The sequence below is a fragment of the Carassius carassius genome, chromosome 13, assembly GCF_963082965.1.
Source record: "Carassius carassius chromosome 13, fCarCar2.1, whole genome shotgun sequence".
Lineage (NCBI taxonomy): Eukaryota > Metazoa > Chordata > Actinopteri > Cypriniformes > Cyprinidae > Carassius > Carassius carassius.
Window position 1 is genome coordinate 14,832,310 of NC_081767.1, and position 121,896 is coordinate 14,954,205.

Genomic DNA, 121,896 nt, shown 5'->3' on the forward strand with positions numbered 1-121,896 from the left:
CTAGCCACCTGCTCACGCACACAGAGACCATTGTGCGGAATAAAAAGAAGTTCACTCTGCATAATAGAGCAGTTTTGAAAAGATTCAAAGTGGTATATGACAAACGCGTGCTACTTACTGATTACACCACACTTCCTTATGGCTACTAATGGTATTTCTAGCATACAAAATGTGTATGTTGAAGAGGATTTTGACTTTCGTTTCCAATATCCTTTCTCAGCCTTAGTTTCCGGGCCATCCCGAAGCGGAAAGACTGTTTTTGTAAAGAATTTATTGTGTAATGCACTCAAGTTGATCAATGTAAAAATTGACAGTATTGTATTTTTATACAGTTGTTGGCCACCTTTGTATGATGAACTGTTGTCATTGTATGATATAAAATTTATTGAAGGTATTCCAAACTCTTTAACCGATGAAACTTTAATAACGCCTAATGTCAATGTGTTGATTATCTGTGATGACCTGATGTCTGAGGCATTTTCAAACGATTGAACTCTCGCGAGCTTTCACACAATATGTTCATCATCACTGTTGGGAACGTTACTTTAAAACAGTAATTAGTTATAGTTGCTCACTACTTGTTCCAAAAAGTAACTGAGTTAGTAACTGAATTACTCTATAATAAAAGTAACTCATTACCAGGGAAAGTAAATATTTGCGTTACTGTAAAAAAAAAAAAAAGTTGCTATATGTCAAATATTTTTTTTTTGTGCAGTTTTCACAAGTCATTTGAAATAAGTAGAACAGACAGGTGTTCGTACATAACTTTCGAGATTTATTGCACGTCAACAGACAGCAAGAGTTTTATCCTGCACTCTTTATAAGAAAAGTGTTTTTGGCCACTAGCTTTGTAGATGCGTGTGTCACACATTACATGCACGTTCTTGCCTTTGACTACAATTAATTTAAAGTAGTGCTTATATCTCCACCTTGAAAATTCCAACTTTTCATCGGATTGCGACTCGCCATTTCTCCTGCTGCTGCGAATCTCTGAGTAGCTGTTGCGTGTGTGTGACTGTGTGTGTGTTTGGCACCGCTGGCGCATGTGTGTAAAAACACTGGCTCTGATTGGCTACCATGAAACACATGACTCTGGCTTAGCCAATCATAATCGATTATCTCGTTATTAACCCACCTGCTCACTCGCTGTGTGAGCCAGGGGTGCGTTCGGATTGCATATTAAATCAATGCATAGTAACTCACCGCATTTAATGTTCAGTAACGTTAACGGCGTTGTAACGACAGGAAAAGTAATTAGTTAGATTACCCCGTTACTGAAAAAATAACGTCGTTACCTAACGCCAAACACAACACTGTTCATCATATACCATTTTCTATCATATTGATGACCCAGAATCTGTTTTTTCACGGTAAAACCAGTAGGACTATCGCTCTCAATACTTATTTTGTACAAGAGTCCAAGAGACTCGATGCAAATAATTACTTTAGGATGTCAGATTTACCCAGGAAATACAAAATTCTTTATGGAGTGTAATAAGGATGCTACCAATCAACCTTACGGATTCCTTTTGATTGACTTTAAAGCTAAAACCCCAGAGCGTTTTTGTCTCAGATCAGAATTGTTTTCAGATCAACAGGTGGTGTATGTACAGAAAAGACTACGGTAAATACTGTTGTTTAAAATGAGTGATAGGCTCTGTAAAAACTTACCTCTTTTAAAACTATTATATAAGGCTTCACCGAGACAAAGCCACGATATTTTACAGTCAGCGTCAGATCAGCTGATTCTATCCCTGTGTGAGATAGCTCTTAATGTACTTCACGGTAACATACCTCTAAACACCAACCAGTTCTGGAGGTAAAAAAAGAAAAAACAGGAGATCAAATACGCCGCTAGTAAAAAGATTAACATCCAAAGAAAAAAGCGGTTGATTAATCAATGAGGCGGTTTTCTTGTACCTCTGTTAAGTGTGGCAATACCATTTATCACTAGTTTAATAACCTCCAGACAGCATTAGAAATGGAATATGCCGAAAAACTTTACCTAATCCCTCAGAATCAGATGAATAAATTATGAACGGCCGGTGTTCGTGAGACAATTCAACAAACTGTGGAGAACGATTAAGATACAGCTATAAGAAACGTATTGCAGAGGAGTGATTTAGATTCGCATGGGAAGGCTAAACTTTATTCCAGCGTCTTACAGAGGTTTTTAACTATAGTAAAACAAGGTGATTTGGAGAGTAGTACTTTAACTCTTTCACTACGGACGCTATTCGCTATTCGGAAAACGGACGCTATTCACGCCGATGAACCTGCTAAATTCTACTGCACCAGCTACTGCACCTGCCACTGCACCTGTTAGTGCAACTGCCACTGCACCGTCGCATGATGAAAGCGAGGATCAGATTGTCAATGAAATCTTAAACAATGTGCCGCAAAGAAGTTTAAAAAACATCAAACTCATTCTGAATAAAATGTCTAATGCCAAACAAGTGTCTTCATGGACAACTTCTGGCGAGTTTGTATTTAAAGGGAATGTAATCGTAGGTTCACACATGTTGGATTTGGTTAAAAGTATAACGGCACCTCACACGCTCTGTGATGAATACAGACCGCGTGGTTGGGATGAATTTCTGGATGCTTTTGCAACTTTAAATATACCATTTTCCACTATCACGAATCCGCAGGTTAAACGCATGGTTGAAACCCTTAAAAGGAAATCGCCTAACCCCATGAAAAAAGGGATTCGTAAAAAGCACACGTCAAAGACTATGCCACGATCTACTGCCACTGATGCACAATTGTTCAATTCATCCTCACTTGATACTACTGCCTGGTTATCTTTTTAAATTTTTTTTTTTGTGTGTGTGTGTGTAAATATGTTTTTGAAATAATTGTGTTGTGTTATGTATTAAGTTTTTGATGTTAATAAAAAAGAAGGAAAAAGAGATCTGTCTATACATTGTCTTTATTTATACAGTACAACCATAATGTTAATACATTCAAGATTACATAGCATTTTATTTATTATTAAACATAAAATAATAGCACAGTTCTAGGCGTACTACAGACACCTTTTACAATTTTGTACTCACTTAATACTATTAAATGTATCACAGAGAGAAGGTTTCAGTCTCTTTACAAATCGTGCAACCATATTATCATTTTTAATCAGATCATCATGATACATTTTAACAACATTTTCATAATCATAACCCTTTGACATGTGATACAGAATAAACACACAATGTTGTCCGCAAGTGTCTGATGTGAAGTCTTGAACCTGTTTGTTAGAGTATTGTACACAGATAGAATTGTTTTTTAAAAAGGTTTGTACAGTCTTTGGAAAACGGGGGTCTTTTGGAGATCCTTCAAAGGTATCAAAAAAGCAGCTCACGCCATCCTTGGTTATGTAAATTGCTAACCAATGCAACCCCGGTTTTGTGGAGGGGTCCGAGTTAAAAATAAGCATAGGCTATTCTTTACGGTCACTTTGGGTAGATAATCGCTGGGAAGCATTCCTAAAAAACTTGTATTGTGATCAATTTTATCCATAACAGACGTTAGTTGAACCGTATTCATTTTCCTCCTCAGTAATAATCCACTAACACCTGTCTTTGTTTAGATATTTCAACAATTGAATCAAAAATCGCATATAGGATAATGGTTATGGATTGTCTGAGAGGTTGTCTGAATCGTGCTTCTAGTCTAATATTTCCCGATTTAATTAGTGAAACATGATTCGAACAATCTTCATCAGGGGACAAATTAAAGGCATAGAGTGTGTAGCCGTTTAGAAAATCCTGACAATCTATTACAAGAGGTTGATTTTTAAGATGTCTTCCGGTAGCCGTCACGAGTTGATAAAAGTCCCTAACGGCTGATCCGCTTTCATATTCCGGTTGAAACGGTTTGGACGGAATTTGGACGCCGTCTTGATATAAAGCCAAAAACTCCAGGTTAAAATGTTTAAAAGCAAAGGGGTTTTTATCATACGCTCCTGAAAAGGCTGAATTTTCGGTCATTACTAAAATTATTGATTTTGGTAGTGTACCGAGAAAAAGATTTTCTTGATTAGATACGCGAGAACCAGCTGGGATAGAAAAATTCTTCACACACACACGGTCTATGGGGTATTTAGCAGTAGTGCCTAGAAGCGCCTGAGCATGCCCCAACCGGACGCCTGGTGAAACAGTAACTTTTTTGACAAAAAGAGATGCTGACACAATATTGAGTTTATAACCAACAGCGTCATCTCGCATTAGGCAGAACTCATCTTTAGCTCTTGTCATTCTTATTTTTATATCTACACCATTCAGCATAAATTTTTCTTGAAAGAAAATGTCACTGTGAATGCGGGCTAGTAATTCTATCACATTACTAGCATTGGTAAATGCAGCTCTCTTCATTAACCCCGTATTTTCTCCAGCAGGGTCAGTAGCATCCATGTGACCCGGTGTATCTTTGTAGAACAAACCGGCTGAAAAGACACTTTCGAGTGCATCTTTTCCAAAATTAATCAGAGCTTCAATCAAACATCTGTAGGGGTAGGTACTGGAACTCTGGGTTATCAGACGATCTCCCAGAGAGACATCCACCTGTGAGAATATACATGCTCCCGGATAGTTTATTAAACCGACAGGCGATCCGTCTGGTATATTAGAACCGTCGGGTCCGGTTATTTTGAGTCTAGTGTATAAAAGAGTGTTATTAAGATAATCCTCTCCCGTGCCAGCGATAAAAAATTCGGTAGCACTTTATTTTACAGTACGTGTACTTCCATGGTACATACATGGTAAATATCCTGTACCTACAGGGAAATGTGTGGTAACACAAGGTACTTACCTGAACTGTATGTACATGGTAACTAATAAGAAACACGGCTGTACTTAACAGTTGTACATGCATGGTAATTAGTTTGTATGTACATACAAGTGTGGGTACTTACAGGTAGTGTCTGTACATGGTAAGTAATTAGATACTTCACTGTAACTACTAATGTAAATACATGGCAAATATGTAGTACTGATGGACAAGTGTGAATGTACTAAAATGCACTTACATTATCTGTATATGGCAACTGATAAGAAACATTACTGTACATCCTAATGGTATTTACATGGTAAATATGTAGTACTTACGGACAAGTGTGGGTACAAACAGGCACGTCCTTACAGTATCCATTTATGGTAAGTAATAAGACACATTAATGTACATCCTAATGGTATGTACATGATAAATATGTAGTACTTATGGACTAGTGTGGGTACAAACAGGCACGTCCTTACAGTATCCATTTATGGTAAGTAATAAGAAACATTACTGTACATCTTAATGGTATGTACATGGTAAATATGTAGTACTTAAGTATGGTTAATAACAGCCACAAACAAACGGTACATTCATGATAACTAATGTGAAACTATATGTGCTTTGGAAGTTGGTTAGGAACACTGCAGTAACTGTGCAGCTCTGCATGTTAATGCTCAGCAGGCACAGTCCTTTTAAATAGGGATTTTGACATATGATAAGTTGTAAGTGTTATTATGAGTCTAGTAGCTACTGTATAAGTCCAAAGTAAAATCTGTCTACACGTATAATTATTAGCAATGCACACCATCAAAAATCTCTGTTGAATCAATTAGTTAAGAGAATCAGTGACATTAAAGAAGGAGGTAAGTTAACTGCAATGGCATTTACCATCGATTACTCAACAAGTACCTTGGTCCATGTTCTTACCCCCCAACTTGAGTACTGCATAACTTATACATGAACTAATAGGTACATTCACCAGTACGTTCATAGTAAGTAAATGGAAATAGGACTGTAAAATAAAGTGCACCATTTTACACAAACATTACATAGTAATTACCAGTTCTTTCAACTTTGTCATAAGCACTGTTGAGATGAGCAATTTAGCATTAACAGTCATACACAAGCAATTGAAAAACAGCTATATTTTTATTAATTTATAGTGCACAAATTCAATTCAATTCAATTCAAGTTTATTTGTATAGCGCTTTTTACAATACAAATCGTTACAAAGCAACTTTACAGAAAATTATGTTTCTACAATATTTAGTAGTAGCTAGTAGTTTGTGCACGTTTGACAGGATTTTAGAAAAATAAAAATAATAATAATAATAATACAAGACGTAGTCAGCTAGATGATGAACTATCAATATTATTAATTAATAGTAATTTATAGGATGCAGTCACACATGTAGCAATATTTGTTAGTTCTGTTTGTTGATTCAAGGTTAGCATCATCTGGGGTCCTCTGAGGGTCAGCATCATCTCTTCTCAGGTGTTCTGGATCCAGACTGGAGCTTGTGTAAATCCTAGTTACCACGGGATGTAAATCCCGTGGCAAAACATAGAAACAAAATAGAGACATCATTAGCATAGCTGCTGATCCAACAAAGTAAAATTAGTTTAACCCAAGCTAAAGAATAAAAATGCAGATGCAACTACACTCACAATTTAAGAGATACATTATTCGAATGCTTGGCGAAAGAGATGCGTTTTTAATCTAGATTTAAACAGAGAGAGTGTGTCTGAACCCCGAACATTATCAGGAAGGCTATTCCAGAGTTTGGGAGCCAAATGTGAAAAAGCTCTACCTCCTTTAGTGGACTTTGCTATCCTAGGAACTACCAAAAGTCCAGCGTTTTGTGACCTTAGGGTGCGTGATGGGTTGTAGCGTGGTAGAAGGCTAGTTAGGTACGCAGGAGCTAAACCATTTAGGGCCTTATAGGTAAGTAATGATAATTTGTAACTGATACGGAACTTAATAGGTAGCCAGTGCAGAGACTGTAAAATAGGGGTAATATGATCATATTTTCTTGACCTGGTAAGGACTCTAGCTGCTGCATTTTGGACGACCTGTAGCTTGTTTATTGACGAAGCAGGACAACCACCTAGAAGTCCATTACAATAGTCCAGTCTAGAGGTCATGAAAGCATGAACTAGCTTTTCTGCATCAGAAACAGATAACATGTTTCGTAGCTTGGCAATGTTTCTAAGATGGAAGAATGCGTTTTTTGTAACATTGGAAATATGATTTTCAAAAGACAAATTGCTGTCCAATATAACACCCAGATTTCTGACTGTAGAGGAAGTAACAGTACATCCGTCTAGTTGCAGATTGTAATCTACAAGATTCTGTGTGGTGTTTTTTGGTCCAATAATTAATATCTCTGTCTTATCCGAGTTTAATTGGAGAAAATTATTTGTCATCCAATCTTTTACATTTTTAACACACTCTGTTAGCTTAGATAATTGGGAAGTTTCATCTGGTCTCGTTGAAATATATAGCTGAGTATCATCAGCATAACAGTGGAAGCTAATTCCGTATTTTCTAATAATATTACCAAGGGGCAACATGTATATTGAAAATAGAAGGGGACCTAGGACGGATCCTTGTGGCACTCCATATTTTACTGATGATAAATGAGATGACACCCCATTTAAGTAAACAAAATGGTAGCGATCGGACAGGTAGGATCTAAACCATCTTAGAGCCTGCCCTTGAATACCTGTATAGTTTTGTAATCGATCTATGAGTATGTCATGATCTATGGTGTCGAACGCAGCACTAAGATCAAGTAAGACTAGAAATGAGATGCAGCCTTGATCTGACGCAAGAAGCAGGTCATTTGTAATTTTAACAAGTGCAGTTTCTGTGCTATGGTGGGGCCTAAAACCTGACTGAAATTCTTCATACAGATCATTTTTATGCAGGAAGGTGCTCAATTGAGCAGACACAACTTTTTCTAAAATTTTAGACATAAATGGAAGATTTGAAATAGGCCTATAATTTGCCAGTACACTAGGATCTAGTTTTGGTTTCTTAATAAGAGGCTTGATAACCGCCAGCTTGAATGGTTTTGGGACGTGACCTAAAGATAACGACGAGTTAATGATATTGAGAAGCGGTTCTTCGGCTACAGGTAACAGCTCTTTTAGTAATTTAGTGGGTACAGGATCTAATAAACATGTTGTTGGTTTAGATACAGTGATAAGTTTATTTAGCTCTTCCTGTCCTATATTTGTAAAGCACTGCAGTTTATCTTTGGGTGCGATGGATGAAACTGAAGTGTTAGACGCTGTAGAATCTACATTTGCTATTGTATTTCTAATGTTATCTATTTTATCAGTGAAGAAATTCATAAAGTCATTACTATTTAACGTTGGTGGAATATTTGAATCAGGTGGCGTCTGGTAATTTGTTAATTTAGCCACTGTGCTAAATAAAAACCTTGGATTGTTTTGGTTATTTTCAATGAGTTTGTGGATATGCTCTGCCCTAGCAGTTTTTAGAGCCTGTCTATACCTGGACATACTGTTTTTCCATGCAGTTTTAAAAACTTCCAAGTTAGATTTTCTCCATTTGCGTTCAAGACTACGAGTTACTTTCTTGAGAGAGTGAGTATTACTGTTATACCATGGCACAGTACGTTTTTCTCTAACCTTTTTCAATTTGATGGGGGCAACAGCTTCTAATGTATTAGAGAAAATAGTGCCCATGTTGTCAGTAATTTCGTCTAATTCATGTGTATTTTTGGGTACAAATAGCAGTTGAGATAGATCAGGCAGGTTATTTGCGAATCTGTCTTTGGTGGCTGGAACAATAGTTCTGCCCAGACGGTAACGCTGAGACATATAGTTAATATCAGTTATACGCAGTATGCACGATACAAGGAAATGGTCTGTAATATCATCACATTGGGGTACAATATCTATAGCAGTAAGATCGATTCCATGCGATATAATTAGATCTAGTGTATGATTAAAACGATGAGTGGGCCCGGTGACATTTTGCTTGACTCCAAAGGAGTTTATTAGGTCAGTAAACGCAAGTCCTAATGTATCATTTGCATTATCAACGTGAATATTAAAATCTCCCATGATTAGCGCCTTATCAACTGTAACTAGAAGGTCTGAGAGGAAATCTGCAAATTCTTTTAGGAATTCTGTATACGGCCCTGGTGGTCTATACACAGTAGCCAGAGCAAGAGATACATTAGACTTCTTTTGCATGTCTGACAAATCAGACAACATTCTTTGTACAGTATAAAAACAATTACTTTTTATTGACTAAACATGGTATCATCTAAAATACATTTATACTTACCTGTACTTAAGTATACTAAATATACATTAATGAGGTTTGCATGTTTCCTGATGCAGTGTGTTATCTTTAGCAGGATTACTCAAAGAAATTCATATAGATGCTTTTCGTATTATACTCTATATGCAGCAGCAATATCTTGAAGCAGACAACCAAGAACACCTTTGGGATGTTGTTTCCCCCTCCAATAATGCCATTCAATAAAGGCAAGTTGATTTTTCAATGTCTTTAGAGTCATGTTACCCCTATAACGGTATACTTCACTTTTGTAGGTTCTCCATGCACGTTCTATATGCTGCGTATGAGCTCCTGTTTGTGGGTGCACAAAGAAACGACTGTGGTTGACCTGATAGTGAATAAAGCCATGCTGACTAAGTCTTCTATAAGCTGGCCAGTACTCACTGAGTAAAGTGCTTCCTTGACGCACATACTTCTCAACAATGGGAATCAATTTTCCAGCTGTTCTTCGTTTCACTACTTTGAGCACAGGTCTCCTTCGCCTTCTTTTGACTTCAATCATGCCAAACACCCATGCCTTTCTCCACCAGGTGTTTCCAAAGCGTCCACGTGCATACTATAAGGGTATAAGGGTAATATAACAAACATGGAACTAGTCATAATGCAAATGATCACAGTCCATTAGTTTATTATTATCTTGTAAAAAAAATATATAAATACCTTTCGCTTGTGGCAAAATTTGCTTTCATCCAGGACTATAAAGGCCCTTGGTCCACCAATTCTCATCTTTCTTTCTCTTCGCAATTTTTGTATTGATTTAACACATACTGTTTTGAGTTTTTTGGTGATCTTTGTAAGTGTTGCAGAACTGCCACACAAACCCTCCTCAAGCATATCCACCTGACGGAGACGTAATCCTTGAGCAAATCTAAAGGAAAGTAATAACATTTAGATTAATATAACAGTGTTTTCCAACCTGTTTGTCTTAAATATACCCCTATCCCCATCTACAGGTTCAAGTTCAACCTATTAATCGATATGAAACTAAAGATGTTTACTGAACACTAAATTAAAATTGTCTCAAAACCATTTGTGTGAAAAAGATTTACATATTTCGAAATTATGAGATTAAATCACAATTTATTTTGATTTATTGACATCCATATTATTTTAGGTCTTAAACGTGTAAGGTATTAAATTTTCTGGTAAGGGGCAATATTTAACCCCTTGAATTGATTTCTAGTGGTATTGACTATAACAATTGAAAATGACTTGATGACTAAAATTACTAAAACTGCCAGTGAAAGCAAGTTAGTTTCTTAATCAGTGGGTCATTATAAAATTTATTTCAACTGATTTGTTAAAATGAATTTGTTTATTTTGCTACTGTCATATCAGGTACAGGTAAATACATATGAGAATACATATTTTAATATTGTTCATAGTTCACAACTGTATGTATGCATAAGAGCTGTTAACATCATTAAATAGTTAAAATATGAACTAGGATTATTTACCTGTGAATGACCTTCATATAGGAGTCAAGGGTAACATGACTTCTGCTAAAAATAGAACCATTACGTATGGAGACAGACACATCTTTGTGCCGATTTCTCCTACACATCCTGCAATGATGATAGACATCAGTTTACAAAAGGTTTTGGGACCTTCTTCTTTACGTTAGAAATTTTAAATTTAAAACCATTATTAAAAGTTATGTACTGTCATAGCTTGCAAAAAAAAAAAAAAAAAAAGGTGGGATCACTTACCATCGATATCCATCTTTTGTTGCATTACTTTTTTGAAGATTCATCCTCTTTTTGCATACTGGACACTTCTTTTTTCTAAGCAGAAGTCTGTGTTTCTGAAGCCATTTAATGAGTGACTTCTGTTTTCCATAAATGCTCCGTAATAAATGTCTGACTAAACTCATTTTATTAATTCCATTAGCTAAACGAGTTAATCTTTGTGTAATATTGTATTACTATCAGCCTCTAAAAATAAAAAGTCCGCCAAAACTAACAATCTGAATACTGATTGGCCGTTTTATGAACACGTTTTTGCACATGTAGCCAGTCAGCTTTTAAACAGGAAGCCCGCCCTTCCGGTATTTGAAATTGTCAGCGATAAGCAATCGCATCAATCAATAATTTCCTGTTGGTCGCGTTAAGGTACGTTATCATGTAAAGACAATATACATACTAGCAGTGTATACGTATTTGTAGCGAATATTTTCGGTTCTTTTGGTTCTGGACGTGTCTGTACTGTGTGTACACACTTAATGTGGCGTGGCAGATCGGAACGCCATCGCCATACATGGTTAAAGCATTAAATAATCATAATTAAACATATTTACATTACATTACAATCAGCTATATATATATATATATATATATATATATATATATTAATCTAGCTGATTGTAATGATATATATATATGCTATAACGTTTTATTTTTATAGCGAATTGGAGTAGAAACCAAATTTTACAATTAGATTCAGATTTAAAAAAAAAAAGCCTTACAGTATGTGCAATTGACATATTTTGTAATTTTTTGCTTAATATAAAAATAAATAACAAATGAAGTGAATACCTTAGCTGTTAACTGTAACAATATTATGGGTTCCCTTTTTTACAGTATTAGCTGAAGTAGATTTTTATCCTTTATATATATATATATATATATGTATATATTTATTTTTTATATATATATATTAAAAAATGTATTATTATTGAAAATATAACAAATTATAATTTAAAGACAATGGCACACTTAAAAATTAAAATTTCTGTTTACTTTCCGAAAATCATGCACCCAGTTACATCAAAGAGTTATTTCACATAGTTTAAGATGTCCTACTTTATGAATTTCTGGAGTGTCAGATGACAGGACTAACCCCTAATATTTGGCATATTTGACCCACTTGTCCATTGTGCATTAATGTTACTCAAGTAACATGGTTGTATGTTGTCAGTGCTGTTGCTATGTGTTTTAATGTTAACATTTCTAATAGTATGCAGAACACAAAGCGGGGGAGAAACCAAGGTGGCGTTGTTGATAAAGGTAACTATTTTTCTTTTCTTTCCTTTTTTACAAGCCATAAATAAATCCTTTCCATTATTCAGCAGAATAAGTGTGATGAATTTATGAACATATTCACTCCTCTAATAGCAGTTAATCATAACATTCACCCTCATAACAGTTTACTTGTACTTGACTATATACAGTACAGTGGTGTAAACACTAGTTGTTTATTAATGTGCCTTCCATGCTTGCATTTTAAAGTAAGAATAATCCAGATTTACTCAACTTTTTTGAGATCTCTAGAATGACCAGATAAATATTTTGTAATTACTGTAAATCTACAGTAGGTGATACAGTCTCAGTGCCACCTCCTGTCTCTGGTTCACCACAAGTTGCACCGACGGCAGTTGCAACAATTGAAAAACTCAAAGAAGAAAATAGACTCATGAAAGAGGAACGGGATTTTCTGCGGGAGCAATTGAGAGGTTCCCTCAATAAAAGACAACTAGGTAAGTCTTGGTTTACACATTGTTTTCTTTCCATATCTGGCTCAGTTTTTATTTATTTATTTTTTTATGTCAAACAACCACAACAACAACAAAATAATGTGTGATCTGATGTTCAGAAACCTGATACGAATGGAAATGAGAATTTAAAGTATTAAAGGTTTGCTGGAACAGCATCTCATTATGTTCTAGAATAAAGTTCTTCATATATTATATGCCCTAGAATATATTTATTGATAATATTTATTTTAAATATTGTTCACATTTATTAACATATTTACTGACATATAATTGACACTTATATGGTATTTAAATATAAATATGAAAATGTAAACAATGTATAACAATATATAATATAAACTTTTATTTTGGATGTGATTAATTACAAAATTGTCTTTTTTTACTTGCATACTGTTTTAGGGACAAACAGAAGAATGCAAAATGATTCATCTTCTGAGTCAGAATCTGCAGACAACTCAACATTCTCAGACACATCAGATTCCTCAGACAAGCCTCCAAAGAGAAAACACAAGAGAAAGCACAAAGTCAGAGAAGACAAAGATACCTACATTCGAAGAGGCAAGTTAGTATATTATAGGACCTGCAGTATGCTATACACAAACATACACACACACACACACACACACACACACACACACACACACACACACACATATATATGTGTGTGTGTGTGTGTGTGTGTGTGTGTGTATGTGATTTCTCCATTCCCAATTTAATGTGCTGAGACAATTATGTCTTATTGAGTTATTAAATTTAAATTACATAGTTTACCTTTAACTACTTCACACCTATATAATGTACATATATTAATAAGAGTTTCCACCATAATAAATTAGCGAGAGAAGTCATTTTTTTTTGTTGTTGAATTCTGTAAATGCTTTCATAATTTCTATGCTGTGTAATACTTTTTTTCAGTTAAAACTCCTGATGATGTTTTGCACCGCTACAAGGCCATTCTGAAGAGCTTCCTACGGACTAGGAGTGTCTCCAGAAGCTGCAAACTACACAATGTTGATCGCAATACCATAGCTCTTACAGCTATCATTGCAGAGCTGCAGATAATTGCTACTCCTGAACTGCACATTCCAGAATTTCAGGGTGGAACTCTGCAGAAATTTGCAAAAAAGTGCAAGGAATATCTGGATACAAAACCAGAAGTCATGAGTAAAATCACTGAAATGAAACAGAATCGTGAGCTCCTACCAATTGGATATAAATTCCGAAAAGAAGACAAGTAATTGGCTCAAAAGTATAAGATGTCTTGTTCAGTGCAGCAGTAGCATTTATACAGCGTTCACCATGTAGAAAAGTAATCTTTTTCAGATTTATTTTAAGCCCATTTTATTGATTAAAAAACAAAGTGTGAATGTTCCCCTCACTTTGTTGTCTTTAAGTTCACCCTGTCTTGTGTTATGTTTCTAGATAAAGTACAATGTTTTATAGACAATGTATAACTTGGAACTAAATGGCTCTTTTAAGTTTCTTCTCTGTTATGCACAATAGTGCAATCTATTTTACAGTGCATTACTAACATGGACGTCTAACATGTTATTGTCCTTATTGATGCCATTGAAAAAGCAAAATGGTTAACAAATAAAGTCATTGTTTTGATGCACTATGTATGTACTGTAGTGTATTAAGAACTGTTAATTCTACATTGCTTTCATGTCATCTTTTACAGTCCTTACTAGTTGATATGCCATATAGTGGTGTATATGGACTAAGCTTATAACAAAGTTGGAAGAACTGGTAATTACTATGTAATGTTTGTGTAAAATGGTGCACTTTATTTTACAGTCCTATTTCCATTTACTTACTATGAACGTACTGGTGAATGTACCTATTAGTTCATGTATAAGTTATGCAGTACTCAAGTTGGGGGGTAAGAACATGGACCAAGGTACTTGTTGAGTAATCGATGGTAAATGCCATTGCAGTTAACTTACCTCCTTCTTTAATGTCACTGATTCTCTTAACTAATTGATTCAACAGAGATTTTTGATGGTGTGCATTGCTAATAATTATACGTGTAGACAGATTTTACTTTGGACTTATACAGTAGCTACTAGACTCATAATAACACTTACAACTTATCATATGTCAAAATCCCTATTTAAAAGGACTGTGCCTGCTGAGCATTAACATGCAGAGCTGCACAGTTACTGCAGTGTTCCTAACCAACTTCCAAAGCACATATAGTTTCACATTAGTTATCATGAATGTACCCTGTTTGTTTGTGGCTGTTATTAACCATACTTAAGTACTACATATTTACCATGTACATACCATTAAGATGTACAGTAATGTTTCTTATTACTTACCATAAATGGATACTGTAAGGACGTGCCTGTTTGTACCCACACTAGTCCATAAGTACTACATATTTATCATGTACATACCATTAGGATGTACATTAATGTGTCTTATTACTTACCATAAATGGATACTGTAAGGACGTGCCTGTTTGTACCCACACTTGTCCGTAAGTACTACATATTTACCATGTAAATACCATTAGGATGTACAGTAATGTTTCTTATCAGTTGCCATATACAGATAATGTAAGTGCATTTTAGTACATTCACACTTGTCCATCAGTACTACATATTTGCCATGTATTTACATTAGTAGTTACAGTGAAGTATCTAATTACTTACCATGTACAGACACTACCTGTAAGTACCCACACTTGTATGTACATACAAACTAATTACCATGCATGTACAACTGTTAAGTACAGCCGTGTTTCTTATTAGTTACCATGTACATACAGTTCAGGTAAGTACCTTGTGTTACCACACATTTCCCTGTAGGTACAGGATATTTACCATGTATGTACCATGGAAGTACACGTACTGTAAAATAAAGTGCTACCAAAAATTCTAATAGTGATGAATCGGTAATTGCGGATAGAGGCGGTATTTCGACGTAAGTATTTTTTTCAATGGACGTCTGTGTCATGGGGATTGTAAATAAGTCTAACTCTGATTTAATACACTCCTCGGACATGCGATGGAATAGAGCCATGTTTAGAAAATAGTGTTCAGAAATCTTTTGGTACGGACGGTTTTCTTTACACGTTTAGTGCGGGGACGGCGGTTACATTTTGGGGCCGCGCGCTTGTTACTGCGATGTTTAGCTTTCTTCACACGGCCACTCCCCCTACGTACACGCTCACCCGGTGGTTTAAAAGAACCTCGTGACATCACCATTAAGCCGTTGCCATTTTGTCCATTATTATTATTGTCATTATACGATCTTGATAGACCGCTGGTCACAACATCGCTAGCTATATTTCTAGCAGCAGTTTTTAGATGTGGTTTTACTATACTAAAACCTCTTTTCAACAGCGGTAGCACCGTCCTTAAAAGAGATTTGAAGATGCCACCTATGCCTGCTCCGTACATAACAGGACCGGCCACGTATCCTGGTAAGCCGTTACCCGCCTGGTTCCGGTAGTATGTAACATATCGCTCGGGGTCCATAGTTGCGTAATAGTTTTGCTAAAACTAAAACTTATTTCACCGGTCTGAAGTAAAGTTTATCCACAACTTTACCATACGTGAAACGCACGTGTTTGTTCAGATCGTCTTTAACCTCAATGCAGATATCTGTAATATTAGATTTATTCACAGGTACGTAATGTGGCTTGTCGAATCTAACACTGACGCTGTCATTAGATGTACCGTCTATATGTACAGTTCTCAGTAGCGGTACGTACGAATCACCTACTGATTGATATTCGATCATATCACTGTATATGTACATGCTATAAAATGCACCTCTTATGTCAGCTTGTGACGACAGGTGCACCGTCAGAACTATTTTTGGGGTGCTGTTTTGCAGTTCCTAGAGACACACCAGACTTTAATCCTAGAATAATAGCCAACTTCCCATAAAATATCAAAGATGTGTTTGTCGGTGCTTTTAGAAATATCCTGTTTTTGATGTGATCGTAACCATGTGTGACTTTCGGGGGAAGGTTGGCGTTGATTTCTCTAACCAGAAATAGTACATCTTCATAATAACCCGGTTTTAACGTATTGCACACTTTAGATACATTTTGTAGATTTTTTTCTTTAATGTAGATAATCACGTCACTGTCCTCTTCGTAATGCCTCTCATCATATTCCAGTATATTAGGGTCGGTGTTAATAATAAAGGCGGCATCCTCCTCATTAAATGTATACCAGGAAATAGGATAATAAAATTCAATTAAACCGACTTCCCATTGACCTTTGAGGTTCATACTTCTTGCTAGTCTCGTTTTGTAATTTGAGATACGATTGTCAGGGTAAACATCCATAGATGCATTACAAGGTAGCGTGATATAAAAGCCGCCCTCACTCATGGTGTAGTTTTTCACAAATGCTACTTATGACACCTCCGGTTGTTACTTTAATGGATTCTGTATGTCCACGATCTCCTTTTCTGGTAACCATGAGGAAAACTTAGTAGGCCAGCCCAGCCACTTGACAAGACAAAGCACTTTGCGGCCGCTCTTTTTTCGATCTAAAATCTTTTCTATTTTAAACGATTTGTCTTGGTTCACAATGATTTTTTGTAATTCTTTTTCATAAAAGCATCCGTCGATAACATCACCGTGATAATCTTGTAGTCTGTACACTGGAGGGTTTCGCGGTATACGAGCGGCTATAGTGAAATATTCCTTGGTGTAATTCTGTTCATAACCCTTCGAAAATACACCTCTAACTTTTGAAACTCTAACTACATCCCCTATTTTATACTTGAAGACAGGTGTTCCTTTACGTAACTTTCCATACAGATTATTGAACACATCTGTCTCATTTTCTTTATTAACGTCCAACGGTCACATTTTAATACTTTTGTGATAACTGGCGTTATATCCTTCTATAAGATCTTGTAAGATATTGTAGTAATGCTTTGAATTGATAGCTGTTAAAAACCGCCACATAAATGATTTAAAAGTGTGATTAAATCGCTCCACACAAGACGATTTTACATCACTTGCTGTAGCAAAATGATGTATGTTATACTTTTTCATCAGTTGTTGGAAATGTTTGTTGAAAAATTCTGTACCTTTATCGGTCTGTAATTTTTGAGTATAAAGGCAAATGCTTTCGTAACCTCTACACCTGTCTTATTCTTCAGCGGACGTACCCAAGCATACTTGCTAAAAACATCTATGCAAGTCAGTAAAAATTTGATACCATCGTTTTCTTTTGAAAAAGCAGACATGTCAACAAGATCTGCTTGAAACTGTACATCTTTTCCGTACACTATCACTCTATTCCGTTTGTATTTGATAGGTGCTGTCTTGTGTAATGTATAAGTGTCCTGAGATGATAGCCAATCTGATATTTCTTTATCCTTCAGAGTTACCCCGTATTCCTGTAGTACACCGTGTTTTAATCGTTCTTTACCTCCCAAAGAACCAGGGTGCGCTGGGTTGTAGTACACTTTTTTCATTAATTCAGACATCTTACCACCACTACTGTTTACACAAAACAATGAGAGAGTTATTAGGGTCAAAAGCTTTTTATTAGCAATCGTTGCAGAAGACACATACAAGTTCAATTTGATTGGTCATACATTATCTAATTATACATCATCTAGATATTGAAGGAATTTCACACACATTAAAACATTTTTCTCTATCATATGTTCAACTAGCATGTCAATAATTTTATATACGTCTATCGGATCATTTCTTGACAACGTTACACACACATCGGTTACATAAGTACAAAGACATAAAATTTTACCTATTTTAAGACATTCTTCACATTCAGGCATAAGTTCAAGAATATTTTTAACAGTCATGCGTGGGAGTTGTCATAACACACCACTCCTCCGACATTCCCCTCACAACTAACATTTGTTTTTTTAATTTCATTAAACGTTTATTGTCCACATAACATTCACTCTCATCATCTATAATCTTATACAATAAAAAAGTTATTTCACTTTTAATTCTTTGTTTAAAAATGAGTTTTCCCAGACAATTTGCGCGGCAGAGGTTACCCATGTCCCCACGGTTAATCAGAATCAGCAGGTGTACTCTTCTTCCAGCTGTCAACAGCATCGTAAATGGCCTGCTCGCAAGTTTCATCCACAAGTTTCGTCCGGAGTTCTGCCAGACCTTCCACTATGTACATGTCATCTCTGAGCTCACACAGAACACCATCGACAACCCCCTGAATTCTTTGCTGATGCAGTGTTAAACCAAACAGTTTCAAGGTTTGTGCCAGAATGAGTTTCAGATCAGGTTTACACAATTTATGCGAGAGTTGTTCAAAACATCCCAGAAAATAGTACGCAGGTGCCTCATAGAGACATGAATGTTGTGTTTGCGAAGGATGATCGACCTGACATCCGTAACAATCTTTCTTCAGCTGCTTGTCAACCAGATGTTCCAGAATTATGGCAACAACAGCTTTAATGATCTCATGTCCGATCACCCCGATGCAACCGTCGACGGTGTCCGAGACGTTTTCAGAATTTGCTGTGCCAGATGGACCAGCGTGGGGAGGTGGTGGCGGATTGTACTTTGCGAGGAAGGCGAGGTTATGGTATCCGAGCTCTGTACAGAATTTGTTCAGCCAGGCGTCATTGTCCGTCGCTGACCACGGTGCGGATGCGTTGTCATCGCATACAAAGTGTGGAGCTGGCGAAGCATTTTCTTGAGTCATGTTGGTGGTGGTGATGTCGCTCGAAGTCTATTTCCACAGAGGCCCCTGACGTGCGTATTTAATGATTATAGATGGTAGGCGGGGCCACATGAACCCCTCTCCGGCTGGCCACACACCATTCAGGGTGAAACAGCTTCACTTTTATGTTGTTGTATCTGTCAAATGCCTCGCACCACTTAAACATTTTGTCTATCTATCCAAATATCTCCTCTAACGCAGGCACGTCTTTCCACTGAAACAAAAATTTAATCTTATAGTATTTAAGATGGTCCTCTTCAGATATTGGCCATGCGCGTTCAGGTAAATCCAGGAGGCGGTCGCTGCAAAGAATATATATATAATCATCAGCATACTTGTTAATGTGATCCCCGAGCACTCTGTAACGCATTCCTGGAGTGATACCGTTCCATTCGCCTATGAATAGAGGATCGTTGCCTCCATCTTTTAGATCACGCCAGACATAATTGTAAAATAAACACCAATCTTTTACTGTGAAAAACAGATCAGGATCCTCAGCCGTGTCGTACGTGACCCTTTCATCACTGTCCACGATGCTCAGTCTGACCTCGCGGTTGCTCTTGTCAAAATCGTAACTGCAAATACGATTACCGGATAGATTAAACTCACGCTTAACATTGTCCAAAGGTTCGTGGAGGAAATTGGCCAGACACGGACCATGTTTTATCTTCCTCGGGGCCAGCATTAGATGTTCCATAGCTAACTCAACACTCTTCTCAGGAGTTTTAGGTGATGATGTCGTGGCCATTGTTACATAATAGCTCTCCAATTTTTACAATTCACAAAAAAACCTTTCGTATTTTACAACTAGGTACGGATAAATTAGCTTCAACAAAACCCTCTTTTTAAACACTTGTTACACCCCAAAAAAATGCTGCTATCACGCCTATAGCCCTGCCCTCTCTAGCGCTGGAGGCGTGGTTTATTTCCGGAGCATTCCCGAGCCTCATTCTGAGTGTGTCTACGGTGCTGGGAGGTTGTTTTAATAAAATTTTCCCTTACACCATTTTCATGATTTCGCCCTTTTCAAAGTTTAAAAAAAGCACATAGCTTCCCAACACTTCTCCCTCCCTCCGAAATTCCTTCTTGGGTTCATAAGTTCAAATTTAGGTCATTGGGCTGTACAGGGAGGGGAGGGGGTGTACAAACAGGTGTCCAGAACAGATGGCTTTTATGACCCTCATCAATCAAATTGATTGATAACATAAGGTTACACATTTCACTCTTGCCATAACTTGATTAATAGTCAAACAAGAAATCATGTAATAATATAATTAATATCAGTATGAAGGATATGGCAACTCGGCATCCACTCCTTCAGTCCCCTGTTTTAGATCAATGTGGGGTCCAATACCCCACATCTGGTCTAATAAATGAGGTCAGGTGTAGTTGTGATGCATGCTAATAATGCAGGCTGTTGGTCAACTTAAGCAGGTGCATATACTAAACATCTCTGGTACTGTCTGACATTTCTAGTAATAAACACATTATTTTGTACAAAATACTTCCCATATACATTCTTACTTCCCATATACATTCATCTACTTACTTAATCCCACAATATCTGCACTTGGACTAGTTTTTCTTCACATAAAAAGTAATGTCTTTTCCAGTGAATCATTCTGTGTGTCCCTCTACCTGGAAAAGTGTCCTCCATCCATATATACTTTCATCAACATACCTTTGTAAATACCTCTCTTCCTACTACAGCTACTTCACACTTACCCTCTAAAACAAAACATTTATCCAACAGCCTTAAGACTAAATTTGCATATTCATTAACCAGATTTAACAAATCATTAAAGAAAACCACTGTTATTGCATTCCTGACATATGTCAGACCCTCAATCACCTCAGATACCAAATACAGACATTGCTTATAACCTAAATCCCAGTAAAGATACCCTTATTTTATGAAAATCTATAATTTTCCCGATCAATGGTGCAATTAGAGGGATTGAATATCCATTATACCCTTTCACTCCAAACTTGGTGTTAAAAACACAAAAATAAACAAACCAAAAATAAGTAAGATCAATATTGAGCCATCTTTAAAAATAAAAAAATAATCATAATCATTATTTCCTCGAAAACCTAGAGCAGTTCCTAGTTTATTACTTAATAGCCCTTTTATTAAGTTTTACTTTCACCACGAATCCATTTGCAGTCATCATAGTTCACATGCTGTTTAAACATACATGAAACATAAACCTAAACTTGTCATTGTTAACAACATTTGGTCAAAATTACATTTTAAGTATCGAAGTGTCTAACTTCAAAAATACAACTAACCTGTCCACTTATTGTCATGCATGTATTTTTATACCATGACATTACTGTTAATCATACTCATTGCCTTATTATTATTATTACTTATTTATTTATTTTTTTATGCAAATCTTGTCAATTATCATACCATATTACTGTCCTCAGACTATATTAACGACACATTCAGAAGCAAATCCTCAATACCTCGTATAAAGTCAGTTTAGTTCTCACTGTTTTGTCAGTTAGAAATGCTTACAGGTCAGCTACCTGATCAATGTCTTAAAAACCCTTCGTTCATGTTTGTCATTTGGCAGTGATATTTATTTACTCAAAATTATTATAAACTGAAAAAGAGCCGACAGATTTCACAATACTATTACTAAATGAACAATACTATTACTTAGTTCTAAACGGCCAAATATTTATTAAAGAGACATCCTCAGTTTCTGTAAATCTGTATTGAAACAGTATACATGATCAAAAAGCCCTGTCAGTGTTGACAATATTAATTTGATTTGACTTGACAGATGTTCATAAGCAGCTCCATAGAGCCTATTACAATTGTGTTGTTTAAACATAATTTTTTTTTGCTGTGCTATTTCAATTAATTCAAACCTCTTGTTATGGTATTCCTCCATTAAGGGGCTATCCCAGGAGATCCACACATTTTTGTTCAACTTATCTCTGTTCTACATGAACCAAACTATTGCGTCATTCAGACCTTGAGGACCCACAAAAGCCTTACGACTGCTTTTGCTTTTGCACTATATTACATAAACAGGATTCACTCCTTTGTTTTCCCACCAGGCTTCTTTATGTGAGGGTGCTCTCTGGATAATTTGGTTAGTGACTTAGCCAATCTGTCACTGTTTTTCTGCCGTCAAGTCTAAAATATTTACCTTTACCATTCAAACAACCAAGTGTTAACTTGTTAAAATTTAGACCCTCGTTTAAATTTAGGCATGGATTTTAAACCCATTTTGGACGGCAATCTTAAATTTCACATTTCCAATCACATAAACACTCTTAAACATATTAATCCAGAGAGTGATTTAAATCAGCATTATAAAAGACAAAACAAGTCATTATTACCAGTAGCAGACAGAGCTGGATAACCAATCCACTTAAAGCTCGTCCCATGTTCGGCATTGTCTTTTCATTAGTTCCACTCAGAATTATCGACTTCTGTAAAGTAATTTCACTTAACACATCTGTAATGATAAAACACTCATTCCAGAGGTTAGTGACTCAATATACACAAAGCAGAAACAGAATTGTCCTCCAAAATATACAGTAGTCATCCTCATGCGTGCACATGATTAACATAAATATTTAACATCTCATATTCAAGGTTTGCTTTTGGTGTTAAATCGGAAGGATTTAAACTTTAAAAAAAAAGTTTGTTTAGTTTGTTCCTAGTCTCTTATTTAGTATCAAAGTTCGCCTGTTCATTAATGCTTTTTATTTAGAGAAAAATCAGCAGGGTTGTTTTGGTCTTAAAATCATTGCTCTGTTTTGGTTACTCTTACTTAGCAGGCCAATAAGAGAAGCAGAGCACCATCCCTGCCTCCACTCAGGCACTCTCTCTCTCTCTCTTACTGTGCAAAATATTAGTTATTTATTTGACAGTTTTCACCAAACTTAAACTTAGACTATAATATCAAATTCATTACAACATATAACCCTTAATCATTCAAATAGGTTAAAAATGTCATAGTTTCTATATCTCAAATCTCAGTTCAGACTGTTTAAAACACATAATGCTAGGAACATTTCTTTAAAATTATTTTTACCTTACATGCTTAATTCCCTTAACCTTTGTTATCTAAACCATCTCTTGATTCAGCAAAAGCAGTCCTCATTTTTAGCCACCACCATATCTTGTAATCATCTTTTGCCATGCCTAATGACCAGCATGAGTAAAGACTATGATATAGACATATTAGTTCAATATCATTTTAGCCACATAAGAAATTTTGTCTCAAAATAATGGCTGTCATCACATGGTCTCAGATGGTTCTTGACAGCCCATTGCCATTAACTCTTTATAAATAAGCCTCTTTTCCTCAGGGTCTGATCCCCTGGCATAGTTGCATCAAGTTGTGGACGCTTGTCACAACAAGCAATCAAGGAATGCGGTTGCTGGTGATCAGGTCTGGAGGAGCTCACATTTTTGAGGCAGATTGCTGTAATTCCTACAGTTCCCCTCTTAATGATGCTCTAGACCTATCAAGCATCCACTCAACTCCACTACCATCTCACATGTAACACCTCCCTTCTGGGCAGGTGCCCAGGATCTTACCTGTCATTGAGAAATCACCTCATGCACACTGGTAACCACTCTTTCCCCTTGCAACACACTCGACAGTCTTCTTCCAGAATCCAGTATTTCCTGCAGCTTAGGAAAGGTGCACTCAAGAACCATGAGAGCCATTGACAGCACCTACTAGTGTTACAACATTGAAAAAGGTTAATCAAACTAATATTTAATAGCTAAAATCAATTGGATACCTCCAAACTATTATGCTGAGATTATTCAGTGAATTTATATTTCACACCCGTCCATTCATTGTAATTTTCTGTTGCTTCTGTAGCTGGAGCCATCGGGCCCTGTATGATGGTGGAGACTAAAAATAAGACAGATAAGTTACTGGTCATAGAACAAATAGCAATACAACTGTTTAACTATTCAAAATTATTACATCTATAGCTCAGGGTCTGTATTATGATTTTAAAGACCTTATGTCTCTTCAACAATTGCTCCTAAATTGTTATTCATGATTTTTATAATCTCATTATTTCTTAAATGCATTGGGCAGTTGAACATTTAACTACCAATTGCCCTCTTAATGCATTAAATCTGAACTCTTTTTATCATGTCCTTTAGCATCTCAGTGTCTATGATTTGACTGAAACACTGTGCTGTACTATAAATAGCTTATCACTTAAACACAGGCTCAGATAACAGCATTTTAGCTTACTTTGAATGAGAGAGAGAGATCTCTGAGGGATTCAGGACTCGTAGCAATGCATTTTCATTCATTTTTAACATAATTTCATCGTACTATCATTTTACTCTAGGCAAGTTTAAAACTTGTCAGAAATTATATGCATCTTAAAAATAAAATCTTTATATTTGTATTTTTACTTTATTTTCGCAACTCAAAGGTTTCTCAAAGTTCTTTGCAGTCATTGTCATTACTTTTACATCAACTTGTATTTATTCATTCACTTAATTCTGGCCATGGCTTCGGAATTTCAACATTGGTTTTAAATCTGTCAGAGGTTATCTGACCCAGGTATATTACTTCGGGTCTTGCTAGCATGCTGTCTTCAAAGTTACTTTGAAACCCCCGTTTATGTTACTTGTTTACAACTTTATCATCTCATAAGAAAACAATAATTTTCTTTTCTCTTCTTTTTTTTTATGATGCTGCGTGGCTACAATTTTGCAGTCCAACAATAAAATTACTCTTTTGGCCAAACATTAGTAAATATAGGAATTACAAATTTTTCACTCAGAACATGTCTCTGGTATTTTTACTGCTTAAGCCAGAGTCATGGTGGGGGCCAGCATGAGATAAAAACAACTGCTTCATTGCAGTCAAAGCAATCTTATCTTTTAAAGCAAAACATAAGCTTCTAAGTTTTTCCAAAACGCTACTGCCAATTTGTGTGCCTACAGTATTTTCACCAACCCAGAATTCTGTTCAATATGCCTTGTCAGGACTTTCAACAATTATATAGGAAATAGAACAGATCTTATGATATCATTCTTTGTCATTTAAACCTTCTATCTATCATTTAATCTATTTTTCAGAATAAATCATCACTCATTTACTACTGGGATTATTTTTAGCAAATCGGCACATACATTTAGACATTTTTTATCTCTCTGGTTCTTTCTTTGTTTAAAGCCAATCAAGTTTTTGTTTTAACTTTCCAATCAGAATCAAAGCTCGGACTGACCATTCTTTCAATTAATTCAGAGAATATTTTAAAAGTCAGAGCTTCAGAGCCAAACTGTTTACAGCATTTGCTCTCTTCTGTTTCATTATTTCTATCAGGGCTGAGCAAGTTACCTAACTTGTCAGTCATATTTCTATCATAAACCAAAAAGATATTGAGGCGGCGATCTTACCAACAGCACTTGACTTCTGCGTGATGAAACTGCAAAGTATATTCCAGAATTTCCATATACTGGTCCAATCCAATCAGGGTCATGAAAACTAAATTTTAGCTCTTTCGGGGTTGTTCCTGATGCATCCCAGATCAATCAATACTTTCCCTTTGCATATATCCCTATATTTTTATAGGTGCACATATGAATTATCACTATTTATTTATTTTTAAACACTAATTTTGGATACTTTGTTCCCTAACCACTGACCTGGCCTATTTCTAAGCTCGGGGCGCCCCCGTCTGTAATGGTGGATGATCGAGAGTTGGAAGAGCGAGTTACGACTAGAACCCCCGTCTAGCGTCTTACATTCTTCTCGGGATTTCCCATACCCCTATGGCTTACCCGGCGGTAAATGCACTGCCCTTTACGGCCTCTCGTGCTTTTCGGCTCTCTGTGCTTGACCCAGCACTGCCTATTTACGGCCCTATGTGTCCCTTGTCCCTCGGTGCTTGACCCAGCACTGCCCTTTACGGGTTCACATGCCTGTTAAGAATGCGTCTTTGTCCCCCCCTGGACTGTGCACACCTAGAAAAAATTCACGTCTCTCTCTAAGACCTATAGGTGTGCACTTTTCCCCCCTGTAACTGTACACATCTTTAAATATATCTTATCCTAAGACCTACCGATGTGCACTTGTACCCCTTTTACTCACAAGGTTACTTTATTTACAGGTGTACCGTGACAGCAATTTACCTACTCCACCCCGGAGCTGGTGTCTACCCCCTCACGTCTGAGTGAGTCTATCGTTCCTCCTCCTCTCGACCCCCTACACTTACAGACAGCCCCTAACCAATAATATTAAATATAAAATCTTTCCTACCTTGGTTTGATGATTGATCTGGGATGTCACCAAAGAACGATTGCCCGCATCCTCCACCATTAACTGTAGGGGAAGTTACAGTTAAAACCCAAGGATCAGATATGTCGCAATGAAGACCAGGAGTCAGAGATGAGTTCAATTAATAATAATAATTTTACTTGTAGAAAATAGTTTGCAATTTCATCAGCAGAAGTCAGCTTCAGTACTCCCGACGGAGTTCGTAGGTCGCCCCGTACAACTCAAAATCAACCACAGTTATACCTTGACAGAGGATACTAATTGCGTCAATACATAAGTCAACAAAATTCTGATTGGTTCCAAAACCTAGATAAACTCTCCAAAGACGTATATCTGATACGCTGGACACCGGCAGTTGATCGTTTGTCCTGGGACTGTCTGAGCTTCTCCCTGTACAGACAGATACTAACACACATACACAGAGAACTTATCTAAAATTCAAGGCTTTCTAGCACTGGCGAGTGTCTTATCATTACGGTTGGATACACACACATAATATGTGGACATTAATCTTGAGGAAAAGAAATACAGGGTAGAACAGGATTCTTTAATATCTCATAAGTGCACATAAGGTTACACATTAAATTAACTGTAGGGGAATTTACAGTTAAAACCCAAGGACCAAATATGTTGCAATGAAGACCAGGAGTCAGAGATGAGTTTAATTAATAATAATAATTTTACTTGAAGAAAATAGTTTGCAATTTCATCAGCAGAAGTCAGCTTCAGTACTCTCAACGGAGTTCGTAGGTCGCCCCGTACAACTCAAAATCAACCACAGTTATACCTTGACAGAGGATACTAATTGCGTCAATACATAAGTCAACAAAATTCTGATTGGTTCCAAAACCTAGATAAACTCTCCAAAGACGTATATCTGATACGCTGGACACTGGCAGTTGATTGTTTGTCCTGGGACTGTCTGAGCTTCTCCCTGTACAGACAGATACTAACACACATACACAGAGAACTTCAAATTCAAGGCTTTCTAGCACTGGCGAGTGTCTTATCATTACGGTTGGATACACACACATAATATGTGGACATTAATCTTGAGGAAAAGAAATACAGGGTAGAACAGGATTCTTTAATATCTCATAAGCGCACATAAGGTTACACATTTCACTCTTGCCATAACTTGATTAATTGTCAAACAAGAAATCATGTAATAATATAATTAATATCAGTATGAAGGATATGGCAACTCGGCATCCACTCCTTCAATAGATCATTAAAACGATTTTTAAAAATGGTTATAAATCATGAAAAGTGTTGGCAACAATTTATAATAAGCTCTCTTTGGTTTACATTAGTTAATGCATTAACCAACATGAACTAACAATGAACAATCTTTTATTCAAATAATTTATTAATCTTTTTTATGTCAGTTATTCCTATAATTAAAAATATGAATGTTTATGTTATATCACAGTACATAAACTAATCTCAAAATAAAACTGTAATTAAACAAATTATTAGTAATAATGTATTAAAATATTTTAAATAAGCTTATCTATGTATATGTATGCATGTATGAACATATTTTTTACTGCATTTGTTTGTGTTAGTAAAAAATGTATATGTTAATTCATGGTACAGTAACTGATGTACATTATAAATTGTAATTAATAATGTAGCAATCCATTTTAAACATAATATTAACTAAGATTCATAAATGCTATATAAATTATGTACATGTTAACTATATAATGGTAAAAAAAGCAATTATTGAAAAGCATTACAATAATTATGTGTGTGTGTGTAATTGAGTGTGTGAGAAAGACAAATGCCATACAATTGTTGTTAATGTTATTTAATATAATTAATGTTAGTAACTGAAACCTTATTGGAAGTGTTACTCAAGTTTTATATATTGTGTTGTGTGTGTGTGTATGTGTCTCTTGATGGTTCGGATTAACCCTTTCATTGCTGTATCCCTTAATTCAAAACTGCTGAATCAGGTGTGCCTTATCCTAATCCTGGTGATCGACTGCCCTGCAATGTTCAGCTCCAAATCTAATGAGTCACGCCTACCTTTAATCTTCAAGCAATCCTGAAGACATTAATTAGTTGCTTCAGGTGTGTTTGATTTGGGTTCGAGCAAAACTTTCCGTGACAGTTGATCGCCACCTACATCCATCTTGCATGGACTCTTGTAGGTGTTCTAAACTTGCTTACTCCTATTATCAATGGCAATGGCATTGGAAAGCCAGTACATTACCAAACATTTATAGGTGTATTTATGAACTGCTTAATAATGCCTATTAAAGGAGTACTATTATGCTGTTTCACTTTTTCATTTTTAGTTAGTCTGCAATGTTGCTGTTTCAGCATAAAAAAAGTTCTGCAAAGTTACAAAGCTCAAAGTCCAATTCGAAAGGAGGAATTTTATTTAATAAAAATCACATTTTAAAAACTACAATGAACAACTTATTTGGACTACAGCAAATATTTTTTGTTTGTTGCAATGTTTGTGTTTGTGATATCACAAATATGGACGAATGGGATGAAACTTGGTTGAGCTGCACTAGAGAAGGCAATAAGTCTGATATATATGTAGTTGACCATGAAGGCTGGAAGAAAAAAAACCTCCTTATATTCAGGTGTGAAGAATTATTAGGCATTTTTTTCCTTTACTGATAAAATGAGCCAAAAACAAAGGTTTAAATCAGACTGAAAATCCAAAATTATTAGAACCCCATGAGAATTATTCAAAATAAGAGCAGTACAGTAATTGCAAAGTTAAGACATGACCACTGGACAGCAAAATGCTTACTGGTTCAGAAGGGTCAGAAAAAGAAAAAACAAGTGGAGAAGAATAGGAACACATTAACTGCAAAGGAATTAAGAATTAAAGTGAAGAATCAGGTGTGAAACTATCAGGGAGCATTTAGTCTACAGTACCACCATTTTCCAGAGCTGCAACTTTCCTGGAGTCTCCAGAATTACAAGGTGTGAAATCCTATATATTAAGACTTTATATATAGGCTTTATGAACAGATAGGTTTTGAGTGACTCTTGAAGGACCAGCACCACCTCCTCTTGTACGACGGTTTGAGGAATATATCTTCCAGAATCTGGAATTAGATTTAGGAGCCTATTTTTATTCCATCTCCTATCCTGAAAAGTCTGTCTTGCAGAATTGACTAAAAATTTATCTTCACATTAATTCCTAATTCTTTTGCAATTCTTTTTGTCATTTCTTCTCGACCTGTTTTTTCCCCCTTCTTCTTCTTTTCTGACCCCGCTGACCCAGTCAGCATTTTTTGTCCAATGAACATGTCTTAACTTAGCCATTTCTGTATTGCATTTGTGTTTGATATTTCTCATGGGGATTTCATAATTTTTGACTTTTCAGTTTGACTTTTCATGTATGTACTGTACATGTTGAAGAACTGACAATAAAGCAGACTTGACTAATACTAATAGCTGAAACTTTGGAATAGTTTGCCTATAAATGTGCGATTTGCTTCTTCACTAGCAAGTATTAAATCTGCTCTCAAATCTTATTTGTTTTCTCTGGCTTTTGATTAAGGTTAGTTTAAGGGTTTGATGTTAAAGTGTTCTGATGTGTTTATTTTTCATTTGATGCATGCTTCCTTTTAATGCTTTTTATATATGTGTTTTGGTGCAACTCTGTTGTTTTTAAATGTGCTATTGAAATAAATTTTGACTTGACTTGATAGCTGAAGAGAATGATAAAGAATGGCAATCTGTTAGCATGCTAACCGTTTAGCATTCTTATTTAGATGGCAGCGATTATCATAAATTTAGTAATTTCTGTGCGGCTTGATCCAAAGATCATCTGATCAGATTTTGGGCAGAACTGGAGGTAATCAAGAAACTGTCATTAAAAAAACAACAAAAAACAAAAACAAAACAGCAGTTTATACAATTCAACCTGCTTTTTTGTATAAAACACCTTTGTCATTGACATTTCTGTTAGTTTAAATTTATTTTGCAATTCTGTCTGGTGCTTCTAGTGGTAAATTACAAAGCATTGGACCAAAAACAAAAAGTATTGTGCCAGAGGTTTAGGATTTCGATTTAGGATCTGGGAGTACAAACATAAAAAGAAAAAACAAATTGCATAAAATTTTTCATATATAAAATACAGTCCGAAATTAAGTTAATTGATAAGAACAATAAAGCCACTTCTAACTCTGTAATACCTAATGTGTGTAAAATCATAAAACACTATATTTATTACTGTATATGTGTGTCTGTGCCTGTGGATAGTTGGTACTGATTTTGTTTCCTAATTATTTCCTATCAATTAAAATTATTGTGAAACAAAAAATGCTGTAGAGAATGATGGTCACTGATTAATCCTGTAGTTGAGTGGTCTCTTCAGTATGGCTCTGATTTCAGACTCCTGTACAGACAGCAGGTGAAAAACATGCCAACAATCTGAAAGAACAAACAAGAGAAGAAAAGCCTGATATTAATAAAATTCCAAACAATATCATAAATGTACATATAGTCATCATGGAAACAATAATAATATGGACAGAACTACTCATTAGTTATATACGGAGCCCCTCTGGTCCCAATTTTGTCAAAAAAAACAAAAACAAAAGATAACTATCTCAAGATAAGTAACTCGTGGCCTCAAGATACTAACTCGTGGCCTCTGACACATGGACCCTTTGTTATAAAACTGGACCCTGTACTGTAGTGCAATGTAATACTTCACATTCTGTGCAATATTCTCTGTTTTAATATTCAGTGTAATATAGTTTGCTGCAGTTCTGCTTCTATTTATTGTCGCGGGCTGAAGAATCACACGGCAGGCTGTGATGAATTGTTAAAGCCCCGGAGGGTGTGTTTATTAATGACAGTGATCGTGAATGTGCCAGTAGTGTCCGGTGCTCGTCCTCTGTGCTGCGTGATCCCGTTTGCCGGCCGGCTGAGTGCAAGGGGAATCGGTGTCCGGTGCTCAGGTGGCGGGCTGGTCGGTCATTCGCTTTCTGTAGAGATAAGAGACACAACATTAGCTGGCGTTGCTTTGGAAAGCTTTCTCACCCGTGTCCTCTTGGGTACAGCTTTTGTAGTCCTCGTCTGAGCCCTTTCAGCTGGGACCGATCAGCCCGCGGTGATTGAGTGCAGGTGGATCTCCTCCATTGCCAGGGCGACGCTGATAGGTGCCCGGGACACGGCTCACACCAGAAGAAGCCGGAGCCTCCGGAGCCGCTCCAGGTGGTCCTCCCAGGTCTCCGGAGTGGATGACGACATCATCGATGTAGGCCGCGGCATAAGTCTGATGGGGTCTCAGCGCGATGTCCATCATCCGTTGGAATGTTGCTGGAGCCCCGTGCAGCCCGAAGGGGAGAACCCGGTACTGCCAGTGGCCACTGGGGGTGGAGAAGGCGGTTTTGGCTTTGGTGGGCTCTGTTAACGGGACCTGCCAGTAGCCTTTGGTGAGGTCGAGCGTGGAAATGAACCGGGCTCCCCCCAGTCGCTCCAGCAGCTCGTCGACACGGGGCATCGGGTATCCATCGAACTCGGAGACCTCGTTAAGGCGGCGGAAGTCGTTACAGAACCGGAGGGTGCCGTCCGGTTTTGGGACCATGACGATGGGACTGGACCACGGACTGTGGGAGGGCTCGATGATCCCCAACTTCAGCATCTCCTGTACCTCCCTTTCGACCGCGTGTCACCGGGCCTCTGGGATTCGGTAGGGCCGCTGTCGCACGATGGTTCCTGGGGGTGTGCGTACGTCATGCTGAAGTACGTGGGTCCGCCCGGGACGTGGGGAGAACACATCGGAGAATTGACCGACCAGATGTTGGAGCTCCTTCCTCTGGGCGGCCGACAGTTGGGGGCTGATGTCAACAACCACGGGAGAGACGGCAGCGAGTGCGGTGACCTGAGTCCTCGTTCCCTCCCAGCGCTTCAGGAGATTAATGTGGTACAGTTGACTTTCCTTCCTTCGTCCAGGCTGGCGTACTCTGTAGGTCACGGGCCCCACTTTCTCCGTAACGATATATGGGCCTTGCCATTTCGCGAGGAATTTGCAAGCTGCCATGGGGATGAGAACCAACACGTAGTCACCTGGCTGGAACTCCCGTGGTTGGGCCGCCCGGTCGTATCGTCGACGTTGGGCTTCCTGGGCTGCTGTCAGGTGTTCCCGGACGAGGGGCATGACGCGGTCGATCCTTTCCCTCATTTCCCTCACGTGCTCGATCGTGGTCCGATGGGCGGTCGGCTGCTGCTCCCAGGCCTCCTTGGCGACATCGAGGGGGCCACGGGGCTGCCGCCCGAACAACAGTTTGAAAGGTGTGAATCCGGTGGAGGCCTGGGGGACTTCCCGGATGCCGAAGAGGACGTACGGCAGCATTTGGTCCCAGTCCCGTCGGTCGTCAGCAGCCACGCGACGGAGCATCTGCTTCAACGTCTGATTGAATCGCTCGACCAGCCCATCGGTCTGAGGGTGGTAGACGGTGGTCCGGAGCTGTTTCACCTTAAGGAGGCGGCAGAGGTCAGCCATCGTCCGGGACATGAAGGGGGTTCCCTGGTCGGTCAATATCTCTCGGGGGATGCCGACCTGGCTACACAGTAGGAAGAGCTCCTGGGCGATGGCCTTGGAGGTAGCCTTGCGCAGTGGAATGGCCTCGGGGTACCGGGTCGCATAGTCCACGATGACCAGTATGTGTTCGTGCCCCCGGGTGGACTTTGGCAGCGGCCCTACTAAATCCATTCCTATTCGCTCAAAGGGCACCTTGATGATGGGCAGCGGAATGAGCGGAGCTGGGGGAGGTGTATGAGGCGACGTCCGTTGGCAGTCCGGACACACTTGACAGAACCGTTTGATCTCCGCCTCCATGCCAGGCCAGTGGAATCTGTCTTGGATCCGTTGGGTAGTATTCTGCGCCCTCAGGTGGCCAGCCATCGGATGGGAATGGGCGAGCTCGATTACCATCTGGGTCTTGGTGCGTGGGACCACCAGCAGTTTCACCTCCTCCCCTCTCCGCTGTGCGACACAGTACAGCAGGCCATTCTGGACCACAAAGTGTGGGGTCGGGTGCGGTGGTGGAAGGACCTCCTTTCCCTCAAGCACCCGTACTTGCTTCCAGCAATGTTTTAGGTGATCATCCCCGAGCTGCTCCTCCACAAATTTTCCCCCACCTCTAACCTGCTGGAAGACATCATAAAAGAGGTTAGAACTGGGGTGGGGGGGGACTCACCATCTCGGGTGCTGTCTGAGGCCAGGAGGACAGGGTTCCGTCGGGGAGCTCGGCGGAGGTCCTTCTTTTTCGGGCGGTTCCCGGCAGGGCTGGCAGGCTGGGTAGCTTGGGTGAGGAGTTGCTCCAAGCCTGGCCAGTCTCTCCCCAGCAGCACAGGTACCGGTAGGTCCTTGACCACGCCCACTTCCAGGGGCCCGGTGCTGGTCTTGGTGGAGATGGTCACTACTCGGGTAGGTACACTCTGGGTGTCACCGTGGACGCAGGTGATGGACATGCGAGCCTTGGTTCCCGCCCGTGGGGGAAGTATGGAGGACTGGACCAGGCTTACGGCGCTCCCAGAGTCGAGCAAAGCAGTAAACGGTCGGCCGTTGATGAAAACTTCGGTCTGGGGGGCCCCTCGCGGTGGTTCCAGATGCACTGCACAGCCTGCCAGCCAGGGGCGATTGGGTGAGGGCGGTGGCTCCGTTGGCATGGGCTCATCCTGTATGCCGGGAACCGCCGACCTGCTGACTGCGCGCTGGGTGCCCTCTGGCGTGCGTCGCTCCTGGTACACCCTCCGGGGAAACGGCGGTGCACACTCCCCCGCCTCTCGTCGCAACGTCGCCTCCGCTAGCTCGACTGCCTCGACGAGTTCTCCTACGGTCCCTGGGTTCCTCATTCCGGCTGCCTGTGGAAGGGTCGTGGTAGGGCATGCAGATACCGGTCCACGACGACGCGTTCGGCCACTTGGGCAGCGCTGGGGTCCCCGGTGAGCAACCAGTGATGGGCGAGGCGGTTGAGTTCGGCGGCTTGGGCATGGGCTGGCAACCGGCCGTTATACTCCCATATCCGGAATAGTTGGGCCGCAGCGATGGGAGACAGCCCCACATGGGCCAGGATTTCCTTCAGTAGTTCGTCGTACGATTCTCTTTGGCTCGCTGACATGGAGAAATAGGCCTGCTGGGGTTCCTCTGTCAGCAGCGGGGCCAGTATCCGTGCCCAACTATCACGAGGCCAATCCTCCCGAGTGGCTACGGACTCGAACATGCCGAGGTAGTGTGCCGTGTCGTCGTGGACAGTCATCTTCGGCAGGAGCTGGGTGGCTTGAGCGCGAGGATCCGGCAGCGGGACTCGTTGGGCAGCCGCGAAGCGGAGAGCGGCGACTTCACGCTCCGTCTCTCCCTGCCGAGTGGCCATATGTTCCACAATTTGCTGCTGTCGAATACTGATCTCCGTCAGGTGTTTAAGGACTTCTTCCATAGCTGGGGAGGAGTCACCGCCTGACGACACACAGAGAAGGGGGAAGAAAAACAAACAAACCGGTGAGGTTCTGGAGTGGTGATGCCGGTGATTCTTCAGCAGTTTGCCCGCATTCTCCACCAGTGTCGCGGGCTGAAGAATCACAGGGCAGGCTGTGATGAAATGTTAAAGCCCCGGAGGGTGTGTTTATTAATGACAGTGATCGTGAATGTGCCAGTAGTGTCCGGTGCTCGTCCTCTGTGCTGCGTGATCCCGTTTGCCGGCCGGCTGAGTGCAAGGGGAATCGGTGTCCGGTGCTCAGGTGGCGGGCTGGTCGGTCATTCGCTTTCTGTAGAGATAAGAGACACAACATTAGCTGGCGTTGCTTTGGAGAGCTTTCTCACCCGTGTCCTCTCGGGTACAGCTTTTGTAGTCCTCGTCTGAGCCCTTTCAGCTGGGACCGATCAGCCCACGGTGATTGAGTGCAGGTGGATCTCCTCCGTTGCCAGGGCGACGCTGATAGGTGCCCGGGACACGGCTCACATTATTTACTAGTACTGTTCATCACAATCAATTCAATTCTGTTAATACAGTAATGTAGATCTTGTAGGCTGCATATCCATAGTCCTTTATAATTCTTCTTCATATTTTATAGGATATGTTTCTGAGTTAAACAAAACCAAGTAATTGCAATGATACATAACACAGCACTCGGTTAATCTTTGTAACGTAAATCTCCTCAGATGACATAGATGCCTGACAACTTTGTTGTTGTGATTAACGTAAACACGCAATTTATACTTTGCAGTCAGATGACTACCATGGATACCTGGCGGGCAACAAACGCTGACAAAATGCATCCAAGTGTGCACCCAATTGCACAACAACTATCTGGCATGCAGGCGACGATTGTTTCACCTCAAAACACCAACTTTTGTATATTAAAACTAGCAACGTCCTGGCAAGATCCTATTAATTCATAGTACTGGCTGGGAAATACCGGGAAATACACATAAATACATACAGCCAGATGGAGGTACCGTGACCTAAGCCTAGAATGCCCTCTGCTGACTTTTTATCGTAGGCATCATGGACATGCTTTTCCAAAATGTAAAACACTTCAATAATTAATGAGCCAGTGTGCACACTACTATGGGTTAACTTAACATCAGAATCAGAAATACTTTATTGATCTTTATTGATATTGATAACCCAGGAGACAATTCTTGTGTCACAGTTGATGTGCACATCAAGACATTTAAAGGAATATAAGTCAAGTCACCTTTATTTATATAGCGCTTTAAACAAAATACATTGCGTCAAAGCAACTGAACAACATTCATTAGGAAAACAGTGTGTCAATAATGCAAAATGATAAAGGCAGTTCATCATTGAATTCAGTGATGTCATCTCTGTTCAGTTAAATAGTGTCTGTGCATTTATTTGCAAGTCAACGATATCGCTGTAGATGAAGTGACCCCAACTAAGCAAGCCAGAGGCGACAGCGGCAAGGAACAGAAACTCCATTGGTGACAGAATGGAGAAAAAAACCTTGGGAGAAACCAGGATCAGTTGGGGGGCCAGTTCTCCTCTGACCAGACGAAACCAGTAGTTCAATTCCAGGCTGCAGAAAAGTCAGATTGTGCAGAAGAATCATCTGTTTCCTGTGGTCTTGTCCTGGTGGTCCTCTGAGACAAGGTCTTTACAGGGGATCTGTATCTGGGGCTCTAGTTGTCCTGGTCTCCGCTGTCTTTCAGGGCAGTAGAGGTCCTTTCTAGGTGCTGATCCACCATCTGGTCTGGATACGTACTGGATCCGGGTGACTGCAGTGACCCTCTGATCTGGATACAGACTGGATCTGGTGGCTACGGTGACCTCGGAACAAGGGACAAAACAGACAAATATTAGCGTAGATGCCATTCTTCTAATGATGTAGCAAGTACATAGGGTGTTATGGGAAGTGTTCCCGGTTCCGGTTTACTTAATTAATGCAGCCTAAAAAAAATATAAAATTATTATTTATATGGACATTAAATTTAAAATATAAATATAAATAATAATAGAAGTTGGTAAATAAAAAAGTAGCCTATATACATGTAAACGTATAAATATATGCTATAAAATATGAAGAATTATGAAGGACTATGGATATGCAGCCTACAAGATTTACATTACTGTATTAACAGAATTTAATTGATTGTGATGAACAGTAATAGTAAATAAATAGAAGCAGAACTGCAGCAAACTATATTACACACAATATTAAAACAGAGAATATTGCACAGAATGTTAAGTATTACATTGCACTACAGTACAGGGTCCAGTTTAATAACAAAGGGCCATGGGTCAGACACTTCACTATCTTGAGGTCACGAGATAGTTTTTTGAGGCCACGAGTTAGAATCTTGAGGACACGAGCTAGTATCTTGAGGCAATGAGATAGTATCTTGAGGCCACGAGTTAGCATCTTGAGGCCACAAGATAGTTATATATATATATATATATATATATATATATTTTTTTTTTTTTTTTCCTAGGCTCCGTAGTTATAGCATGTAACAATGTTAAATTTACGATTTAAAGCCCTTAATTTATGACCCCTGATTGACATGGCAGGATGCATCAACCATGTATTGTCAGATGTAAATTTATGACTACATTTATGACCTCTTACCTCTCATATCTGGGCAGTTTTAAATTGTGTAGTTCCTTCCTTGTCTACTTACACTTACTTCTAAAGCAGAATGTTTGGTGATGAAAGACATCCAGCTTGCTGTATGTCGACAATAATGGGATTATTATTTGAACTCAACACTTAAACATGACCTTTGTCACTAAAGTGTAACAACTGATGGTATCCTTACATTACAATTTGCCCATATTTTATTCTTTAAATTCTTTAAATTAGTCTCACTTCGAGCATCACTTCTTCTGCAATGTGTCCGAATACCTTTTTCTCACGCGTTTCAGGAATCATGCATACATGTACATGCAATGCTCATGAAACTTGAATCGTGTTTCAGTCCTTGAGGGTTGAAAAACTTCATGTTGTGCTTCCAAGGTTCATACCAAACTAAAGTTTAATCAAGGATATGGATATCATTTTCATCGCTATCTTAGATTATTTTAATACCCAAACAGGAATTGGATAACCATTTTATTTCCTCTACTGAAAGCAACAGCTCATCGATTTATCATAACAGTTGGGGGATAATAATATCAAGGAGTTCACTTGCTAAATATTTGAATATGCAGCTTGATTTTCTTCTACTATGTGCATAAATAGATGCTAAAAACCTATTTCCCCCCTTATTAAGAGATTTTTTTAGTATGAATGTCACCCCTCTGTAATGAATTCTAAGAATTAAGATGTTCTACACTCTTGTAATACTATATATACACAACATAGATCGTCTTTATACAGGAATTATTTGTCTGCAAAACACCTTTATAAATGTAAATGACCATGTTACTTAGAAAGAGGTTACAGCATATGAGAAAAATGCCATATTGTTTGTAAATGGCCTTTTTTTTAATGTCCATGTGGGTTAAGAAGTAAAATATAATATTATATTTATATCAGACCAATACAAAAAGGGCCATAAGTAAGGAAAAACAAGTGTCGGCATAAAGAGGGTCATAAAAAGTACCCATGCATGCTTTTAATTTCATAATTACATTTTAAATATAGTAGCATTTACAGGTATACAACCACATGATGAAGATGAAAAGAACACTGCAGGTCTTTGGCTGACCTGCACACAGGCTATGCCCACACCCACTGCACCGATGATCTGCAAGTGATTCAGAATGAAGTTCTCCAGCTTTGTGATGCAGCCACCCTGAAAATAAAAACAATTGACAAAGCAAAAATCAAGAATATTTCAAGTTTAATTTAAAGTATGTGTAGAGTCAAATTACCCACAGGTTAGCTCTGTGTAGGTTTATATAGGTTTTATGTTTTATATAGCTATGTTTATACAGGTGCTTCTCAATAAATTAGAATGTTGTGGAAAAGTTTGCTTATTTCAGTAATTCAACTCAAATTGTTAAACCCGTCTATTAAATAAATTCAATGCACACAGACTGAAGTAGTTTAAGTCTTTGGTTATTTTAATTGTGATGATTTTGGCTCACATTACAAAAACCCACAATCTCAGCAAATTATAATAATTCATTAGACCAATAAAAAAATGTTTTAGTGAATTATTGGCCTTCTAGAAAGTATGTTAATTTACTGTACATGTACTCAAAACTTGGTAGGGGCTCCTTTTGTTTTAATTACTGCCTCAATTCGGCATGGCATGGAGGTGATCAGTTTGTGGTACTGCTGAGGTGGTATGGAAGCCCAGATTTCTTTAACAGTGCCCTTCAGCTCATTTTTTGGTCTCCTGTTTATCATTTTCCAACACCATGGTCATTTAACTAACTTTTGGTGCTTTTGGTAGTGTGGGCAGGTGCCAAATCCTGCTGGAAAATGAAATCAGTATCTTTAAACAGCTGGTCAGCAGAAGGAAGCATGAAGTGCTCCAAAATTTCTTGGTAAACAGGCACAGTGACTTTGGTTTTCAAAAAACACAATGGACCAGCACCAGCAGATGACATTGCACCCCAAATCATCACAGACTTTGGAAACTTAAAACTGGACTTCAAGCAACTTGAACTACGAGCGTCACGACCCAAAATACAAAACTTGCTCTCATCTGAAAAGAGGACTTTGGACCACTGGGCAGTCAATTTCTTCTTCTCCTTAGCATAGGTAAGACGCCTCTGATGTTGTCTGTGGTTCAACAAATTTCCTTGATACGTCCGTGTGAGGTGGCTTTTGATGCCTTGACACCAGCCTCAGCCCATTTCTTGTGAAGTTCATTCAAATTCTTAAATCAATTTTGCTTGACAATCCTCATAATGCTGCGGTTCTCTCGGTTAGTTGTCCATCCTTTTCTTCCACACTTTTTCCATCCACTCAACTTTCCCCTAACATGCTTGGATACAGCACTCTGTGAACAACCAGCTTCTTTGGTAATTAATGTTTGTGTCTCTAGGGGTGTGACGATAACCGCATCACCGCAATACCACATTAATGAGATGCCTACCGCGGTGTGAGGTCATCACTGCACATTATTTATTTTTTTATTTTTTTTGCTGAAAGTTACAGGACTGCATATGGTGTTTAATATGAACTATAAATACATTCATCTTTGCTAATAATTTACTTTTTCCGCGAGTCCTTTGTTCAAGGGCTTCTGGGGGAAAAAGCCTGCATCCTGCGCAAGGGAGGGACAGTCCATTAAACATATGGGGGATTTTTTTTTGTGTGTGTCTGATTTGTAATTAACTGCTAGCCATGTTTCAGTACTTGTAATGTTTACAGATAACGTTAAATTAAATACACACAAACACGGGCATAAAAGACAATAGTGTAACTTAAACAGTTGGAGTTAGTTAGATTTTAATTGCAAGTAGGTAATTAACTACTGGTAGCTATCACTTCATATGGTATAGGCAATAACCGTTGACAGCGCTAGCTGACATTATTCAAAAAAATGGCCACGAATTTAGTGTCTAAACCCAATACTGTGTCGCCTATTTGGGCACACTTTGGCTTTGAGTCAGATGACAAGGGAGAGCCGGTGAATTTGGACAAGGCAGTATGCCGTATTTGTCGCACAAAAGTATCCGTCTCGTGAGGAAATACAACTAATTTAAGATCACATCTGAGAATTAACCATCCTGTGGCGTTTGCCGGACTTGGGAGCACCAGCAGCACACCAACCTTAGCTACAACCTCAGGCCAGCAGCGACAGTTGGGAGTCTCCGAGGCCTTTGCGAGAGGTGCGAAGTACCAAAGAGGCAGTAATCAGTGGCGAGCGCTTACTGATAGCGTGACTCGTTACCTGGTTGAAGAAATGGTGCCATTCCATACTGTTGAGAAGCCAGCGTTCAAAGCCATGCTACATACATTTGATAAGCAATATGTACTTCCTGACCGAAAGTACTTTTCTCAAACAGCGATCCCTGAAAAGTATCTGTCAGTGAAGGACGGCATAATACAGGACTTAAAATACGTTGATTATTTCTCAGTGACAACTGATATGTGGTCAAGCGTAAACATGATGCCATACATGAGCCTGACCATACATTATCTCAGCGCAAACTGGGAACTAAAATCAAAGTGCCTGGAGACTGTGTTCATGCCAGAAAGCCACACGGGTGACAACTTGGCGGAAGCCCTCAGGTCCTCCTTCCAAGAGTGGTCCCTGGACGAGAGGAAACTGGTCTGTATTACAACGGACAATGGAGCAAATATTGTGGCTGCGGTCCGAAAGCTTGGCTGGACATGGCTAAGTTGCTTTGGCCATAATCTACATTTAGCCGTCACCAATTCGATGAAGTCAGAAAAGGACCGCACTGCCCGAGCCATGGGTGTCTACAGAAATTTGGTGACTGCTTTCTCCCAGAGCTGGCAGAAGAAGAAAAAGCTCAAGAGAGAGCAAGTCGAGCACAACCTGCCCCAACACTGCTTAGTTCTGGTGAGTTGTGCTAAACTTCGATTCTACTTTCTTCAGAGGTTGTTTTTCAGGTAACAGTCCGTGGATATAAACGCACTCATCCAAACGCAACATGTTGAAACTTTGAACAATTTATTCTACATAATAAAGGGTTGCAAATGGTGACAAAACCTGCTATTTAATTCATATTAAACTCAAAAGATATAAAAAAAGTAATCTATAAATAAATGTTAATTCATATTATTGTTAATATGTTTATGATGTAATCATTATAATTTTTTAAAGCGAATACAAAACGATATCGGAAAAAAAAGTTATATAAATAAATGTTATTTCATATTATTGTTAATGTTTATAATAATTATAATTTTTCAAAGCGAATACGAAACGATATCGAAAAAAGTTATATAAATAAATGTTATTTCATATTTTTTATTAAATTTTAAGATGTAATAATTATACATTATCAAAGCGACTACGAAACGAAATAAGGAAATATAAAATAGCCTACTGTAAATAACTGGGCAAAACTTATGGAAACGCCAATCAATGCTCTGATTGTGAGCATGATTTAGGCTACTAATTCGTTCCCTCGATTTATAAATAATGCGCACAATTTACTATTTCGTTCCCTCGATTTGCAAAATCGTGTGGACGATTTACTTTGTTCTTTCGACATGCTAAACGTAGCCTACGATTTAGCCTATTTTTTTTCCTGCATGTAATGTTCCGTAGGGCTCCGTAAGATAAAACACAACAGATGGCAAAAATAGCCTACACATTAAATAAAAAATAAAGAAATGGAAAATAAGGATAATAGCATCATATATAGGACTATAGGGCATAGGCTACAAATTACAGATTGATGTGAACATTGCACTGGTCGCGAAAAGGAGACAGTGGCACGGTGTATAAAAAATATATTTTATTGCACAGGACAAAAAACATAGCCTAATTGGGGATTACAATTGTGTTTTAAATTTTTTCACAGGATTGTCCTACCACTAAGCAGAAAATGGTTGCGCGCGTTCTTGAGCAAGTCCCAGCCATTAGGCGGGTTTTGATGGATGACCGGCGCAGCCAACATTTGATACCGACGTGGCAGGACATCGAATGTCCTCGAATCCATTAATGCAGCGCTGAAGAAGGTTGCGGATTTTACAGATGCGCTGTCTTCCGAGAAGACCGTTACAGCGTCCTCTGTTAAACCAGTCCTACAGTTATTAACTGAGGATCTTTTGCTCCCAACCGATGACGATACGGAGTTGACGCGCAACCTGAAAAAAAAAAAATGGTTGGAGTCTTGAAAGACAAATATAGTGCACCTGCCACACAGCAACTATTGGCAAAGGCCTCATTCATTGACCCAAGACACAAGGACATCAACCCACGCGATGACGTTAAAGATGCGCTCCTGGAGGAGATGCTGGCAATGCCTGAAGAACGGCGTGATATTGGGGATGGAGAAGCTGCAATGAGTGCTGCTGCCACTGGAGAGGGAGAAGGAGAAAGTGCGCCATCTTCTCCTCCTCCAAAAAAAAAAAAGAATCTTGCGGACCTGCTTGGAATGAGAAGAGCACAATCCTCCAATCCGGTTTCAAAAAGAATCCGTGCAGACACTGAAGTCACAAGGTATTTGCAGGAGGAAGCACTCGATCTGCACTCTGATCCGCTTGCCTGGTGGCGGGATAATCAGGCTCGATTCCCTCTTCTGTCAAAAGTGGCAAGAAAATATATGTCTATATGCGCTACGAGCACTCCATCGGAGCGTGTATTCAGTGCGGCTGGCAACATCGTCACCCCGTTAAGATCCTCGCTGAAACCAGACAAGGTTAATATGTTGGTTTTCCTGTCACGCAACATGAAGACGGAAAAATAAAAGCAGCAGCACGGTTCACTTAAGCGGCCCAACAGACAAACACTTGTTCACTTTTTGTTTTGTTATTTTGCACTTTAAAAAAGGTTGTTCATGTTTAGCCTATATAGTTAACTATTAATATTTAGCTACAATTTAATATAAATCTTAATTTGTTTATTAGTTTATAATAGAATACTGCTTTATAATTATTAAGAAGAAAGTTTAACTTTAGCCTAATCATTAGTTAATTATTAATATTTACCAATTAGTATAACTAACTGTTATTTGTTTATTTGTTAATAAAGAATACTGCGTTGTAATTATTAATTTCCATATTATTCATTTCCATTACAAGCTGCATGCGTTCTTGAGTGTGTGACGCAACCGCCGGGGGATTTTGTGTGTTTGTGTGTGTTGGGGGGGGGGGGGGGGGGGGGGTTTGCGTTTAAAACCTGTTAACCTGCACCAGAACGTCCTCGTCCTCAAAGCCTCTCCCACACGCACATGCCAATGATTATGAATAGATTAAATGAAACAGGACAAATTTAATCTTGACAAACTATGTATCATTATAAAGATCTAAGCCTCAAGCATCGACGACAGATCGCTGTTTTTCAATGGAAAGCTTATAAAGACTGTATTTGCTACATTTGTGTAAGCAGTACACATAAAAAAAACGCTGAAATGAAATGCAATGAAAACGCTGTACATACCAGATCCGTCGTAATAAGGAGTCATAAACACATCCACAGCTGTAAATCCCGGTTTAGTTAGAAAGGTAAGAGTCCACTGAACGACATCTCATGAAGCACGTTTAGTCCAACGAAGCAATAACGTTGTAATATGGATCATAATTCCTTTGTTTACATTTCATTTCTTCAGCGATAGAATTGTTTGCGTCCGTTATGGAATAACTCACGGTCGAAAACTGCATCTTGGTAGTAAAAACACGGCACGGTTTTGCAGCGTACAGTGTCACAAACAGAATGAGGCGATCCACCGGAAAAAAGAATGAATGAAAAATAGGCGGAAAATAGTTTATTTGAATTTGGCGCTCTCTCCTCAGAGCTGGTGACGCGCTCTGACGCACCTGTCAGCTGATGGAGGCGGAACTTACAGCGATCGCAAATTCCTTTCTTTCTTTTTATTTTAGAGAGTTTTTATATATGTGAGAGTGTGTTTTATGTTGAATGTATCTGCATGATTACCATCTGTTTGAGTGCAAATCAGCCCAAATCAGCTCGCTATTACTGAATGTTCACGGCTATCAAAGTGAACGCGTCTATATGAATAGAGAGAGTGGATTATTTACTTCGGCACATTTGTGTTATTACCATCTGTATAAGTGGCCATCAGCACATCAGCACTTATTTGCATCGTAATTCATTGTAAAATATGCATCTCTAGCAATCTCAGGATGTTCTATTTTGGCAAACAATGTTAAATCTTTTTTTATTTTTCTTATTATTCTTATTGTTCTTACTCAAATTATTCTTATTGTATTTTTCTAGTGCTCAAATAAATCATTTATATGATGTCTAAGTTTATGTCTAGTGTTTTATAATTGAAAAAAACTATGCAGTGGTATGTTTACTGACTAAATAGTTTGTAGAAGCCTTCAATACTATTGGGAAATATATTTTCTTATATTTGGGGGGGTGGGGGGTGTAGACATAGTCTCAGAAAAATATTTGGAGGAGTCTCATTTTTCATGATATTTTATTCAGATTTGAAATAGAAACTCATGAGACATGTGGCTTTCAACCCATTACTTTTCTAGATTGCTCCAGGACTTATTTCATGTATTTTTTTTTATATCAAATAAAAAAATATTTAAGAGTGGTAAAAAAAAAATCAAGGCACTTCAGTGTCTATAACTTTTAATATTTTTGAGCATTATCAAATCTGGTTGATAAAAAGTGAAGCCCAAAGGGTCTTCTTTCTAAAGACACCACAATTATGTTTGTAACACACTGAAGTAGGAAACTATTACAATTATAAGTTAGTTAGAGCACTTTCAGCTGTGAGTCCCATAATGGGGGGTGCTGACTAAAAGGTTTAACCGCCAAATCGCGAGTCTAGTTGCTTCATCACCGCGGTAAGAAAAAATCCCATACCGTCACAGCCCTATGTGTCTCACCCTCCTTGTGAAGGGTGTCAATGGTTGTCTTCTGGACAACTGTCAGATCAGCAGTCTTGATCTTGATCCCCTTGATTGTGTAGCCTAGTGAACCAAACTGAGATACCATTTTGAAGGCTCAGGAAACCTTTGCAGTTGTTTTTAGTTGATTAGCTGATTGGCATGTCACCATATTCTAATTTGATGAGATAGTGAATTGTTGAGTTTTTTTAAATGTGTGCCAAAATCATCACAATTAAAAGAACCGAAGACTTAAACTACTTCAGTCTGTGTGCACTGAACTGATTTAATACACAAGTTTCACAATTTGAGTTGAATTTCTGAAATAAATGAACTTTACACAACATTCTAATTTACTGAGATGCACCTGTATATATTTAAATATACAGCAGTGGTCCTTTGAGACATGGCATTTTGTTCTTTTGTGTGTTCCCACATATGGAGGAATGACAAATCTCACTTGAATCTGAACAATTTTACTGGAGAGATAAAATTTGTCTCTGAAACAATGAAATCATTCTTTCTCTCACTCTCACACACACAGATCAAACAATGGTTTTAAAATGTGTTACAAACAGTTGTTAACCTTAAGTTAGTTTTTAACTTAGTGTCATTTTCAATATAAATCTGCAGTACGTAAATTCTTTGGTTAAAAATGATCCAAAATATTTTTTTGAGCAAGTACATTCAGCTCAACATTTAACACAATAATCCCACAACAGCTCATTAATAAACTTAATCTCCTGGGCCTAAATACCTCCCCTCTGTAATTGGATCCTGGACTTTCTAAGTGGAAGACCTCAGTCAGTCCGGGTCGGTCATAACACCTCGAGCACTACCACACTGAGCTCAGGTGCCCCACCCATTCCTCCCACAGTCTCTTCCAGCTCCTACCATCAGGAAGATGGTACCGGAGCATCAGAACCTGCTCTGCCAGACTGCTCAACAGATTTTTCCCCTAGGCTGTGAGAGCCCTGAACTCAAATCACCCTGCCCCCCTCTGAAACCCCACACAAACCACATACTGTGCACTAGACACGTTTTCACACACACTGCTGTGTACATAATCCCAAAAAATAATCATTGTGTTTGTTTACAGGCTCATGCACTGCAAATCATCTTGACTGTTCCACAGCCAGCTGCTTGACTTAAGATATTTCTCTTTGCACATGTACAGTGTTATGTGAAGCAGTCGTACAGTTTGTATTTTTTAGTTTATGTATAGGGAAACATTTACATTTGCAGGTGCAAAACCCAGGCAAGGAAGATAACACAGTAAATAGCTGCAATTGCAGGTTTTCAAACAGAGATGGCGAGAGAGAAAACCTACAGACTGTAGCATTGAAAAAAAGTGCATATTACTAGCAAATAGCTCAAGGTGGGTGCTCAACCAAAGACAACTTCAAGTAGAAAAAAAGAATAAAGTTGGCACACCATGACTCCAAAAAGTTGTGTTCACTTCCACTTCCATTTGTGTTACCTCCTCAAAACCAGCTTAGCTTTACCAGCTGATGATCAGTATCAGCGGCAGATGGAGCGGCATTTAATACACAGTGAACTACAGCTCTGTGTAGTGAATGCCACTCAACCTGAAAGAAAGTTATTGAGATTTAGTAACAATCACGGGGCCATCTTTATTGACGAGATGCACATGACAATCGCATGCAATTAATTGCAAAGCCATATTAGGAAATATTTGATAATTTTGCCCAGTCCCATGTATAGGTGCTCAATAAATTAGAATATTGTGGAAAGATTAATTTCAGTAATTCAACTCAAACTGTGATGTCATGTATTAAATAAATTCAATGCACACAGAGTGAAGTAGTTTAAGTCTTTGGTTCTTTTAATTGTGATGATTTTGGCTCACATTTGGCCCACCAATTCATTCATCTCATGCCAATTAGCTAATCAACTCAAAACACCTGCAAAGGTTTCCTGAGCCTTCAAATGGTCTTTCAGTTTGGTTCACTAGGCTACACAATCATAGGGAGACTGCTGATCTGACAGTTGTCCAGAAGACAATCATTGACACCCTTCACAAGGAGGGTAAGCCACAAACATTCATTGCCAAAGAAGCTGGCTGTTCACAGAGAGCTGTGTCCAAGCACATTAATAGAGAGGGAAAGGGAAGGAAAAGATGTGGTAGAAAAAAAGTGTACAAGCAATAGGGATAACCGCACCTTGTGAAACAAAACCCATTCAAAAATGTGGGAGAGATTCACAAAGAGTGGACTGCAACTGGAGTCAGTGCTTCAAGAACCACTATGCACAGACGTATGCAAGACAAGGGTTTCAGCTATCACATTCCTTGTGTCAAGCCACTCTTGAACAACAGACAGCATCAGAAGCGTCTCGCCTGGGCTAAAGACAAAAAGGACTGGACTGCTGCTGATTGGTCCAAAGTTATGTTCTCTGATGAATTTTGCATTTCCTTTGGAAATCAAGGTCCCAGAGTCTGAAGAGAAGAGAGGCACAAAATCCACATTGCTTGTGATGGTTTGGGGAGCCATGTCATCTGCTGGTGTTGGTCCACTGTGTTTTCTGAGGTCCAAGGTCAACGCAGCCGTATACCAGGAAGTTTTAGAGCACTTCATGCTTCCTGCTGCTGACCAACTCTATGGAGATGCAGATTTAATTTTCCAACAGGACTTGGCACCTGCACACAGTGCCAAAGCTACCAGTACCTGGTTTAAGGACCATGGTATCCCTGTTCTTAATTGGCCAGCAAACTCACCTGACCTTAACCCCATAGAAAATCTATGGGGTATTGTGAAGAGGAAGATGCGATATGCCAGACCCAACAATGCAAAAGAGCTGAAGGGCACTATCAGAGCAACCTGGGCTCTCATAACACCTGAGCAGTGCCACAGACCGATCGACTCCATGCCACACCGCATTGCTGCAGTAATTCAGGCAAAAGGAGCCCCAACTAAGTATTGAGTGCTGTACATGCTCATACTTTTCATGTTCATTCTTTTCAGTTGGCAAAGATTTCTAAAAATCCTTTCTTTGTATTGGTCTTAAGTAATATTCTAATATTCTAAGATACTAAATTTTGGTTTTTCCTTAGTTGTCAGTTATAATCATCAAAATTAAAAGAAATGATCAAATTAACATTTGAAATATATCAGTCTTTGTGTAATGAATGAATATAATTTACAAGTTTCACTTTTTGAATGGAATTAGTGAAATAAATCAACTTTTTGATTGTATTCTAATTATATTACCAGCACCTGTATATATATATATATATATATATACAGGTGCTGGTAATATAATTAGAATACAATCAAAAAGTTGATTTATTTCACTAATTCCATTCAAATTCGTCACATTCTCGTGAATGCCCGGCCAAAAAAAAAACGGGTCATGAGGCGATTTGGTGTCATTCCTCGTCCTAAATGACCAGCCATTGGATTAGAATGAGCCGCCTGAAAAAGCATTTCCCGGCGGCTCCTAGGAACTAATAACTGGGTTGTATCTTCTTTTGTCTGAGCATCTTGGGTCACTCGATACAACCTATCTTGAATTAAAACCAACACTATGGTTTTGTCCCCTAAATTTAATCACGACTGGCACAACCCCGTGCACACACCGTACTTTAACCATGCGGCTCGTATCCAATGCCCCGGATTGTATCAAACTTTGATGGATTGAGATTTGGCTACATCCTGAATCCACCAACACCTGATAGGTACCCCCCTTGATACTCACAGGTATTTGGTACCACCCAGCCTGACCGGGGGCAGCCTGCGGGACGTCTGGGACCCGGATCATCGTCCACACCTCCATAGCGGGACACTTGTCCACAAAATGGTCTGGATCCCCACAACACCAGCAGGCCGGCCCAGACCTCCCTGCCACTCCAGTGGCAGGGAGTGGGTTAAGCAGTTGGTGTGGAGAGAGCGGGGAAACAGGGGCGGGGTCCAACCCGGCCGATGCCTGGGCAGGACGGGACCTGGGTGAAGGGACAGGCCGAGAGAGAGGAGGAGGAAAAAAAGAAGGAGAGAAAGAAGCTGATGGGAGAGGTTCGCCGACCCCGGGGCACACCCACCATATGGTCCTCCGCGAGATCAATAGCCGACTTCAGCGACGTGGGGCGGTGGCACTGGACCCACTCGGCAGTTCTTCTTGGTAGCCGAGTGACGAAGTGCTCCAGCACCACACGATCGATTATCTTCTCCACATCGCTTCTGTCCGCCAGCAACCATTTGCGGCAAGAATCCCGGAGCTGTTGGGCCATCATGAAGGGTCTGCCGACCCGCTGGATGATGGCCCTCTTCAGGTCATCAAAAATCAGGAGGTTCCGCACCGGAAGCTGCTGTGCTGCTACCTGGGACTCCCTGGAGAGCAGCGGAACCAGGCGCATCGTCCACTGGTCCCGCGACCAGCCATGGACCTCAGCCGACTTCTCAAATAAATCCAGGAATGTCTCCAGGTCGTCCTCAGGCCCCATTTTGTGAAGATGGAGGTGGGTGGGCATAGCTTGTTGGACCGTGACATTCTTCCCCGCTGCAGGGTTCGCTAAACCATGCATCCCCCCCTTGCCACAGTGAGCCAAAATCATCACAATACAAAAAGTACCAAAGACTTAAACTACTTCAGTCTGTGTGCACTGAATCTATTTAATACACAAGTTTCACAATTTGAGTTGAATTCCTGAAATAAATGACTTTTCCATGACATTCTAATTTATTGAGATGCATCTGTATGAGAGGTGGCTATACATCCAAGTGTCTCAAGATAATTATCCCATCCCGGTCATCTGGTCGCCACATCGCCGCTCTTCCATCAGATCAAATGGTTAGAGTCAGAGTGTCAATCTTGAAAACATTACTTTGCTCAAACACACGCCTCTCAGCTCTCTGCATTCTGTTTGCCCTGCTACTGTAAAGATGGCCTTAGTGAATGCAAGGTCAATATTGATAAAATCTGTTATTTAAATTACTTGTTTACATCTCACTTCTTAGACTTTTTATTTGTGACTGAGACCTGGTTAAAACAGGGTGACTTGATGCCTCTTGTCGAGATTGCTCCTCCTGAATGTATGCAAACAAATCAAATACCTTGGAGTAATCTTTGACTCTTCACTATTCTTTGATTAGAACAAATTAGTGTGGTTATTAGAGGAAGCTTTTTCCAGTTAAGATCTATTGCAAAGTTGAAGAATATTCTTTCAAGCAAAGATTTAGAAGTTGCAATTCATGCTTTTGTAACATCACAATTAGACTATTGCAACCGTCTTTATTGTGGTCTTCCTCAATCTTCATCTCCATTAAAAATTGTTCAAAATGCAGCTGCAAGACTTTTGACTGTGTCTAGAAAGAGGGATCATATTTCTCCTGTTTTGGCATCCCTTCACTGGTTTCCCATTAAGTTTCGAGTTGATTTTACGTTCCTTATGTTTGTTTATAAGGCGTTGTCTGGGTGTGCACCAAGGTATATTTGTGATCTTATTGTGCCATACTGTCCTGCTAGGGCACTTAGATCTTCAAATCACTTGCTTTTAAATGTGTCACGAAGTCGCTATAAATTAAAAGGTGATCGGGCCTTTTCTGTGGCTGGGCCCAAGCTTTGGAATGCTCTCCCTTATCATGTGACCCTTACGAAAAATAACCATGGTTTTATTATAGTAAAACTGTAGTAGCCCATGGTTTTTTGGCGTGTTGACTACCATTTGTATAACCACAGATTTACTACAAATACCATGGTTAAACTATGGTTAATTTAGCAAAACCATGGTTAATTTGTGGTTACCATGGTTTAACTATAGAAACCATGGTTTTTTGGTTTTATTTGTAGTAAAACCATGGTTCATTTTCATAAGGGGAGGTCTGCTCCTTCATTGAATATATATTTAAATCTACTCTGAAAACACTTTTATTCTTTAGCTTTTGGAAATTTGTAACTGTTGTTTTTTATAGTGTAGTCCTGCTATGCACAATGTACAGCACTTTGGATAAATGTGTTAAATGTGCTTTATAAATAAAGGTTGTTGTTGTTGTTGTTGAAGTGCAGAGAGCTTTGTAAGAAAAGCAGATGTAGGTTTACTGCGAAAGTTAATTTAGCAATTTTAATAGTACATTTTAATGTGTAAAAGTGCTTGTATTGTCCAAAATAACCACCAGAATCCATTTCACCTTTGTTCAGTGCAAGCATGTAATTTGTGGTACTCACCTCTACTTTATATATATTTGAGGGGTGATCTCTCTGACCACACAGCTTTATGACTGGGTTTTTACAGCAACTATCAGGAACCGACCGTCTGTCAGCCTTAATGGAGCGGATCCAAACGCTCTCCATCCAATCAGAAGAGCTGTTACTGCCACAGCACTTGAACTGACAGAAACAAAATAAATCCTTAGCCCATGTAGTAATGACTGTTATTGAATTAATGTCAAAGAACAATGTTGGTCCATATGTAGACTGGTCAAGGAACACTTGTTATTTGTAAAAGAAAAATGAGTAAGAGAGTACACTGTTTTATCAGTCACCTGCCGCATACAGTGGTATAGCTGATACTCCTTAAAAGGTATAATAATTAGGGGTGGTTAATCTGTCTAATTTCCCGATTCGATTCGATTACGATTATTGAAGTCCCGATTCGATTACAGTCGATTTTCTATTAACGATTCTCGATTAGCGATTATTGATTTTCCATTACACAACAGTAAACGAAAATACACTACAAAGTGATTGCAGTATTAAAAAAAGTCAGCTACTGAATTACTTAACTCTTTTATTGAGTAACAACAACTCAAAGCACTTTCTGTGTCGTGTAGTTATAACTTCAGAACTATTTGTATGTAGCTTATGTTCTGTAGAACAGAAATGAATACATCACACTGTGTTGTGACTCATCAAGTTGAACTAAACAATAACAAATAAATGAAAGGCTTATTTCCTTTAGGAAGTACAGGGATTAAAGTGAAAAAAATTCTTCTGACTGAAATTTTTTTTCAGGCCAAGTCATATTCCTTTCAATTTTTAAATAGTCGAGACCAATAGCATTTTAAGGGGAGACGTTTTAAACCGCTTTAATGTTGCCAGATGGCGTATTTTAAAAGCTATTTTAATCAATGAAAAAGAAAAAAACTTAGCTTGACAAATAATCAACCATCTACATAACTTTTCAGTGCATGTTTTTATTTATCTTATAAGACCAAACAATGTTTTATGAAACTCTTAATTAACAGGAAAAAAAAGATAAAGTAACAGCACCACCATTAAAGTGCTATTCTTGTGCAAAAGTCTCTAGAGTGCTTTTTACTTCTTCTGCCTTTTGGCTGTGAAACCATATTCCTGAAGCTTGGCTACACCAGACACCCGTTTCAGTGTTTGACTACTAACTACATGTGCAGGAGTTGCTCCATGTGAGGTGGAGGCTGTAGCACCAGTGCGTTTAACTCCAGGGATGGAGGAGGTGGAGGCTGTAGCAGCAGTGCATTTAACTTCAGGTTTGGAGGAGGTGGAGGCTGTAGCAGCAGTTTTATGTTTAACTCCAGGGGTGGAAGAGGTGGGGGCCGTAGCAGCAGTTTTGCGTTTAACTCCAGGGATGGAGGAGGTGGAGGCTGTAGCAGCAGTGCATTTAACTTCAGGTTTGGAGGAGGTGGAGGCTGTAGCAGCAGTGCATTTAACTCCAGGGGTGGAGGAGGTGGAGGCTGTAGCAGCAGTTTTGCGTTTATCTCCAGGGGTGGAGGTGGAGGCTGTAGCAGCAGTGCATTTAACTTCAGGTTTGGAGGAGGTGGAGGCTGTAGCAGCAGTGCATTTAACTCCAGGGGTGGAGGAGGTGGAGGCTGTAGCAGCAGTTTTGCGTTTAACTCCAGGGGTGGAGGTGGAGGCTGTAGCAGCAGTGCATTTAACTTCAGGTTTGGAGGAGGTGGAGGCTGTAGCAGCAGTGCATTTAACTCCAGGGGTGGAGGAGGTGGAGGCTGTAGCAGCAGTGCATTTAACTCCAGGGGTGGAGGAGGTGGAGGCTGTAGCAGCAGTGCATTTAACTCCAGGGGTGGAGGCTGTAGCAGCAGTGCATTTAACTCCAGGGGTGGAGGAGGTGGAGGCTGTAGCAGCAGTTTTGCGTTTAACTCCAGGGATGGAGGAGGTGGGGGCCGTAGCAGCAGTTTTGCGTTTAACTCCAGGGATGGAGGAGGAAGAGGCTGTAGCAGCAGTTTTGCGTTTAACTCCAGGGATGGAGGAGGTAGAGGCTGTAGCAGCACTGCGTTTAACTCCAGGGATGGACGAGGTAGAGGCTGTAGCAGCAGTGCGTTTAACTCCAGGGGTGGAGGAGGTGGAGGCTGTAGCAGCAGTTTTGCGTTTAACTCCAGGGATGGAGGAGGTAGAGGCTGTAGCAGCAGTGCGTTTAACTCCAGGCGTAGAGGAGGTGGAGGCTGTAGCAGCAGTTTTGCATTTAACTCCAGGGATGGAGGAGGTGGAGGCTGTAGCACAAACAGCAGAGGTGGAACCTTTCTTTACTTTTTTAACCCTAACTGCTGAGAGGACCTTCACAGCTTCCCTCAGTTTCCTTTCCTTTTGCTTGTCAAGGTTCTCCTTCTTTTTCTTCAATTGATTTTGGTATGTCCCATAAGAAGACAGGCACGATCTCCTCAATGCAGGGGTAATTTGTATTTTGGAGGCAGTTTCGCCAATTACCTTCATGTGGGACTTGATAATGGCTAAGCCTTCATAAGTCTCAATGTTTAGCCTAACCCTGTCTTTCTCAATTATGTCGTCCATGATGTTAAACGATCCATCGACAAGAGGGCCAGTGAACAATGATAGAAGAGCCTTTACCAACTTCCCTAAGATGGGGAATCTCATTCATCCTCCTGGCATCTTCATGGCAAAGATCTTACTCCACCAGTCAACATCGATTCGTGCAATGTTCTCCTCAAAACATTTGGCCAGTGCTCCTAGATCTGTATCAATCTGGTAGGCTCGCACCTCTTCATCCAGTTGACCCAACTCCTCAGACTTCACAGCATTTGGCAAGGCCTTGGCCAAGGTGTTGAATGCACCTTGAACTGATTCGTGGAGAATCAATGATGGCGTCAGCACAGATAAAGAGGTGATGATGTTGTTGTTGAGGGGAAGGTTTTTCAGGAGGAATGTTGCTGCCTTTATGTAGCCTTCTCTGAGAGAGCTGTAGACCTTCTGCACCCAGGGCTTCTTTTCCACTCTAGCCTTGTTTAAGGCAAAGAAGCTGAACTTCCCCACAGACAACCTTTTGTCAGTGTACTGCAGGTCTCTCTTGTGAACATTAAGCTTCAACAAGCCCTTTGCACTCACGGGGATAGTTTCAGGCTTCATAAATTTTGAGAGAAGTTCCCGAACCAGTAGCACCATTTCAGCATGCAGCACATGGATCATGGGCTTTTCATTCTGCAACTTCTTCAGGAACACCTGGAAAGTTGGAAGTACACCTGAAAATCACAATAGAACCTGATTAGAAATGTGTCTGAATATTTTATCCATTTATTCATTATCACATTAATAGTAATGTAACATACTCTTCCTTGAATATTACAACCCTTTATATATATTTTTTTAGCTTTATTGTTTTATTGTTATTTTCATCTGTATAAATTTACTTTGTTTTGAAATGTGCTGTTTAAAGGGATACTCCACTTTAAAATGAAAATTCTGTCATCATACAGATATTTAGAAGAATATCAGTAACCAGAAACTGTCTGGTTACTGACATTCTTCTAAATACATTCCTTTCTGTTCAGCAGAAGAAAGAAATTCATAAAGGATTGAAACAACATGAGGGTGATTGTATGATGACAGAATTTTCATTTTAAAGTGGAGTATCCCTTAAATAAAGTTTAGTAGTAGTAGTATGAACCAAAGTTATCTGATTAACAGTGATCTAAAAACTGCATTTATGGTTAACTTAGATTCCATTCCAGGATTCCAGGAAAAATAAGCACATAATAAATATACCAATAAAAGGATTTCAATACATAAGAAATCTCTGTACTTTTCTTACCACTTAAAGTGAATAAAAAGTGAACATACCTCGGTATAAATCAATCAGGGTTGTGAGCTTGTCAAACTCTGAAAAAGGCATACAGATGCGCATCTTCCGATTTTTGTTGACATCACTTCCGATCTTCGCAGATTTTGCCATTTGCTGTTGCAGAAAAATTATTCTGGCTTTCTCATCAGATGTAACTGCATGCTTATCAAGAAGCTGGTTTAGGAGCCATCTGCATCACAAAAAAGCATATACACAAGGATTAAGGAGAGAAAACAGACATTGCTATTTCTAATTGCCAATACTTAATTTGTCATGATATAATTTTTGTTTAGAGGTCAAGGCACTTTCCATCCCTCATATGAAGGTTATTTAATAATTTCACTGCATCTGTAATGAAGCCGAGCTTCAATATTTGTCCTTATTTAACCCTTTAAGTCACTACTGTATATCTATTACTTGATATAACCTAATTGATCATTGATATATACACACACACACAGACAAGTGAATCTCAAAAAATGAGAATATTGTGCAAGTTATAATTTTGATGATAATTATGGCTTACAGCTTATGAAAACCACAAATTCAAAATCTCAGAAAATTAGAATATTACATGAAATCAATTTAAAAAAAGGATTTTAAATACAGAAATGTGATGTCGGCCCTCTGAGAAGTATAATCATGCATATGTATATAGTTAAATATACTAAATATATTAGTTTCACCTTTTAATTTGAATGACTAAAATACACAAACTTTTGCACAATATTCTATATATATATTGTTTGTTTGATTATCACCCCAAAGAAAGAAAACAAATCCATTGCTTTTTTTCTTTAACACTGAAGGGCTAATGAGATCTTGCAAACTGGGCCTACTAGTACAGAAATTAAATAATAAAAAAGAGAATGCTATTGCCATGTACCTGTGTTTGTGTTGATCATGAGGAGACAGGACGCTGTAGAAGTGCACAACCAATGGATCCATAAGCTCCCGTATTCTGTTGCACACATCTAGCATTTGCAGGAACCTGCTGCTGATGGGACGTATTAGGCTCTTATTCGCCAAATGAAGTAAGGACTGAAACTCAGAAAAAGCTTCTTTCTGTTTTGGTGATTTTTCAATGTCATAGTATACATCAGAGCAAAATTGTTCCACAAATCCCTGGAAAGGATTTAAAAGGGCTTTGGCTGCATTTGAGACCATATGAACAGTGTCTCCGCTGATGTCCAGGAGTGATGGATTTTCTCTCCTGATTAGTGTCTCTACTCCAGACTTTTTCCCTCTCATTACATTGCAGTTATCCAAAAGTATACCAACAACCTGATTCCAGTTCAGGCTATATGACTGGAGAATGTCTGTCAGTGTGTGTGTGATTGTTAAGGCATCTGCAATATTCATTTTCCTTGAGGCCATATGCTGAGTTGCCACTTTACCCATATCCTCATCAAAGTATCGAATAAGAACATTCAGAATCCTGTCCATGTTTCCATCTGTTGACTCGTCTACATTTAAAGAAAACATCTTCGTTTTCAGCTTTGTTGATAATTCGTTTTTCCAATGAACAGCAATGCCATGTGTGCACAAGTAGGAGGCGTGTGCATTAGATACAGACAATCTCGAAAGTGCACTCTTGTCTTTGACAGCTGATTGCATTAAATTAACCAGCGGTTGTGAGACTTTGAACGACAGGTCATGCTCCGCTATGAAAGAACATATGCGCACTTTTAGATCGCACACACGATCGGCCATGGATGGATGAACCTCCGTTGTGGTACTTGTCGCACCAGGCAGGGAGCATGTGTATTGCAGAGCACGTACCTGGCAGTTTGATTTTTTTAGCCCATGAACTAAAAGGCTTGCCATTCTCACCCATTTCGCTGAGCCAAGCCCATCTCCACTTATTTTTGACACTTTTATCTATCTCCGATACATCGGAGCCTTCCAGCAAAATAAGTGTGTCCATGGTAAAGTTAACTGAAATGTAGTTCTACACCAGCGCTCATCTGACATGCACTTCTCCAAGGCTAATTGAGTGAACATAGAGCAGCTTTTCCGTGAGCGGGAATTGAAAACCCGGAGTGGACCATGAGCGAAGTGATTACAGAATGCTTAAGAGTGGAGAGAGGAACGTGCTTTCGCTCCACTCCAGGCTTTGATCACATCCCCCTCAGCAGGGTGAATACACCTCGTCTTTCCTTAATTTAAGACCTATTCAAACTAAAATTAAGACATTTATTACACTATTTGAGAAATTAAAGCATATTCACAGCCTTAAAATTATGAAAAGTGAATTTAAAACATTAAGGACAGACGGGAACCCTGCAACTGACGGAAATCCGTCATAGACTCGCTGCAATTAACGGAAATCCGTCGTAGCGACGGAGAACTTTAATCCCTGGAAGTAGATCAGAACCAACATACTGTAGAAATTGGACAATTTTCTTCTAGAAAGACTATGTGTTCAGGTGGAGGAAGACTACATGTCGAAACATGTCAAGGTAAAGAAAAAGTTTTCTCCACCTGAACACCTTGTCTTTCTAGAAGAAAATTGTCCAATTTAATCATTAAGAAGACAAAATGAACATTTTTGAACAACTTACTGTAGCTTCAGCTTATATACTGTACTGTAGAACACAGTGACAAAATGCAACACACTAACTTGTGAGCAATCAAGTTGTACTAAACATTCATAGCTCTGGAATGACCAGATTCTTATGGAGGAAGACCAGCTGGTCCACATGTTGTGGCTTGAGTGTGCTCCGTTGTGCTGACACAATGTCTCCCGCAGTGGAGAACACTCTCTCTGCAGCGACGCTAGTACCTGGGATACATAAATATCGTTTGGCCAGCTTAGCTAGGAGAGGATACACAGTATGGTTGGTGCTCCACCACTCAAGGGGTCATCAGTGAGAGGAAGTGAAGGGGCCTCCAGATACATTTGAACCTCTTCCTCAGCCCTGGTGTGTGCCGACTTGGGCTCTGCTGTGGTGACAGCAACATTAAATGTTTGGCCCAGCAGTGCAGTCAGAGAAGATGGTCTTGAGGTAGAGGGCGTGGAAGGGCCATCTTCATCCAGCTTCAGGGCTTCGTCGCAAACCTTCTGAACTGCATCATCCTCCTCACCGTCATCATGCCCCTTAGCCATGTCATCACCTTCCCCTTCAGGGACTTCAGCCTCTTGCCTCATCACCTAACACAGGGAAGCAGTGAAATAAGACACAAAGCATACAAAGCACATAACTGATACAAAGCATTCTATTAATCAGATCATTAATTAATCATTCTCTAAACAAAGTAGAATTATTAATATCCAGGGAGAATACCTCGAGGGATGATGCAGCCTCTATAGTCACTCTGCTGTATGTCTCCTCTTTTTCATCCTCTGAAAGGAATGGGAGAGCTTTAAAGCGAGGATCCAGGCAAGATGCTGTATGGAGTGTGTGCCTCTCTTTTGTAGATGTGTATCTTTTCCTCAAATCTTTCCGGATGGCATGCTTGATTTCCCGGGTCATCGGATCATCCTCTGGTGCAGGGTTGAAGTTGGCCAGGAGCTGTGTGTGTAGTGGGGCGATGATTGAGAGAGTAGGCATGCTTTCCTCAGACATTGTGGTGGTGGCCAATTTCATGGGCTTGAGGGTCTTCACAAGGTGTTCAGCACCGGACACGTCTCCCTCACTCAGTGTGCAAATGTCATGCGCACCTTTCCTCACCTGTAAGGATGATGGGAATTGAGAACAGGAAAAGTTAAAATAAAGGAATTAACACTGTATGCTATAAGAGTTCTCCATTCACGCCAACACAATGACTCACAGTCATTTAGACTGTCTCAAACACATGCACCAGTGCCTCCTCAAGGCTGTCGTGTCAAATTGACAAACAAAACTAAAGACATTTACTGTATATATATATATATATATATATATATTAGTGCTGTCAACGTTAACGCGTTAACGCATGCGATTAATTTTTGTCTGGTTTAACGTGTCAAAATATTTAACGCAATTAACGCAGCATCCGTATTTTCTGCCATCCGTTGGCTAGCTTTACATTATATGATCACGCTCTTATTCATTTAAATGCTTTTAAACATTTCAAGCACGGCAAGACAAAAGAGAATGCGCTGTCTGTGAATGCCCTTATGTGACACATACACACGTACACACACACACACAATGCATAGACAGGGCGCCAGAATCCAGTTCTCTTAAGCGCTTGAACTAACAATAAACATCCCAAAGTGCCAGTTTTGTCGATTATCCTCATAAGAGCAATCTTAAATGATTTATATAAAGTCTAAAATGAACAAAAAGAGTTGTGAGAGAATGAGGCGAGATCCATAGACAGTATATAAACGGTGAGACCCGCGTGTCTGTCTGCTCTTAAAGGGACAGCAGCCAATAAAGCTTCCTGTCAGTAAAGTTAAAGAACAAAGGGAACAGAGAAAATGACTCGCTGCTCTTGACTAAATAACTTTTGTAGCTTTAATAAGGATTAACTATTTAATTTATAGTTTATGAAGTGCAGACTTTATATAACTTTGATAACTTTATTAAATTTCTGTCTATTTCCTAACTGTTAAGACAGGAAGGGCAGGAGTAAACATGACATTTATTATGGGTTTATGTTAGCATTGTTTTAAGTTTACTTAAATTAAAAACTGTTATATTTTTGAAGCCTAATAATAAATGTAAAAAAAAAAAAAAAAATCAGTAGATGTATTAATATCAGTAATACTGGCCTTCATTCATAAAAAGATGCCATATAAACAAGTATTTAAAATATACTATCTTTATGTTGTTTCTACATTAATTTGATTAACTGTGAAATTATTACATTAAAAAATATATTAAAAACATACAAAAACATTTCTTTTTTTATTGCGATTAATTGCGATTAATTACAGAAAAAATGTGTGATTAATCTAGTTAAAGTTTTTAATCGATTGACAGCACTAATATATATATATATATATATATATATATATTTTTTTTTTTTTTTTAGTTTTTTTTTTTTAGTTTTGTGTGTACACAATATCATATTTTTTATAATATTTTTATTCTAAAGTCTAGTTTTTAGTTTTTTTCAATTAACTAAAATATTTTTCAAACCTTGGCTTGCTACTAGGTCTGATTGAATCTTAAATCCAATACTTACTTGAGGGGAGAGGAGCGCAGCGCAGATGGCAGGCTGCTGTTCAAGGAACCGATCAACCATGTCAAAGCCACTATTCAACCTTGTTGGAGCATCTGTCTTCAGTTTGTGTTTAGGCAGTTCTGGTAAAATTAAAAAAGAAGAATAAAAGCTAATTACTAGTAGCCTATATAAGGAATTATATATTTTCAAATAGCCTACTGGTAATTTAGAAACTAATAAAAAGCTTGCTTTGAAGGCAACCGTTAAAATAGATTCACTTCTATTACAAAGTTAAATATTTTATTTTTTTAATTAATTTTAAGCCTTTTGCTTACCGAGTAGGGCCTGCTTTTGTTCCAGCACATGACTGGCTGTGGTGCTGCGGTGGAAGAAGGCGGTGAGCCGTCTGACTCGACCCAACAGTCGGGCTACAGCGGGCAACGTCAGCGCTCGTTGGCAGGCGAGGTTTAGGGTGTGAGCGTAACAACGGACATGTAGAAAGTTGCCAAGCTCTGCAGCCACGTTCATATTTGAAGCGTTGTCGTTGACTAGAACCAGGTCGTGTGTCTCTATCCCCCACTTGTCCGCCACAGCTTTGAGAAACTCGCAAATATTAACGCCTGTGTGGCTATCATCCATAGCTCTCGTCTGAAGCATGTATGAAATTAGCTTCCACTCACTGTTGACATGATGAGCTGTAACGGTCACATATGAGACAGTGGCTCTGGAGGTCCAGGCATCGCAAGTTATTGCTACCCTGGGAGCAGACTTGAGGGACACTTGCACTAAAAACTTTGTCTCCTTGTAAAGAATAGGAATCGACTTGTGTGTAAAAAAGCTCCGGGATGGTATCACATACCTTGGCTCCATACTGTGGACCATGTAGCGTAAGCCTTGGTTTTCCACCACACTGTATGGCCTCATATCTTTAGCTATAAAATAAGATATCGACGTTGTGATTTTCTTAGCTCTCTCCGAGCCCGGGGCCAATTTTGTCATATCGTGGAGAGTGCGCTGATTCGGTGGGATGACGGGCTTCAGGCGGTCGTCTTTAACCCACCCTGCCTCCTCTGGATGAAAGCGGGAAATGTGGGCCCTCAAGTTGCTCGTATTGCCGCAGTACTTCAGTTTAGTGTGGCAATGTCGACAGACGGCATGCGTTTCATCAACATGTTTAGAGCTCCTGCCATGAAAACCAAAATGAATCCACACGCTTGCTTTGAGCCCAGATGGAGCTGGGTGGATCGGTTGGTTGCTCGTTCCTGGTTCTTCCATTTTACACACCTGCTCTGGCTGCCGTTACACACGCATGCTAACTGGAACTGGGCGCGTTCGTGACGTTCAACTCCCGTTATAAAATTTTTTACAAAATAAAATAATGCAACATTTTAAAAAAATAAAAATAAATAAAAAAATCGATTTTTGAAAATTTTATAATAGATTCATACTCGTCCATAACATACTCGCGATTAATCAATAATCTATTTTTTTCACCACCCCTAATAATAATAGTCCATTAGTCTGCATATAGTTGGATGGCCTTTGATTAGAGTACAGCTCTACACTGTCCATCATAAACCTCACATGACTGAATGAAACTATATAAAATAACTTGAATATAGAGATTCTGATGTTGAGGCAAATGTAAAGATCAACACAGGGAATAGACGAAACCTGTGTCCTACTCTAAAGCAGCATCCCCTCTCCCCACAGAACTCATGGTGCAGCTTGCTGAGGTGCTGTGAGTACATAAATTCTCCAGTAATTTAAAACAAGGATAAAAGTCCGTTTTTAAATAGAACAAAAAGAAAGTTGCCTATCACTTCCTTCCACTAAGGGTGCACTAGTTGACTAGTAAACTCACAACATTAGATTTTATAATACATCATACTCCAGTCACTCACCTATCCTCTATTATGATATCTACTATGACTGATGTTTCAGTGGAGGATGGAGATGTCTCATACTGTAAACTGTGCAAATCACCGGGGGCAGACAGGATACACAGAAGAAGCAAAGTACAATGTGGCTCAGAGGATAACTCTGTGGTGAAGTCTTCCTCATAAGTTTTACTCTATCAGTAGTTTTATCTCCACCTCACCGGTCCATAGATTGAAATACTTACAACTAGGAAAACAAAATCACTATACAATATTTATTGTAGTAAGAGTTGTGCACAAAAACTATACAATGAGGTGTAATATACTATACTGTAATGCATCACCACATTTACAAGTCATGAACAAGCCTCATGAGGGACAAAGAGTCATCTGAGTGACTTTGCATTGGAAATTGACTTAACAGGAAACAGACTTTACAGCTATTCAAACGCATTAGTCTTTCAGTAGATGTTTGTTGTCAAACATTATAAAATGGAATTAAGAAGGTTTACAATTGCATTATGTGAGAATTATTAGAACTCTCAAAGTGGGGAATTTAAGAATCTCTTAAAGATCTGTCTGTCCATAACACCACATAAAAAGCTGAAGTGATGTACATTGTACGTGGCATTTAGGGTGAAGACCGTGACATCAGACAAATTATTCTGTTCACCAATTTGTTAAAGTTAAACAAGCTTGGTAAGTGAAACAATTACCTCTTGTCTGTGATGGCTCTTGGTGCCCCTGCCCCATTTCTTTAAAGCCGCTATTAGTGTAAGTGTAGACTCGTCTCTATCGCGATGATGAAGTATCAGATTGTCTGAGCGGATTTCTCCAAATGCTTACATCATATGGATACTGTGTATTAGGGTTGTGCCGATAAGAGGATAGTTTCGAGTATTGATGATACTATGTATCAATAGTCAGAGATACGGCCTGTGGCTGATGCCTTTGACGATAGCAAGACGATTATTGATTTAATTATTATTATCAGGCTAGTAATACTTTCCAATTAATATTTGGGCTTATATGTTCCATATTAATTTTTTTACAATTCTCTCATCATAAATAACAAAGTGCAGATGTACGTGCTAAGATTTATTCAGCATACATTGTAGATTGCTTTACTGATTATAACGGAAGTGATTTTTAAAGGGCATAAACTTGCGCTAGAGTGAAGCCAGTGATGATATTCTTCGTTTTCTGTCTCTGCCGAATAACTAAGGTAATAAACATTATAATTAGTACCTTACAATGTTTCTATTAAGTTGTCATCATGTTAAATACAAATTCGGTCATATTAAAACTATTTATGACAAGACATTAGGGGTATGACGAGACACTTCCCACGAGAAACCCCATGAGACGAGACATGAGATTGGGTTCACGAGAATGAGTAGGTGCATTTTGAAATCAGCTTGTACTTTATGAAATTTTACTTATATTTTAATTAAATTATATGCAGCAATAAACAACATGTAACCTAGAGCTGCACTATTCTGGATAAATTAACAATCATGTATATACATAAATTGGAGATCACGATTTTCTAATGATTCTGAAGAAAAAAAGATTAGAAAACTAAACAAAATAACCTAATTTACTAGTGGTTCTGACAAAATGTTCACCACTTAATTCTTTTTAAAGAAATATATTTATTTGAACAAAATGAAATTTTAAAATAGAAATCAATGAAGGAGTCATTGCCCCAATTCATAAAGACTTTTTTTCACTACTGGCATATCCTAAATGAACGATTCAATGACAAATACTTTTTTTAAATGGCCAGTTGTCGCCACCTGGTGGAAGAAGATAAGCATTACAACACATGCGCATATTAAAATACTTTCGTTATGATCGCTACTGTAGAGAATAAGTGTTTATACCCAAACTGTACATTTTTATCCCAGTACTTGTTTCTTAAATATATGTAACAAAAATAATGTGTGGTTGAAAAGACTTGCTTTTTCTGGATCAGCAGCAGCGTGAATGATGCATTAACATGGGCAGCGACAAAACATGCTTCTCACGATCCACTGACACTCACGATGTGACGTCATAATGGACATAACTGAATTGTTGTCATTCAGGAATAAGATTGTGTGGGTGTTTGAGATCATGATCTTTAAATTATTAATTTTTGAGCTCTAATGTAAACACTGCAAAATGTTTTGCAAGAATATCATCAGGTTCTCGTGAGACCAGTCTGATCATGCCACGAGATCTAGTCACATCCCTACAAGACATCCATATGCTACTACACCTCCTGCTGTAGTTTGTCCACAGCCTTCGTCACATGGTCCTGCTCAGGCTGATGGTATTTTTGAACCATGGTCTCCCTCAAGTTCTCCTTCAGTTCTTCATTCAGCTACAATATTCACAAAGCATGACAATGAAAGACACAAATACACAGCAAACGATGAATGAAAGAACAAGTAACCAACCTGCTGGTAATAAATGTAGGCCAAAACTCCAGCCAGGATCTCCAGCAGGAAAATGCACAGCAGTAAAACAAAATACTGACAATGGGAGGAGAGAGACAATACATTTGAGACCACTTATAATCACTGGAAAAATATAGCTTGAAAATGCCAGTCATGATGATAACTTATTTTGATAACTTATTAAAAGACATACTAATACTGTTGACAAAATTACGATGAGGAAAAATAACACTGCTAAGCTATTAATAAAGCACCATTATCAGATGACATTTAAAGAGGAGTACATTTTAAGCTATGAAACTTGCAGATTGTTTTAATGTTACAAATATCTCTTATACTGTATGTTTCTCATTTCATGGTCCCTTTAAGCAATTAAAACACACTCATATGCATACAGTGCCATTGTATGTAAATGTCAGTGTTACAAAAAGCCTTGTCTTGACATTAGGTAAGTCTCCTATCCAGGATGTCAATGCCCATTCAGGGCTCATGAACCAGCTGAGAACAGCCTTACATCAGCCAGTTCTATAGTGGTTAAACATGAGATATGATTTGTTTTGGGTATATCTAATTTCCAATCTTTGGTCTCATTAATCTATTATTAGTTCAGAACAAATTGTTTTGGCAAAGAGCAAAGTCTCATAACTTTATATTTTATGTAAAAACCGCTGTATCAGATTGCTGCTGCCCAGGGGCAATTCCAGGATTTTCATATTAGGGGGGCTCAGCCCCCAATGAGGGTGTAATAGGCTAAACACACAAACAGACATACATACATATACAGTGCCCTCACTATTATTGGCACACTTGGTAAATATGAGCAAAGGCAGTTGTGAAAATAAATCTGCATTGTTTATCCTTTTATTCATTCATTCTACTAATTCACAAAATTCTAACAATTTATTGAAGTCAATTAAAAGTGGGGGAGAAATCTAACTGTGAAATAAATGTTTTTCTCCAATGCATGTTGGCCACAATTATTGGCACCCCTAGAATTTATTATGAGTAAAATATCTCTGAAGTATATTTCCATTCATATTTAATAAATGTTTTGCACACCAGGGTGGTTAGGAGCATGAAATTGTCCAGCCATGACTTCCTGTTCCACAGGATTATAACACAAAGGCCAAACACCCATTAATCATCCATCACAAGGATTAACACCAAAGAATATAGTTCTGATGTGCAGAATAAAGACCGTTGAGCTTCACAAAATAGAAAGTGGCTGTACAAAAACAGCTAAAGCACTGAAATTAAGGGGTTTCTATCAAATAAAGATGCTACAAATCTGCCTGGAAGAGGATGTGTCTTTATTGTCCTAATGCACAGTGAGGAGGGGAGTTTGAGTGGATAAAGACTCTCCAAGGATCACAGCTGGAGAATTGCAGAGATGAGTTAAGACTTGGGGTCAGAAAGCCTAAAAGAAATAAAATAATCAAAGAGCCCCTACATCACCACGTTGTTCGAGAAAAATTATCCTTGCTGTCAGACACAACTGGAACTTAAAATGCCACTGGCCTTTATGGTCAGACGAAACAAAAAAGAGCTTTTGAGCAGCAAACCAACCAGATCTGTTTAGTACAAATAGAGTACTCCAATTCTCAGGAATTTGACGTTGTAGATCATTTTACTGTGTGACAATCACAGATCGAATGATCTTCAATAGAATTGCGAGGTGTTTCTCACCTCAGTGCAAATTATTATTCATCCTTGTAGCACCGCTTCAGTCAGCCGCAAACAGTCACACATATCTATATACAATATTTTAGATTAAAATCTTTGTTTCACCGTTTTTACGTTTCTGCATGCTTCCATTGGTGTAGATAAAGTTTTAATTGTTGGTGATTTTAATATCCATGTTGATAATGAAAGAGATGCATTGGGATCAGCATTTATAGACATTCTGAACTCTACTGGGGTTAGACAACACATCTCAGTACCTAATCATTGTCAAAATCACACTCTAGATTTAATACTGTCACATGGAATTGATGCTGATGGTGTTGAAATTATGCAGCCAAGCGATGATATATCAGATCATCATTTAGTTTTGTGCAAACTTCATATAGCTAAAAAACGGTAAATTCTACTTCTTGTTACAAGTATGGTGGAACCACTACTTCTACCATAAAAGACTGCTCTGTAAGTAATCTTCCTGATGTATTCGAATTCCTTAGCATATCCAAAACCTTAGAACAACTTGATGATGTAACAGAAACTATGGACTCTCTTTTCTAGTATTTTAAATACAGTTGCTCCTTTATTCTTAAGGAAGGTTAAGGAAAACAGTCTGACACCATGGTATAATGAGCACACTCGCACCCTAAAGAGAGCAGCCCAGAAAATGGAGCACAGCTGGAGGAAACAAAACTAGAGGTATTTCATATTGCTTGGCGGGAATGTAACCTATCCTACAGAAAAGCATTAAAAGCATTATTACAAAAAGTGTTTTCGTAGAAAGGGATCTGATATTCAATAAGCCAAGCTTTATCATTTGTTTATCTGTATTGCATCTGTTTTTTATTTGTTGAACCTCAATTGAACCTCAATTGACCTCAATTGAAAGTCAACTCTTAACTTGGTTTGGACGTTTTTTTGTATTTTCTAGTTCGTGGAACCTACACAGTCTCTATAGTGTGATATCTAGGTGAAAGAGTCTCTATGTGCTGAGAATTAACTGACCTCTGTGACGTGAGGCAGCTAGCAGACGGTCGGTTTAGCCAGTCTGTCTGCTTCCTGACCTGGGCCCCAGTTAGTCAAGTATAAACTTTAAGACTATGTGCCATATTTCTAGAGAGAAGAGCGGCGCCACCCCAGGAGGGATGAAGACCATCTCTTTTCAACAGGTCAGGTCTGCCCTAAAAGCTCGTCCAATTGTCTATGAAACCTATGTTATTCTGCGGGCACCACTTCCAGCCATTGAGTGATGACAATCTGCTATGCATCTCGTCACCATGGTAAGCAGGGAGGGGACCAGAGCATATTACAGTGTCTGACATCATGCTTGCAAGTTTACACACCTCTTTAATGTTATTTTTTTGTGATCTCCGATTGGCGAAGTCAAACATCATTAGCGCTGGCATGAATAACAATCTTACTGTATTTACGTTTAGCATTAGCCAGCACTTTTAAATTTGCCAAGATGTCAGGTGCTCTGACTCCTGGTAAACATTTGACTATGGTGGCTGGTGCCTCTATATTCACGTTCCGTACAATAGAATCACCAATAACTAGAGCACTTTCATCAGGTTTCAGTGGGTGCATCACTGAGTGGGGAGAACCTGTTTAATGTTTTGATCGGAACAGAAGAGCGGTGTTTTGACCCACGACTAGACTATGCTGCCTCACTGTCACCCAGTTGCCCTGCTGCAGGGGCTCTGTTGCCGGAACCGAACAATGTACAGGAATCCCTGAGCTAGACGCATCCAAAGCCGTATCTAGAGCCATAACATTCTTACTGTCCTCAATTAAAGTTTGGATGCGTGTCTCTAATTCCGAAATCTTCTCTGTCAGCCTGACTATTTCCCTGCATTTATCACATGTGAATCCCTCATCTGCGACAGAGATAGATAAACTACATGTGGCAAGAGGTGCCTAATGCTAATGCAGTGAATGAAGAGGTATCATATCACAAGTGCAGTATGGAGTACCTCAAGGCTCAGTACTAGGGCCGTTACTCTTCACGCTTTACATGTTACCCTTGGGAGATATCATCAGGAAACACGGTGTTAGCTTTCAATGTTATGCTGATGATACTCAGCTCTATAATTCTTCGCGGCCTGGCAAAACATACCAATTTGAAAAAACTAACGGAATGCATAGTCGATATAAAAAACACTGGATGACAAGTAATTTCTTACTGCAAAATTCTGCAAAAAACAGAGGTGTTAATTATAGGACCTAAAAACTCTCCATGTAATAACCTAGAATGCTGTCCAAGACTTGATGGCTGCTCTGTCAATTCTTCGTCATCAGGAACCTAGGTGTGCTATTTGATAGCAATCTATCCTTAGAAAGCAACGTTTCTAGCATTTGTAAAACTGAATTTTTCAATCTCAAAAATACTGGTCCTTCTCAAAAAATTTGCATATTGTGATAAAGTTCATTATTTTCCATAATGTAAAGATAAAAATTAAACGTTCATATATTTTAGATTCATTGCACACCAACTGAAATATTTCAGGTCTTTTACTGTTTTAATACTGATGATTTTGGCATACAGCTCATGAAAACCCAAAATTCCTATCTTTTAAAAAAATTAGCATATTTCATCCGACCTGGAGTGCCCATGCATGTCACAATCATCAGCTGGCAATCCACTCAGGACTCTGGCATTTTGTATTTCCATTCCCAACTCCATTTCCCATAATCCTGTGCTTAGGGCTAATAACCACCAGGTGTTCCCCATTACCACTCCCCTATATAAACGGTGTTTGGACTCTCAAATAGTGCAAAGTATTGTTCTAGCCCAGTCTGTCAATTCCGCGCATTTCTCCTTGTGTTTGTTCCTCCCGTGTCTGACTTTGGATTGTTTATACTGCCTGTGATTCTCTGCCGCCTGCTCCGACCTCTGCCTGGTATTGTTGCTGTTTCTGGATATCCCTTGACACACTTGATGCTGTTCCTGATTTCTGCCTGTCTGACCATTCTTTAATAAACTACTGCACATGGATCTGGACGTCTCTGATTCATTGTTACAGAAGACTTCGCCATACCAGGATCCAGCAGCCCGGTATCCTCTCGTTACCAAGATATCTGTTCCTACCTCTATGTCAGCGATTCATCTATCCAGCTCAACCATGGACCCTGTAGACCAGCTATTACATCTTCGTCAAGGAGTCCTATCTTATTGAGGAGTATGTTCACCAGTTATGGCAGTTGACAAATCAAGTACCACTTTACGGTGATATATATTTATTAAGGACTTGTTCCGTTTTGGACTCAGAGAACCCATTAAATCACAGTTACCTGGAGGGGAATTTATCTGTAGTTTAAGAGACATTATGGACTATACACTCTTGTTATGTGGTTCTCCTTTCACTTAGGAAGAGGCAGAGGACTTTAAAGCCCCAAAGTTTCTCCACAAAATGGCTGTTCATAAAATGACCGCCGCTCCTGAGACTCATCCTGTACCACTCCAGAGCCTCTGCACAAGATGGCCACCAGCAGGGCACCACTGCACGAGATGGCCGCCAGCCCGGCACCACTGCACAAGATGGCCGCCAGCCCAGTGCCACTGCACAAGACGGCCGCCAGCCCAGCGCCACTGCACAAGATGGCCACCAGCTCAGCGCCACTGCACAAGATGGCTGCTAACCCAGAGCCGTTGCACAAGATGGCAGCCACAGTTGATCTTCCATAGTCAAGTCAGGTCCCCGTTGCTCTTTCAGAGTCAAGTCAGGTCCCAGTTGCTCTTTCAGAGTCAAGTCAGGTCCCCATTGTTCTTTCAGAGTCACGTCAGGTCCCCTTTGATCTTCCAGAGTCAAGTCAGGTCCTTGTTGATCTTTCCGAGTCAAGTCAGGTCCCCGTTGATCTTCCAGAGTCAAGTCAGGTCCCCGTTTATCTTCCAGACACAAGTCAGGTCCCCGTTGATCTTCATGAACAAAGTCAAGTCACCGTTGATCTTCGTGAACAAGGTCAAGTCACCGTTGATCTTCAAGAGCAAAGTCAAGTCACAGTTGATCTTTGTGAACAAGGTCAAGTCACAGTTGATCCAGTCAAATCACTACCAATCTTCCAGAACTTCATCACATCTCAACAGATCTTCCAGAGCTTCATCATACCACAACAGATCATCCAGAGCCTAGTCATGTCTCAGCTGAACTTCCAGAGCCTTGTCACGACTCAGCTGAACTTCCAGAGCTTAGTCACATCCTGTCTGTTGCACCCAGCAATGTTCTCTCAGCCTGTTGTGTTGGTGTCAAGCTGACTTTTACCGCTGTGGAACCTCCAGAGGTGTCCGTAGTGGCCATCCACCAACTCACTGTCTGTCCTGTCATGGCCACAGAGGCCACCATTAATCTGGCTATGTTATCTGTTCCAGTCCCACCTAACCAGACTTGCTCTCCTGTGCCATCAACTCCACTGTGGTGGTCCTCTGCTCCACCTTGGTGGGCTTCTGCCTCGTTTGCTCAGCTGTAGTGGTCCTCTGCTCCACCCTGGTGGTCTTCTGTCTCATCTGGCAGCTGTGGTGGTCCTCTGCTCCGCCCTGGAGGGCTTCTGTCCTGTCTGCTCAGCTGTGGGTGCTCTTTGCTCCACCCTGATGGGCTCCAGCTCCACCTGCTCTTACCTGGTGGGCTCCAGCTCCGCCTGCTCCACCCTGGTGGGCTCCAGTTAGCCCACGGCGGGCTCCTGTTCCCCATGTTAGGCCCACGGTGGGCTCCTGTTCCCCATGTTAGGCCCAGGAAGGGCTCCTGCTGCCCATGTTAAGCCCAGGAAGGGCTCCTGTTCCCCATGTTAGGCCCAGGGAGGGGCTATGTCAGATCATCAGCTGGAGTGCTCATGAACTCCTATAGAGGGCACTCCACTCAGGACTCTGGCATTTTGTATTTCCATTCCCAACTTATGCAATGATTCTGGTGGCCACTTATCGCACGAGACGTTCACATTTTTGTTAAGGCTTACTCGGTTTGTGCCACTGGTAAGATGTCCAATCAATCCTCTGATGGGTTACACCAACCGCTGCCGGTCCTGTCGAGACACTGGTCCCATATCGCACTAGATCTTATTACTGCCCTTGACCATCGTAGATCACGTCTTTTGCTTACATGGCCTCCCGACAGACGTGGTTTCCTACAGGGGATCCCAGTTTGCATCCAAATTTTGGCCTAGATTGCTGGGAGCAACTGTAAGTCTGTCCTCAGGGTTTTATCCCCAGAGCAATGGTCAAACCGAGAGAGCAAACCAAGATTTGGAAAGGGCGTTGCGATGTCTGGTCTCCAAAAATCCTTCCTCCTGGAGCCAACAATTGTCTATGGTGGAGTACGGCCACAATACGTTACCTGTATCAGCTACGGGCCTATCTCCGTTCGAGTGTAGTTTAGGATACCAGCCAACTATTTTTCCATGTCTGGAATCCGAGGTCGCAATCTCCTCCGTTCACGCCTTTGTCCAGAGGAGTGACCGCACTTGGACTAGAGCCCGCGAGACTCTACTCCAAGTGGGAGCGCGCACCAAGGCTAAAGCCAACCGCCACCGTTCTAAACCTCCCGTATACGTCGTGGGTCAAAAAGTGTGGCTTTCTACAAAGAACATTCCTCTCCGTTCTGTCTCTAATAAACTTGCTCCCAAATTTATTGGCCCATTCACGGTCACCAAGATCATTAGTCCGGTGGCAGTCCACCTTAAACTTCCTCCAGCGTACAGGAGAATTTATCCCGCCTTTCATGTATCTATAATAAGGCCAGTGTTTCATTCTCCGATTAATCTGAATCGCTTGGATTCATCACCACCTCTCACCAACGCTCTCAACTCACCAACTCACCGATCTGTGCTGCCATCGAGGTCCCTACGCCACCCACCATCAACCCAATCTGACTTTGCCTCTTACAATAAACCTGTTTACTTGCAACTTGCTTCCTGTCCTTTATACCCCGTGACAATGCTGCTTGAAAGACAAGTTAAAGCTCTGATGTAAACTAGCATGCATGAGAAGCACATGGGGGAACATGTGAGAGACACGATGAATGAAAGCACATTCACTCTCTGACAGCAGATGCCGCTAAACTGCAGAAAATTCAGCCCTTACCCTGGAACCCCCATAAAGCAGCTGCATTATTTTCTAACACATATTTAAATAATTTTAAATAGTCATTCAGATTTGTGTATTCACTATTATATTCATCACAGTGCCAAATACTTAAGCACTTAGACTAAATAGGATATTTATTTTCAAACTTTTCATTTTAATCTGGACTACAACATGCCCAAGATATTGTTTGAAAGTGTTTAAATTCTTTATTGTTAACTCACACTTTACATTAGGGCTTCATTAATTAACATAAACTGCCAATTAAAAATTCTTCTGAACATTCATTAATCTTAGGTATTCCCAGTATTTAATAAAATGTTGTTAAAATCTAAAGTTGCAACTGTATTACAAACCCAATTCCAAAAAAGTTGGGTCACTGTACAAATTGTGAATAAAACAGAATGCAATTATGTGGAAGTTTCAAATTTCAATATTTTATTCAGAATACAACATAGATGACATATCAAATGTTTAAACTGAGAAAATGTTTCATAAGTGATGTTAGAAGTGAATGAACTGATTCAGTATTTTGACACCTTCGTAAGGATGCATTAAACTCAAAAAGCAGTTTACAAGATGTAATGATATCGAGAATTAGCAAATTTTATTATACAAATATGTTTTTAATTGTCTATTAAAGTTATATGGAAATATTGCATAACTCTCTGATTCTTTAACAATGCATTGGTGCAAAAATGCAACATGATTTATCAACAGCTATAAATACTGCCTAAACAAAATACTTATTTTGTGCACTTTATTAACTGTACCAATATTTTAAATTGGCCTTTGAACTTAAATTTATTCAGGTGCAACTTAATTTCTCAATGAAAAAAAAAAAAAAAACAGGTTGCATGGTGTGACAAGCCGTTTGACGGAAAAAAAAAGTCTCCACGACGACTGAAAGTCTCCATGTGGTTCAACAACAGACACTAGAGCCCTGCATTTCAGCCTGAGGCTGACTGGCCCCAAATGTTTTACGTATAGTTCTGCATTCAAATGCACGCAATAGGCTTAAGCTAGCCGCAAAGCACCCGCAAAAGTAATAACCATTAATGATGGAGAAATAGTATGTAGATTATTTACTAAAAACTATTGTTTTCTGAGTCTGTGTCGCAAGGATGTGCCATCTCCTCAGAAGCGCCTTTAGAGAGAAGTGCATCTTTACGGATTATGTTTATAATTAAAGAGTTTTTGTTTTCGATTTAATTTAGTTAAGTAGTCATTTAAAGCTTTCTATAGATATGTTTATCATGTCTGTGAGGCATGTTTTCACAGATTTTCGGTTCATTTTTGTACTCCAGTTAACGACGGAACCGGTCCTCTGTGCCCCCGACTTCAACCGCCTCTTCCAGCTGCAAATGGACGCATCCGTGACTGGGTTGGGAGCCATCTTGTCGCAGGGCCACGACGGTGAGGAACACACGGTGATGTTTATCAGCCGAAAGCTGACCCCTGCAGAACAGCGGTACGCCGCGGTAGAGAGGGAAGCGTTGGCCATCAAGTGGGCAGTCCTGGAGCTCAGATACTACCTCCTCGGCCGCCACTTCACCCTCCTCACAGACCACGCTCCCCTGCAGTGGATGGCCCAGGCGAAGGAGACCAATGCCAGGGTGACGCGGTGGTGGACTTTAACTTCACCCTACAACATCGGGCAGGGACGGCCAACGCCACCGGACTCTCCCGCCTGTGGTCAGCTTTTGCAGGTCTGTCAGGCTCCACTCCCCGCCCTCCCCCGGTCTCCCCACTGCTCCAGATGAATAGGACGATGCTTAGAGGGGGGGGGGGGGTGAGTGTGACACGTCTCCCGAGCGCTCATCAGCGTCGCCCTGGCAACGGAGCAGACACACCTGCACCTGCTCATCACGGGCTTAGCGGCCACACCTGCGCCTCATCTGCAGAGGCTCTCATGAACCCCGCAAGCGGGTACTGAGGTGAGGGATGTCTCCACAAGACTCTGCTAACTTTGTCTTTGCCTTTGCCCATAGAGAGCAGCGTGTGACCGCCAGCCCCAACGCCACGGGAGAGCACGGACCCACACTGCACTAGCGCACCGACAAGCCAAGACGCCGAGCACCGAGCCGCCTCACAGCAACGCCTTCCACGGCCCCATTTTACCAATAAAATCCACCCTTCAGAGAACTTTCCCTCATCCTCGATTCGTGTCCTACTTCACACCGCCACACATTATATACAAAACATAACTATTTTAATAGCTGAAACAGTAGTATAAGAAGTTTAGGGACTGTTTAGCTGTTCAAATCAGACAATAGAGCATCCCTTCATTCAGACACAGTGGAAGATCTGAAAACTTGTAAAACTGCTGTGTTAAAGGGTTAGTTCACCCAAAAATCTAAATTATGTCATTAATAACTCACCCTCATGTCGTTCCAAACCCGTGAGACCGCCGTTCATCTTCGGAACACAGTTTAAGATATTTTAGATTTAGTCCGAGAGCTCTCAGTCCCTCCATTGAAACTGAGTGCACGGTATACTGTCCACGTCCAGAAAGGTAAGAAAAACATTATCAAAGTAGTCCATGTGACATCAGAGGGTCAGTTAGAATTTTTTGAAGCATCCAAAATACATTTTGGTCCAAAAATAGCAAAAACAACGACTTTATTCAGCATTGACTTCTCTTCCGGGTCTGTTGTGAGCACGTTCACTGCAGTGTATGATATCCAGTTTGCGAACGAATCATTCGATGTAACCGGATCTTCTTGAACCAGTTCACCAAATCGAACTGAATCGTTTGAAAAGGTTTGCATCTCCAATAACCATTAATCCACAAATGACTTAAGCTTTTAACTTTTTTAATGTGGCTGACACTCCCTCGGAGTTAAAACAAACCAATATCCCGGAGTAATTCATTTACTCAAACAGTACACTGACTGAACTGCTGTGAAGAGAGAACTGAAGATGAACATCGAGCCAAGCCAGATAACGAACAAAAGATTGACTCGAACCGTTGATGAAGTATAAACTAATTAAATATGGGATCAGTTCAATTAAAGCAATTTGAATCTTTAGAATCGATTGCAATCTTTAAAAAAATCTAAATTCCCTACAGCAGGGTTTAACAAACTCAAACTAGATAAATAAAATTTTTTTCAACTGATAGTTGTTGTCACTGTTGCGCATGATATGTTAAACGCCAAACGTGTCAAAAGCATAACAAAATAGTAGTACTCATTTGAACTGAGCGTCACACTGAACTTTTATCCTCTCTCATCAAAAGAAGACAATGTAGCGCGGGTTTAGAGCCCATCTGTTTATTACAGTGACCAGTTGCGATCATGCACAAAACAACGCTGTGAAATCCAGTAAGAAGCACTCGAGTTAAGCGCAGAGTTCTCCAGTACAAATTACAGGTGCTGGTCATATAATTAGAATATCATCAAAAAGTTGATTTATTTCACTAATTCCATTCAAAAAGGGAAACTTGTATATTATATTCATTCATTACACACAGACTGATATATTTCAAATGTTTATTTATTTTAATTTTGAGGATTATAACTGACAACTAAGGAAAATCCCAAATTCAGTATCTCAGAAAATTAGAATATAACTTATAGACCAATACAAAGGAAGGATTTTTAGAAATCTTGGCCAACTAAAAAGTATGAAAATGAAAAGTATGAGCATGTACAGCACTCAATAGGGGTGCTCCGATGATGATCGGCCGATCGTTATGCGCATCTCGTCAGTAAAGCCGGTTCTCTAATCAGCGGTTAATTCCATCAGGTGCGCTATTTCACATAGAGCAGCTGTTACTACACAGAGCCATTGTTAACTGTGAAGATGCGCAAATCCACGTTCATTTTCAGCGTTTATTGGCGCATCTAGGATGGAGGAGTAACAAATAAATATATGGATATTGCACATTTTTTGCATAAGCATAAGTGGGGAGCATTTAACTGTTCATGAGGTTCATGAGATTGCCTGGGGGAAGAAACTGTTCTTGTGCCTTGCTGTTCTGGTATGTGCGGCTCTGAGGCGCCGGCCAGATGGCAAAAATTCAAAGATGGGGTGACTTGGATGTGAGGGATCCAGAGTGATTTTCTGAGCCCTTTTCCTCACTCTGGATGTATACAGTTCTTGAAGGGAGGGCAGGGTAGCACCAATAATCCTTTCAGCAGTCCGAACAGTTCTCTGCAGTCTTCTGATGTCTGATTTTGTTGCTGAACTAAAACAACCAGACAGTTATTGAAGTGCACAGGACAGACTCAATGATGGCTGAGTAGAACTGTTTCAGCAGCTCCTGTGGCAGGTTAAACTTCCTTAGCTGGCGAAGGAAGTACAACCTCTGCTGGGCCTTTTTCAAAATGGAGTCAATGTGATTGTCCCACTTCAGGTCCTCAGAGATGGTGGTTCCCAGGAATCTGAATGACTCCACTGCAGTCACAGTGCTGTTCATGATGGTGAGTGGGGGGAGTGCAGGGGGGTTTCTCCTGAAGTCCACGATCATCTCCACTGTTTTGAGTGTGTTAAGCTCCAGGTTGTTGAGACTGCACCAGACAGCCAGCTGCTCAACCTCTTGTCTGTAAGCAGACTCGTCACCGTCCTGGATGAGGCCGATGACTGTAGTGTCGTCTGCAAACTTCAGGAGCTTGACAGAGGGGTCTTTAGAGGTGCAGTCGTTGGTATACAGGGAGAAGAGCAGAGGGGAGAGAACACATCCCTGAGGGGCACCAGTGTTGGTGGAGCAGCTGTTTGACATGAATTTCCCCAGTCTCACTAACTGTTGCCTATCTGTCAGAAAGCTGGTGATCCACTGACAGATAGAGCTAGGAACAGAGAGCTGGGTCAGTTTGGTCTGGAGGGTTGTTGGGATGATGGTGTTGAAAGCCGAACTAAAGTCCACAAACAGGATCCTCACATAAGTCCCTGTTTTGTCCAGATGTTGCAGGATGAAGTGCAATCCCATGTTGATTGCATCATCCACGGACCTGTTTGCTCGGTAAGCAAACTGCAGGGGGTCCAGTAAGGGTCCAGTGATGTCCTTCAGATAAGCCAGAACCAGTTTTGCAAACGACTTCATGATGACAGACGTTAGAGCCACAGGTCTGTAGTCGTTAAGTCCTGTTTTCTTGGCTTTCTTTGGAATGGGGATTATGGTGGAGCGTTTGAAGCAGGAAGGCACTTCACACAACTCCAGAGATCTGTTGAAGATCTGTGAAAAGATGGGGGCCAGCTGGTCAGCACAGATTTTCAGACAGGCTGGTGTAACGCCATCTGGGCCTGGTGCTTTTCTTCTTTTGTTCTTCCTGAAAACCTGGCGCACATCATCTTCACAGATTTGAAGAGCAGGAGGTATGGAGAGGGGGATTGCAGAAGGTGTTAATGGTTGTGTAGGGAGATGGTCAGAATGGGTGTTGGGGGTTTCAAATCTACAATAAAACTCATTCAGGTCATTAGCAAGTCGTTGATTAGCCTCAGTGCAAGGGGATGGTGTCTTGTAGTTTGTGATGGCTCTCAGTCCTCTCCAAACTGAAGTTGAGTCGTTGGAAGTAAACCGGTCTTCCAATTTTTTAGCGTAGGTCTTTTTAGCCACTCTAATCTCTTTGTTCAGTGTGTTCCTGGCCTGATTGTACAAGACTCTGCCCCCATTTCTGTAGGCATCCTCTTTGGCCCGACGAAGATGTCTGAGTTTTACTGTAAACCATGGCTTATCATTGTTGAATGTTAAATAAGTCCTGGTAGGAATGCATATATCCTCACAGAAACTAATATAGGATGTTACAGTCTCTGTGAGTTCGTCCAGATCAGTGGTAGCAGCTTCAAAAACACTCCAATCAGTGATGTAAAAACAAGATTGTAAATCCTGCTCTGTTTCATTGGTCCATCTCTTCACAGTCCTTACTACTTAGTTGGGGCTCCTTTTTCCTGAATTATTGCAGCAATGCAGCATGGCATGGAGTTGATCAGTCTGTGGCACTGCTCAGGTGATATGAGAGCCCAGGTTGCTCTGATAGGGTTCTATGGGGTTAAGGTCAGGTGAGTTTGCTGGCCAATTAAGAACAGGGATATCATGGTCCTTAAACCAGGTACTGGTAGATTTGGCACTGTGTGCAGGTGCCAAGTCCTGTTGGAAAATGAAATCTGCATCTCCATAAAGTTGGTCAGCAGCAGGAAGCATGAAGTGCTCTAAAACTTCCTGGTATACAGCTGTGTTGACCTTGGACCTCAGAAAACACAGTGGACCAACACCAGCAAATGACATGGCACCGCAAACCTTCACTTACTGTGGAAACTTTACACTGGACCTCAAGCAACGTGGATTATGTGCCTCTCCTCTCTTTCTCCAGAAAGAGGAAATGCAAATGCAAGGAAATACAAAAATTTCCAAGCGTCTTCAATATTGAACCTTTTTACAATATTCAAATTTTCTGAGATACTGAATTTGGGATTTTCCTTAGTTGTCAGTTATAAACATCAAAATTAAAAGAAATAAACATTTGAAATATATCAGTCTGTGTGTAATTAATGAAAATAATATACAAGTTTCACTTTTTGAATTGAATTAGTGAAATAAATCAACTTTTGATGATATTCTAATTATATGACCAGCACCTGTATGTCCCTCTGATTTAAAGTAGTTTAAAGCTAAATAAATCGGAGCTGTTATTCTCATCAACACTGATGCAGAAAGCAGCATAAAGAGCTACAACGATCCAGTTAGAAGACGTTTTGATCCACAAGTCACCCACGTTTACCATAGTTTTACTGTAGTAATGTTTTTTTTTTTTTTTGCTTCCTTTAGTTTTAGTATAATATTATTATACCATGGATAATTTCACCTTTTTTTTAAGGAAGAAACCAAACCAATATTTGAGGCTCAATGCTACAGAAAAGCAATAAAAGTTCAGGAAGAGTGTTTTCAGCCTTTTATTTATATATATATATATATATATATATATATATATATATATATATATATATATATATATATATTTATATATATATATATATATATATATACATACACACACACACACACACGTCTGGTCAGCTATCCTTGTGGGGACATCCCATAGGCGTAATGGTTTTTATACTGTATAGGCCGTATTTTCTATCGCACTACACCAACCCTACACCTAACAATTTTCAAGAAACTTCATTCTGTGTAATTTATTAGCTTGTTTACCCGTGAGGACCTCAATTTAGGTCCCCACCGTGAAACGAGTCCCCTTGAGTCTGTGTGTATTCAAGTTTAAGTCCCCACCAGAATAATACACACACACACACAGACATACACACAGTATAATTGCAATATCACACTCGTGACCATGCAACACCTTATCTCTCTATTCAACAGCACATATTGTAAATCAGTGGCTGTTCTAATATATGATATAGTTATAAAGAATTATATCATTGTGTATTTTTTGTTTGATTTTGTTATAAATGACAAACACTGACTGCCTTATCAAATGTGCATATATATGCATTTATCATTCGGAAGCTACCTTATCATTTTGGAATGACATGAGGAAAAAGTAATTGATAACTAATTAATTTTTTTTTTTTTTTTTTTTGTGAAGTATCCCTTTAATTACAGTTTTAAATTTTACAGGCCAACTATGGATGTAAAATGAGGAAAGCTTTAGTGTGCTAACCTCTTTTAGTCACACTATAAACTGTGTTGATATATACCCATCCATAAATCAACTGCCCATCAGTCATGCTTTTCTATTTAAATTGAGGAACATACAGCATAAGAAAATGGAAACATAATCCTAGAGAAAGTAAACATTTAAATTGGTTCCTCACCACTCTCAGAAGTCGTCTTTGCTCCTTGAAGGTGGCAAAACAGCCTAAAACCCCCGTTACCATGACAATCACCCCAGCCATGATCAGTATATAGGCAGAGACAGCATAAATCTTTGAGGACAGCAGACTGATGTAGTCACTCTTCTCAACTAGCGTCCAGATGCCTACTGCCATCACTGCACCCCCTGCCAGCTGGAAATTTTTTTAAAGTCAATTACCAATGGACAAAAATATTATATCCAACTGCTACATTTCTTTTCTCCAAAATGCTATTTCACTTGGATATACATTACAATAATATAATCACAACTTCCATTTCATGCCAACTTTAAAGAAACAAGTTATTTTCAGCTTAAAGTCTTAGAATATGAGATGTACTGCATTAAATGGTTAATTCACCCCAAAAATAAAAAAAATGTCGTAATTTACTTACCCTTGTGTCATTCTAAACATATAAGACTTTGGGAGACACAAATTAAGATATTTATTGATATTTATGAGAGGTTTCTGATAACCAAAACTTAGAATATCCAAAAAGGTCTCAAAGGCATCATAAAATTAAAGGGTTAGTTACCCAAAAATGAAAATAAGTCCATAAATTACTCACCCTCAGTCATCCTAGGTAAATGGTAAAAAATGTTAAATGGACTGCATTTATATAGCGCTTTCAACAGACCACAAGGCCATCCAAAGCGCTTTACAAGTTGCCTCACATTCCCCCATTCACACACTCATACACCGACGGCGACGTGTCAGCCTGTCGCTGCCGCTCAGTGGTTCATGTCAGAGTTATATTAAAAATTGTCTTTGATCTTTCAAGCTATTTAATGGCACTCAGCAGGTGTTGCAGTGCATCAGTCCAAAAGAAGTTAAATAAAAAGCACCCATCCATAAATCAAGTGTCTCACATGGCTCCGGGGGTTTATTCCAAGAAAAATATCCATATTCAAAACGTAATAATCACTTTAATGTAGCTTGCGCCAACAGTTGTACATGGAAGAGGTTCAGGGCGGATGACATATGAGGTCAGCATTGCACATGTGCTGGTGAGTCTCATGAAAACCAACATTTGTTAACAGGAGCAAAGGAAATTTCCTTACTTTAGCAAAGGAAAACCAGTCTACTCTTGGCTTATATTGAAATCCTCCAAGATTATTCTTTACAAATCCTCATTTTGTACTTCTAATTAGTGACCGTAGATTTGTATTGATCAGTCTGCTGCACTTCCGCGTTCATCACTTCTGAGTGGCACATGCACAAAGTCATCACAACTGAGCACAAGCTAGATTCAATTGATTATTAAGTTTAAATGTGGTTATTTTTTTTAGAAAGATGCATAGATTCGCTAAAGGAGGACTTTGTTCACCACCACCAAGTGTGAGACACTTCTTTTTTTTATCGATGGGCGCTTTTTGTTTAACTTCATTTGGACTGATGCACTACAACCCCTGCTAAGTGCCATTAAACACCTTGAAAGATCAAAGACATATTTTATATATCTCTGACTGGATTCGTCTGAAAGAAGAAATTCATATACACCTAGAAAGACTGAGGGAGAGTAATTTATGGGTTACTTTTCATTTTTGGGTTAACTAACCCTTTAATTCATAGTAATGGAGCAGTTTATTCCAAGTCATGTGAAGAGATGTTAAATATGATAAACAGAAATAAAAGGACAGTTCACCCCAAAAAGAAAATTAACCCTCAGGGCATCCTAAGCATATCTGACATTCCTCTTTCAGATGAACAGAAACGCTGTAATATTTAAAATTGTCCTGGCTCTTCCAAGCTGTATAACGGCAGTGTATGGTGCCCCTTTTTTTTAAAGTATAAAAAACTGCATTCATCCATCCATCATAAAATAACAGGGTGTTAATAAACACCTTCTGAGGTAAAAAAAAATATACACTAGTGTGAGAAAAATATTGATTTTTTTAAAAAAGTATAAACTGTAATCTCCTGCTTCTGGTCACTCAAGTAGGCACGTTCACAAAAAGACGTTTGAGCATATGATGTAGGCATAGCGGAAGGTGCAACGTAAGCAATGTAAATGCAGAGTCAAATTTAAATATCATAAGGTCTAAAAAACAAAAAACAACTACTTTCACGAACTTGTCCTAGACAGTTTGTCTAATTTTAACCAACATTGGCTCAAATCATCTTTCAGGGTATATGCAAGAATCATGGAGTTAAATGTAATACCTTTTAAGACTATTTTAAGACACTTTCCATACATTTTAAGACCTCATCGCCACTCCAAGTTTTAACTGGTTACATTAGCGACACTTGAACTTATATTTACTATATATTGATTGTAAGCTAGCACAACTAAACAGACTTAATTTGTGATAATTCCTTATCAATGCAACATAATTCAGAATGGGGGGGGGGGGGGGGGTTGGGGGGGAAAGCACAAGATAATTCATTGAGTGACTAGCTAATGCAACCCAAGAAACAAGAATTAGAACTATATATATATATATATATATATATATATATATATATATATATATATATATGAATATGATGGCCAAAATGTATACCATGATATCTTTCTTAATTTCGGTCGATACAATATAATTATGATATCGATATGAACAAAAAACTGTAAAAACTGTCAAGAAATGCCCACAAGTCAAGTCACCTTTATTTATATAGCGCTTTAAACAAAATACATTGCGTCAAAGCAACTGAACAACATTAGGTGTCTGTGTCTGTGCATTTATTTGCAATCAAGTCAACGATATTGCTGTAGATGAAGTGACCCCAACTAAGCAAGCCAGAGGCGACAGCGGCAAGGAACCAAAACGCCATCGGTGACAGAATGGAGAAAAAAACCTTGGGAGAAACCAGACTCAGTTGGGGGGCCAGTTCTCCTCTGACCAGACGAAACCAGCAGTTCAATTCCAGGCTGCAGCAAAGTCAGATTGTGCAAAAGAATTATCTGTTTCCTGTGGTCTTGTCCTGGTGGTCATCCAATTCAAGGTTTTTACAGAGGATCTGTATCTGGGGCTCATCTAGTTGTCCCGGTCTCCGCTGTCTTTCAGGGATGTAGAGGTCCTTTCTAGGTGCCGATCCACCATCTGTTCTGGATATGTCCTGGATCCGGGTGACTGCAGTGACCCTCTGATCTTGATACAGACTGGATATGGTAGCTACGGTGACCTCGGAATAAGAGAGAAACAGACTAATATTAGTGTAGACGCCATTCTTCTAATGATGTAGCAAGTACATTGGGTGTTACAGGATGTGTTCCCGGTACCGGTTTACCTAATTAATGCAGATTAAAAATCCTTTAACGGATTTGGATATTAAAAGCATATTAGTATGTTATGTGTAAGCCAGGTTAAAGAGATGGGTCTTTAATCTAGATTTAAACTGCAAGAGTGTGTCTGCCTCCCGAACAATGTTAGGTAGGTTATTCCAGAGTTTTACAAATGCTAGAAACGGGGCTTTCTAAGGAAAGATTGTGATCAAATAGCACACCTAGGTTCCTAACTGATGACGAAGAATTAACAGAGCAGCCATCAAGTCTTGGACAGTGTTCTGGTTATTACATGCAGAGTTTTTAGGTCCTATAATTAACACCTCTGTTTTTTCAGAATTTAGCAGTAAGAAATTACTTGTCATCCAATTTTTTATATCAACTATGCATTCCATTAGTTTTTCAAATTGGTGTGTTTCACCGGGACGCAAAGAAATATAGAGCTGAGTATCATCAGCATAACAATGAAAGCTAACACCATGTTTCCTGATGATATCTCCCAAGGGTAACATATAAAGCGTGAAGAGTAGCGGCCCTAGTACTGAGCCTTGAGGTACTCCATACTGTACTTGTGATCGATATGATACCTCTTCATTCACTGCTAGGAATTGATGGCGGTCATATAAGTACGATTTAAACCATGCTAATGCACTTCCATTAATGCCAACAAAGTGTTCAAGTCTATGCAAAAGAATGTTGTGGTCAATTGTGTCAAATGCAGCACTAAGATCCAATAGAACTAATAGAGATACAACCACGATCAGATGATAAGAGCAGGTCATTTGTAAATCTAAGGAGAGCAGTCTCAGTACTATGATACTGTCTAAATCCCGACTGGAAATCCTCACATATACCGTTTTTCTCTAAGAAGGAATATAATTGTGAGGATACCACATTTTCTAGTATCTTGGACAGAAAATTGCATCTGTTTTTTATTTGTTGAACCTCAATTAAATTATTACTCTTAACTTAGTTTGGACTTTTTTTGTATTTTCTAGTTCGGGGAAAGACACAGTCTCTATAGTGTGATATCTAGGTGAAAGAGTCTCTATGTGCTGAGAATTAACTGACCGCTGTGATGTGAGGCAGCTAGCAGACGGTCGGTTTAGCCAGTCTGTCTGCTTCCTGACCTGGGCCCCAGTTAGTCAAGTATAAACTAAGACTATTTGCCATATTTCTAGAGAGAAAAGATGCAACACCCCAGGAGGGATGAAGACCATCTCTTTTCAACAGGTCAGGTCTGCCCCAAAAGCTCGTCCAATTGTCTATGAAACCTATTTTATTCTGTGAGCACCACTTAGACATCCAGCCATTGAGTGATGACAATCTGCTATGCATCTCGTCACCACGGTAAGCAGGGAGGGGACCAGAGCATATTACAGTGTCTGACATCATGCTTGCAAGTTTACACACCTCTTTAATGTTATTTTTAGTGATCTCCGACTGGCGAGGTCGAACATCATTAGCGCCGGCATGAATAACAATCTTACTGTATTTACGTTTAGCATTAGCCAGCACTTTTAAATTTGCTAAGATGTCAGGCGCTCTGGTTCCCGGTAAACATTTGACTGTGGTGGCTGAGGTCTCTATATTCACGTTCCGTACAAAAGAATCGCCAATAACTAGAGCACTTTCATCAGGTTTCTCAGTGGGTGCATCACTGAGTACGGAGAACCTGTTTGATGTTTTGATTGGAACAGAAGAGCGGTGTTTTGACCCACGACAATGCTGCTTCACTGTCACCCAGTTGCCCTGCTGCAGGGGCTCTGTTGCCGGAACCGAACAATGTACAGGAATCCCTGAGCTAGACGCATCCAAAGCCATATCTAGAGCCCTAACATTCTTACTGTCCTCAATTAAAGTTTGGATGCGTGTCTCTAATTCTGAAATCTTCTCTGTCAGCATAACTATTTCCCTGCATTTATCACATGTGAATCCCTCATCAGCGACAAAGATAGATAAACTGTACATGTCGCAAGAGGTGCAAATAACAATAGCAGGACAAAGCCATTACTCACCGTGCTTGATGAAATACCACATTTGTTTGATGAACTTGTGAAAAACTGGAACGAGAGAAGGAGAGGAGAAAAGAAAAAAGCGATAGGTTCGAATGAAAACGCTAATGACAAGCTAGCGAGTGCTAACGCAATGCAGGTGTACTGCACTCACGGATATAAAATAAAAGTGAATGACCAAAATTAATCTGATAAGATTGATCTATAATATCAGAAATATGGTGTGAATTAAGTTATATTTTATCACTTTAATAAACAGAGAGTGATAGTAAGATAAAGATTCTAGAGAAGAAAAAAAAACAGCTACATGGAGCCACGATCAGCTCCAGCAAGGCCAGCAGGAAGCATAGAAAAGACTGTCCAACAGCGACACCCGCCAGATGTCACACAACAGATATCTGTGCATACAAACTTATGAAAAATGAATTTGCCAAGCCTATAATACCTCATTTAAAACCATATAATATTAAAAAATAAAATAAAATAATAATAATTAAAAAAAACAGCAGAAGTTAATGTTCAGCTTTTTTTTTTTTTTTTGCATTTAGACTTTACACGGACAATAAATGTGAAATCACTGTCAATTAATCATCTCAGGCTCACCTAATTAATATTAATATATATAATGTATAAGTAGCTGGAATTGGCAACAGTGACAACACTTAGCTATAAATGAGCCTATTTTGCAACACATTTGCATTGTCCAATGCCGATTATTTAAAAAATGCCAAACATTGGCCAATTAATGGGCCTGCCAATCAATCGGTCGACCTCTACTTTGGTTTCCATTACAAAACCTTGTATGTACCATCGTGAACATGACCTGAAAGTACTCAAAAGGTTTTGAGACAGTGTCTTCCTGTGGTCAAAAGTTATAATTAATTTCAAATCAATGCTAATAGCTTACAGTGAATTTTGCCTATTGTAATGACACTGGTATTTACTGGTATCCCTTTAATAGACTCTTTGTGTAATGCTGAAAACAGTGATACCAATGTTGCTATAGTCAGCCAAAATTCCAGTCCGTCATTTAGGCAGATGGCAGGTGCGGGTGATCAGCCCGTGATGAGCCTCGAGCCGGTGCTCCTCGTGAATTACCAGGGCGACGCTGATGTGGAATCGGGACGCTCGACACACTCCCCCCCCCCCAAGTGTTGTCCTGGTCTGGTGGAGGAATATGTTGTTAGCAGGGGTGAATAAGGGGGTGGGTTGGGAGTGACCCCTGACAGACCTGCATAATCTGACCAGATCCAGGAAAGGCCATCGGCGTTGGAGTTGGCCTCTCCGGCCCGATGGAGCACTTCGAAGAGGAAGTCCTGGAGCGCGAGGAACCACCGTGTTACCCTGCCGTTGGTGTCCTTGGCGCGGGCCATGCACTGGAGGGGCGCGTGGTCTGTAAGGAGAGTAAAATTCCGCCCGAGGAGGTAATACCACAGCTCCAGGACTGCCCACTTGATGGCCAGAGCTTCCTTCTTGACGGCGGCATAGGTCCTTTTGGCCGGGGTCAGCTTCCTGCTGATGTATAAGATGGGATGCTCCTCACCTTCTTGAACCTGTGACAGGACGGCCCCCAGTCCTGTGTCAGAGGCATCCGTCTGCAGCAGGAAGGGCCAGCTTCACCTTCTTAAACGCCTCCTCCGCTTCCGGTGTCCAGAATACTTTTTCCGGCTGCCCCTTCCTGGTCAGGTCTGTCAGGGGAGTGGCTAAGGAGGAGAGGTTAGGGATGAAACCGCGGTAGTATCCTGCCAACCCCAAAAACGCTCGTACCTGGGTCTTTGTGCTGGGTCTGGGTGCAGACCATATCGCCTCGACCTTCTTCTTCTGTGGTCGGATGAGTCCCCTTCCTACTTGGAAACCCAGGTACTTCGCCTCTATCAAGCCCAGGTGGCACTTTTGGGGGTTGGCAGTGAGCCCAGCCCTACGTAGCTCCATCAGCACCCTCCGCAGATGGTCCAGGTGGTCTTCCCAGCGCTCGGAGTGGATGACCACGTCATCCAGTTATGCCGCGGTGTAGGCCTAGTGAGGCCGCAGTAAGATGTCCATCATATGTTGGAACATGGCAGGGGCCCCGTGTAGGCCGAACGGGAGGGTCCGGTATTGTCAGTGCCCCCCAGGGGTACTGAAGGCAGTCTTGGGCTTGGCGGCTTCAGATAGGGGAACCTGCCAGTATCCCTTGGTGAGATCCAGGGTGGAAATATAGGCATAGGCATGGGGTAGCCAGCGAACATCGAGACCTCGTTCAGGCAGCGGGAGTCATTGCAGAAGCGGAAGGTGCCGTCGGGCTTGGGGACCATGACGATAGGGCTGGACCAAGTGCTGTTCGATGGCTCAATTACCCCTTACTTAAACATTTGTTGAATTTCCTCTTCAATAGCCTGCCGACGAGCCTCTGGGACACGTTAGGGCTGTTGCCGGACAATGACTCTGGCTGGGGTGTGGATCTCGTGTTGGATCACGTGGGTCCGCCCGGGGGCCGACGAGAACACATCTGGGATCTGACCGACCAGGTGTTGCAGGTCAGTCTTTTGGGTCGCGGACAGCTCCGGGTTAACATCCACTATTACCGGGTCCCTGGTGGCGAGGGCCGCTAGCTGGTCTCTTGTCCCGACCCACTTTTTGAGTAAGTTGATGTGGTAGATCTGGTCTGGTTTCCGCTGCCCCGGCTGGCGGACTCGGTAGGTGACCGGCCCGACTTTTTCAGCGACGGTGTACGGGCCCTGCCAGCTGGCCAGGAACTTGCAGGCGGAGTTGGGGATGAGGACCATTACCCGGTCTCCAGGCTGGAACTCGCGGGGCTGGGCGGCCCGGTTATAGTGCCACTGCTGTGCTTGCTGTGCCCTGGCTAGTTGTTCCCGGACTAATGGCATGACCCGGTCGATTCTTTCCCTCATCGCCTTCACATGTTCAATGACGGAGCGGTGGGGGGCCAGCTGCTGCTCCCACGCTTCTCTTGCGAAATCTAGCAGTCCCCGAGGCTGGCGCCCGAACAACAACTCGAAGGAGGTGAAGCCTCTTGGACGCCTGATGGACCTCTCGAATGCCGAAAAACACGTAGGGGAGCATGAGGTCCAAGTCACGCCTGTCTTCGGCCACGACCCGCCGTAGCATTTGCTTGAGGGTTTGGTTGAACCGTTCCTCAAGGCCGTCAGTCTGGGGGTGGTAAACAGAGGTTTTTAGCTGCTTTACCTGGAGAAGTTTGCACAGGTCAGCCATTAGCCGGGACATGACGGGGTCCCCTGGTCGGTCAGTATCTCCGCAGGGATGCCCACCCGGCTGAAGAGCAGGAAGAGCTAGCAGGCAATGATCTTGGAAGTAGCCTTACGGAGGGGCACGGCTTCGGGGTACCGGGTGGCATAGTCCACAATCACCAAGATGTGCTCGTGGCCGCGGGCAGACTTAGGCAACGGCCCTACAAGGTCCATCCCAATGCGCTCGAAGGGCACCCCAATGATGGGCAGTGGAATCAGCGGGCTGGTGGGCATCGATTCGTCCTTCGCGGAGGGAGCCGCCGGCCTGGCTACTGGTCGCAAGGTGCCCTCCGGCGTGCGCCGCTCCTGGACCACCCTCCGGGGAAACAGAATCGACTGCTCCCCGGTGTACCGTTGTTGGGCAGCATTCGCCAGTTCCACCGCCTCGACGAGCTCGGTTATTGTGGTAGGGTTCCGCATCCCAACTGCTTGCCAGTGAGTCCTGGGAAGTGCCCGGAGGAATCGGTCCACGACGGCGCGCTCCACATCTTGGGCAGCCGTGGGCTCCCCGGCGAGCAACCAATGCCGTGCGAGGCGGGACAATTCGGCCACCTGGGCTTGGGCTGGGAGGCGGAGTTTATAGTCCCATTCATGAAAGTGCTGGGCAGCGCAGACCGAGGAGAGCCCCAACCGGGACAGGATTTTTTTTAGCTCGCTGTAATAGTTTGCCACTACCGTCGGCAGGGCAAAGAAGGCCCGCTGAGCTTCGCCGGTGAGGAGAGGGGCGACCAACCGCGCCCAGTCATCGCTCTCCCAGCCCTCCTGGGCGGCTGTGTTTTTGAACATTTGGAGAAAGGCCTCTATATTGTCATCAGCGGTCATCTTGGGCAGTAGCTGGGACACTTTCGCTCGTGGGTCGGGCAGTGGAATGCGTCGAGCGGGCCCGCCCGCAGCTCGCCGAGTTCCTGCTTGGTCTGGTCCACTCGAGCGGCTTGGTGTTCCGTAATCTGTTGCTGGCGGATGCTGACCTCCGTTAGTCGCTGGAGGATTTCTTCCATTCTGGAGGTTCGGGGAGCAGCGGCCGCCTGGCAGAGAAAAACACACAAAAAAAAAACAAGGAGTGTGAGTCGCTGGGGAATCGCAGATTTGTATTCCTTCCACAGTTATGCCCGCATTCTCCACCAGTGAGGTGGGGTGGAAGGAATATGCAGGAGCAAACTCAAGTGTAAAGCCCCGGAGGGTGGATTTTTTTATAAAGTGAAGGGTTGCGGGGGTGATGACGGTGATCCGGCGTCCAAAGGTGCTCTCACTCGGGTCCAGGTGCAGGTGAGTCGGTGGAATGCTCATGGCAAAGTCTTTATGGTCACAGGCTGCTTTTTGGAAGGCAGAGAGAGGAGAGTCAGTGTGCTAGCTCGTGGAGAGGCTTTGAAGTCCCTCCTTCGGAAATACGTAACGAGTTCTGATTGTGCCAGCGGTTCCTGTGTTGTGTTTCGACACCAGCTTAGAGCACGCTGCCCTACTGGAAACGCGATTGGGCTAGGTTTTAGACTAGTTTTGAGAAGCAAGTGGGCAGGATTTGTTTTGAAAACTGCTGGAGATGTACTTATAATCACAGGAGCGTTTTTAATGATGAGATGCGCATGAAAATCGCAATCGATTTTTTTGCACAGCCTTAACATCTAGTTAACAAAGCTAAACAGCGTTGCCCTTTGTATAATAAGTTACAGAAACTGTTAAACGCACCAACTTAAATAATAAAATACACTTACCGGTTGTGGTCCATAAACAACGCCTTCTCCAGACAAAGAGGGAACTGCTCCATCTTTCAAGAATAATCTTTGTGTGAATCCGGCATTAAACTGATTGAGAAAGCTGTCCTCAGCAAAATGTGCTGCACATAGTTTTACATGTGGATTATAATTTTCGGGAACCGAGTTAAACATAAATTGTAACCATTGATCTCTAGGTACAGCATCCCTGGGAAGCCCAAACAAAGGTGATTGGACTCTGAGATGAAAATAACAGCGTTTCGATGACATGGCGACAAACACAAATGCAACTCTTCCTCTTCTCCGTCGGAGCGCACCAAGACCACGCCCCCTTTTTTGTGTATTCAATCGGTGGAGGTTAGTAAAAAAACTGTTTTAGTGACGTCATTACTGCAGGAACTAGAGGGATGTAGTTCAAACGGGTCGTTCGTTGTAGGCAAATTCTGTTAAATAAAATATCTCACTTGGCATTGAACTTTGAGCTTTATAATTTTACAGATATTATTTATACTCTAACAACAACATTACACACTAACTAAAGATTAAAACATGGGATCACGAAGAACGGGACCTTTAAAGCATTAATGAATTTGCTGGAATGATGCCAAACTGCATCTGAGGCTGTATCTCTGAAAAGCTTTGAGATATTGACACCAAACTTTGAATGTGCCATTGATGCCTTACACTGACCATGCCACATCAATTTGGTCATAGCGCCACCTATTGGTCAAAAGTGATAACCTTTTCATTAACCACTATTAATAAAATTTCCAAAAATGCTAATGACTTTTGACCATATTAGACTATTGGAATGGAACTTGTATCAAAATATCCCTTGGGTCTTGCTGAGAAAATAGATACTAAATAGTTTGCCATAGTTGGCCAAACTTCCTGTCTGCCATTTTTATATATGTTGAAAACTTACTTTTGCAAACTCCTCCTAGACCATTAGTCTGATTTTCACCTAAATCAAGCCAGATCGTCTTTAGACTGTGCTGAAAAAAAGTTATAGATTTTATGTTGATAAGTAATATGTCGTACGTGAACAAATAGCTCTTTTTGAACAAATCTTTTAGGTGAACAATTCGTTCTCATTCACGTAATCCACTGACTCATATTTCGTTCACTGAAATTCCTCCCTCCACAGCAACATGCGCTAATAGCAGTGCATGCGCAGCTAGACAAACCGAGTAGCTCTGTGAACTGTTTCATCTTGTCAAAGTATTACTCAACCTCGAGTCAATAGCTTTTGAGTATTACATATGATGGAGCATGTGATTTGTTGAATGTAGTGAACGAATACGTCCTTCACTGAACGAGTTTCATATGAGTCTGAACCAAGGTTATAATAGTTAATGAAAACAAATGAAAAAGTGAAAACTATGTGGGAAAAAACATTGTCATTGACTGAAACAAAAATAAAAACGAGACATTACAACATTACGATAACTAAGTGTGTAATGTGTGTTTGGCAAAACGAACTAAAATAAAATAAAATTATAGATTAAATGTCCTTAGTTTTCATCTTTGTCAATGTCTTTCATAGAGCAAACAATGTTCAGCTGCAATTCCTTTCCCTGCGTCTCTCACTCACGCGTCTCTCACATACACACACGTGCGCACGCGCACACACACACACACACACACACACACACACACACACACACACACACACACACACACACAAACACACACACACACAGCCCCTCCCCCTCTGTGCACACCACGTCTCCATGAGAACGATCGATCAAGTTTTCGACGTTGAAAGCATGTTCGCGAAAGGTTGGTATCTCGTTAACACCTTTACACAATCACACATTAAAAAGTGGTATAAAAATATTTATATTCTGAATATAATTTTGTCAGTGTGTTAGTCAATCCGAGAAGACACACTCTTGCAGTTTAAATCTAGATCTCTTTAACCTGGCTTACACATAACATACTAATATGCTTTTAATATCCAAATCCGTTAAAGGATTTTTAGGCTCCATTAATTAGGTAAACCGCAACCGGAAACACTTCCCATAACACCCTATGTACTTGCTACATCATTAGAAGAATGGCATCTACGCTAATATTTGTCTGTTTCTCTCTTATTCCGAGGTCACCGTAGCCACCAGATCCAGTCTGTATCCAGATCAGAGGGTCACTGCAGTCACCCGGATCCAGTACGTATCCAGACCAGATGGTGGATCAGCACCTAGAAAGGACCTCTATTGCCCTGAAAGACAGCGGAGACCAGGACAACTAGCGCCCTAGATACAGATCCCCTGTAAAGACCTTGTCTCAGAGGACCACCAGGACAAGACCACAGGAAACAGATGATTCTTCTGCACAATCTGACTTTGCTGCAGCCTGGAATTGAACTGCTGGTTTCGTCTGGTCAGAGGAGAACTGGCCCCCCAACTGAGCCTGGTTTCTCCTAAGGTTTTTTTCTCCATTCTGTCACCGATGGAGTTTCGGTTCCTTGCCGCTGTCGCCTCTGGCTTGCTTAGTTGGGGTCACTTCATCTACAGCGATATCGTTGACTTGATTGCAAATAAATGCACAGCCATTATTTAACTGAACAGAGATGACATCACTGAATTCAATGATGAACTGCCTTTAACTATCATTTTGCATTATTGACACACTGTTTTCCTAATGAATGTTGTTCAGTTGCTTTGACGCAATGTATTTCGTTTAAAGCGCTATATAAATAAAGGTGACTTGACTTGACTTGATTGCTTCTTTAGAAAGTTAACTAGTTTGAGGTAAAATGCATTTGGGCTGTCGATTTCAAAACACTCTATAAGCTGTGATTCAAATATTAAATAATGTTATGTCATTTGTTTACTCTTTCACTGAATGTTTGCTGCTTCAATCCAGATGAGTAGGTTATTGTATAGGGTAAATTTAGTATAAGGTGTGAAAATTGCCGTGGTATTTTGTATAGAAAATTATTGCTTGAGTGAAGCAATCTCTTTTTCTTTCTCACCCATGCACACTCACTCACGTACACACCTACGGCACACACATACACTAAAATGAAAAGCTATATTTAAAGTTTTTTTTTTTTTTTTTTTAATTTACAAAATAAACATTCATTGATCAGTACTTTTCACTGTTAATAATTAAAAATAAATTTTGCTTGTACTTTCACTCAATTAAAATTGAAAATGAGTGCACTTTACTGGTGTAATATTTGTTTAGGTAGCTATACTTTTACTCAAGTACTTGATTTGTGTGCTTTGTCCAACACCTGAAGACACTGACTTTAACGTAAATGCAGTTATTTGTGCATTAATCAGCTTTTTCCGCATATACTGGCCCTGATGAACATAAAATATACTTACTGCTTGCTCAATTTTTGCAAATCAGTTTTTGTGAATGAATCAATTACTTGCTCTGCCTGTTGGTTTGGTCTTCATCAACACCCACTTTACACCAGCTGCCGGTGAGAATGACTAACAGCAGATGGAGAATATGTAGTTTTATTCTACTGCTAATCCTGCAATTCCAATGTTGAATATTCGAATCTGTACCACTGAATTTGTGGAAGTGAATCTGTAAAGCAAAATAAAAACTGAAAATTGCCTGATGAATATTAAAGGTGGTATTTTTAAAAAGACTGAATATTTTGGAAATTAATTCTGAAAGGTGAATATTTATTATTGGCCCACCCCTCACACTGAAACCGCAGTAAATGTGCCAAGATAATAGAAGGTAAGAAGCTAACTGAGATGAAAAAGTAAACTTCAATTATGCCTTGCCTACATACACTTTTAAACAGTCCATCAGATGACAATAACAGATACCAACCCAAAACAGGAAATTGAAGGTGAAGAGCAGGTATTTTAGGCAAATGGTCCCACATGTTTCGTTCTTCTCTTTATTTGCCCCCATCTGATGAAGAAAAAGGACAGGCATGAACTAAATGCAACTGAACACTTTTGTTAGGCTAATATGTTGTGGTTTTGTGGATGTGAGTATTTGCTTTTGTCTTCTCAAATCTTACGTTAACAACCAAAACATTTCATTTTGTCCTTGTCATTCAAGCCTCTTCTGGTTGTTTACTCTCAGGGTTTGCATGCTCTTTAAACAAAACACTTAAAATATATACTTTGACACATGAGTGATGAATGTGTCTGGATCTCTGTTTATCTGCCACTCATTTAAAAACACAGCTGTTCACAGCAATTATTGAAACACACCACACACACACACATCAATTATAAACAGTTGCGATATACCTTACAAGACAATACTGTGGTGGTAACATTGTGGTAACACTGTGGTGGTAACTAGGGCTGCAACTAACGATTATTTTGATAATCGATTAATCTGTCGATTATTTTTACGATTAATCGGTTTATGTACTTATATTTTAGTTTTTTCAATTTTTTTTCCCCCATGTAAACTATTAATAAAGGGTCTTTATCATTCAGCATAGATTTTTAAGAGATTTTAACCATTTTGCACTGTCATATCCTCATCAGAAATATACCTGGAGTTGTTTTATTACGTGTTAGTAATCCTTTTGTTGAACTCTTCTGCAATCAAAACACTGGCCCATACTCTAGCAAATTTCACAAGGAGATTTCAAATAATGTTTTCACCATGGCAGTCCTTAGAGCTCCTAAAGTAGTTTAACATCCCGAACAAAGATTAAGGAATCTTTCAGAACATATTTTCACGAAGAATTAGAATAAAACGGAATGAGATAGCAGTGCGTTGTATTTTATTATTTACTGGGAAACAGCTTTATAGCTTATGCTGTGAAATTGTAAACAATCCTTCGAATAAAGTGCCAATGGCATGAAACCTGAATGGAACTCACAATTTAAAGTAAAATCCATCAGAAGGTTGTCCAGAAAAAAAAAAATCGGACACTCACAAAAAACCTGCTGTGTGAAAAAGAGCAGTGAATACTTGCATTTCAAATATCTTTAAACATTTACCTCTCTCATTCAGTCATAATTAGGCTGCACGACTGAATTATGAACTGGTAAACGACTAACTGATCACAGAACATGTTTGTAAAGCTTTAAATGTTAACTGTTAAAAAGCAATGTTATCAGCTGTTACGACTAAACATTTGCAAACAACATTGTACTGGAGAATCTGCACAAATAAAAGTCTTAGGGGCCGTTCACATATCGCGCCTAAAAACGCGTGGAAAACGCTAGGCGCGCCGCTTTCTCCTCCTTTTCAAAGCGCTCGTGCAGTTGCGCCCCTGAGGCGTCTGCTTTTGCTAAGCAACCATGACGTGCTCTCTCCTTGAAGACGCGGAAATTTCAGCAAAGGCTAAATGGATTTGCAGCTCTAAAAATCGCTTGCATCTGCTACTAAATTTATTTCAAAATGGAAATCCATATACAGCTATGACCAGCTGTTCCTTCATCTTGGCTGAGCTTTAAACGTTGTTACGGGAAAGGATGAAGCTGATTATTTAGTTCTTGTCACATGACCCTCGGTGCGCTTGCCGCATTCTGAAAAGTTGAAATGTTTTTAACTCGATGCGGTGCGGATGCGCCTGGAAAAACGGGCGCGTCGCTTCCATTATGAGCGCGCATACTGCGTGCCTACATTGGAAATAACGAACATGAGCGCGCAAAAGACGCGATATGTGAACGGCCCCTTAAACAGTTCAGTAGTGCAGAGTTTACAGGTTAATCTTCTTTTTTGAAGGCTCAAAGTAAAGGACTCCCACATCCCGCTGAATGCTGCAGAGACGCTGTTTCGGGAAGCACGTGACATAAAACGAGGCCAGCTATTGGCTATTCGCTACTTCTCCTTCTGTACTGGTTGAGTAAAACCTCCGGTGGCTCATTACTGCCACACTTTGGTCACCACAGATTTGAAATATGCACGAAATGAGCCACTTACGGCAAATAAGTTATTTAGCAACGAATCAATGACTAAATTAGTTGACAACTATTTTAATAATCGATTTTAATCGACTAAATCGATTCGTTGTTTCAGCTCTAGTGGTAACAATAGTGTTCCAGCTAATACCATTCTACATGTCTAAAAGACCAAAGCTGTACAATAATACTTTATTGTTTAGATTAATTTCAAAATAAATCATCGTTTTCACATTCGTAACATTTAGAGTAACTAATAACAATGCTCACTAATTGCAACTTTTCAGTTCAACTTGGAGTAAGAATTACCTCTGCAGGTTGGGAGTATCTGGGGTTGGTTATATACAGTACAGACCAAAAGTTTGGACACACCTTCTCATTCAAAAAGTTTTCTTTATTTTCATGACTATGAAAATTGTAGATTCAGCTCACCCCTAAACCATCGCGATTGGGTTCAGGTCCAGTGACTGTGGAGGCCAGGTCATCTGGCACAGCACCCCATCACTCTCCTTCTTGGTCAAATAGCCCTTGATGCCTTCAGTGTGAATCTACAATTTTCATAGTCATGAAAATAAAGAAAACTCTTTGAATGAGAAGGTGTGTCCAAACTTTTGGTCTGTACTGTATATATATATATATATATAAGTTTCTGGAGTGAAATCTAATTCCCTCGTGAATGCGGGTATACTGTATATATATATATATATATATATATATATATATATACATATATACACACACACACACACATTCAGAATTTTTTTTTTTCAATTTAAATTCTGAACAGATTATATTTAGTCTAGAAAGTAGCTCTTATTTTTTTAATCTCTAAAAATCTTGTTACAGTAAAAGGATTAGCAGAGTGCAGTTAAAAAACAAACTTAAATCCGCACTGGCCATTTACAGGTGTTCAAGAAATCAACAGATATGTCTGTGATTGGCTACATTGCGTTTTCACCGGATCACAAAAACTGTTCAACAAGGTAGGTTAATTACTTGTCAGCTTAGAACGAAGATAAGTACAGTCGTGGCCAAAAGTTTTGAGAATTACATAAATATTAGTTTTCGAAAAGTTTGCTGCTAAACTGCTTTTAGATCTTTGTTTCAGTTGTTTCTGTGATGTACTGAAATATAATTACAAGCACTTCATACGTTTCAAAGGCTTTTATCGACAATTACATGACATTTATGCAAAGAGTCAGTATTTGCAGTGTTGGCCCTTCTTTTTCAGGACCTCTGCAATTCGACTGGGCATGCTCTCAATCAACTCCTGGGCCAAATCCTGACTGATAGCAACCCATTCTTTCATAATCACTTCTTGGAGTTTGTCAGAATTAGTGGGGGTTTTTTTTGTCCACCCGCCTCTTGAGGATTGACCACAAGTTCTCAATGGGATTAAGATCTGGGGAGTTTCCAGGCCATGGACCCAAAATTTCAACATTCTGGTCCCCTGGAGCCACTTAGTTATAACTTTTGCCTTATGGCACAGTGCTCCATCATGCTGGAAAATGCATTGTTCTTCACCAAACTGTAGTTGGATTGTTGGAAGAAGTTACTGTTGGAGGGTGTTTTGGTACCATTCTTTATTCATGGCTGTGTTTTTGGGCAGAATTGTGAGTGAGCCCACTCCCTTGGATGAGAAGCAACCCCACACATGAATGGTGTCAGGATGCTTTACTGTTGGCATGACACAGGACTGATGGTAGCGCTCACCTTTACTTCTCCGGACAAGCCTTTTTCCAGATGCCCCAAACAATCGGAAAGGGGCTTCACCTGAGAATATGACTTTGCCCCAGTCCTCAGCAGTCCATTCACTATACTTTCTGCAGAAGATCAATCTGTCCCTGATGTTTTTTTGGAGAGAAGTGGCTTCTTTGCTGCCCTTCTTGACACCAGGCCATCTTCCAAAAGTCTTCGCCTCACTGTGCGTGTAGATGCGCTCACACCTGCCTGCTGCCATTCCTGAGCAAGCTCTGCACTGGTGGCACTCCGATCCCGCAGCTGAATCCTCTTTAGGAGACGATCCTGGCGCTTGCTGGACTTTCTTGGACGCCCTAAAGCCTTCTTTACAAGAATTGAACCTCTTTCCTTGAAGTTCTTGATGATCCTATAAATTGTTGATTTAGGTGCAATCTTAGTAGCCACAATATCCTTGCCTGTGAAGCCATTTTTATGCAACGCAATGATGGCTGCACGCATTTCTTTGCAGGTCACCATGGTTAACAATGGAAGAACAATGATTTCAAGCATCACCCTCCTTTTAACATGTCAAGTCTGCCATTCTAACCCAATCAGCCTGACATAATGATCTCCAGCCTTGTGCTCGTCAACATTCTCACCTGAGTTAACAAGACGATTACTGAAATGATCTCAGCAGGTCCTTTAATGACAGCAATGAAATGCAGTGGAAACGTTTTTTTGGGATTAAGTTCATTTTCATGGCAAAGAAGGACTATGCAATGAAGAGTGATCAGATGAATTGCATAGTCCTTCTTTAACATTCTGGAGTATATACAAATTGCTATTATAAAAACTTAAGCAGCAACTTTTCCAATTTCCAATATTTATGTAATTCTCAAAACTTTTGGCCACGACTGTAGATGTATAATATAATTGTTCATTTGTGCACAAAATGTTATTAATTGTTTGTGGTTTTAAATGTTTACACAACAATTTCAGCCACTGATTTGCTAGAGGTAGCCTATCGTTAGAATATGCTACAAGTAAATGAGCCAGCAGCTGTTAAATATTTTCTCATATTCCTCTGATTAGCTAATAAAGTATGTAATTTGATATGTATGTCGTTTGAAGTTGTGTAAAATTTGGTGGTACAAACTTGCTCACTGTATTGTAAGACTGTAAGGTGAGAAATGAAGAACGATATAAAGACTCTTATATGTAGTGACAACTATTTAACTTTTTTTTTTCTCCTTAAAAAAGGTGTCACATGGAATTGCATGACAGCCTACAGTTCATGTGGAGAAGCTGTTTTTAATTAATATATTTGTTACAAATCAGCAGAGTTTGATACTTGCCTGTTATTTTTTTATCCTAGTTTGCAGAAGCTCTTCTAATCGGGGAGAATTACATTTTCGCAAGTTATATATGAGGCCATTATTGCACACATACATGAAGACATGGGTAAACGTTCTCAGAATTAACTTTATTTTTTTTTTTTATCTGATGCAGGGGATGGTGGATGATGACCAACAGAGTGTGTACTTTATCAGTGTAGTAGTTACAAATCATATGCAAAATAATAATAAAAAAAACTTGTATAGCCTTCTATTTGATACAAATGTTGTATTTGACCAATTTTAAAGTTTTACTACATTTTGTTCCTGAAATCCACACTTTTGGAATCAATATAATCAAAGGAAATCTTACCAAGCACAACCAAATAAAACGTTCCATGGATAAAGGGTTTGTAAATCATGTTGATGGATATTCTACTAATATTAAAAACATGTTGGTCATTCTTGAATGGCTTATTCTGCAGTGGGTATAAACAATATGGTCCCATTGATTTGGAAGCATGTATAATCATGGAAGCATCCTATAACGTGCTTGCTTGTGTTGATCAGTAGGCCTATTCCTAGACACATATACAAAATTGTTACACCCTTGTGTAGCTTTCACCTGTTTTTTTTTTTTTTTTTAAACATGACCATGTATTTTATATTTATACAGGTGTGTAGTCATTTATGTAATGCCTTCACCACATCTGTTAATAAAACTTTTAACACAGAATCAGTTGAAGTCTTTATTCAGCAAAAGCAATCTACTTTTATCTTTGAAAAGAAAATATACAAATAACTGTATGGTTTGATTTAGCCATTTGTTATTAAACTATAAAACATTTTAATTGTTATAAGTTTGTAGAAAATAAGCAAAACATTGTTAAAGTACTGCAAGGTTGTTAATTTCAAAACTTGACCAAAACACATTTGAGTCAAAATGATTTTCATTCGAATGTTAAATTCATCTCAAAGTACACCACAATGCAGTATATGATTGAAGATGAAAATAAAGTGTATAAAGACATTTTTACAAACCTTTTTTAACTATGTAGTGCATTTTATCTACTAAATGTATCATTTTTGGGCAAAACAAAAAAGAGAGAGAGAGAGAGATTAAGAATGTTTATATTACAGTTATCACAGGAATACATGTGTGTATTAAAAACAAACATTCAGCTTTCGCTTTGTTATTAAAAACCTTTTTTGAATGACTGAGCAAACGATTAGGAATGACACCGAATAATCATACATTTTATTATGGCACAACAGATACATTTTGGTATCTGTTTACAAGTTATTAAACGACACATTTTAATGACTTATTTATGTAAAATAAGAATATTATAAAAAATGCTTCATTACGAAAATCACTAACCATGACACAATCTATAAATTATTTTGCATATTAACAATACTAATTAAAAAAAAAACAATACACTAAGCATAATGTCATTCTACGCTAAAACATACCTTTTTGAACACCTTTTTGTTTCAGTGACATCGCACTAATATTTTCAACGCGGAACAGGAAACTCATGAATATTCATGTATGTTCCGCCCAGTGACACCAAATATCTCAGACACCGAAAATTTCAGAACACCGGTCACTCACCTGTCTGAACATGTTCAGGATCGCTGCTTCAATGCAGCACAAAGCCATACTGAATAACTATTATAAAACTATCTTTAAAGCGCAGAAATAGAGAAATTGCTATAGTATGTTATTCCGAATTCAGCCTTATAAAAGATTTCAGAGCACATTTATAATATACTTATTTGACCATCTTTAATATTGCATGAAGCTTATCTTTGTTTATTTGACCAACTTTCATATTGCATAAAGCTTAGCTTTGTTTATTTATTCAGATTATTCCATCTCCGTCTTATTTTAATTTATTTTATTATAAGCTTATTGATTTCTACTGCTGTAAGTTAACTCAATACCAGCCGCTAGGCCAGCCCAGAAATCAACACTACAGTTCTACTCATTAGAATCTGTTCAGTCACCTAATTCAATGTTCTATGCTTTCGACCTCGAAGGGTAATTCCATAAAGACATAACTTACTACGAACTATTTTCAGAGATCTTACCTTTATAAGCTGATTTCACACAAAGCCAGTCCAAAAAAGTAAGAATCGGTCCACATTCAAACAAAACAACTTAACACGCTTAATTTATCGGCTAGTTTACCTTTTTTTTTTCTTCAGAACAGAACGAACAGCAGAGAAACAACGTGCCCAAAGAAAAGTTCGAAGGAGCTCCACCCTAGTGAGCAGGGTTGCCAGGTGCCTGAAACATTTCCAACCCAAAATCCTGCAATACCGGAGGCTACAATTTTAGTGCCACATCTGACCTCGTGTGTGTGTGTGTACTGATATATATATATATATATTTTTTTTTTTATTATACTCGCACCTTATCGCTGTATTTATACATGACGTGATTGCATTTTTTTTTTTTTTTAATTAAGGCTGATTTTGAATGAGAACACATTTTGACCAAAGTAATCACTCACGTTCTCTCTCTCACTCTCTCTCTCTCTGCAGTTTATGGAAAAAACTAAGTTTCATGTCTAAAGACTTTTTTTCATATAGAGTATGGTTAAAGAAAATTGCGGAAACTCAATATGGACTTGAATAATGGCAGCTAAAAAGCTTAAATCAACGAATATAATAGTCTGATTTCATTTGTTTTTGTTTTTTTTTTGTTTTTTCTGAGCATGACCTAAGTGTGTATTGCACAGGGGGGCAGGGTTTCATACTTTTTTGAAGCACCCCTGGGTGCCGCCATTGGCTAGTGGACCCCCACCTGCTGTTAGCATTCCATTGACTCCCATTCATTTTGGCGTCACTTTGACCGCGAATAACTTTACATCTGAGGCGTTTAAAGACTGCATGTGTCCATTAATTATTTCTAAAGAAACACGAAAATGTATATACCATATTTTTCGGACTATAAGTCGCACCCGAGTATAAGTGGCATCAGCCAAAAAATACGTCATGATAAGGAAAAAAACATATATAAGTCGCACTGGACTATAAGTCGCATTTATTTAGAACCAAGAACCAAGAGAAAACATTACCGTCTACAGCCGCGAGTGGGCGCTCTATGCTGCTCAGTGTAGGCTACAGGAGCACTGAGCAGTATAGGGCGCCCTCTCGCGGCTGTAGACGGTAATGTTTTCTCTTGATTCACGTCAAATTAATTTTGATAAATAAGTCGCACCTGACTATAAGTCGCAGGACCAGCCAAACTATGAAAAAAAGTGTGACTTATAGTCCGGAAAATACGGTAAGGCTCCATTACCTTGTATCTTACATTATGGTCCCGTAGAAGCAGTTTTTGTAAAAAATAGGCTAACGATTGCATCATAACCAGCGACTCTGGTCTGTACTCTATATATATATTAGGGGTGTAACGATACGCGTATTCGTATTGAACCGTTCGGTACGAGGCTTTCGGTTCGGTACGCGGTACGCATTATGGACCGAACGGTTCGTTGGACTAATTAATTATATTTGGAAAATAAAAAAAAATTGTGAAATATAATGATATGCGTTCAACAAGGTAGCCCAATAACCCAAACGACGTAACAGGCAACGCCCCTGACACCCCCGAAGAAGAAAAAAACACCAACTTATATGTTTATGTTAGGCTACTCAGTCAGGCGCTCGCTCACTCAGTAATACACGCTGAAGGCGCGTTGCAAAATGGCCAATGCGTTTAACAGACCAGAAATAGAAGATCCTCCAATAACCAACAGGTCTGGTGTTTGGGTGCACTTTGGATTCCCTGTAAGCTATAATGGTGATGGCAAGAGAGTGGTGGATAAAAAAATCAATGATATGTCTCATCTAGGGTAGCCTACACCAGCGGGAATATAAAAAAAAGAAAAACACCAGCGGAAATACTTGAAACATGTCAACTCATTTACGCCGACATCACCTTAGTGTGTCAGTATCTGGGAAAAGACGGAAAAAAGGAGAACCATACATGCAACAAACTATCCCCGCAGCATTAAAGACATCACCACGGCGATTGGTAAGGCTACATTTACGTTATAGCCACGGATATGAGACCTTACTATTTACCATTGATTCTATCATCACCATTATAGCTTACAGGGAATCCAAAGTGCACCCAAACACCAGACCTGTTGGTTATTGGAGGATCTTCTATTTCTGGTCTGTTAAACGCATTAGCCATTTTGCAACGAGCCTTCGGCGCGTACTGAGTGAACAAGCACCTTACTCTGTCGTGGCACCAGTGTATTGTATCGAAACCAAACCGTGAATTTTTGTGAACCGTTACACCCCTAATATATATAATTTTTTTTTTATTTTGCTGGGATAATGGTCTTAATTTTTATTCTTGAAGGTCTTAAAAAGGTCTTAAAAGTCATTAAATTTGTTGATCAAAAATGTGCAGATACCCTGGAATGTGAATGCAAGAAATGGCAATAATGAAAAAAAGAATAGAAAGTTAAAGGCACAGTGTGTAATTTTTCACCACTAGAGGGCTGATGCAATTTGACGGGACTCTTTGACTGCGTCTGAAATCGCATACTTAATGAGTAGGTACTTATTTTCAGTAAGTACTTACTTAACGAGCGCTAAAAGAGTACATACTCTACAGCCAAATCTCGTTAGTATGAATGTGATCCGCCATGTTTACGTTATCATTTGACCTATGACGTTATAACAAGCGCAACAACTTCAAATATATGACTGACAACAACAGGTTTAATATTTACTATCTAAATATTTTGATGTTGATGCAATTTGCTCCTTTTGTGGTCTTGTTGAATACACAGATGACCTTTTATTGTAGTTTAAGCAATATATTGTGTGTTGTTTTTATGTTTTAACTCTATTGAAATGACCCACAGTTTAATCCTTAATGATTAAACCCTTCATAGCATCAATAACTTCACAACCCTACCTCGTATGGTTTTCCTCAGCATTTGCAGTATTTGTAATATCTGCACAAATGAGACGTTCGATCAGCTGCTAGAAGATCTCGCCTTTGATTTTACACTTGAAAAGTGAAAGTATTACTACTCAAAAATTAAGATTATCACAGGAAGCATATCTAGCCCACCCCAACACTTATCAACAATAATAATGATAAATGGTAACTAGTAATTATATTTTTTTTTGTAAAACAAACAACAAATTGTAATTCGTTTTTTTCTAAACATCTAAATATTCAGTCAAGTAATGAATGAATGCATGTGGTAATGAAACAATTAGACTATATTTTATTTACTGACAACAACAGGAGACATGAATAAACAAGTAAAATAATAAATAAAAGTAACCGTCACAATAAATAAATACAAGTCAACTACACATGAAACAAAGCTTTGGAGAACATGTGCGGGACAATCTGAATCTGATCATGATGAGAGAGAGAGACATCGAGTCCTTGTCTGAGTGCACAGAGAGGATGAGGAAGACCATGATGAAGAAGACCCTGAACAACGCTACCCTGAACAAGAGCAGGAGAACATGTGCGGGACAATCTGAATCTGATCATGATGAGAGAGGGACATCGAGTCCCTGTCTGAGTGCACAGAGAGGATGAGGAAGACCATGATGAAGAAGACCCTGAACAACACAATCCTGAACAAACATCTGTGTGCTGCTCTCCATGAGCACCACGACCTGGAACACATTTAAACAGAGTAAAACGCTTTATATCATGTTGTCAGCATTCTATTTATTGCTGAATTTAATTTAATATTTTTACAATTGCATGTTAATTTGATATACCTTCATTATTTCTGTGGTGTAGTTAAGTGGACTGGTCAGCAGAAGGTTGCTGGATCAATCTCCAGGTGTGTCTTTACTCCAGGTGCTCCAGAGGGATTAAGGTCCTGTAATAAGAGCACTGTAAGGCTACGTTCACACTGCAGGGCTTAATGCTGAATTCCGATTTTTTGAAAAAATTGGATTTTTTTGTAAGGCCGTTCACATTTCCAATTAAATGCGACCTTTTGTGATCTCCTGTGTGAACGTGAAATGACCCAGAAGTGATCCGCATGCGCAGAAGAGTACTCAACGGCCAACGACGTCACTCGTTGTTTGCGGAAGTAGCTAAACATGGATGTCATAACAACAGTGTAGTCAACAGCGGAGCTCGTTTAGCAATATTAAAGTAATTTAAGCAGCATCGTCCGCCATGGTTGTTGTTTATCTTCTCGTTCCCGCCTACTTCAATGCAGAATTATGACGTTTGTAGCGTATCAATGACGTACGGGTCGGATACATGTGACCTGGCCGTTCAGACGGAGGTCGCATTTCAAAAGATCGGATACATATCGGATTTAGGACCACATACCCAAGTGGCCTGGTTCGCATTTGAAAAGATCGGATCTGTGTCGTTCAGACTGTCATGAAAAGATCAGATACAGGTCGCATAGGGGCAAAAAAATCGGAATTGGGTCGTTTCAGCCTGCAGTGTGAACGTATCCTAAGTCACTTCAGATAAAAGTGTCTGGCAAATTAATACATGTAAATGTGAATTTTGTGAATGCTGTCTTGTGTCTTGGGCACAAATGCTCAATAAAGCTGCTTATTTCTTAAAGCTCTTTTCTTCAAGGTGCTACTATAATATTAATGCATGCATATATTTAATACAGTTTCTATTTGGGGTTTTAAAGGGTCAGTTCATCTAAAAATAAAAAAAATTTAAAAATAAAAATTCAGTCATTAATGTCTTGCCTCCATTTTGTTCAATCCTTTGTCCAAACAAAGGTTGGTCAAGTTGGTCAAGTTTCTCCTGCTGGTTTGTGTTCATAAAGTATCAGTTGATGAAGTCTGACTTTAAGATTCTTCATGACATTATTTGATGATACTTTAGAAACTTCTGAAACTCGCGTTTCATTGACTGATGTTGTATGAACAGAAACCAGCAGAACAAACTTGACCAAAATCACATCCTCAGTGGTCTTTCTCTAGATGCTCTCGCTGCTCTGGGCTCACTGAGGTTGAAGAGACCACAGCAACATCTGGCTCAGATGAAGCAGTAAGAGCTGGAGAGATGGAGCATCTCATCCATGACACTCAACCATTTCCAGGATCCTGCTGTGATCTTCTCCATCCTCAGTGCACACAGCAGTGTGCAGACATTTCAGATCCTATAAAGAGGCACAAACACAAAACAAAAGCAGTCATTTTAACAGCACAGTGTCATTTCATTTCTGTATTTAGAGGTAACAGAATGATCTTACTTTATATTTTGGTTTCAGGTTTTTCCCAAAGATGCTGCTGTCACCTGCTCCACCACAAAAGATCTGCATCAAATGTACAGCAATCAAGAATCAGAAAAGTGCTGTAATAACTCTGTTTAAAATAATTAAAATAAACTACAACTTAAAATTTAAAAGATGTTTTATGGATGACTGTAGTGTACTCACTGAGAGCCTTTGATGGCATCAGTCTCTCTGCAGCAGATAAACACACGTCTGTCTCATCTGTCCCTGTGACATCCAGGCAAGAGTCAGTCTCCTCTGTCATTTATCTGTGATATACTGCATTTACATGTTGAGCTAGATGCTGATGTGTTGACTCACTTTTTACCCAACACAAGACCTCCACAATTTTTCCACAATACTAATGGTCAAATGAAATAGATAACTTATGTTTACTTAATGTAGATTTATTTATTTACATTAATTACATTCATCTAAAGCAATGTAGACAGTGAATTCTACATAATAACACACACATTTCTCACTCAGATGTCTGTTCATGTGATTTGCTCTTTTGCAATTCTCTTAGAACATTTTTCTGTCTCATAATAAATAGACATTTAATCATCTTTAAGATGTATATGGTTCATGCAAATCCACTTTGGAGACGTACATGTGCTTACTGGAGATCCGCTGTTCGCTTTACATAATAAAACATGTTTTGTTGTTTTTTTGTTTTTTTACAAATATACTGTAATGTTACTGGCTAGCGTCTTTACACCTTAACAAATCAACAGTTTACTCTACAGTAGCTCAACAAATACGATTTTATCACACCGTGATACCGTGTTTTGTTTTATAATACTCACATTTGTAAGCACCCTCGTCGCTGCTCTCCTTCACGTTCGATGATGATTTATTCCTTTCCCGTGGCATCCTGGGATTGAAAAGTATCCATCGATGAACCCTTCAGAATCTTCGCTGAAACAGTAGGACATCCGGGGATTTCTCGTCTACTTTTTTATGGTTTAAGGTTTCGAACATACTTCTTTCTTTACATACTCTTTCCCCCTACTATATAGGGGGCATATTAGGCATATTAGAACGCAAATTAAGTATACGTACAACTGAATCTCGCGAGAGTTATTGCAATTCTCGCCTACTCTTTTATGAACGCAAAAGATTCAAACATACTAATTTGTCGCAAACTGCTTTTTCCATACTATATAGTAAAGAAGTATGCGATTTCGGATGCAGCCTTTATTTAAAAAAAACAAAGAGTGTGGAATCATGGGAGTTGTGATCTTCATACCCACAGCTGATGCAATCCGACGGGACTCGGGCAGAGATCATGTTCATGGATGAGCTAATGATATATTAAAGGGTTAACATAGTAGAATGAAGCAGGGCCTGAAAGCCACTGAAGTGAAACGAGGCTGTAGAACAAGCGTGACATGTGGCTTGAAAGCAGTGGAGCTATTATAATGCCACAGTCGACCGCTTCTGCTCCTTTTAGTCGTTTTAGCAGACTAAATACCTTTATGAAAGTTCTGTTACAATTCTACTGTGTGCAGTCGTCACCTGTCTAATAAATAAATACTATTAGTATTATAATTCTGTAGAAGATTGTTCTTTTTAAGTAATCTCAGTTCACAGATTTACAGTTGTGTTGATACTTCACTTAGCATGTGGAGACATAAAGGAATAACTGAATATTTCTCTTAAATATGCCACAAATGTCTTTTAAACTATGTTTTGCAGTAACCAAGAAAGTGTCAGCGCAAAAATAAATGGCAGACATTCCTCCTCAGATACCTGTGAACATCGAGCAGTGCTTGGAGTCAGACAGTGGACATCATCTTCATTGATACTTCTCTAAATGGACTACCAAGGAGCAGTTAGAGTCAATAAAGTAAGTTCACGTAAATGTCTTCACTGACCATGATTATACTAGGCTATGTAATATCATACTTTCATACTTTCAGAAATCAGGGGGAATCTGTCAGGGATCTAGGAAGGAGGACCCAATTGCAGTGAGATAAGGTTTTATTGACAGACTGATACAAGAGGTAGTGAAGTGCACAACAGATACCACAACAGGAACACAATAAACAGAACAGCTAGTGAAGGCCACTGGGAAGGCTTCAGGAAACAACTGGCAGAATACTTGGGCAACAAAGGGGGCAGCAAGACCAGGCTGATAGAGAAGGCCACACAAGGCACCATAGAGCAGAGCTCAGAAACTTGACCACTGACTCTGGAGACAGACCAGATGCCAGGCTGGTAGAACCAGGGCAGGACACAAGAGGGCAGGTCAGGAACTCGAACACAAGACTAGACAGGACAAAGCTCCACAAAAACACAAGTTAAATCCAAAACAAAAGAACATAAACCAATGAACTATTAAAAGTAAAGTAACAAAATAAGAAATTACCAATTTAACCAACTTAAGAGAATGATTAAATAAAACCAAGAATCAAGACTAGAAAACTAAAATATTACAATGTGGCGGGGGGGGGGGGGGGGGGGGGGCGTGGTTTAGCGAAGTCTGCAGTGGGAGAGAGAATCAGGAGACGAGCGGTAAGTGAGTGGTTTGGGCAGAAATTATCATCACCTGTTTCTTGTTCCAGTAATTGGCGTGGAGAGAGTATAAAACGGCAGGAGAGACGGAAGCAAGCGAGAGAGAGACGGACTGCAGACCCGAACCGGAAACCAAAACCGGAAAGAGTAAACCGAAAGTGTTGTGCCAACGTGTCAGAATAGAAGTCACCATTTGGTGTGTGTGAAGTTTCAGTTATATTTGTTAAATAAATACGTCAGCAGTCCAGCCGACCCCTTTGTCCTCTTCCTTTCCTCCAACGAACTTGCTACACTGGTGCCGGGAAGGAAGCAGGACCACCGCCGCCGCCATGCAAAGCCCGTCCTCCACGCCGCTTGCGGACATCATCGCTTCCCTCGCGGTCCTGCACCGCGAGCAACACCAGGCCCTGCTGGACCTGAGAACCGACCAGGAGAGGCGCTCCCAGGCCATCGTCCAGGCCCAGCAGGAGGACCGCGAGAGGTTCCGGAGCTGGATTGATCATGAGTTTCGCCCGAGCAACATCGTCAGCACTTCCGGTCCCTGGACTTGGGCGAAGCCGGTCGGCCCTTCGCAATGGCCCAACAGCACCGGGGCTCCTGCCGCAAGTGGCTACTGGCTGAGGGAGGTGACGTGGAGCATCTCATCGACCTGGTGGTGCTGGAGCAGTTCATCGCTCGGCTGCCCAAGAAGACCCCCTGGGGGGCGGAGCTTGTGCCTGCCGGAGGGGACAGTGCTTCCGTTTCTCCGCTCTCTCCGCGCCAATTCTCCAATCCACTCCCTGCCACTGGGGCGGCGGGTAGGTTTGGGCTGGCCTGTTGGCATTGCGGGGACCTGGAGCATTTCATGGACAGGTGTCCAGTGATGGAGGTGGGGACGATGATCCGGGTCCCAGACGTCCCACAGGTCACCCCTGGTCAGGCTGGCGAGTACCAAATACCTGTGAGTATCAAGGGGGGTACTTATCCGGCCTTGGTGGATTCAGGATGCAACCAAACCTCAATCCATCAAAGCCTGATTCAACCGGGGGCATTGGATACAAGCCGCGTGGTTAAGGTGCGGTGCGTACACAGGGATGTGGTGGAGTATCCGGCCGTCCCAATTATTATTCAATTCCAGGGACAAAAGCATAGTGTAGAGGTGGCGGTTAGTCCCCACCTCCGGCATCCGATAATTTTGGGAACGAATTGGCCCGCGTTTACGGTTATATTGGGGTCGTTATGTGCGGATGCCTCTTGGGGAAGTAAGGCACGGAAGGAGACCGCGCGGGTACAGGTGGGAGAAACTGAGCCGGGACCGCTGGGGTCTGCTTCAGGGGAACCGAACGAAATCGGGAGACTTATTCTCTCGGAGCGTGATGACTTTCCTCTGGAACAGTCTCAGGATGAGACATTAAAGCATGCATTTCACCAGGTCCGCTCCATCGATGGCCAGCCTTTCCAACCTGCCCTCCCGCTCACCTATCCGTATTTTGCCATTTTAAAAGACCGGTTGTATCGAGTGACCCAAGACGCTCGGACAAAAGTGAATACTACCCAATTGTTAATTCCGAAGAGCCGCAGGGAAATGCTTTTCCATGCGGCTCATTCTAACCCTATGGCGGGCCATTTGGGACAGGCAGCAACACTAAATCGCCTCATGACCCGTTTCTTTTGGCCGGGCATTCATGACAACGTGCGCAGGTGGTGCGTGTCTTGTCCGGAATGTCAGTTGGTGAATCCACCGGCCGCCCCAAAAGCGCCTTTGCGCCCTCTTCCCTTAATGCAGGTCCCCTTCGAGAGAATTGGTATGGACCTCATCGGGCCATTAGAGCGATTGGCACGAGGACATCGCTTTGCATTGGTCATAGTTGATTATGCAACACGATTTCCTGAAGCAGTGGCCCTCCGCAACATTTCCGCTAAAAGTGTTGCGGATGCCCTGTTTCGTCTTATCTCCCAGGTGGGGGTTCCAAAAGAAATCCTCACCGATCAGGGCACGGCGTTTATGTCACGTACGCTACGCGAACTGTACGGATTGTTGGGCATTAAATCTATTCGAACTAGCGTCCATCACCCACAAACCGACGGCCTGGTCGAATGATTTAATCGCACTCTTAAATACATGATCCGTAAGTTCGTTCAGGAAGACGCCAAAAATTGGGATAGGTGGCTAGAGCCCTTGTTATTCGCTGTGCGAGAGGTCCCGCAAGCCTCCATGGGGTTTTCCCCCTTCGAGCTTCTCTATGGATGCCAGCCCCGGGGGGTGCTCCACGTACTGAGAGAAACTTGGGAGGAGGGACCGTCTCAGGGCAAAAACGAAATTCAGTATGTGCTGGACTTGAGAACAAAACTCCACACATTGGGGCGGCTATCAATGGAGAATTTGTTACAAGCCCAGGACCACCAGAGCCAGCTGTATAACAGGGGAACTAGGTTACGCAAATTTGCACCGGGAGAGAAAGTACTTGTATTACTCCCAACGTCGAGCTCTAAATTAATAGCTAAGTGGCAGGGACCGTTTGAGGTCGCACGACAAGTCGGAACGGGACCCGTCAGGTCTACCACCTCAACCTCCTTAAAAAATGGAATGAGGCAGAATCAGTGATGTTGGCAACGGTGATTGGGGGGGAGGATGATCTTGGACCAGAGGCGAATATCAAACCACAATCCCTCGCCCTGGCTCCAGGTGGAGATCACCTCTCGCCGTCCCAACTCACTGATTTAACGAAATTACAGGCAGAGTTTGCCGACGTCTTCTCGCCCCTACCGGGCCGTACTAACCTGATTCAGCACCATATCGAGACCGAGCCGGGCGTGGTAGTTCGCAGCCGGCCGTATCGCTTACCTGAGCACAAGAAAAAAGTAGTTCAGGCTGAATTAGGCGCTATGCTTGACATGGGGGTAATAGAAGAATCCAACAGTAACTGGGCGAGCCCGATAGTTTAAGTTCCGAAAATGGACGGCTCAGTCCGGTTCTGTGTGGATTATCGAAAGGTGAATGCTGTGTCGAAATTCGACGCGTATCCAATGCCGCGGGTTGACGAGTTGCTTGATCGTCTATGCACGGCTTGTTTTTATTCGACACTGGACTTAACAAAGGACTATTGGCAGATCCCCTTGTCTCCATTATCCAGAGAAAAGACAGCTTTCACAACGCCGTTTGGATTACACCAATTTGTTACCCTTCCGTTTGGCTTGTTCGGGGCGCCTGCTACCTTTCAGCGCCTCATGGATAAGATTCTGCGGCCCCATGCTGCATATGTGGCTGCCTACCTGGATGATATCATTATATTCAGTAATGATTGGCAGCGGCATATGCAGCATCTGAGGGCTGTCCTGAGGTCGCTGAGGGGAGCGGGGCTCACGGCCAACCCAAAGAAGTGTGCATTTGGGCGTGTGGAAGTAAGGTATCTGGGCTTCCACTTGGGGCATGGACAGGTGCGTCCCCAAATTGATAAGACAGCCACTATTGCGACCTGCCCAGATCCCAAGACCAAAAAGGATGTAAGGCAGTTCTTGGGGCTGGCGAGATATTATAGACGGTTTATTCCTAATTATTCGGACCTCACCAGCCCTTTGACTGACCTTACTAAAAACCATGTCAGCAGGCCTTTACCCAGGTCAAGGCTGCTCTGTGTGGCGGGCCGTTGTTACACTCTCCTGATTTTTCTCTCCCTTTTCTGTTGCAGACAGACGCATCGGACATGAGGCTGGGGGCAGTCCTGTCCCAGGAGATAGAGGGGGAGGAACGGCCGGTGCTGTACATTAGCCGGCAGCTCTCAAAGAGAGAGGCTAAGTACAGCACCATAGAGAAAGAGTGCCTTGCCATCAGATGGGCCATCCTCACCCTCCGCTATTATCTCCTGGGACGGGAGTTCACCATCTGTTCAGACCACGCTCTGCTGCAGTGGCTCCACCGCATGAAGGATACCAACGCGCGGATCACGTTGGTATCTAGCTCTTCAGCCTTTTAAGTTCAAGGTGGTCCACAGGCCGGGTGTTCAGATGGCGGTGGCCGACTTCCTCTCCAGAAATGGGGGGGGGGTTGGGGCTGCAGGCCGGATGGCTCCCTGGCCTGAGTCGGGCGCTGGGGGTATGTGGCAGGGGGGGCGTGGTTTAGCGAAGTCTGCAGCGGGAGAGAGAATCAGGAGACGAGCGGTAAGTGAGTGGTTTGGGCAGAAATTATCATCACCTGTTTCTTGTTCCAGTAATTGGCATGGAGAGAGTATAAAATGCCAGGAGAGATGGAAGCAAGCGAGAGAGAGACGGACTGCTGACCTGAACTGGAAACCGAAACCGGAAAGAGTAAACCGAAAGTGTTGTGCCAATGTGTCAGAATAGAAGTCACCATTTGGTGTTTGTGAAGTTTCAGTTATATTTGTTAAATAAATACGTCAGCAGTCCAGCCGACCCCTTTGTCCTCTTCCTTTCCTCCAACGAACTTGCTACATACAAATGAAAGCAAAGGGCAAGAACAAACAAATTACTAAAACTAGGAGCAAGACAAGAACATAGAATCACAAGGACTAGACAAACCAAGGACACAAGACCAACCAGACAGGGAGACATGGACACATATTCAGCCATATCCACAGACAGAGGGGGTGAGAATGACAACAGACCATCAATCACAAAAGGGTAAGGTGCACTGTAAATAGGGAGGAAAATACATGAGGGACAGGTGAGCACAATTAGACCAACTAGGGTAACAAGAGGGTGTGGTAAAGAGGAAATAAGGAGGAGGGGCTAAAAGAGCACATGGCCGAGAAAATAACTAACAAGGCCATGTGCTGACACTAGACACAAGAAACAAACATAAAACAAAGTGACAGTGCAAAACCCTGACAGAATCTTAACTGAAGAGACAAAATTACCAACAGGAAGCTATGGATTTATTGAAGGTGTATTTTTTCAAACATTTTATTGTCAAGTCACCTTTATTTATATAGCGCTTTAAAGAAAATACATTGCTTCAAAGCAACTGAACAACATTAATTAGGAAAACACTGTGTCACTAATGCAAAATGACAGTTAAAGGCAGTTCATCATTGAATTCAGTGATGTCATCTCAGTTCAGTTTACATAGTATCTGTGCAATCATTTGCAATCAAGTCAACAATATCACTGTAAATGAAGTGACCCCAACTAAGCAAGCCAGAGGCGACAGCGAAAAGGAACCAAAACTCCATTGGTGACAGAATGGAGAAAAAAAACCCTTGGGAGAAACCAGGCTCAGTTGGGGGGCCAGTTCTCCTCTGACCAGACGAAACCAGCAGTTCAATTCCAGGCTGCAGCAAAGTCAGATTGTCAGAAGAATCATCTGTTTCCTGTAGTCTTGTCCTGGTGGTCGTCTGAGACAAGGTCTTTACAGGTGATCTGTATCTGGGGCTCATCTAGTTGTCCTGGTTTCCGCTGTCTTTCAGGGCTGTAGAGGTCCTTTCTAGGTGCTGATCCACCATCTGGTCTGGATACATACTGGATCTGGGTGACTGCAGTGACCCTCTGATCTGGAAACAGAATGGATCTGGTGGCTACGGTGACCTCGGAATAAGAGAGAAACAAACTAATTTTTTTTTTACTGCAGGTGCTGCTGTGCTAGATCATTTAGGCTACGGGGGAGCTGCGCAGTTATATATATATATATATATATATAATATGCGTGCCGCATTTAATGCACGAGACAAAGCCAACATATATGTTGTCACTCCCCACGACTAGTTTAAAATGTTTCCATACCTCCGATTTTCCTCCAAACTTGCTCAAAGTTAATTCTCCTGTTTTAATTTTTTTGTTTGCTTCTTCAAGCTCCATGTTGCACTTAATCTACTGAATAGTACAGCACGCACAGCAGGTGTGATGCGAGACTGCGAGTGGACGAGACGCTGCGCATGACACGTGACGTGCTTTATCAAGGGCCCGACCCGGCCCGAGGACAGTGGCGGGAAATATCGCGGGTCAGGTCGAGCCCGGGCTCGGGCAGAGAATCTAAGCTCTAGCGTAGATGCCATTCTTCTTATGATGTAGCAAGTAAATCTTGGTTATGGGAAGTGTTCCCGGTTCCGGTTTACCTAATTAATGCAGCCTAAAAATCCTTTAATGGTTTTGGATATTAAAAGCACATTAGTGTGTTATGTGTAAGCAAGGTAAAGAGATGGGTCTTTAATCTAGATTTAAACTGCAAGAGTGTGTATGCCTCCCGAACTATGTTAGGTAGATTATTCCAGAGTTTAGGTGCCAAATAGGAAAAGGATCTGTCGACCGCAGTTGATTTTGATATTCTAGGTATTATCAAATTGCCTGAGTTTTGAGAATGCAGCGGACATGGAGGATTAGAATGTAGCAAAAGCTCATTCAAATACTGAGGTGCTATACCATTCAGGGCTTTATAAGTAATAAGCAATATTTTAAAATCTATATGATGTTTCATAGGGAGCCAGTGCAGTGTTGACAGGACCGGGCTAATATGGTCATACTTCCTGGTTCTAGTAAGAACTGTAGCTGCTGCATTTTGGACTAACTGGAGTGTGTTTACTAAACATGCAGAACAACCACCCAATAAAGCATTACAATAATCTAACCTTGAGGTTATAAATGCATGGATTAACATTTTTGCATTTGACATTGAGGGCATAGGTCATAATTTAGATATATTTTGAGATGGAAAAATGCAGTTTTACAAATGCTAGAAACGTGGCGTTCTAAGGAAAGATTGCTATCAAATAGCACACCTAGGTTCCTAACTGATGACAAAGAATTGACAAAGTAGCCATCAAGACTTAGACAGTGTTCTAGGTTATTACATGCAGAGTTTTTAGGTCCTATAATTAACACCTCTGTTTTTTCAGAATTTAGCAGTAAGAAATTACTCGTCATCCAGTTGTTTATATCGACTATGCATTCCATTAGTTTTTCAAATTGGTGTGTTTAGCCGGGCCGCAAAGAAATATAGAGCTGAGTATCATCAGCATAACAGTGAAAGCTAACACCATGTTTCCTGATGATATATCCCAAGGGTATCATGTAAAGCGTGAAGAGTAACGGCCCTAGTACTTAGCCTTGAGGTACTCCATATTGCACTTGTGATCAATATGATACCTCTTCATTCACTGCTACGAATTGATGGTGGTCATATAAATACGATTTAGACCATCTTAAACCATGCTAATGCACTTCCATTAATGCCAACAAAGTGTTCTAGTCTATGCAAAAGAATCTTGTGGTCAATAGTGTCGAACGCAGCACTAAGATCCAATAGCACTAATAGAGAGATACAACCACGATCAGATGATAAGAGCAGGTCATTTGTAACTCTAAGGCAGTGGTGTCAAAAGTATTGACATTCATTACTCAAGTAGAAGTATAGATACTAGGGTTTAAAAAGACTTTTGTAGAAGTTAAAGTATCAACTCAAACTTTTTACTCAAGTAAAAGTGTAAAAGTACTGGTTTAAAAAACTACTTAAAGTATAAAAGTAAAAGTAATGTAAGGGAAAAAAATGCCATTAAGAACAAAAGCTTAGGCCGCACCACAGGGGCCTATTGTGCACTACCCCACCTCCTCAAAAAATTTTTTTAATGACTATAATGTTATATTAAAATGTTCATGTTGAAAAATTTGGGAAGCAATGGGCTACCTGTTTCAGCCACATATATGCCCATTGAAAATGAACACACTTTAGTACAATGCAAATACATTAAAGAACTAGAGATATGATGACTAGTTGTCTATAAGTATTGTTATGGTGCAAAAAGTCAAACTTCAGAGGCATGTCATCAATAACCTTTAATGGAATGTAAATGTACATCCAAGCTTAGCTGCAGGAATCTGCTATGGCAATGGACAACAACATTGGTGCAGGCTTAGTAACGATTACCCTTGTATGGTTGTCTATATACAATAAACATAGTTCTGTCAAAATGAATGATTAATCCAAGTGAATAATCAAAAACTAAAAATTAAAAATAACTCATAATCCTCATACCTTCTTGATTGATAGATTCCTGTATTCGCTTCATATGTCTGCTATAAAAATACTAACGTGCCTAAGACTTTTGCACAGTAGCTAGTGTATGTATAGAGTACATATGATTAAATTAAGTATATTTAAATAAGTGTAATTAAAGTATGCGTTCGTTCATATGTGTTAAGGGCTAGATTTTCGCTGGAGGAAACAAGCGAAAACTTTACAGTAGATGAGAAACTGACTGCTCCCTCGTGACCTTTTGTAAACTGTATTTATGACAAAGAACTGCACAGATACGGATATTCTAACAATCTATCGATAAACACATACCTTGTGTCCTCTGTTTGTGTTTAAGAGTCCTTGCGCTGCTCCACCGTGGTCTGCTGATTGAAGAGCGCGCTGAAAGACGGAGAGGAGACCGGTCTGATGCTGGTTTCAAATGAAATTTAAGAGGACTGACTCTCAGGCGATCATGAATTTGTGTACAGTTTATGGAGCTAAATGCTACAGTCCCGCTAAAAAAGCCTAGCAACACCCGTGCTTCTTGTGTACATTTCGGAGAACCAGGACAAATTTCAATCGATCGCTCAGGCATTTAAAAGGCACCGAAATCTGCTTCCTCTTATTCGGTTTGATGCATACCGGTTCCATACCCAACCCTACTTTTAAGAATTTTTTGATAAACGAACCCAAAACTGGCTATGTCCTTGCTGGAGTGTGATGTGATTTGTGTCATGTGCAGGTGCGATGGATCGCGTACAAACCAATAGGGTGTCGGAATGGTATATGTTTATACTTCTCTTCCAACCACAATCAAATTCACTGCATCCCGATGACGCGATTTATCTGGATAGGATGAAAACAAGTCGAAATGAAATAGCAGTAACAAAGTATTTGTACTTCGTTACTTGACACCTCTGCTCTAAGGAGAGCAGTCTCAGTACTATAATATGGTCTAAATCCTGACTGAAATCCTCACAGATAACCATTTTTCTCTAAGAAGAAATATAATTGTGAGGATACTACCTTTTCTAGTATCTTGGACAGAAAACGGAGATTCGAGATGGTTTATAATTAACTAGTTCTTTGGGGTCAAGTTGTGGTTTTTTGATGAAAGGTTTAATAACAGCCAGTTTTTGGTTTTGGGGACATATCCTAATGACAATGATGAATTAAAAATAGTCAGAAGAGGATCTATGACTTCTGGAAGCACTACTTTTAGGAGCTTAGATGGAATAGGGTTGGTTTAGATGATTTAACAAGTTTATACAATTCTTCCTCTCCTATGGTAGAGAATGAGTGGAACTGTTCCTCAGAATCAGAATGAGCTTTATTGCCAGGTATGTTCACACATACAAGGAATTTGTTTTCGTGACAGAAGCTCCGCAGTGCAACATAATGACAGCGACAGAACAAAAAACACAATAAGAATAAAAATACAAAAAAATACAAAAAATACAAATAAGCAGGTAAGGAATGACAATATACAAATTGACAATGTATGGCAGGTATATTACAATGAGCAGTTATGTATGTACAGGTATATTATGTGCAAAAAAAATTAAGTGTACACTAAGTATGTGTGTTAGATAAATAAGTGTATGTACATGTAAATATAAATACTGTAGTGTGTTCCACAGTTATTATCAAGTGTTCATAAGAAGGATTGCCTGAGGGAAGAAACTGCTCCTGTGTCTGGTTGTTCTGGTGCTCAGTGCTCTGTAACGTCGACCAGATGGCAACAGTTCAAAGAGAAAGTGGGCTGGGGTCCAGAGTGATTTTGCCAGCCCATTTGCTCACTCTGGATAAGTACAGTTCTTGAATAGAAGGGAGTCTTCTGAGGTGAGATTTAGAAGCTGAGCTGAACCAGACAGTTACTGAAGTGCAGAGGATGGATTCAATGATGGTGGAGTAGAACTGTTTCAGCAGCTTCTGTGGCAGTCCTCCATGAACTAGTCCTTAACATGTTTTGTGCAACAATTTGTCTAATTTAATATTGTTTATGAAAGGTGAGGACAGGTTTGAAGTTGCAGCACAAGCAAACATGATAAGAAATTAAGACCATGGCAGATGCAGAAATCTGATGTCCCAACTGGCAACGTTTGAAGTGCACTGTGAGACTTGTAAATAGAATGTAATTGTGGACGCCTTGTCAAGTATTACTGTCAAACTTCAACCAGAGTGCAAAACCACAGAAAAGAGCTTCTGGAGATGCATCTTTGGTCTATAAGCTATAGCCCCCCTAAAAATGGCCTAGCGACACCCATGATTGTGTCTATAAAGTAATTAAAAGTCTAGCATAAACATTGGGGCTATATTGCAGAATTTAACAGCATCAAAATTTAAGAAGCCTGATCAAAGTAAGGTAAAAGTGTAAACAGGGTGATTTAGTTACAGTGAATATGTATTCTCTATGAGCTGTGCAAGCACAGCAGTTTCTGAGAGCTGTTATGGATACACTTTGATGGAGAAGTCATCTGGCAGTTGAGCTCCAACCAAGAATCTTTGAAGCAAGTGTGAGGCAACTTTCACCTAATATTAGTTTGCTAATTAAATTCTTAAGTCTCTGCCACCGTTAGGGTAATTGTCACTGTGAAATATCTATGGAAATTGATCTAATTTACTACTAATTACTAAGATGTGTTTTTTTTTTCTTCTGAAAAACATGAAAAAAGGATTCACTCTAGCTGATGATAATTACTAGTGGCTTTTCCGTTTTTTTTCCTCTCTCTCTCCCTCTCTCTCTCTCTTTGATTTAATGGTTAAAGATTAAGATTCTACATAGGAAAATATTTGGCAGAACTACAAAAATGTATAGGGTAAGATGCCTCCTGAGCAAGATAAAACTCTCCTATTTTTGATGGCTTGATACGTTATTTTTATTTATTTTTATTTTGTATTTATTTATTATTATATACGTATTTTTCATTTTATCTGCATGTTAATATCTGTAAGATTTAGTCAGTTAAAACAGTTTTGAAGTTAGTTAATTCAATTCAAGTTTATTTGTATAGTGCTTTTTACAATACAAATCGTTACAAAGCAACTTTACAGAAAATTATGTTTCTACAATATTTAGTAGTAGCTAGTAGTTTGTGCATGTTTGACAGGATTTTAGAAAAAATAAAAAATAATAATACAAGACGTAGTCAGCTAGACGATGAACTATCAATATTATTAATTAATAGTATTATATGATGCAGTCACACATGTAGCAATAATTGTTAGTTCTGTTTGTTGATTCAAGGTTAGGATCATCTGGGGTTCTCTGAGGGTCAGCATCATCTCTTCTCAGGTGTTCTGGATCCAGACTGGAGCTTGTGTAAATCCTAGTTACCACGGGATGTAAATCCCGTGGCAAAACATAGAAACAAAATAGAGACATCATTAGCATAGCTGCTGATCCAACAAAGTAAAATTAGTTTAACCCAAGCTAAAGAATAAAAATGCACATTTGATCAGATGCAACTACACTCACAATTTAAAAGATACATTATTCGTATGCTTGGCGAAAGAGATGTGTTTTTAATCTAGATTTAAACAGAGAGAGTGTGTCTGAACCCCTAACATTATCAGGAAGGCTATTCCAGAGTTTGGGAGCCAAATGTGAGAAAGCTCTACCTCCTTTAGTGAACTTTGCTATCCTAGGAACTACCAAAAGTCCAGCGTTTTGTGACCTTAGGGTGCATGATGGGTTGTAGCGTGGTAGAAGGCTAGTTAGGTACGCAGGAGCTAAACCATTTAGGGCCTTATAGGTAAGTAATGATAATTTGTAACTGATACGGAACTTAATAGGTAGCCAGTGCAGAGACTGTAAAATTGGGGTAATATGATCATATTTTCTTGACCTCGTAAGGACTCTAGCTGCTGCATTTTGGACTACCTGTAACTTGTTTATTGACGAAGCAGGACAACCACCTAGAAGTGCATTACAATAGTCCAGTCTAGAGGTCATGAATGCATGAAGTAGCTTTTCTGCATCAGAAACAGATAACATGTTTCGTAGCTTGGCAATGTTTCTAAGATGGAAGAATGCAGTTTTTGTAACATTGGAAATATGATTTTCAAAAGACAAATTGCTGTCTAATATAACACCCAGATTTCTGACTGTAGAGGAAGTAACAGTACAACCGTCTAGCTGCAGATTGTAATCTACAAGATTCTGTGTGGTGTTTTTTGGTCCAATAATTAATATCTCGGTCTTATCCGAATTTAATTGGAGAAAATTATTTGTCATCCAATCTTTTACATTTTTAACACACTCTGTTAGCTTAGATAATTGGGAAGTTTCATCTGGTCTCGTTGAGATATATAGCTGAGTATCATCAACATAACAGTGGAAGCTAATTCCGTATTTTCTAATAATATTACCAAGGGGCAACATGTATATTGAAAATAGAAGGGGACCTAGGACAGATCCTTGTGGCACTCCATATTTTACTGATGATAAATGAGATGACACCCCATTTAAGTAAACAAAATGGTAGCGATCGGACAGGTAGGATCTAAACCATCTTAGAGCCTGCCCTTGAATACCTGTATAGTTTTGTAATCGATCTATGAGTATGTCATGATCTATGGTGTCGAACGCAGCACTAAGATCAAG

At 40.2% G+C, this 121,896-nt stretch overlaps 3 protein-coding genes and 1 long non-coding RNA gene across 4 annotated transcripts; 1 reads left to right on the forward strand and 3 right to left on the reverse strand.

The window, feature by feature from the left end:
• The first annotated feature begins 12,462 nt into the window (after positions 1-12,462).
• LOC132155607 (coiled-coil domain-containing protein 106-like) lies at positions 12,463-14,153 on the forward strand. Its single transcript, XM_059564350.1, has 3 exons — positions 12,463-12,590; positions 13,008-13,166; positions 13,524-14,153. The coding sequence occupies exons 1-3, from the start codon at positions 12,527-12,529 to the stop codon at positions 13,844-13,846; spliced, it is 546 nt and encodes a 181-aa protein (XP_059420333.1). The 5' UTR covers positions 12,463-12,526; the 3' UTR covers positions 13,847-14,153.
• Positions 14,154-21,160: 7,007 nt separating this feature from the next.
• LOC132155608 (uncharacterized) lies at positions 21,161-22,849 on the reverse strand. The gene is made up of 3 exons (XR_009437307.1): positions 22,317-22,849; positions 22,089-22,271; positions 21,161-22,055 (listed from the first exon to the last, which is right to left on the reverse strand). It is a non-coding gene; the product is annotated as an uncharacterized LOC132155608 (long non-coding RNA).
• A 7,670-nt stretch (positions 22,850-30,519) lies between these two features.
• cd151l (CD151 antigen, like) lies at positions 30,520-101,930 on the reverse strand. The gene is made up of 8 exons (XM_059564785.1): positions 101,664-101,930; positions 94,508-94,591; positions 80,470-80,661; positions 64,944-65,018; positions 64,763-64,867; positions 51,685-51,846; positions 38,750-38,836; positions 30,520-30,999 (listed from the first exon to the last, which is right to left on the reverse strand). The coding sequence occupies exons 2-8, from the start codon at positions 94,589-94,591 to the stop codon at positions 30,940-30,942; spliced, it is 765 nt and encodes a 254-aa protein (XP_059420768.1). The 5' UTR covers positions 101,664-101,930; the 3' UTR covers positions 30,520-30,939.
• On the reverse strand, positions 53,890-57,291 carry LOC132155609 (uncharacterized). The gene is made up of 3 exons (XM_059564351.1): positions 56,409-57,291; positions 55,522-55,712; positions 53,890-54,923 (listed from the first exon to the last, which is right to left on the reverse strand). Exons 1-3 carry the CDS (start codon positions 57,233-57,235, stop codon positions 54,322-54,324), a joined length of 1,620 nt encoding a protein of 539 aa, XP_059420334.1. The 5' UTR covers positions 57,236-57,291; the 3' UTR covers positions 53,890-54,321.
• Positions 101,931-121,896: the final 19,966 nt, after the last annotated feature.

Excerpts from the sequence above, each read along its gene's own strand:
- LOC132155607 (XM_059564350.1), top strand. The coding sequence starts at position 12,527 with ATGAAAGAGGAACGGGATTTTCTGCGGGAGCAATTGAGAGGTTCCCTC. Across the intron at positions 12,591-13,007 it reads CCTCAATAAAAGACAACTAG|GGACAAACAGAAGAATGCAA; the intron begins GTAAGTCTTGGT and ends ATACTGTTTTAG. Across the intron at positions 13,167-13,523 it reads AGATACCTACATTCGAAGAG|TTAAAACTCCTGATGATGTT; the intron begins GCAAGTTAGTAT and ends ACTTTTTTTCAG.
- LOC132155609 (XM_059564351.1), bottom strand. The coding sequence starts at position 57,235 with ATGGCCGATCGTGTGTGCGATCTAAAAGTGCGCATATGTTCTTTCATA. Across the intron at positions 55,713-56,408 it reads CATGATCAACACAAACACAG|ATGGCTCCTAAACCAGCTTC; the intron begins GTACATGGCAAT and ends TTTGTGATGCAG. Across the intron at positions 54,924-55,521 it reads CCTGATTGATTTATACCGAG|GTGTACTTCCAACTTTCCAG; the intron begins GTATGTTCACTT and ends TGTGATTTTCAG.
- cd151l (XM_059564785.1), bottom strand. The coding sequence starts at position 94,591 with ATGGGGGCAAATAAAGAGAAGAACGAAACATGTGGGACCATTTGCCTA. Across the intron at positions 64,868-64,943 it reads CCTACATTTATTACCAGCAG|CTGAATGAAGAACTGAAGGA; the intron begins GTTGGTTACTTG and ends TGAATATTGTAG. Across the intron at positions 31,000-38,749 it reads TGGGCATAGCCTGTGTGCAG|ATTGTTGGCATGTTTTTCAC; the intron begins GTCAGCCAAAGA and ends TTGTTCTTTCAG.